At 49.0% G+C, this 144,179-nt stretch overlaps 3 long non-coding RNA genes across 3 annotated transcripts; 1 reads left to right on the top strand and 2 right to left on the bottom strand.

Annotated features, from left to right (window-relative positions):
- Window positions 1–54,153: 54,153 nt before the first annotated feature.
- Window positions 54,154–58,846, top strand: LOC123598822. Its single transcript, XR_006712810.1, has 4 exons — window positions 54,154–54,467; window positions 56,442–56,552; window positions 57,377–57,550; window positions 57,734–58,846. It is a non-coding gene; the product is annotated as an uncharacterized LOC123598822 (long non-coding RNA).
- Window positions 58,847–62,521: 3,675 nt separating this feature from the next.
- Window positions 62,522–74,864, bottom strand: LOC123598821. Its single transcript, XR_006712809.1, has 3 exons — window positions 74,787–74,864; window positions 73,012–74,162; window positions 62,522–64,408 (listed from the first exon to the last, which is right to left on the bottom strand). It is a non-coding gene; the product is annotated as an uncharacterized LOC123598821 (long non-coding RNA).
- A 21-nt stretch (window positions 74,865–74,885) lies between these two features.
- Window positions 74,886–137,613, bottom strand: LOC123598820. Its single transcript, XR_006712808.1, has 3 exons — window positions 137,394–137,613; window positions 78,831–81,005; window positions 74,886–77,679 (listed from the first exon to the last, which is right to left on the bottom strand). It is a non-coding gene; the product is annotated as an uncharacterized LOC123598820 (long non-coding RNA).
- Window positions 137,614–144,179: the final 6,566 nt, after the last annotated feature.

The raw sequence follows: 144,179 nt of genomic DNA, 5'->3' as shown, positions 1-144,179 counted from the left end.
CAGAGGTATGTGGTGGTTTCCTCACGTCCCCCAAGAAACACAAACTTTATGACAGCCCCAGCAGCTCCTGGCATCTTTGGAAGCCCGTGGAGCTAGGCAGAGTCAGCACGGAAACCCACAATGCCCAGAACCTTCCATATAGCAGGCGCCTTGTGAAGCTCTGCATTGGATGCCACCGACACCTGAGAGGGGACCATCACCCCAAGTCGCCAGCGAGGGAACTGGCGTTTCACAAGACAGGGTGCCTTGCCCAGCTTCCCGTGGCTGAAGAGACCCAGAGTGGGATTGGAACCCAAGGCTTCTTCACTGGTGTCCAAGATACCAAAGGTTCCTAACCCAGTCCTGGCCCTCCCGTGGGTTTTCCGGCACAGGGAGGGGGCAAGCTGCCTGCGAAAGCGGTTCACAGACCAGAAGCATCCCTGCAACAAAAGAGCCACGCCACGTCCAGCCGGCAGAATAGTGGAAACACATTTTCTTCCTGGTGCCCGCCCGTGGCCGACAAAGGTGTGTGGAGAAGTTCCCTCTCCCGCTCGGGAGAGGAGATCCAGAGGGGAATTTGCTGAAAACATCTGGCTCGTGAAACCAGAGTTCTAAAGGAAATTCCAGCTGTCAGGGGGGCCCTGAATGAAAGGCAGACAAGGATCTGATCATCTTTGTTTCATTCCCCATCCTTTGCCCAGGGCTGCCCAGTGACCTAAGTCCCTAGAATGATTTTTTTGTTGTTGTTGTTGTCTTTTTTTTTTTGAGGGTGAGTGTAAATCCAAGTCAGGGGAAGCAATTAGGCCAAGAACAGCTCAGGTATGGGTTTGATGGGAGATAACCACATGGAGAGACAGGCTGAACCAAGATGCTCCCTGGGGATGGGGGGGGGGGGGGTGGAGAGACTGGGCATCGGGAGGCAGAGCTGGGGCAACCCCGAGCGTCCCCCTCCCGGAGGCAGGGGCAATCACTCACTGTCAGGGTGTTTCCGGGGGGCAGAAACGCAGACCTACGGGCTGTGCCTGCCCGTAATTACCCACTCCCTTTCCTGCACTTTTAAACTCCTGTGGTAGGTGTTCATCAGTAGCTCATTTCCAGTGAAAGAACCTGACTTTTCAAAATTAATATGTGCTTGTTAGCTCTGCCCTAAGTCAATGTATCATGTTAATTACACTTGGCAATAAGAAATTGTGCGTTTGGGAAAGCAAGTTAGTGCAGGAAGCTTGTTATGACTGATGAGTGTCGGAAATGTTTCGGGAGGCAGCTGTGGGGCAATTGTGGGGCATCCTCTGGGCCCAGAGCCAGAGCGCTCACTGGTGAGTGCACACTGCCATTCACCTCCTAGGAGAGGACCCGCCATGCGTTCACCGGCCCCGAGGATCCCTCTGTAACACGGAGGCACCCGTCCTAGCTGACAGGTGTATCATGACACGGCACATGGGAAAGGCCCTGATGTAGGCACTCAACACACGTGAGCGAGCTGGGGATCCTGCATTTGCCCCCGCAGACCCAGCCTTTGCCAGTCCGGGACGCGGCTTCAGCTTCTCCCCCACATGGCTCCCAGTTGGGTGGGCTGAGAGCGAGCACGCGCAGGGCGAGGGGAGGCATGGGAGGCAGTGAGACCGAGCCTCCCATCTCCCTGAGGCTCCCTCCCTCTAGGAACCCCAAAGACGGATTGCGCCCTGCCCAGGAGATCACTGCTTCTGCCGGACCACCCTTTCTGTGTAGCTTTCTCTCTCTCTCCTTGTTCTGGGGATGGCTCCCTCCCCTGGTGGCTCCCCTGCCCTCTAACCACTGCTTGGAAATAGTCCCTTAATTAAGTTCTTCCGAGATGATCCCAGTCTGGGGGTGCCCTTCGCTCCCTGCCAGGACCATGATTCACACTGCAAGCTTTCCTCTTCAGGGCAGGCTGATAGGACAGACGGGGTGGGGGGTGGTGTGAAAAAGGGCTGTCACCTCCGGTCACATCACAGCCTGTGGGTGCTTGGGCAAGAGGCCAGCCAAGGCCACTGCCAGGGGCCTTGTGCAGACAGCCACCAGGAGCCGGCCCCCACTCCGGGGCATGGGGAAGGGAAGGGAAGGGAAGGGAAGGGAAGGGAAGGGAAGGGAATGGAAGGGCGGGCCTGAGGCAGCTCACAGGGGAGAAGACGCTCAGGGAGGGAGAGAAGGTGGTACTGGAGACACGCCTCCCGCGTCACCCTGTCTGCCTGCTCTGACCTCCTGGCCACGGCCAAGTTGACCACACCTCCACTCGCAAGCCCTCCTTACCTGCAGCCCTGAAGTCCGGCCCCCAGGAGAACTTTGTTTCTGTGCCATCACACAGCTACATTGGCAGAGGGGAGGAGAAAAAGAGAGTGAGAAAGGCTGGCAACGTTAGAGGGAGACAATTAAGAACTGGGGGCGCCTGGGTGGCTGAGTCGGTTAAGCGTCCAACTTCGGCTCAGGTCATGATCTCGCAGTCTGTGAGTTCAAGCCCCGTGTCAGGCTCTGTGCTGACATCTTGGAGCCTGGAGCCTGCTTCCGATTCTGTGTCTCCCTCTCTCTCTGCCCCTCCCTCCCTCATTCTCTCTCTCTCTCTCTCACAAATAAATAAACATTAAAAAAATTTTTAAATTCAGAACTGAAATCAGAAATCTGAAAAATAGAGAGCATATAGTGCAGAGAGTAACCAGCTTGGGTCTGTCTGCTGCTCTCTCGTAGCACTGGTCCCATCTGTGGGCAGAAAGTGCCCTGGCCTGAGTGGCAGGAAGGGAGGGAACACTCCTGAAAGACCCCCTCAGGCTTTGCAAGATGCCTGCATTGATTCCCACAGAGATTTTTTTCCCCCGTGTGAGTCTTGATTAAAGGCAAATAACACTTTAAGAGAGTGAATTGAAACCTTTCTCCTCAGATCCTCCAGAATTCTGAGAAGGGGGCCTAGCAGTTGCCTTTAGGGGGAGAAGAAGCCCAGAGAGGGATGTGTGGTGGGCACGGGCCATGCCCCCTTGCCCCCACAGCACCAGCTCTTCTGTCCCCTGCTTCTCTAGAGGCAGAGAAGTTTCGGAAATCACTGTTCTAAAATATACCACTAAGATCTTGGATTGGTTAAGTTTACAAGAGTCAACACCAGAGTTTAGGGAGGAGGTCTCAGGCCATGGAGGTATGGTGGTTTTCAAACATGGCCACCAATTCTTTGACACCTCTCCCAGGGAGAGACGGTCCGTCCCCTCTCCCCTTGAGCCCCAGGGGGCCCATGACTGGCTTGACCCCCAGCAGACGTGGCACTGTGATCTTCAAGGCTGGGTCACAAACGGGCTATGGCAGCCTAGTTGTTCCCTGGGCCACTCCCCCTTAAAGATGGCGGCCCCTGAGCAAGCAGATGCCATGTCGGAGGCCCTCAAGGGGGCATTCGGGTCAGCACTCCCAGCTGGGCATGCTTCAGCCGCGCTGGCCGGGTGCCCGGCGCGGGAGGCAGAAGCCACTGAGATGTGCCTCCTTCAGCTCCAGCTCTGTCGCTGGAAAGAGCTGAGATGTCCCTACCACACCCTTCCTGAATTCCTGACCCGGACCGCCCATAGACATGCACGAAGTGAGGGTTGCTTTCCTCTGCTAAGTTTTTGCGTGGTTGCTTCCGTGGAAATAGATCGCCGGAGCACTCGAGAAGGAAGAAGGCATTGATGAAGGAAGAGGTGAAGGAGGGACTTAAACCTCTCTGAAGGCTCTTTTTGTCCGTTCAAGCTCCTTGTATGTCCTGTTTGGGATCTGGTCTCAGCCCCGTCCCCAGCCCCAGTCTGCCCCACGCTGCGCGAAGCTTTGCCACCTGCAGTACCCTTACCACGTGGCAGTGTGGCTCCTGCCTCTCTCCTTTCCTGGTACCCAGGATGCCCTTCACCACCCCCCTGTGCTTACCTGACAAACTCCTGTTCGTTCTAAACGAAACTCTTGTGGCACCTCCTCCAGGCAGCCTTCCTGGGACTCCCTGCCTCCGCTGCTGCTGCTGAAACCTGTGCTTGCCCCTGTTGTAACGTTAGCATCCGTCCATCCTCTCTGTGAGCCTATGATGACCACCAAAGCACCTCTGTCCCTCTCTCGCCCAGTAGGGACACAACCACGCTTGCTGCCTACTTGTTCAAGGAACGGATGAATGTAGACCTGCAAATTCTGTCCTCCCAACTGTGTGACCTTCCGGCAAATTCCTTAGCCTCCCTGATCCCAACCGGCTGGGGCTGATGTAATGTGGGTGAAGCGTAAATGGTAGCAGCCACCAAAGTGCCTCAGCCCTACTCACCAACAAGCGTGCATGCCAGTGATTCTGTAACTTAGAAGGTGGGACGCATGGGCTCCAAAGCCCCTGCTTCTAAGGGGGCCTTGAGTGTCGCACGCCTTCTGAAGACTCAGGAAGGAAGCGGGGGGACAGGGAGGCAAAGAAAAGCGGTGGGGGAGGGGGGCAGAGAGCAGCCCTTCTTCAGGGCCAGGCTGCACCACACACATGGAGCTCACTTTGGGGAACCAACTTGGCCTTGCCTGCCAGGTCAGGGGCATGACCTTACCCTTCCAGCGAGAGGCTGCGGTCAGGTTGTTCCCTGTCTGGCACGTCCAGACATGAGTGTCATTCCACACTATCAGCTTTGGGGACTTCACTAATATCCCCCTTAATTGCCTTTTGTACTCGGATGCTGTTTTCATGATCTTTCGGGAACATTCTCCCAAACTCACTCAGCTTGCTACCCTTGTGGGGTCTGCAGTCACTCGATGTTCCAAGCAGGAAGGGTGCCGGGCACTGAGTGACACCTCCAGGTACGTCGGCCAGGAGACAAGGGGTGAGCAGAGCGCTAAAGGGAATCCAACGAGCCCTCTGGCGGGTCCTCCTGAATCCCAGTGACGCTCAGGACAGGCCACTGTCCTAGCAGCTAATGGGTTAACTCCAGCCTTGCTGCCTGTCTCGATCTTTCTGCTGCATTGTAAGTTCCAAAAAAAAGCACAAGTTTGCCTGCCACATCTCTGGACACACTCAGTGAATGTGTGTTAAATTAATTATTCAACTATGTCGCAAGAAACATCACTGACCACAACTGCCTGGGTCTTTGGGATGCAAACTGATCTGTATGCATCGTGATTATCAAATACCACAGTTTGCCACCACAGATTATAAAAATGAAGGGTGAGGGGGCGCGCCAGGGTGGCTCAGTCGGTTAAGTGTCCGACTCTTGACTTTGGCTCAGGTCATGATCTCATGGTTCGTGGGTTTGAGCCCTGCTTTGGGCTCTGCACAGCACAGAGTCAGCTTGGGATTCTCTCTCTCTCTCTCTCTCTCTCTCTCTCTCTCTCCCTGTCTTTCTCTGCCCCCCTCTGTCTCAAAATAAATAAATAAACTTTAAAAAAAGAAGAAGAAAGGAAGGGAGGGAGGGGTAACTAGCCCTCCAGCAAACACCATGCGCCCATACATGGTGGGTAATTATACATTACATGTATGCATCACATGCATTATATCATGCAATCTTCACAAACACCCTGAAAATCCCCATTTTGCAGATGAGCAAACTGAGGCATGAAGCCCTGAAACAAGGCGTTCGATGTCACCCAGAGGCTAATGACTGGCAAAGCTAGGACTCAGACACAGGTATTCTTGTCTAACTTTTTGATAGATTTTCCCTGTCAAGCGTTCTGGCCCTGGGTGTTTGTTTGTGGGTAGAATTTTGATTAGGAGATTAATGTCTTTGCCGGTTATTGGAATGTTCAAGGTTTCTACTTCTTGCTATTTCTTCTGGTAGGTTGTATATTTCTAGGACTGTCTTCTTCAGGATATGCTTAAAGCACTGAGCCACATTGTCTTTCCAGAGAAGACGATGTGTGAGCAAGTTCGAAAGGCCCAGGTAGACGGAATCTGAAAAGTCAGGTAAGATGGGACCGGGAGAGAGCTTCAGCTCAGCTGGAGAAGCCCAGGGACCAGGGCTGAAGCTGTTGGTAGCTTTGTAGACATAGGGCGCTGGCCAATGGCTTGGTGGCCCACTCGGTGTCAGGGCCCGTTGCCCTACATCTATGGTGCTTTCTGGGCCCAGGGGTTTCTGTGTTCACCAAAGCCAGAGGAGGTCAGTGGCCCACAGACCATTGTATTGTAGGATGAAGGGGGTTCCAGGGTGAACCTTATTCCTTTTCTATTCAGAGTCTATCTTTTATCTTCTTCGGCCAAGAATTCGATTATTTCCTTCCATAGAACATTCCAGCAGCACAGTCTGAAGATAAGTGGATATCTAGAACTTCACAGCTGTTTGACCTTGGGGAAGTTCCTTAACTTCTTGATGCTTGTCTTCCAATGTCTGTAAAAAAGGGGCTCGTGATGGTTTTTATCTCACAGAGTTGTTGCATGAATTAACCTAGTTAATATCTGCAAAGTGTTTAGAATAATGCTTACCACATAAGAAGGACAATATGTGTGTGTTGTTGTTATACTTTGTTTCTAGTTCTTTCATTTTATTGGATTTTAAAAATAATTAATTGCTGCATTAGTAATCATAAGCTTCTCAAAACACAGGCTAATTTTAATGGATGTGGTCGTGACCTATTTTTCAAATAGCTGCTTTAAATTGAATAGTCCCTCTCTCGTAGTTTGACAAGTGGCATATTTTATTGATGTTCCAAATTTTGTGGGTTTTCTCTAAATCATGCCTAACATTATTTGATTCAGAGGGCGACAAATACTCCATCTGATGGACCACTAACTACATAATTGCTCTAAAGCAAATCTTAGCAGGTGAGTTTTTTCTTTTCTTTTCTTGTCTTCTCTTTTTTTTTTTTTTTTTTGGCCAAACCAGTCATGGTAACATGTGTTCTCTGATGTACAAGAGCAAAAAAACAAACTGTTCTAATAGCTACACTATCATTTCACATCTATATGAAAGTTGAAACACAGAGCGTGAATATGAGTTCTTGGTTGAGGCGAAGGAGACCCGCAATTCTATTTTTAGTACAGAAAAGTCCAGACTAGCAGCTCTGAAATGATTATATCTGCTACCTTCCAAATTACTGTAAGCCAGACAATGGAGTGACAAAGAACAAAAGTTTCCTTCGTATTAGCATATATGTCATGTTTAATCAATCAGAGAAGGACTGCGATTGCTTTGCTCTCTTTTTAGCGAACTTTAAAGAAAGGGAGTCATGAACTTATAAAGTAAATGTCATCCTGTTTGGATAGTTATAGTTTTATAGGTAATTCGTTGCAGATTTTATTCCGATAACTTTTAATTATTTCCTTTCCTGTACATCTTCAATCCTGCAGGCAATTTCAAACACAAACATAAGGGCCACAGATGTAAAACTGGATTGATGTTACAAGCTAATTATTGTAATTTGCCTCATGCAACACATATTTGTTTATAGGCCAAGGACTTACCTCTCCAAGCAAGGGTCCCCTGGGTGGAAGAGAGCAACGGTCAGGGAACACATGTTCGTGGACCTCCATCATCAGTCAGGGGGCTCATCATGGTTTGGGGGATGGTGGGTGGGAAATATGGAATCAGGTAATTCTGTATTTATATTCTGGCGTCCATTCTTGGACAAGATATTTTATGTTCCTGAAGTGTCATTTCCCTGACTTTAAGATGGGAATACTAACACTATCCTCAATGGATGTATTTGCAATTGAATTGAGACTGCCCCACCCCCAACACACACACACATAAACACACACACGTCAGGTAATACCTGACGATAGTCACGTAGAATAGACACATAAGATCTGACCTCTCTTGCTAAGTGGATCATCCTCTACACCACTCCATACATGTTCTGGCGTTATAACTTCCTAGCTCTTAGACTTTGCTGCCTCTCAGCTGGCAGAAACCTCTCTGGAGCATAATTCTTTCATCCCCTCCTGTCTCTCCAAGGGGAAGTGGGAGCCTGGTGGATATTTCCCAGGCAGAACTCAGAGAGCCGACACGAACTGCTCAGAAGTTGAGTTGGAAAATCGGGGCTACAACAGAGAAGCTGGCTGGCTTGAAGGGTTGGCTCACCGAGTCCCTCCGTGTCTTCCCAAGTGCTCAGCGTACCCTGCACCCACTCCATAGTTTTCCCCTCGGTGTAGGAGCCTGGGACGTCTCCAGCAAAGACTCTAGCCCAAATCATCCAATACACCTACGACCTCACATCGCAGGAAATGGGCCAGGCCAAATGGCTTCTCTCAAACTTCTTGAGCCACGCCCTATGTTGAAAAATGAGAACTCATTCCCCAGGTGATGACACACTCTGGGTGCGTCCATTTCTGAATTGATGCACTCTTTGATGAATTATTCTTGGCCAGATGATTCTTCCATATTGAAATCATCATTCAAAACCAGAGTCTCCAGGCTGCATGAGCCTGCCTTGCCTGCAGTAGACTCCACCCCCAGACACCTGGCTTGTCCTTCTGGATGCTCGCTGGCTGTGAGGTTGAAAGACCAATGGAGTGGAATGCAGAGACCTGGCTTTCACTCCACCCTAGATGGGAGACCTGGCCAGGTCACTGCTTGGCCTCTGTACCTTTCTTTGTAAAGCAGAAGGACAAACTCTTGCCCTACCTACCTCACCAGGACTTGTGAAAGGCTTTAAAAAGTGCAGTGTGGGGCTCCTGGGCGGCTCAGTCAGTTAAGCGTCTGACTCTTGGTTTCAGGTTGGGTCATGATCCCATGGTTTTGTGAGTTCGAGCCCCGTGTCAGGCTCTGTGCTGGCAGTGCAGAGCCTGTTTGGGATTCTCTGGGTCTCTCCCTCTCCAACCCCCCCCTCTCTCTCTGCCCCTCCCCCACTCACGCTGTCTCCATCTCTCTCAAGATAAATAAGAAAAACAAATGCAGGGGCGCCTGGGTGGCTCAGTCGGTGAAGCGTCCGACTTCAGCTCAGGTCATGATCTCACAGTCCGTGAGTTCGAGCCCCGCATCAGGCTCTGCGCTGACATCTCGGAGCCTGGAGCCTGCTTCAAATTCTGGGTCTCCCTTCCTCTCTGCTCCTTCCCCCTTGCACTCTGTCTCGCTCTCAAAAATAAATATACATTAAAAAAATTTTTCAGTTATGTTTAAATAGTAACAATCACCCAGTATCAGGCACATAATAGACACTTGATTAATTTTTTAATGGATTAAATTGAATTGACTTAAATCAGGCTGCCCAAGTCAATCAGCGAAATGGGCCAGGTCTGAGTGCAATAGGGACAGAGGTGAACGAACTGAGGGGCGTGTGCCCCACCTAGAGGGCCAGCCGCTGCTCCGCACCAGCCAGATGGGGACAAGTAGGAATGTGGCCCAGGTCTACCAGGTGAACTGGTTTTCCAAGAAAACCGGCACCCAATTTTCACATGAAGCGAGTTGATACCAGATTGAACTTTTTCCACAAAGGCCCAAGGCCCACAGGTGGCCAGTGGGTCACAACCCGTGATTTATGGATTCAGTCATGCCTCTTTGCAACAAATAAAAACAAACGCAAAGATTCCCACCACACCCAGTAATAATTCCTCCAACAGTTCATCGGGACAATGAAAGTCAGCCCCGCCCCTGATGATCCTGCGCGCCCTCACCCCTCACAACCCCCCGTGGGAAGTGCCAACAGGCCCCCCTGACGCTGACCTGCATCAACGCATGCCAGGTGAACCTCGGGAACTGCCACAGAAGGAATGTTTGTGTCTCCCCCAAATTCCAATGTTAAATCCTAATGCACAATGGGATGATTCGTGGAGGTGGGACTTCTTTTGTTTTCCCACGCCAGCCCCTCCCCTAGGGGAAGAGGCTCTTCCACATCCAGAAGGTTCCGTTAACCACAGCCACCTTGGTGCCAGCTGCTAGTTCCTCCTCTGAGGGGCCATCTTAGAGGCAATGGACACCTTTACCTGCTGTTGCCTCCACCTTCCCACCCGGGAATTCACTCTCCTTTGGGGGAACTTGTCTTCTCCTTACCCCAGACATCCAGTGGCAGCAGGAGCTGCACCTGCCCGTGTGCTCCCCCCGCCCCTGGCTGATGAAGATCCTCCCCTGGGGGTTTTCAAGTCAGTCCCTCTCTGGGGGCCAGCGCCTTGTGATGGGAGATCCGTAAACGGTGATCGGCAGCGTCTGGCACCATGTGGAGGAAGCAAGGAAAGATGGTGAAATAGACATAGAAAGACACAAGATGACAGAGAAAGAGAAACCGACAACAAGAGAGAATGTTGGAGGCCGCCAAACTTTCCTTGTTTTTAAAGGCTAAATAATGCTTCATTGTATGTATACGCTGCATTTTCTTCATCCATTCATTGGTTGATGGGCATTTGGGTTGTTCCCATATCTCGGTGTTTGTAAATATTGCTGCAATGAACATGAAGTGCCTCTATCTCTTCAAGATCCTAATTTCAATTCGTTTGCATGTATACCTAGAAGCAGGATTTATGGATCATATGGTATTTCAATTTTTAGTTTTTTGCGGAACCTCCATAGCGTTGTCCATAGCAGCTGTGTTCATTTACATTCCCACCAGCTAGAATGAGAATCCCAGTATATGGGGTCCCAATTTCTCAACATCCTCACCAAAACTTGTTATTTCTTCATTTTTTTTACATACAGTAGCCATCCTAACAGGTATGAGGTGATAGCTTTCTGTGGTTGTGATTTGCATTTTCCTGATGATTAGTGATGGTGAGCACCTTCTCACGTATCTGGTGAAATAAATTGTATGTCTTCTTCGGAGACATGTCCATTCAAGTCCTTTGCCCCTGTGTAGTCAGTTTATTTGTTATTTGGCTACTGAATTATAGAATAATTCGGGTTTGGGATATTAACCCCTTATCAGAAAAGTGACGTGCAGATATTTTCTTATTGCACAGGTTTGCAAGATAGACATACAGACTGACGGAACAGAATAGGAAGCCCAGGAAGGAACCCGGACTTAGACAGTCCCCTGGTTTTCACCAAGGGTGCCAAGAAGATGCACTGGGGAAAGAACGGTCTCTTCTACAAATGGTGCCGGGGAAAGTGGATATTCGTATCCAAATGGAACTGAACTCTGATCTCACATCATACACAAAATCAGCTCAAGACGGGTTAAGGGCTTAAACACTGGGCCTGGGAGTGTAAAACTCCTAGAAGACACCATAGGGGAAAATCTTTTGGACGTTGGTCTTGGTGATGATCTCTTGTGGCTTTGGACACCGAAACCGAGAACGGACGAGCAGGACTGGAAGAAACGAAAAAGCTTCTGTGGCACAAAGGAAACCATCAACAGAATGAAAAGGTCTTCTGCACTGGTGAGGAAGCTAACACACCAGGCAGGTGAAGGGCCCTGGCAAAGTTCAGGCAATGGTTGCTGGCAGCATCGGGGCCGGGACTCGGGACTCCTGTCTCCCGGCACCGTGTCCTCTCCAGTGAGCCTCACAACTGACGTCCCACACCCCCGACGTTTGAATTGATCAAGGCACATACCAACACATATTCTCTAGAATCAGTACCTCTCAGAGCCCCTGATCCACCGGGAATGAAATCACTTTAATACTGTGGGTATCAGACGACGGATTTGGAGGTGTTTTAGGTATGATTTCGGGGCTCCCCGGTCTCCCTGTTGCTACCATGCCCCCCTCGCCTTCTTCCTGGGCTTTTGCCACAGAGAGCAACTGAGGATCCAGCAGATGGAAAGAAGGAAGGCAGAGGAATCACCAAAATGGGCTCATCCCCCCAGGTTCCATGACTGTCTTTTAACCCGCAGAGATTTAGCCCACAGTCGAAATACGAGCCCTGGCTTCCGGGGCCCATGGGCATCGGTTCTCACCCTGGCTCTGCCCATGCAGTGTTGGACAGACTGGAGCCTCGGTTCTCTTGTCTGGAAGATGGAGAGTGGAACTAGACATCCATAGGGGTCTTTACACTCGTGGAATTCACTCGTGGGAATCCACCACGTCGGGCAGACCCTGGCGGCTCCTGGCTTCTGTGCCCAGTGCCATCAGATCCAGAGGACCGAACATGTCTGTCCTCAGAGAGAGACAAAGTTGCAAACCCGCTGGTCAAATGGATTTCTAAAGGACGTGTGCGGAGGGTCTCTAGACTTCCTGAAGCAAACAGCCCCTGTTCTTTGAGCCTCTTCTCAAAGGAACCCCTGCCACTCGCTGCCTTCGGCTCCTCTTAGGGTCCCCCCGCTGTTGCCATGTGGAAGACGCACTCCCCCGCACGGCCCCAGTTTCAAGTCGCAGGCTGGGAACGGGCTCCAGCTTGCGCCCCGCGGCTCCTCTGCACCTAGCGAAGCACCGTGCGGAAACCACAACCATACCACCCGACGTGTGAGTCTGGGGGCTTCTCCCTCTCTGCAGACTGCAGAGATGGGGCAGGGGCAGAAGAAGGAAGGAGAGGTAAAGGGCCAGCCAGCTCACACCTCACTTATTTGTAAGTAGCCCATGTGGTTTCACTTTGCACCCACTTCTCCAGTGGGAGTCTGCATGTTAGCACCTGGGGACACCTGTCTCCAATTAGCCCCACCGTTTCCCTAAGAAACGATACCCCCGAGAAGTTGGGACGCCAGCAATCTCCTCCGGCCCACAGAAAGAGCTGTGGCTTTCCCTCTGGCTCTCCAGCCGGCAGCGAGGCAGAAATAGGAAGAGGGACAGAGGAGGGAGGTTGGGGAGGAAGGAGCAGAGATGCCTCCCCAGCCCTGAACCTGCACTCTGGCCCAAGAACACCTGGTGGCCTTGTGGCTTCCAGGCACGGAGATGTTTGGCATTCCTCCGTGGCCACGCTGGACCAGAAATGGAAGCCAGCCTACTCGGAGGGCTTCAGAGGGCGCTGGGGCTGCGGGGGTCAGCTCTTGGGGGTCTGGCTGGATTTCATGGTCTTGGCTGTCTGGATGATTTGCTGAGGATTCCAGCCCGCTGGGCCGCCCGCTGCGGGGCCTCACCCAGCCGCAGAAAGGCCTGCCAGTGGCTCGGCCGGGCCTTCGATCACACTAGAAAAACAAAACAATCCCTCCTCCCCTCGGCTACCTTGAGAGCTCCCCCCTTAACGCATTTGATTGACTGCAAGTAAATTACTTATTCTCACATCTTCAGCAGGAGATCAGACTTCCAATATGGAGCTAATAGGGCTCAGTCCTCACACAGAGACTGGGAAGCATGGCTTTGTGGAATCACAGGCACGCTCTGTAATTCTATTTCGAAAGTGAATGCGTTGATTAATTCCTCTCATTGGATTCCGAGGTCCCTCAGCAAACAAGCCAGGAAACATCCTCACGGCTCAGCCACTTAGGTTTTTCGGGTTTTTTTTTTTTTTTAATTCATGCCCCATAAAATTGAGATATAATTCACAAACCATAAAATCCACCCCATTTCAAGTGTACAAGTCAATGGGTTTTAGTGTAGTCAGAGTTGTGCGACCATCACCACTATCTGATTTTAAAACATTTCTATCACCCCAAAGAGACACCTGTTATAGCAGCCACGCTTTTCTCCCCTCCCGAGCACCGCCCCCCCAACTCCCCGCCCCCTGGGAACCGTTCATCTACTTTCTGTCTCTTCGTGTCTGCCTCTCCTGGACACCTCGTAGAAAAAAAGAATCATGCGGTATTTGTCTTCCTGTGACTGGCTTCTTCCACTTAAGCTGAATGTTTCCAGGGTTCCTTCACATGGTAACAGGTGTCAACTCCTCACCCCTTTTCAGGGCTGAACACTGTTCCATTGCTTGGATGGACCACCCTTTGCTTGTCCACATATCAGTGGATGCACATTTGGGTCGTTTCCGCCTTTTAAATGATGATGAATAACGCAGCTATTTATGTATAGGCTTTTAACATAATTGGGAGGGGGGGTCTTTCCTTTCGTTTGACCTCTCTTTGAAAAATAACAAGGCATAAAACATCTACCGCTGTTTCTTACCCACCACTTTAATTTTTCCTTTATAATTATTCAAGGATGATGCGCTCAGGGCTTGACGCCGAGGTCGCCAAGGTAGTCCTCGATCAACCAACAGGAGTTGGTGCTAATTCTAAATGAAGGTCACTCGTGAGCCTGAGCCATGGTGAACCAGGTCACTCAGAACAGGCAACTTGGAATGCCGTGGAGGCCTTGTGATGGGAGCTACTGTCCATTCCGGAGCCAGGAGACTGACATAATCTCAGAGCCCTGGACTACTCGAGTGGTTCTTTGGGATGATCCAATCTGATTCCTTATTCTCATAGACGGTGAAGCCGGTTGAGGGAGAGAGCTCTGGCCCCCCCGCATCAGAGGACCTGGGTTACAGTTCTGACTTCACAGCTAAGTCGTCGCAAGATCTTACCCAAGACACTGTCTCTCTGAGTTTCATCTTTTCCATCTGCAAATCAGAGATCCAGTGTGTACATGCACACGTGCCTGTCCACACACAAAACAGTCGCAATGGCTCCCTTCCCTGTTAGTGACTGGTTTAGATGTGTGCTGCCCTGCCCTGTTTTGGCAAAAGTCACTGGTTCATGAATCCTGGGGACCAGATCTGGGTTTACTAGGGAACATTGGAGTCATATTGAAATGGCTCGTCCGCCCAAGAATGTAGCTTGACACAGAAAGTGGAATCCGCCAGTAAGAGGCCACAGAATGTGGTGGGTTGTCAGGACTGGCCTCGTGAGAAAGCTTGACCCATTATGAAGGAGTTCCTGGACAGGCCCAGCAAGAAACTCTCTTGGAACCCCTAAAAGTGCCCACTGAAGCAAGAAGCAGCTGCAAACATCTGCCAGATGCAGACAGCCTGAAGTCACCAGGCATCGGGCAAGTAAGAGATTTCCTAGCCTTCTTCCATGCCTCCCTGCCTCCCACACCCAGGATCAGTGGAGACAGCAGCTAGTGGGGAGAGAAGGAGAGTCCCGGGAGGCAAGCAGTTGGTTACAGTTGAAGACGAAGGCCATAGGTCTTCCCCACTTGGCTTGAAGGGCAAAGGGGAGGACTACCCCACTAAGATTCAAGCAGCCGTAAGAAACAAAAATACAGTGGCTTTGGTGTTGGCGGTATTGAGTCCTGGGCTTCCGGTGTCCTGGCATTTCCTCGGGGTGATGGAAATAAAGCAAAGGACCCCATCCAAGACTGGGCTCCGAGATGAAAGGCCACTCCGGAAGGCTGCTATTAGATGGGCCTGAGTCTGCCTTCCGGGTTGGGCTCCCACCACCTGGGTGAGGGCAGTCACTCTACTCACTGTCCTAGAGCCCTTGCTTTTTGTATCTGCCAAATGGGCGCGAACCGCTCTGTGTCACGGGGTTGAGATCCTCCACACCCTCATGTGCGCATGAATGAAGAGAAAACATATTTTGGATGTATAAACAAATGAAACTATTTTGCATGGCACCTCTGAAGATAGGAGCAGGTTCATGTGGCAAGAGAGGGACACTGAGGGGCAAAAGGAAGCCTATCACTCTTGGGGGCTTACTCTACACTTCTGTGCAGTTTGGGGGGGGGATTTAGATTGGTGGGAAGGAGGAGCTCTCTGTGCGTAGCTTTCCCGGTGGTCATGATACATGTAGGGTGTGCCTGGCCCCAACCATACCCTTTTCATGCATCTTGTTGTTTGGTCCTTACAAGCATGTGATGACATAGGGAGTAGTGTTAGTCTTTACTTTATTCCTGAAGACGGTGAGGCCTAGAGAGAAGCGATGTGACCAATGGAACCGGAATTAAACCCCAGGGGTCGGCTTCCGATACCCACAACCAGCGACGGAGGGAATGTTTGTAGGTTTTGTAAACCGGTGCCTGGAATAGTGCCAGGAACATAGGACGCTGTCAGTACATTGTTCGAATGAATAAGTCTATACATTACAAATACACTCATTGTAGAAAGCCTGGAAACCCCAGGAATAGTGCAGAACAAAATGTAAATTATCCAGAGATAACCGCTGTATTTTTGTATTTTTCTTCCAACATTTTTTTCCCGAAAATAGTACATAAAGGGGAACAATATTTGCATAACTGGATGTACAATGTACATATACTCTTCTACCCAGCTTCTTTCACTCAAATGGTATCAGGAGTTTTTTTCCCATGCCATTTAAAATTCTTCCAAAGACTTGTTTTAATCATTGCATGCTATTTCACTACACTGTGATAGTCAAGTGTCTTTAACCATACCATGATGGTTGGATGTTTGCGTTGCTTCCAAGTAACTCCATTATTATTAGCCTAGCTGAACATGTTTCTATGTTCGTTCCCCATTTGTTGTCCTTCTCCCATAAATATTCTGTCTGTCGTTCATTTTCCTCTGTAGTATGAATGTTTTCTTATTGATTTCCAAGTGCTTTTTATATACGAAGGCCACCGCTCCCTTCTCAGATTTGTTTCACCAAAATTTGCTTTTGATTGACGGAATCTCCTATCTGTACCTCTTAACTCTTTCCTCCAGTTGTCCACAAGTCAGTTATAACTACGCTTCCAGTGACATCTTTAAACGTGTCACCGTACACAGCCTGTCAGAGAATAAGCCGTCAACAAGGACACATGTTGTCAGGAGGTAGCCTTACGCATCACTGAAAACAGAGAGCGAGGCGCCCAGCTCGCCGTGCTGGTCCCCGATTCTACCACCCTTACCCGTGTCAGCTAGCTGCCTGTCTGCTCGCCTGCCCTGGGGCCAGGCCATGCCTCCGACACCGACTGCTCTGACAGGCGTGCACTTGAAGTGGCATTTTACCAATCGCCAGCCTCGGATCACAGAACTCTGGGCTCAGAGCTGCAGGTGTCAGCAGTCAGGATGGAAACCGTGACAATGATTAGTGACACGGGCGCCAACAGATGTTTCTGTCCCTTACAGTTGCTGATCTAAGAAGTCATCTCACAGCTGGTCCGGCTCTCCTGGGCCCCACGGTTGCAGGGCTGAGGGGAGGGAGCTGGGGAGCTAACCTTTTCCATTTTCTGAGGCTGACGCTGGGGGTGAGGGCCAGGGGAAGGGTAGCTTCAGAGGGCTTTAACCAATTGGGTGAAGGTGACGCTGTGCATGCGTGTGGCAGGACTGCCTCAAAATGCAAGGTCCCAGGGGCCTGCGTGTCACCCATTGATTCATTCCTTCATTCATTCAAACCACGTCCACCAGATGTGACAGGGGTTGGAATCAGCCCTCCCAAACAACACTTGGCAAGAGCTGACGTGTAAAGGATCATTGGGAGCTCGGCAGGAAGGGAAGGGCACTCCAGAGAGAGGGAACAGCATTTTCAATGTTTATTTATTTTGGGGACAGAGAGAGACAGAGCATGAACGGGGGAGGGGCAGAGAGAGAGGGAGACACAGAATCGGAAACAGGCTCCAGGCTCTGAGCCATCAGCCCAGAGCCCGACGCGGGGCTCGAACTCACGGACCGCGAGATCGTGACCTGGCTGAAGTCGGACGCTTCACCGACTGCGCCACCCAGGCGCCCCGGGAACAGCATTTTCAAAGGCCCAAGGAATGAGAGAAAGAACTGTATGTCTTATTGTCTCAACAGAGTAAATCTCCTCGATGCAGCTGAGGGATGCCTGCTCACCAGCGTGGTAGGCAGCACCTCTCTAAGCCCAGCATTTGTCACCTCTCCCGGGGGGCCTGAAAGCCAGCGCCGTGACCCCACCAGCCCCTGGCAAAGTCCTCTCCTTGCCTTGAGATTCAGCTCAGGGCCCCCCCTCCTTTGACAGGCCTGCCTTGTCCCCCCCGACCCCAACCGGTCGTGTGTCCCCATCCTGAGGGCCCACGTTCCCCCAGACTTACCCTTCTCCCGCCCTTCACACTTCAAGTACTGTAATTTCTGTGTATTTGCTTGACTGGGCTGGAAGCCTAGGAGTCCCTCGAGAAAGCCTGTGTCTTGTTCGGCCTAAATCCCCAGGGCGGACGGAGGCCTGGATTGGAGAAAAGCCTTAGAAATCTTGTTCGATCCCCTCAGTTTGTAACAGGACAACCAGGCTCAGAGAGGCTCTAGGAGGTTCTCCTGGAAAGAGGCAGTGCTGGGGTTCAGAATCATGTCTATCTGCACGTCCACCACGTGGGGTGCCCCCCATTATCTTCTGTTTGCGGAGGGGTGGGGCGAAGTCAGCAGCCAGACAGAATGGGCCCGAAGGCTGGGAGTGGGTGAACTCTGGGGTAAATGCTAACCCTGTGTTGGTGAGAAGTGACACCTTCAGGAACGTCCCCGCCTGCTCTGCGTAGGGTCCCTCAGCTTGGTGGGAGGAAGCAGCTCGGCCCGCACAGGTTCCAGGCCTCCGTGCATGGCTTCTGTGAGAGCCGGGCAGACAACCCAATGTGCCAATATTGTGTGTGTGTGTGTGTGTGTGTGTGTGTGTGTGTGTACATGTGCTGGGTACTCCATGGACCCTGTCAGTCAGCAAACTCATGACCTGCAGTTCTAGGAAAATTGCCAGCGTTGATTCTTTGAAAATTCCCCCCTTTTATTTTCCCTAGCCTTCATTTTTGAGAGCCTATTAATAAATTGTTGACCATCCTGGCCCGTCCTCTAATTTTCTCATTCTCTTTCTCCTGTGTCCCCTCTCTTTGTGTTTCTCTTCCCCTGTCATAGAAATTTCATCGATGTGTCCTCCAAAGTTTCTATTAAACTCTTTAATACGCTTATACCTTTAATTTCCAACAGCTCCTTCTAGTCTCTGAACGACCTTTTTTATAGCCTTCTGTTCATATTTAATAGATGCAACCTACTTTAGCTCTCTGCTTCTATGAAGATATTATGGTCTTTCTCTGTTTCTGCATTTTCTTCTGTCCAAAATTCATAATAGAAGTTTTCCCTCAACGCCTGCTGAGCCCTGGCCCACCCGCTCATGCTCACGTGATGGAGACTGGAAGCCCCTGGGGTGTCTATGGGCAGGGATGTGGCATGTTGACAGGCGAGCTTCCTATAGGTGAGAATATGCTGGGCCAGCTTTGTCATTAGGATCCTCCAAATGTCTAGTCTTAACCGGTCAGTGTCCTTGGGCAGCAATCCCAATCTCTTGCAAGACAGTCCAAATCCTGGAGGTGGGTTTTCAGCGGGCCAGGTGGCAGAAAGGGGAAGGGGGAAGATGCGGTCCCACTGTTCAGAACGTAGGCTTGCCCTCATTCCTTGTTCTTAATGTCCCCTCCTCACTGTATGGATGTCCGGGGCGTAGAGGTTCTTTCGCTCTTTTTTCCAGAGCTGACCTCCACTGTGCCGCCGCAGGAGGGCAGGGCTGGTTACCTGCCGTGTGGCATGGGAGAGGAAGTCTGGGGGTGTATCTGCTCCTCACAGACTTTAAACTGTCTCACTGCTTGGCTCTCCTGACCTTCACCTTCAGGGCTACTCAGTGCCTCCAACTTCTGAGCATTTCTGGGATAAGCCTGCTTCTTGTTGGTTCCCACCGACTCCCTCCCCATCCTGGCGAGCTAGGTTTCCCGCCTTCCTCGTCTGCTAAGTAAGTTCCTACTTATATGCTTTCCGTCTCCAAACATTTTGTGGCCGTATCTCATGTGTTGCCATGTCTTCTCTCGTTCTCTTTGTCCTCAGGAGTTTTTACTTTTCGATTCTTTTACTCTAGTGTGTTAGGGTTTGGGAGGGAAGTATATTTAAGTGAATACATTTTTATTTTTTTTTTTAATTTTTTTTTCAACGTTTATTTATTTTTGGGACAGAGAGAGACAGACCATGAACGGGGGAGGGTCAGAGAGAGGGAGACACAGAATCGGAAACAGGCTCCAGGCTCTGAGCTGTCAGCACAGAGCCCGACGCGGGGCTCGAACTCATGGACCGCGAGATCGTGACCTGAGCCGAAGTCGGACGCTTAACCGACTGAGCCACCCAGGTTCCCCTAGAGGCTCCTTTGTGTATAGCTCTGAGATATGCTTCCATGGATTCACCCACCCGTGCATAAATTCTTTATCTATCATCTATCTATCTATCTATCTGTCATCTATCGATCTATCTTTCTTACAGACATGCACACCCCCTACAAAGCTCCCACCCCAAGCTTCTGAGCCATGTGAATTTACAAGACAGAGGTCTGCAAACCCTGTTGAATGCATGGGCTTCACAACAAAGGCGAAGTCAGTAGAAGGAAAGAGAGTGCCAAGAAGGACGGGGTTTGGGGCACACATCAGCCAGCCCCAGCCCTAGAAAATGAATATCCCGCCCTGGGAATTCTCACCACACACAAGCCTAAGAAGGAAGTGGGGGGGTGGGGGCTCTCGGGGGGTGGGGGAGGTGGTGAGGCATGGGAGACAATGTACGGCTGTCTTGGAAAAACCAACAGGTTGCTCCCAACAAAGCAAAAGGTGCCAGTGGGGAAATAGATTTGCAGGAGCACATGTGCTTGAAAGGGATAACTCAGAGCTTTTGAGCAGGAATTGGAGCGACAAAGAGAGGAAAGCGTGGAGGTTTCTGATAGAGGAAGAGGCAGCCGGGGACTCCCAAGCCGCCAAGTGCCAAGAATGGAGAGCACGCTAAATCCTGCTGTGACAAAGGGGTGGCTTAATATCGAGCTGCTATCAATGGCAGCAGAGAGCGTGTGCCCCGTGCTACCAGGACAGGGGGACGGGGAGAGTGAGGCTCGGGGCAGCCAAGGGAAAAGCAAGTGGTATCCACTGTCTGTGACCTGTTTCCCCTCAGCTCGCTGTGAAGAGAGATGGTGGTCAGCCCACAAAAGAGAGTGGAGGGAAAAGAGGGCTCAGCATCTTAGGGCAACCCTGGGGCACAGTGTGCTTTTCTCACATTACCCTCATCATCATGCAGCGGTGTAGAGGTGAGGTCCAGAGAGGCTGAGCGTTTTGCCTGAGGTTGCACAGCAAATCAGCTGCAAAGTTAGCACCAGAATCCAGACTTCCTGACTCAGTCCGGCATCGACTCTCCCAGAATTTCGGCCGCGCCTTCTGTCTAGTAACGCAACCCAGCTTTCATAGATCTATAGTCCTCTGACACCAAGGTGCCCAGGTGGTAATTTCGTCCCCAGGCTGTATGTAGTTCCATGGACATAAGCTGGACGTAGCCCCGCATCCGAGGAGGCAGGACACGGGCCGTGGCAGTAAACCCATCTCCTACCCCCTTCACATCCCTAAATACCCCCTTTCGCCTCACCCCCACTTACCTCCACCGTCAGTCTTATCTCAATCCGAAAATACTCTGCTGATGCGTTGCCGTTCTCCCAGCGTGTTACCCCTTCCCTTACTGGACTTCATCTGCCTTGTTCGCTGTGGTAGTCCCAGTGCTTCGCCACAGCCTGGAGCGTCGCATCAAGGACTTATTCGTAAGATTGGTTGGATGAAGGAATGACTGAAAACTCAGCTCTCAATGCCTGCTCCGCCAATTATTAGCTGTGTGACCTGACCTAAGTGACTCAACCTCTCTGAACCTAGTTTCCTTAGCTGTAAAATAGGGATAGGAGGAGCTAACTTTGTGGTTCAGGCGTGAGGACTTGTTACCATGGGAACAGCAAACATGGCACACGATATGCCTGAACACAATGCCTATTATCGTCCTTGTTGGTGCCCACTCAGTTGCCTAACCTGCCCTTAAGAGTGAAGGCCTGGGGCGCCTGGGTGGCACAGTCGGTTAAGCGTCCGACTTCAGCCAGGTCACGATCTCGCGGTCCGTGAGTTCGAGCCCCGCGTCAGGCTCTGGGCTGATGGCTCAGAGCCTGGAGCCTGTTTCCGATTCTGTGTCTCCCTCTCTCTCTGACCCTCCCCCGTTCATGCTCTGTCTCTCTCTGTCCCAAAAATAAATAAACGTTGAAAAAAAAAAAAAGAGTGAAGGCCTTGCATTGGCAGCTATTAGAAAGATGTCAGGGACGCCTGGGTGGCTCAGTCGGCTGAGCGTCCGACTTCCGCTCAGTTCACGATCTCATGGTTTGTGAGTTCAAGTTCCGCATGGGGCTCTCTGCTGTCAGTGCAGACCTCGCTTCAGATCCTCTCTCCCCCTCTCTCTCTGCCTCTTCTCCACTCATGCTCTCTCTCAAAATAAATAAACATTACCAAAAAAAAAAAAAAAAAAAAAAAGATGTCAGTGATCTGGGACATGGACTCATCCCCATCCTGCCAGGAGGCCTTGTCAGGAGCTGCTCTAGAACCATCCACCCCCCACTCAACAAACGTAGCATCATAGAGGCTGGCATCTGCCATGAGCACACAGGTGCCTTCTGCTGCCCCAGCTTCAAGTGCACGCTGCTGTATCTAGCCCTGCGCCCCCTGCCGGGCCAGTAGCATTCTGAGCCCCCATTTCCCACCCTCGGAGTGGGGAGGACCATGAACCTGTGTAAAGGGCTCCCCTCTGGGTAGTGAGGGAGAGGCATCGTGGGGTGGGGGCAGCTGGCAGAGGCCCAGGGTAGCTGTGCGCCTCTCTTCTGGAACGAGCGGAGCTGCTGAGAGACTTGGTGGGGAGAAGGGAGCCCACTCTAGTAAGGCCATGATTTAAATGGCCTGGGAGAGTATCTCTACTCCAAAACAGGACCCCAACGGAAGGCTGTATGTTAGGAAATCTCAATATTCAAATAATATCATTATTTTAGCAAAGCACAGAGGGATCCAAAGGCATCTCCATCTTCCAGAAACTTAGCCTAAGACCTTCGCCTTGGAGACGACACCAGGTTAGTTCATGTAAACTCAGGTCCTGGTGACCTAAACCCAAAATCATATCTTGGCCTAAGACGAGTGGAACAGAATAGTGTCTACAGCATGCTTGTTAGAAAGAACAGAATGTTAATGATAAAGAAATAATGTAGAGATCATCTTTAGAACTTTCTAGATAATCCTTGGCAGATAAGCAGCATTTGTTTTTTTTTAATCATTCCTCATTTTATTTTACTGTTTTTCATAATCTGATCTTTCAAATATGTTCAGCCATGAAAAGGACGCCTGCTGAAGTCTGAATCTTGACCTGTATGGATGGTGACAAGCTTTTTAGAGACAGAACCCAGGGCACGGTCCACAAAAACGAAACACAACCGAGAAATACTTTCAAATGACATATCTAATAAGTAAATATGCACGTACCTTAATTTGAACAAGAAATACACAACATATGTGTGATTGGAAATTATGTCTTTATGCTGGGTTATTTATTTCTCGATGTCATAAATCCTATCTTTAAAAAAACATATTTTAAAAAGAGACCAGTAAGGAGGAAATTAATAATAATTTCTAATAGATCATTTAAAATAATACGTAAAAAACATATGATGTTGCTTAACTCATTTTTACAATTTTAGTTCCAGTATAGTTAACCTACAGTGATATGTTAGTTTCAGGTGTACAATATAATGATTCAACACGTCCATACAACACCCAGTGCTCAGCACAAGCGACTCCTTAATCCCCATCACCTACATCACACATCCCCCTCCCTCCTGCCCTCTGGTAACCATCAGTTTGTTCTCTACAGTCGCGAGTCTGTTTCTCGGTTACTTTCTCTCCCTTTTTCCCCCCCTTTGCTTGCTTTTGTTGGCTTATTTCTTAAATTCCACATGTAAGGGAAATCATATGGTATTTGTCTTTCTCTGACTTATTTCACTTAACGTTGTATGCTCTAGATACATCTGTGCTATTGCAGTTGGCAGTTACATCATTCTTTTCATGGCTGAGTATTATTCTGTTGATTTTGTAAACACCACATCTTCATTATCCATTCATTCATCAAGTATCACTTGGGTTACTTCCATAATTTTGCTATTGTAAACATTGGAAGGTATGCATCCCTTTGAACCAGTGTTTTCATATTCTTTGGGTAATTACCCAGTAGTGTAATTACTCGATCATATGGTAGTTCTGTTTTTAATGTTTTGAGGACCGTTCGTACTGCTTTCCACAGTGGCTGCACCAGTTTGCATTCCCACCAACCGTGCACGAGGGTTCCCTTTCCTCCACATCCCAGCCAACACGTGTTGTTTCTTGTGGTTTTTATTTTAACCATCCTGACCGGTGTGAGGTGGTATTTCATGGTGGTTTTGATTTGCATTTCCCTGATGATGTGTGATGTTGACCATCTTTTCATGTGTCTGTTGGCCACCTGGATGTCTTCTCTGGAAAAATGTCTGTTCATGTCTTCTGCCATTTTTAACTGGATTTTTGTTTTTTCACTGTTGAGTTGAATAAGTTCTTTATATATTTTGGGTCCTAACCCTAAACAAGCAATATGTCCATAGCCACATTCCCAGGGGGCTTGCCTTAAGGAGAACTAAGTCCTCAGTATTGTTTCCCAAAAGTGATGAAATATTTTGGAGCCCAGAGAGCCCAGGATTTGAGTCTCAGCCTTGGTATCCTACACACCAAATTCCGTGGGACCTTGGTGCAACCACCTGACCTCTCTGAGCTTCAGTTTCCACATGTGTAAAATGAGAAGCTTACTTCCTACCTTTTGTATCATTAATAAAATCAAATAACATAATATCTATAAAGTGCTTCGTACAACAGTGTTACGTGCAACATAAATGTACTCTACTGTTTCAGTTACTGCTACTGAATAACAACCCAAAATTCAGGAGCCTAAGACAATAATTACCTTAATTTGCTCATGATTTTGTGAAGCAGGAATCCTAGGAAAGCTTGGCTTAAACATGGCCTCTCCAGCCTGGCCATCTCAGCTTAGTTAGACTTGCTACATGACAGATGGTATCTCCCAGAGCAAAGCAAACATCTCGAGAGGACGAGATGGAGGTTGAAAGCATTTTCTTACCTCCTTTCAAAGTCAGTAGAATCACTTCTACTTAACTCTATTGGTCAAAGCTGTCCCAGTCCAGCCCAGATTGGAGAGGAGAGGACATAGACCCCATTTCTCAGTGGGAAGAGTGTCAAAAAATTGGAGGTCATGTCAAAAACAGCCACAACTGCATTAGTCCGCCCCTTATCCATGGGGGATACGTTCTAAGACCCCCAGTGGCTGCCTGAAACCATGGATATTACTGCATGTTGTATATACTGTTTTTTCCTATACATACATATCTGTGATAAAATTTAATTTCTAAATTAGGCACCCTAAGAAATTAACAATAATTAATAATAAGATAAAACAAGTTCACAACGTATCATAGTAAAAGTTATGTGAGTGTGGCCCCTCTCTGTCCCTCCTAGTATCTTATCGTCTTGCACTCACCCTTCCTTTTGTGATAATGTGAGATGATAAAAGGTCCACGTGATGAAGTGAGTTGAATGACGTAGCGTTAGACTGCCATTGACCTTTTGACACTGCGTCAGAGGGAGGGTCATCTGCTTCCAGACCACAGCTGATGGTAACTGCATTCACAAGTAAGGGGGGAGCTGTGTGATTATATTCATCTCCTAGAGCCAGTAAACGGCACTATCCTTCCCCCCGTCACAGCGGGGTACGTGGGCATGGGGCTCAAGGGAGTGCGAGCCATTATTATGTTAGGAAACCCTGGCTTACCGCCATTCCAAACTACAGTGTGCTAACAACACCTTTGAGGTACGGTGAGGCCAATCAATAAGGAGACAATCGCCATTGAAAATATAGGTGGTTACTCACTACTGCTAAGCACAAAAGGCACGGCAGGCCACAGGGGACCACATGGAGAAGCAGCAGGGGTGGGGGGCCAGGAAGCAGAGGGAGCAGGAGGAACCATGGACAAGTGCCTTTACTGTGGTTTCCACGGGAAGAAACAGATGAGTCAGGGTAAGCACGTTTAAGATTGGCTAGTCTGGGGGCCCCTGGGTGGCTCAGTCAATTAAGCATCTGACTTCAGCTCAGGTCATGATCTCATGGTTCTTAGGTTCAAGACCCACACTGGGCTCTATGCTGGCAGCTCAGAGCCTGGACCCAGCTTCGGATTCTGTGTCTCCCTCGCTCTCTGTCCCTCCCCCCCAACTCGTGCTCTGTCTCTCGCTGTCTCTCTCTCTCAAAAATAAATAAACATTAAAAAAATTTTTAATAAAGAAAAAAAGATTGGCTAGTTTAAATAATATCGGGGTTTTTTTTTGGGGGGGGGGCCTCCAGGGTGTAGGGAAGACGTGTCCCTAGTTATCTGGTACCTGTCTCTGGAGTGAGCAGTATTGGTGAGTATCAGAGCCTGATAAGGAGGTAGTTGGAGGTGTGGACTCTGGATGGATTGGTTTGTATTTAAAAAGCATATGCCAGGCGAGTTGTTTATTATCTCCAGGAACTGGCTAACCCAGGGAGGAGGATTCCCTCCAACGTCACCAAGGCCCCAAGATGCTGAAGCATCTTGCTAAAAAGCCATGTTAACCTGTGAACTGAGGCCACACATTCCACTGGTTGGGAGACCCCGGACTATCCTACACGGCCCAGGTCCGAGCCGTCCCCCGCCCCCCCACCTCAGACGGAGCAGGACACCCCTCCCCTGAGGGGCTGCTCCATTCACCTTGTCAAAAGCAGAGCCCGGGCCTGTCCCTGTCTGTCCATCCCATCCAGCATTACGTTTCCATGGACGCAGCCAGTTAGGTCCCTGCCGCCCCCCTGCTGCCGATGCAGTCATAACAAAGATAAGGCTGGGAGGGAAGCCCCCGTCTTAAGCAGTTCAACGCGGTGTGACAAGAGGCTTTCTAAACATCATCTCATGTGGTCAGCACTTCAAAACCCCCATCCCTCACCCGAATCACTCTGGCCCTTGATCTAGTCTTAAATGAGCCTTTCGGTGCCAGGAGCTTGTTAGACATCTGGTTCCACTTGACTTTGCAGGGGGCTGCTAAGGGTGGGGGTGCGGCTACCTCAACTAAAACCAAACCCTCAGACTCAGAAACACGCATCAAATCAGATGGCATGGAACGGCGTTTCAAAACAGTGAGGAGAGACCCAATGAGAGAGACAGAGACAGATAACTGCCAAGGGAAACCCACCTCCACAGGGCCTGGCCTGGCCCCCAGACCTGGGCAGCAGCGGGCATGGCCAGTCCGCCCGCGAGCCTGGCCTCGGCACTAAGAGGTGCCCAGGCTGGAAACCTGCTCCCCTCCTCTCTGTTCCGCCCCTGGGTCCATCCGCTCTCGCCTTGCCGCTAAGTCAAAGCTACTCTAGTCTCCCCCGGACCCACAGAGCCCTGCTGGCCAGCCTCCTGTGGCCACACTCACCCCTTCTAATGGGTTCTGACTTCAGCAGCTAGAAAGCATGTCTAGCAACAGACCTGATCTGAGCCTTTCTTAAAAAACGGAAACTTGGGTGGCTCAGTCAGTGAAGCGTCAGACTTCAGCTCAGGTCATGATCTTGCAGTTTGTGAGTATGAGCCCCGCGTCGGGCTCGGTGTTGACAGCTCAGAGCCTGGAGCCTGCTTCAGATTCTGTGTCTCCCTCTCCCTCTGTCTCTCCCCCACCCCTACTCCCCATGCTTGAACTCTGTCTCTCTCTCTCTCTGTCTCTCTCAAAAATAAATAAACATTTTAAAAAACTGGAAACTTCTTCAAAATGCGGATCTAATCAAGACCATCCACGAATCTCAGGATGAAGATTAAAATGGTTCACAGTGCCTGCACAACCCACCGACATGGTCCTGACCTGCCGTGCTCAGCTCTCCCTTCCCAGACTTGGGCTCCAGCCCCGGGGCCTTTGCACACACTGCCTCTGCCCCCCCCACCCCTCACCTTCACCAGCTCTGCATCACTCAAGCCCCTGCAGTTTCGGTCCTCACATCCCAACTCGACCTCTCTCCCAAGGATGCAACTGCTGCTGAGACCCACCCACGAAACATTTCTTTGTTCCAAGCTCTGGCGCAGCTGTGGCCCTCCCAGCCAGCACCTCCTCCCCCACTGAGCTCCTGGGTGATTTCTTGTTAATACTCATCTTGCCTACTAGACTGAAAGTTCTATAAGAGCAAGGGGTGTATCTGTCCTTCTCACTATCTAATGAAGTACCTGGCACACACTTTTAACTTGATAAGTGAAAATGATCATGAAAAATGAGTATTTCTTGCAGGTAACCATAAGGACAAACTGTGGCCACCCGGCTGGCACGTGCTGGGTCTTCACTTAGGCTCCGTGATAGATGCGTGTGGTCGTGGAATGTTCACTTTATCTAATATGCAGCCTCTGGTGACTCGACTGTCTGGGGACGTGAACATGGGTCTGGTGCCTTTGGTAGGTCGGGACGCTGCCTTTTGCATTTTCTGTGATATCTGCAGAGCTTAGGTGTTGGGAGAGGGGGAGATCATAGCGCTATGAACAAAGAGGACAAAGAAGCAAACAGGAAGAAACAAAGAAAAAGGAAAGAAACAAGGTAAAAACTACAATTACACGATCTTAAGACAATAAAAATGAAAAGATAATCCACATCATAGCAGGTGGGGTGCAGAACAAAGCCGCTCCCAAAGGTCAATGCATAGCACTGGAAAAATAAAGAGCAGAGCAGTCACTTCAAGGAGTTGGGAAAAGAACAAAATGTATCCCTAAGGGTAGCAAGAGTGAAGAAATATTAGAGGAGGAGAGGGGGATTTAAGGATTTAAGAAACAGAAATCTGCTATGAGACTGTCTGCCACTAGGGACAACAGCCAGTCGTGAAACTCACTAGGTGAATAGGTGACCCTCTCAGCTTGCTGGATGCCCACCCTCCTTCATCCTCCCTCCACCTTCAGTTTTCCAACGTCCTCCCAAGAAAGGATCTAATAGCCACTCATTGGAAGGAATACACACCTGGTAGCAATTCTACAATGTTACCTGGGAGAAAGGGACATTTCAACGGGAGACAAACTAGAGATATATCTTCAGATAGAAAGATAAACCTCCAGTTAGACCTAATGAGCAGGCAGAAGAGACCTTGACTTGGAAAGAACCAAAGAGCATGGATCAATGAGGCCACAGCCCCACATGGTTTCAGTGGTTGGGCTTTTCCCCGGTGAGTCAATGAAATGGAACATGGCTTCTCGATGAGTGAGTTCTGTAAAGGGAAAAGGAAGCTAACGCTTATTAAGCTGCTCTTTTGTGAAACACTATGCTGGGAACTTTATATACGTCTAACTCAACACACCGATTAATGCCGGGAAGAAGGCACAATTATTCCCGTTTTGTAGATGAGGAAAGTGAGCCTCAGCCAAGGCAGGCAACTGGTCTGGACCCTCGCAGTTTTGGGTGGCACCGCTGCCGTGTGAGCCCTTGGGGAAACCATCGTTCTTTCCTCGAGTCCTCACCGTAGACGCCAAGAGCCAACTGAAACCAGGAACTGAGCCCAAGCCACTTGCAACAGCATTAAAAGAGAGAAAACAAAGCTGGAAAAAAGCAGAACAGGTGGCAGAACAGGTTGGGGGCCCAGCCCTCAGGGTCTCTGAGTAGTTTCGTCCCCACAGTTGACCCCAAATAAAACCAAAGATTTTGTTGACCCCAAGACACAGGTTGTATCCCCACAATGTAACATCCCTAAAAGCAGGATGCATCCTAGGTTTGCTATCAACCAGGCAGTGGTCATGGCATCATCTTCACCATGTTCCTGTGATCGTAGATCCTCAAACTGTCTTGCTTCCCTGGTGCTGTGAGTGCTATTTGTGCCCTATAGTTTAACTACTGTTGATAATGTCCTCCCAAGGTTATGATTCAACATTGAAACAAAACCTTGACGGCACACAGAAGGGCGTGGAAACACCACAGGTCTTGGTGTCAGTGAAGCAAACTTAGCACTACAGCAATGACTGCAAGTTCATGTTCTCTTGCAAAGCAGAGGAGGAGCTTGGGTGCTTGGCACACCAACTCAGGGCACCACCATAGCAGCCCTGGACTTCTTTTCTGTGAAAAATCAACCCCCAACTTGTTTAAGCCCCTATAACTGGGACTCCCTTGTTATCAGCGCCACAGGCTCTCGTTAGCTGATGAGCTACTCAGAATCGGGCTACAAAGCAGTGGTCTGGGGGTCAGGCGCAGCCCAGAATGCCGGAGGTGACTTGGGGTGCTAGCCTGCATGATGATGAGGATGAGGAGGAGGAGGAGGAGGAGGAGGATGGTGATGATGGAGAAATCCATTGCCAACACTTGAAAACTAAGAGACGTGAAATAAAAACCTGACTCCCTAATTTCATTTGAAAAATCAGACGTGCGATACTGAGCTGTTTTTCCTGCAGGCTGAGGGAGAGAATGGGAGAGGCACGCCCCAGACCGGGGGGGTGTCCTGCGGGTGGCCGCTGCCCCCCGTTGGGCCCTGACTCCTCTACTCCACCTGCCTGAGGCCTGTGGGCATTTGGATTTGCAACCCCAGCCCTAGATAATCTTCGCTGTCCCCTCTAACCCCAGAAGTCTAGCAAGGAACGTCTCGAAGAGCGTTGAGCAAATTGCAAGGTGGTTGGATAGAGTACGTTTTCATCTGATCACAGTAAGTTGTTTTTGTTTCTTACCTGATGGTAACCCGACTGAGAGAGCTGATTTTCTCCCTTCCCCTCGCAGAAAGCCCTCCAGGCTCAAATCCTAGGTCTGCTAAGAGACTGCAGGCTTCAGAATTTCTGACTTCCCTCAGGTGTCCTGGTCCTTCCTGTACCTGTCGCATGTCTGATGGAATAAAGATCCTGTGTCACAGCCCAGGGGAGTGTTCATTCACCTGACCCATTTCTAAAAGTTCGCTCCCCATTTCCTGTGGCTGCACTAGCCCTACCCCGTCCACTCCCCCATTCCAACATAGAGGCTCCGTTCCTTCATCTCCTAGGCCAGGGTTTCTTAGCCTCAGTACTAGTGACATTGGGGGCCAGATAATCTATTGTCCCGTGTTGGGAGGGTGCAGCTGTCCCGTGCATTGTAGGATATTTAGCAACATTCCTGGCCTCTACCCACTAATACCAGTGGCACCTAACCCCCTTCCCCTAGTTGTGACAAGCAAAAATATCTCCAGACATAGCCAAATGTCCCCTGGGACAGAAGTCAGTATGGTTAAGGGCCTCTGCCCAATGCCTCCTTTCCTCTTTTTCCTATGAGGCAGACAACACCATTTTAGGACAAAGTCCTTTTTGATCCTAAGGAAAGGCTAGGGAAGGGAGAGGTGGTAGACAGAACTCTAAGGTGGCCCCCCAGATTCCAGCCAACTCACGTGCACACCTTGGGTCACCTCCTCCCCTTGAGTATGAGTGGGGTTTGTGGCCACAATAGGACATGACTCCCATAACTTCTGTTACATTATATGACAGGAGAGACACCACAGATATAAATAAGTCCCTAATCAGTTGGCTTTGAGTTAATCAATAGGGAGATTATCCCAAGTGGCCCTGATGTAATCAGTCAAGCCGTTCAAAAAAGGCAGAGTGATTCTAAATGGGAGAGAGTCTTCTGCTGGCCTTAAAGGGGCAAACTGCCTCCCTGTGGAGAGTGTCCACGTGCAGGGGACAGCAGGCAGTCTCGAGGAGCCAAGAACAACCCCTGGCTGCCAGCCGGGAAGAAAGCAGGGCTCTCAGTCCTACAACCGCAAGAAACGAAATTCTGCCAACAGCAAATGAGCTGGGAAGAAAATCCTGAGCCTCAGATGGGACCACGGCTCCAGCTGATATGTGGATTTCAGTCTGACGACACCCTACGGAAGAACCCAACTGTGCTGGGCACAGACTTCTGAGCTACGGAAGCTGTGACATAACGAATGTGTGTTGTTTTAAGCCACTGAACTTGTGGTAATTTGTTACGTGGCAATAGGAAACGAACACAGGACGGACAGGTTCCAGGGCTTGGGAGTGCTGAAGATGTTTTTATTAGGAAGGGGAAGAAGGAAGGGAGGCAGGGAGGAAGAAAGGAGGGAAGGCGGAGGAAGAGAGGAAGGAAGAAAGGAAGAAGGGAGGCAGAGAAGGGAGGGAAGGATTGAGGGAGGGAGGGAGGGAGGGAGGGAGGGAAACCCACTTTAAAGCATCAGAGCCCAGACAGTCATGCCTCCAGCAGGAAAAATAGCCCACCAGGCTACCATCCATTGGTCCTCCTGGAGCAGCCGATCTTCCTGCAGAGGGGGTGAGTTTGGAGGTGACGTCCCCATCAGAGCTCCTGGTGAGGGGCAGATCGCTAGCTGGCCAAGCTGCCTGCTCAGATCCCAACTCAAGCATCCCTAGTGGGAAGCCCTCTCCACCTCCTTGGGCTGATCTCCTCTGTCCGTGAAGCTTCTCAAGCTAAGGCTTGCAGACTTAACTGCCAATCAGATCAGTGTCGACTCTGTTCATTCACTGGACCCATTTTTTTATTGAGCGCTAGTTGAGTGTGAAACAAAGTGCATGGTCCCGGAGAGACACTGGTGAATGTGAAAGACACCAGTACCCCTGCCCTCCAGGAGCTCACGTTCTAATGGGGAAGTTGAAGGGGAAAAGCCAATAAACACACCAAGAAGCATAATACATATGACTTGAGCTAAATGCTGAAAGGAAACAAGCCGACTGTGTACAACACGCTGTCATGACTTCGCTGATGCACATCCCATCGCACTGCACAGGTGCCCGCCATATGCTTGCTGAGGTCTCTCCTTACTCACTCCCACCAAGAAACGTTCATTCTAATATCCCAGCTTTCAAGATAAGTCAAGGGAAACATCAAGGGAGGGCATGCCATTCGGAACAGAGAACTGCCTCCAGGCTTAGAGATTATTGGCTTGTATTTCTTTCTTCCTTTAAAATCTGTGCCCCCAGTTTACTCCACACAGGACTGGAGGCAGGAAGAGAAAATATATACGACACAACAATGTAGAAAAAGATTTTAAGTAATGGTTAGGGAAGATGGAAATAGAATAGGGAGCTGAGGCCAATGGGTAGATAACACATACCTATGTATATTCCCAAAAGAAATCTCTAGTGATGGGGCGTCTGGGTGGCTCAGTCGGTGAAGCGTCTGACTTCGGCTCAGGTCATGATCTCACAGCTCATGGCTTTGAGCCCCGTGTCGGGCTCTGTGCTGCCAGCTCAGAGCCTGGAGCTGCTTGGGATCGTGTCTCTCCCTCTCTCTCTGCCCCTCCCCTGCTTGCACTCTGTCTCTGTCTCCTTCAAAAATAAACACACATTAAATATTAAAAACAACAAAAAAGGAAATCTCTAGTGATGAATTTTGAGCTACAACTTTAGCCCTGAGTTTCCAAGCAGGCAAAGTGAAGTAAAAAATAAGGTGCATTAAAAAAATTCACATTGTGTAAGAGAAAATAAATTCGCTCCAAGAGAAACAAATATGCCAATGATACTTAAATCTAAAATAAGCTTCCAGCATGGTTTTTCATAGATGGGGCACTGAGAGGACATGTGTTTGTCATATTTGGTCCTTTCCAAGTGATTAGATCTTGGAAAATAAGGACCATGACTGGGACCACGAATGAGAAGAAAGATAAAGGCAACAAATCCTACCTTCTTGCCTCAACTAAAACTTGGAAGCCGTCCTGCGTTCTGAGTTTGAACATGAGGCTAAGGGCCTCGGTCTGCAGCCCATATGTATCACTCCCCGTCCCTTCTTGGCACACTGCCCTGCATTTGTGTACTCGAGAACAGAAGCTCCATGAGGATGCCGATGTTGTCTGTTTATGTTCACTGCTATTGACTCCAGCCCTCAGGATAGCACTCGATGCATAGGAGGCGCTCAACAAATATTTGTTGAATCAACGGATGAATGCCTAACCCTGTCTACTGCTTCTGGCCTTTAAGAATTAGAGCCCTCATTAAGGAAGACAGACTATGCCTCATTCAGTTTTGCTCGCATACCCTGGCTGCTTTGCATTATCAAGTGCTTTTCAGATTCGAGATCCCCTTAATCATGGTTCACACTGTCTAACCGGCCATGCATTTAGTTGTCCTTCTACGTGCATTATCTTATTAGATGCCTACACGTTTTCAGAAAGGACCGGACTCCGTGAACGTGATTTGGATGAGTCAGTTGAAGGCTAGAGATGTTAAGTGACTGCTTTAAAGTGACATCCTTAGTAACAGGGCCATGCTTGGCATCTAACGCCTTGATATTCAGTCTGGTGCTTTCCATTTTCTCCAGAACTATGTTCTAATATCTCTTGAACTCCTCACATGAACTAAAGATATTTAAGCACGTTGTAGGTACTCAAGAAAATCTGGAAGCTACTTGAATTCCTAACCTCTCCTAATGCTCTATTCATCCCTCTCTGTGTGAGTCGTAATTCTTGAGCGTGTCAAAATCCTCCTTAACCATAATGGTCAATTAACTAAAGATGATCAATGTAGCAGAAAAGTCCAAACCTGCTCTCTCTCTCTCTGTCTCTCAACTCTCAATGTATAGACTACCTCTAGCTGACACAGGAAGTGGTGCCTTCCTTTTATCCTTTTAGAGAAGCCTATCAGAGGATGTAGTTCTACAAAGAGCCATTCAAAAGACCTTCCATTTGCTGCCTCAACCCAACCATCTTGGTACCCTGTCCCCATGGTGCCTGATCCCGTAAAGAGGGATCATAACAAGCAACGAGGAACCCCACAGCGTCTGGTAGCCTCCAGAAAATACGCTTTTCCTACGATCCAATAAAAGGGTAACCAGAAAAGCGACAATGTGGTGCCTCATTCATTCAATGAACAACTGGTGACATCCAAGGGACAGACTGCTCTAGGCACTCAGACAACTACAGTATAATATCGTAAGTACAAACACAGATTTATCAGCATGGAGCTCGTGGCTACCTGAGGAAGGCAACCTCTACCAGCTTGAGGTGGGAGTGAACGATGAGAGGAGCCTCCCCGAGGACTTCATACTTCAGATATGAATACTGTTTTTGAAATGATGTGTCCCAGTTCTCTCTCTCTCTTTCTCATCATCTCTCTCCTTCCCTCCTCTTAATGCTGTGCTCTCCAGCACGTTGGGTTTATTTTCAAATATGGCAGAAAAAAAAATTGCCATCCACCCAGACTTAGACGACCCTGAAGATATGGACTCTCGTCACATACTCACGTAAATTCCCAAAGGGTTCCGACTGGCTGACTTGAGTTATTAGAAAAGGTTATACAATAGAAAGCCTTCTACCAGGTTAGAGAAGGGACAGTCGCAAGAAAAAAGGATTCTGCTGTTAGAAGAACAGACAAGGGGAGCAGGAGTAATCACTCCCCACCAGCCCCGCTCCAGACCCATGAAAGCCCAGGCTAGGGTGTTGCCTATTTGGTTTGAAAAGAAGCAGCTCAAACTGACTCTTCTTTTATTTTATTTGACCATGGTAGAGCCACGGTCCCAGCCCCACTGTCCCCCCATGGCTGTGGTACTCAGTTGCCCTTTCTCTTGCCCATGCTTCTCTTCCTCTTCCCCCAGGGGCGTTCTCTGGCACCCTGGAATTTGCTCAGCTGACCCAAACACAGCCCTGAAGAGAGGGGGCTACACCCCACCAAAGGGGTTGGTGGATAAATGACCAGTCCCCCCATGTCCCCTGGGTCGGTTCTACAGAGCTTACCTTGCGGACGTGAGTCTTCCTCACTAACACATGCTTTGCTGGGTTTTATTCCTTCCTTACCCACTTGCTAAACAGCCACATCCACCCAGGATTTTATCCTTGGGTCTGCTCTTGGGAAATGCCAAACCAAGAAAGTCTGGACAAATATGAAAATGCCATAGGAACGTACTGGTCTGGGCCACGTTGACATTGATCCTCTAAGTGAAAGAACTTCTCAAGGCATCAGTTGTGTGTCCCATTTATCTTTTTGGTCATCCTCAGTGCCCATCATTGTGGACATTCAGCAAGTATGTATTAAAGGGAATCAAACTGCTTGATGTATATGTCCAGGAGATGTGACCTCTTTGCCTGCACAACCACGCGTTAGCTAAGAGGTGGGTACTCCTAGGGCAGGAAATGTAGTAGAGTGTTTTTAATGAGGGATCTAAAAACAGAGAGACAGAGTTAGGGATGCTTCTCATAGATGAAAGAAAGATAAAATGACAGTTAGTGGATAAGAGATGAGGAGAAAGGGCATCGTGTGTCTCCCTCCCCCACCCTACCAACTGCGTGTTCCGGACAATACAACCCGGTCAATCAAAGGCACCCTCGGCCCCATGGGGAAAGATTCCTGTGTCCGGGAGTCTCAACAATTAAGTGAGCACTAGTTGGTAAATATCAACTTTCATAGCAGGCCATTGATCCTGAGACCCATGGCAGTCAAGGGTATCATTCACTTAAGCTAACAATTCTGAGACCGTCAGGTCTTCTTGTTTGAGACATCATGGAGCTTGAAGAATTAACCACAAGAAACGCCAGCCCTTTAAGCCTAAGGTTCAGGTATTGTCTTTCAGCAGAGAGAAGGGGAATCATGTTGTCCCTATGGACTTCTCCATTTCCATCAGGTAGAGACTCCAGCATCCTAGCCAGCACGATGGGAATGGATGTTCCCAGACTCGTCACAGTACAGATTGATTATCCAAGAGATTGGACCCCGGTGAATTCCGTACCCAGAACATTCATGAATCTTCCCTCCCAGTTGGAGGGGTTGTCTTCTCTCTTGAATTCAGAAGGAGAGAATTCCTGGAAGATAAATAGATGCACGCCTCTGCACAATATTTTATACAGGTACATGATTTGGAAAATTAGGTCAGAGGAGGGAGGGAAGATGGTGATTCATTACCAGAGCTTGAGAGAGGCAGGATTACCTCATCAGAAATTCAAAGGTAATCAGTTTTTCCCAATTGTCATGGTAATGAATCACCATTGTTAATAAATTGGGAAGTCAGTTACACCTTTGAGTAGCTGGATAAACCAGAGTTGCCTGGCATCTGTCTTCATTAGAAAAGAACCAATGAAATGATGGACTGGTGGACAGGGAGGGGGTGCTGGGTCATCCTGATTCCCTTCATCGCCTGAGGGTCAAGAAACTAGACTTTTTCCTTAACAGTATCTTCGTGGCCATGTCACCGAAAGCCAGCCTAACCAAATAAGTCTTTAAACCTGAAGTCACCCATCCGAGATCTGTCAAAGTCCCCTGATGAAAAATCAAAGGCAGCAGCAATTTATTTATTTAATAGAGGAACGGCGGCAGGAAATAATTCCTGAACATCCCTCGGCACAGGCGGAGGTCTTTATTAGAATAGATTCTTTTTTTCCTCCATGCAAATGAAAACCAGGATTGGAAAATGAGTTCATCGCCCGCCCCCCCCCCCGCCGCCCCCGCCTCCCCCGCCTCTCTGAATCTTGAGGGTGTAGCCCTCAAGATGGTCATTTCAGAAAATCCAAATTCAGTGGTTCAAGCAAAGTGGTCGGGGAAGAGCCCACTGCTGTGTTTTATGGCTCAGTGAGGGATCGGGCCTCCAGCTCCAGGAGATAAATCAGCTCAAACTCCATCAGCCTTCAGGACAGACAAATCTTTGGTCATGGAGTCGTCAATAATCCAAACATAACTTGGAATGCAGTTATAACTCTTTATTGCTTTTAGGCCCACAAAAAAAAAAAAAAAAAAAAAAAAACTGAGACGAATTCTGATCTATATGACTTGATAATGGCATCTGACAAGTTCCCATTTATTCGAAGGGTGGGGGATAAAAATCTTTTTTTGTCTGATCGTTGTGTCAAAATCCTGGAAGTCATTTCCATTTCTCTCTCTCGGGCAAGATTAAAAAGCAAACCCCCATGCATTCTGTCATACGATCCTGGTGCTGAGAGTTCGAAACATTTCAACAGTAATTTAATACAGGGGATTTGAGGAGATTGAGAGAGAGACAGAGAGAGGGAGGGAGAGACAGAGAGGGAGGGAGAGACAATTCGTGCGCCCTGGGAGGACCAGAAGGGTTACCTGATAGGAGACAAGATGAATATCAAACCTGTCACCGTGTCTCATTTCCCCACTCAGGAGGGAGCTGCGTATGACATCTTCCACTGCCTCACAGAGAATTCCTGCAGAAACAGGAGGAGGTAGAGGAGGCCAATTGGACTTCCAGACCTGGAAAGAAGGGACCGGGTGCCCTCCCTACCCCAGCTGTTTCTACTGCAAGCACGCTGCCCTGATTGGTCCTGATGCGCTCCTCTGCTGTGAGAGGCTCAAAGCAAATTCATCATTCATCCAAACACCAGCCCTCCACCCCCACTTATGATCTGGATGGGGGATGAGCAACTTTAGGTCTCCATGGCAAGTTTCATTCCACCCCTGTCCCCTCATCTGCCCCCCCCCCCCCCCAGTGCACAGACAAGCATGAACACGTGGGCACACAAACACACACACACACAGGATGCACAAGACTCAGCCCACTTGTTTTCTGTGTCTCATAAATGTTCAGGGCTGCAAAGTACTGCTGTTGTCTAACCCTTGCTAAACCTTACCCCATTCGCCACGTCTGTCTCTGGTGAGAAAACCATGATTATGCCTTATGCAAAAATATTTTACACAACTGGTGACTATTGTGGAGATATGGAATCTTAGTGTAGGAAATATCAGTCCCACTCCCAGAGACGGGGGCTCAGCGTGCCCTGGGGCCACTGTGCCCTCAGGAACCACCAGAATATACCTCTACTGGCTTCCTCGAGAAGACGCCCAGGCACGTAAAAATGGTAACCCTATCCTCCCTTGGTTTTCTCTTCTTCCTGAGTTTCTCAGAGCCATGCAACGACCCAACTTAAATATTTCTTTAAGCATTGTTTTTTGGCCTCCTGACACCTGCTTTTCCCACACGCACTCCTTAGGATTGTCGATTTTTCCCACAGAATCACCCCTCACCAACCTGGCAGTTTGGGACGGATTGGCCCACACCAGTGTCCAGGGAAGGGGCGCATGGCCCTGAACTAAGACAGTCAGTGTGACCCACTCCTCAGTGGGATGAATGACTCGGTGAAGGGGCTGCTGGGATGGCTGGGAGAGTGGCGGGTGCCTTCCCGCTGGGCTTGAAGCAGGAAGATGTCAAGTCTGGAGCTCCCGCCACCATCTCTGAGGCCAAAGGAGCGCCTGGCTCAGGTGGGCACGGAACCAACGTGGATGAGAAAGGAGCGGAGAGAGGGCCAGGTGCTGGCGATGTTACCCGAGCTCCTACAGCAGCAGCTCTAAGACCTCTCTGCCCTTCCCTCTTGGCTTGTGCCACTCTGTTAGAACTTCTGTCCCTGACACAAATCTGTCCCACAGCACACAAGTGCAAATGAGTCCCCACAGGATAAATAACACCCTCGCAGAACCCCAGCTTCCTCTCAAAGTTTTCGCCTCGTCCAGTATCTTTCTGGGAGGCCCCAGTGGAAATCTGCAATGTTCTTGTGTAGCTGCTTCGTTCCAGTCCACTGCCGGGAACTCTACCATCCCTCCCTCCAAGGAGCCAACCTCAATACTTTTCTGGGACCCATGCCCCCTACTGCCCTACAGAGATTCCCTTAGCTGATATGCTTCCGCATTGCCCCTTTTCCCAGGGCCCCCTGCTCACTGGACTCCTGGACTCCACCTCTGTCCTGCGAGCAGAAAAACGCAGGACACGACCTCGGTGTCCTCCTTTTCCGGAGAGGTGCCTCAGTAGAGTTGGGAAAGCCCCTGGTGCCCAGCGTTTGCACACAGCCCCTTATCACCCCACCTTCTCTGAGTTGGCACATAGTCCCCCACGGCCAGATCAAGTTAAAACCGTGACTTTAGGTCAAAGCTGCCTCCTACACCCACAGCACATCCCAGAGGCGGGAAGATAGCAGAGTCCCTGGAGGTCACAGTGCTCTTGGCATGATCTTACGAGATACTGGCAGATTCAACCGAAGATAACTAAGCAAAACTTCGTACTCATCTAGAAATCATTCGGGATAAGAAGATAGTACGCCCAAGTGGTGGTAGAACCGAATCCAGATGGTGTTTACTGGGTTTTGACAGCTCAGCCCCTTGATTCCACTTAGGGAAACCCTGTGTTCTGCAGGAGCACGACTGGAAACTTCTGGGCCAGAACAGAGTGAGGGAGCCGAGGACGGCCAAGATATCAACGCTACAAAGCAAGAAAAGTTAAGCGAAAGAAGCAAGTTGCTGAGTATGCAGAGAGTAATCCCAGAGTTTTAGAGAAAGAATCTTATTGGTACGTATATGCATGTGAGCGCAGAGAAGGCTAGGAAAGGAGGTAACAATCAGTAGCCTCAAGGTGGTCAACTTGTATAATTTGTTATTTGCTGATTTTTAACATTTACTCAACTTTGGTGTCACCTAATTCTAAAACAGTGTATTATTTTTTTTTTTTTTTTAGTGTTTGAGAGGGCAATAAGATATTTTCAAGTATAAAAATATAGACCAAGAAGCTTAAAACGGCCCATCAAGCTTGTGAGTGAAAGCTCTTTCAACAAGAGCATTTAAACAAAATTTATAGCAAAATGGAGTCTTGGGGGGGGGGGTGCGGCGGGGGTGACCCCAGGGAGCCAGGGAAGCCACCTGCCTACTGGTGGAAGGGACAATTGCAGGTCAGCAGCTGTGGGAGAGAAGTACTTGGAGCCCCAGAAGGCAGGTGTCTTCCAGGGGCAAGGGTCCAGTGAGACCAGGGCAGCCTCCAGCCTACAGACAGCTCGGCCTGGAAGTGGGGACGATGACCTGGAGCCAGAGTAGAAAGACGATGAAGAAATCACTTCCAGAAGAGAATGCCACCAAGCCTCCCAGCAGGGCCCAAGCCACCTCGGGATCGAGCGGGGGTGGGGGAAGGCGCCCAGGGCAGCATGCCCAGAATTGGCACGAGCCAAGCTACTCTGTGGGGAGAATTAAAATAAGGAATTTGACTTTGCAGAAGTCAATCATGTTGTGCCACAGTAATTTCTTTGTTTCCTTTTTGTGTGGCTATGGCATCTTAGTAGAGCTCTGTGTTGACAATTCCCGACTTCCTCAGAGCTGAGCTGGGAAGCAACGGGTTTCTATTCATGGTGAACAAGATGGGGTGGGGTGGGATGTGAGGCAAAGTGGCCAGAGATAAAACAAGGTCCCTTATTTGAGGCGGCCGATTTTGGGGAGTGCTTAGGTAAGAAAGAGCCGAGTATCCACAAGCAAGCCAGGGCAAGCAAGTTCAGTGGTCGAGTTCAGCGGTCAAGTTCAGGGGTCAAGTTCAGGGGTCTGGGGACAGGGCACAGTTGGCATCCAACAGAAGGAGGTCCATCAGGATGGAAAACGATGGGGCGGGGAAGTGTTTGCATTTGCCTTTTCTGGCCACCCGTCAGGTGACATGTCAGGGGTCTAAACACCTTAAAAGGAAATGTCGTGGGGAAGTGGGGGGAAATGCAGCAAGAAGGAAAATGCCAGGGAATAAAGAAGTGTGTCTCCCTTAGAGACGGGTGCCGGGAGCCTCAAACGCACGGGCCGGTGTCTCCCCCAGCCCCACTCTTCTTCCCCCAACCCCCTCGGATCAGGCTCAGGATCCTGAGTTTAGAGTCCCGCCCCGGGACAGGCCATGTATTTGCTGAGCCAGTGTCTTCAAACTGAGTGGTAGAGATCCAGAGACCCCATAAGCCCCTCCAAGCCCAGCTGTTCAGGAGACGGGAGAGCAAGGAGAAAGCAGGGATGGGGCCCAACTCCAGGACCTACGCCCACTAGACCAGCACCTTCATTTGACCCGTTTCACGCTCTGGGCTCCCGTGGCAACTCTGGTTTGAACAAAGGGCTCTGTGGAGAAAGTACATTTGAAGACCTCTGCTCTGCAGTGATGGTCCCTACAGGGGAGTAAGAAAGCCCAGCCCTAAGGCTCAGCTGCCTAAGGACAGAAGGTCTGGGCAGCTCCCCACGGCTGTACCCACCCTGGTGTAGAAGAAGGGGTGAGGAAACATTCTACCAGGAGAAAGAGAGAGTGCCTCACCAAGATATCAGGAAAGGGTGTCAAGGTGAGAGAGCAGGAGGCTTAGGTTAGGAGAACGAGCAGAAACCTCCATAAATTCTGGGATGCTCGGAAAGGAGTGAGCTGAGACCAATTCAGGTTTCTCCTGGGCTGAAACCCACAGCGCCAGCCACCACGCCTGTGATCTCCGTCCTGCTGCCTTTTGCAAGCCTCCAGGTGTGTGAGCCTGGGACGCGCTCTCAGTGAGATACGACAGGAGTCAGAGGGTGCGGGTTCAAATCCTGATTCCGCCATCTACTGGCTGTGCTACCTGAGCCAGTCGCAGCCGCTCTGCCTGTCTTACCATCTGCAAAAGTGGACAGAACAGCAACCGTGCAGGTTTCAGGGCCTCGGGGCAAAAACGGTGCCTTTTCATTCAACAAACATTTAGGGAGCATCCCCCACGTGCCAAGAGTTCTGAATTCAGCTTGAAAGGTAAGCGGCGTCAGACGTTTAGATTAGCCCACCAAGGTTCCCCATGACCAAGCTCTGGGAGGTCCTCGAGGGAAAGCGTGAGTCCGGCTCAGCTCAGAGCACTCGAGCCCATGTACAGTGCCCAGCTCACAATTGATCTTTCACAAACATCACTGAATGGGTGGGTGAGGTGAGGAGACAAAAGATTAAATGACAGACGCAATCCCCCCAAATATCAAGGACACTTATATAAGGGAGAAAAAAATAAAACAAGGACTAATGTGCTTGCAGGAGGAGAGGCATTTTGTTTTTTTTTTTCTGGACAGTTTCTGGGAAGTGTTTTTATACCCCACACCTCTCTTTTCTCACCTGAACCATTCACTTCCTTCCTGGTGGAGCCAAATAACAGACGGTCTTGTTCCAGCCACGAAAGTCCCCAGAATTCCAGGGCAGCAGATGGGGGAGTATTCTCAGAATACGAGAGTTGACATGCTCTCATAACATTGATATCCTTAATGTGGCCAGTGGGGTGGAGCCACATTGACCCGATGGACGCACTGGGGAAGCTGGTATTACATTTCGGCTAATACGTGAGACCATATGGGTTTTTCTTGCACTATCTCTGCAAGGAAAGAGTCATATAACCTGAACCAACTGTTTATTTCTATACTCCAACCTCTCTTCTGCCCCCCACAGAGGGCTACAAAGAATCAGAGCTTGATTACTGAGATAGTGGCAGGCGTCACTTCCTTCTTCTGTTGAGCTGTGGCTAAGGTAAGCAGGACAAGAGTGTCCATAATTAGAGATAATTTTTTTTCTCCTTTTCTCCAGAAAGACTATTGTCCATTGCCACAACACAATAACTGGACACCCAAATGACGAGGCACAACTATGCTTAGCCTTCTGGTAAGCCTTCTAGAAAAATGCAGTTAAGGTCTATGGTTATGGTAGAGAGAGCTCAGCTCCCTAGAGGTCTGCAGTATTGGGTGAGGGAACGCCACTTGGAGAGTAGCCGTTCAGGACACAGTGAGGGGGAAAAAAGAGGTCCCAGTGTCTTGGGAATCAAGCCATCTGGATTTGGGTCTTGGCCCTGACATAAACGACAACGTCTTGGGTAATATGAAACCTCTCAGTGTTAACTATACATATAAAATATCTATACAATGGTATCTATAAAATCCATTCTTGCTCTTTCTTTTCCCCTTATTCCCCCCTTCCCTCTTTGAATAATTCGCTCCCAACCCATAAGGTGGGACTGAAAATGGCCTGAGGTAAGCTGAATAATAGCCCCTCTGCAGATGCCCACATCCTAATCCCCAGAGCCTACGAATATGTTACCGTACTATGTGGTAAAAAGGACTTCGTGGAGGTGATGAATTAAGGATCATGAAATGGGAAGATTACTGTGGATGATCTAGGTGGGCCCAATGTAATCTCAAGGGTTTTTACAAGAGGGAGAGAGGAGGGTCACATAGAGAGAGAGAAGACAGCAGCAGAGGTCAGAAAGGAGAGAAAAATGCGAAACTAGAGCCTTCGAAGATGGAGAAAAAGACCATGAACCCAGAAACGTGTGCAACGTCTGGAAGTTGGAAAAAGCAAGGAAATGAAATCTCCCCTAGAGCCCCCAGAAGGAACATAATCTTGTGAATCCATTTTATGCTTCTGATTTCCGGAACTACACAATAACAAATTTGTGCTGTTTCAAGTCACTAAGTATGTGGTGATTTGTTACAACAGCAAAAGAAAATTAGTACAATGTCCATGAGGGAGGGGCTTGAATAGTATGAAGAGAACATTCTCATGGAGGGGAGGTAGCTTTGGTGCTCCCACATGAGGTGTTGTAGACTAAGAGGTTGAGGTCAACGTCCATGCAGGGTGCTGCATAGTGCAGGTGACAGTACCCACCCAAGTGGGGACGTGAGAGTGTCCGCACCAGAGAGCAGAAGCAGCAGTGACAGGAGTTTGGTTACATTGAGAGAGACTTATCAAATAAGTACATAGGATAAAGATAATAGGGGCGAGATCGCTCACGGTCAGAGAAGGTGCTAGTTTAAAATCAGAGGTGAACCCGTGGTTTCTAAATATACACATATTCTCAAGGTCTGTCCACTGAGACCAGGAGAGCAGCAACACCTCAATAACTGTGAGCACTCTGAGAGACTCAATTGTGGCTTCTAAATACCATTCTCCACTAACAAGAACTGTGTCCCTTAGAGAAATGGCTGATTTCAGGACTGGGGCAAGAAAGAATCCGCCTGGGTGGCTCAGTCGGTTAAGCGTCCGACTTCAGCTCAGGTCACGATCCCACGGTCCGTGAGTTTGAGCCCCACGTCGGGCTCTGGGCTGATGGCTCGAGAGCCTGGAGCCTGCTTCCGATTCTGTGTCTCCCTCTCTCTCTGCCCCTCCCCTGTTCATGCTCTGTCTCTCTCTGTCTCAAAAAAAATAAATAAACGTTAAAAAAAAATTAAAAAAAAAAGAAAGAATAAACTGAGCCTGAAATGTCTTTTCGTGCCAGAACGTAAAGAATTCCTCAAAGATTGACAGAGGCATATCTAAAGGACCCAGAAGGCAGTTTGAAGGTACTCCCAATGGCCAAATTTAGGGTAATTGGATTAGCAATATAGATAGATATAAATAGATTCAATAGATACATAGAAACTTATTATATGTATTATATACTACAAATAGATAATTGCAACCTATTCAATAAAATAAGAAGCTATGAGTTGTACCCTATGAATAAATAAATACATCAAAACTTTGATGAGAAATGGAATGTGTGTATACACCCAAAATACCTCTCCACAAAACGTAGAGAAGTCTAGCAGACAGTACCTTGCTCAAGTGATCAAAGCTAACACCAACAGTGATAGGAAAAATGAAAATTGTGTACTCTGTGATAGAATGCACTGAGAATTACACAGCATCACTTCTGCGATATTGCTGCTAAAGTTGTATGACTGAGGATACGTCCAGCAAACCCTAATTATAGGTCATTCTATAAAATAAGTGAACTCGCCTCTTTAACAGGACCAAGACCACCAAAGTCCAGGGAAGACTTTTCCAAATTGGAGGAGACTAAAAAGACATGACGAGTAAAGGCAACCATGGTTCTGCACTCGGTCCTTTTGCTATAAAGGACATTAGTGGGACGAGGTACGTTTTCATAGCTTTCACCCAACACCATGAAAGAATTCTTCCTTTCCACTAAAAATTACTGGACTTTTTTTTTTTTTAATGTTTATTTATTTATTTTTGAGAGACAGAGACAGAGCACAAACAGGGGAGGGGCAGAGAGAGAGGGAGACACAGAATCTGAAACGGGGTCCAGGATCTGAGCCATCAGCACAGAGCCTGACGCGAGGCTCGAACTCACAGACCGTGAGATCATGACCTGAGCCGAAGCCAGACGCTCAACCGACTGAGCCACCCAGGTGCCCCAAAATTACTGGACGTGTAAATGTTTGTTTTAACATTACAAAATTCATTTTCGAATCCCAAGTCAAAAACTGCCTTTCAATCGTGAAATAGACACACTGCATGCGGAAGTTCTACAAATGCCATTTAATTGGCACACTAATGGATAAAGTAAGCTTTTTCTCCCAGAATTTGGAGCCACGAGCACATCTAGCCAGGCTCCTTACCTGCACTTTTACTTTCCTGCCAGTCTGTTTTCCATCTCGCTGCAGAATGCCACTCTGAAATGCAAGTCTGATCGCATCACTCTCCCGCTCAACATTTGTCAGCGATTCTCTATTGCATAAGCAAGGGTTCTTAGCCTGGGCTTCCGAAGATAGGCGAGCCTTGTAATTGCAGTCACAATTTTGTGTGCATGCGATACACGCAGTTTTCTTAGGAGAGGGTCCATAGATTTCATCCAATTTCTGAGGGATCCACCAAGAAAAGGATGAGGACCCTTGGACTCAGGATTAAGTCCAAGCTCCTGAGCCTGGCAGACAAAAGCCAGTAAAGGCTGCAGCTCTCCCACCGCTTCCCTCTTCATACTTTTTTGTTCGAATAATTCCAGGCTCCGGGTGCTTAGAATTTCCCACCTTCCACCATGCTGCTTCTGCACCCCACCCCTTCACTCCTGCTGCTCTTGCTAGCTGGAATGTCCTCCCTCCTTCCTTCTCCTGGCTGCCTCTTGCTCATCCTTAAAGGCTCAGTGAAAGTAGTCCCCTCCCCAAAGAGAGCCTTCCAGAACGCTCACACTGGGCTAAGCACCTCCCTTGTGTTCTTCTCGAATGCCCCGTGCATGGTGCATGACGTAGTAATGATGCTGGCCATGATCTGTTCTAGCCATTGACTCATGCACCTGTCTCCCCGCTGGGCTGTGGGTGCCTTGGAGGCAGAGAGCATGTGCTGCTCACGTCTGCATTTCCTGGATCTCATTCCAGGCCAGGCACAGGATGCGCATTCGAGAAACATTTACGGGACTCAGAGGAACCCCACACAGACCAGTGATGGCGGCTATTGTCTCATCCATTAGCACCTTATTTGCTTGGCCCCCACCATTCTGGGAGACTCTTGCCTCTGCCTGGCCCAGGTAAAGGGCCTGGAGGGAGAGACAGCCTGGCTCCACTCATGACCTTGGGTGAATCACCTCACCTCTCCCTGACCCTCCCTTTCTTCTGTGTCAAATGAAGCTAATAGTTCGGACCCGCCCTGTCCCACCCTGACAGCGCAGACAGATGGGATAATAGGTCTGAAAAGCTTGGGGGAAGGGGCCCGTGCATATGTGGAACACACTCACCGCCCCACACAAGCGGGAAGAGGATGAGTGTGTCAGACTCCAAGGCCAGGCACCGTGAAGAGAGTGCCCTTTGCTTCTGGTGTTCATATGGAAGAAAGAAAATCAGATAAAATCTGATGCCACAGGCTCAGCCCTTTAAACCTCCCCCCAGCTTCCCCCAAAGGTGGTGGCGGGGGGGGGGGGGGGAGTTCCACGTTAATTTTGTCTTCTTGCAAAGAAGAAGCTTGCAGCAAAGAGGAACCCAGAGCAAGAAAGGAGGGGCGGGGAGGCAGTGCTGATAATGAATCGCCTCCGGATAACCGAGAGAGAAGCGAAATACGAATTGGACTTTCTGCTGGCAGCTTGCAATAATCCCACCCTTTGGAATGTGCCTCGAGCCTCCAATTGCTGTCTTTTGGCTTCGATTAAACCCGGAGATAGCTTGCCAAAGTTTGAAACCCACCCGACCCTCACGTGCAGTGTGTGTTTTGAGCTCAACTTGAACTTTATGAGGTGCAAGTTAATTTGCATTTGGCAAAATGCAATTTCCTGTTTCTAAGAAAAAGGGACTTTAAAGATTTATTTAAGAGACACAAATGGCTTCCTGGACATCAAATAGCTCTTACAAAGCAATATTTTAATAAGTTAAGTGTAAATGAATTGGAAACACATGAATCTGATTTCCCTTGAACTGCAGATGGGCTTAACAAATACGGGGGGCGGGAAATGGCTTGGCACGGGGGCGTGGGGGTTTTCTCCATCCAGAAAGTTGCAGAAAGTAGATCAAGATGTTAGACAAACCCGTCCCCGTGGCAGGGCTCCCTTGCCCAGATTGTGTATCTCCCGGACTCTTGCTTTCTCTGTAAACAAAGGGAGGATTCCATACAGGCTCCGCCGGGCAAGTCCCCGTTACCTGCTTTGCTTCCTGCCTCCGCACTGCCAAACCTTCTTCCTTCTGCCTCTCTCTCCCCTCCTTCCCTCTGAAATGCCAGGCTGTGGTTTCCTCCCGCCTCTCCCAAAGCCTCCCGCTTGGGCTCCACCGCGGAGATAATACAGGCACTGGGGCTCGGGTGGGGGCCCCGTGGTGCCCAGTCCTTCTCTCCAGCCTCGGCTGCTCCTATCTGAAGACGTCCCTGCCCAGGGCCTCACCCCCATCTAGGGGACCGTGGAGACGCCCCAGTCACCTGCCCTCCATGTCGCCCCAACCTCTCTCGCCTGAGTCCATCGTTTTATAAGTCAAAGCCTGCCACTGGACTTGAGGTTGGTGGCCAGGGTGCCGTCCCCTCTCTCTAGTGGATGGGGTACTCATTATGGGGCGATGGGCGTATGGGGACACTCTCGGGCAAGGCAGGCTGGAAGGCAGCTGCACACCAGCACATAGAAGGTGGAATCTAACCTGCCGGGAGGTGCAGAAGGCATTCCTGGGGTCCCAGAAAAGGCGGTGATCCTCGGACAGGAAACCAGACGACAAGAATAGGCCCGACATCAGCAAGACTCAGGACTTCAGAATCAGCCTCTCTTTCTTGGCCTGGTGCCCCAGGGCCTTGCATGTGCTCCTGGAGGGTGGACAGAAATCTCTAGACCCGATGACAAGCTGCAGAGGAGGGGCGTGTGCCATGAAGTCTCTCAGAGTCCTCACGGTGAGATGTTGCCGCTCTCCTGGTCTCAGTGGACAGACCTTGAGAACCGACGCTTGTTTATCTCAAGAAACCAGGAGTTCACCTCTGCTTTCAGTCTAGCACCTTCTCTGGCCATGAGAGATCTCGCTCTCTGTCTCGGACCTCAGGCCTACGTTTAAAGGGTCATGTGATTAGGTCAGGCCCACCCAGATACCCTCCCTGTATTAAGGGAGAGTTTGAGGGCACTTAAAGACTCTTGCAAAATCTCTTCACAGCAGGCTCTAGACGGATGTTTGGCTGAAAAATGGAGTTGTGTGTATACCAGATGTCAAGAATCTTAAGGCCCATCTAAAATTCTGCCTGCCCCACTCCTCAAAGAGTAGGAAAAAAAAGAAGGAAGAGGAAGGAAAGGAGGGAGGGATAGAGGGAGGGGAGGAAGGAAGAGAAGGTAGAGAAGAAAGGGAGGGAGAGAGGAAGGGAGAGGGGAGGAAGGAATAAAGTCACCTTGCTAATTTGACGTAGGGCTTCAAAATATTCACGCCCTTTGAGTATTTCAGGCTGGGGAAGCTGAACTAAAGAAAGAATCTGAATGCAGGGGGAAGGAGTCTTATAAATGAAGATGTTCATTGTAGAATCATTTATAATCATGAAGAAATAGAAGTAACATAGATGCAACAATAGATTATAGGGGAAAATATCTATAGTAATGACTTTTACTATGTCATTATTCCATCATAATGACTATGATGGAATGAAATGGAGTGATTTTAAATGATGTCGAAAAAGGTTGGTTATCAGGGCGCCTGGGTGGTTCAGTCGGTTGACCATCTGACTCTTGATTTTGGCTCTGGTCGTGATCCCACACTCCATGCTGAGCCTGGAGCCTGGTTGGGATTCTCTCTCTCTCTCATTCTCTCTCCCTCTCTCTCTCTCTCTCTCTGCCCCTCTCCCCCACTCACGCTCTCTCTCCCCCCAAAAAAAAAACTAAATAAAAAATTTAAAACATTAAAAAAAGATTAAAAAATTTTTAAAGATTGTTTATCAACCAGTAAATGTTTAACGTGACAATGCCTATTAAATATATAAATCCTATATTTAGTATGAGTTTGACTATGTCATGTTTATATATATAAACATATGCGTATCTATATATGCAAACCGCGAGCTAGGTATGCATACAGATAGACACAGGATAAAGAGGGAATACATCACAATGTTAATAGAGATTTTCTCTGGGCACTAGAAAGACTGATGATTTTATTGGCATTGTTTTCTTCATGGTGGTAAAGTGTATAAAACATAAAATTCACCATTTAAGCATTCCAAGTGTAGAGTTCAGTGACATTAAGTACAATTCACGCTGTTGTGCAGCCCTCACCGCCATCCATCTCCAGAACTTTCCAGTTCCCAAAGTGAAAGTTTATGCATGAAGCAATAACTTCCCACTGGCCCCTCCCACAGCCCCTGGCCACCAGCATTCCATTTTCTGTCTCTGTGACTGTGACAACATTACTGTCTCGTGTAAGTGGGATCACACAGTATTTGTCCTTTTTTGTCTGGCTGAGATCAGTCAGCCTTACGTCTCCAAAATGGAGCCATAGTGTAGTATGTGCCATTGAAATGCATCTCTCCTTTCTTTTTTTATGTTTATTTATCCTTGAGACTAGGAGCGTCTGCAGAGAGCGAGGGCGACAGAGGATCTGCGGCAGGCTCCACGCTGACAGCAGAGAGCTCCACATAGGGCTCGAACCCATGAACTGCGAGATCATGACCTGAGCCACCCAGGTGCCCCACAAAGGCTCTCTTTGTAATCAAACATTACTCAGGCTCTTCTGAGCCCTTTACTCGACTGGCCTTACCCTTGGTCTTCGTCCTTGCCGGGAACAGCACCACCTAATCACAGCAAGTGTCCTACGAGTCCCTGGCCTGTTGTCAGCAAGAATCCTGTTCAGTCGTAACCGACTGAAGCCCCCTACCCTGGATGTCTCCTCTTGGTAATTTTCCAGCCCCTCCCCCACCTGCACTCTGCTCCTTGGCTACAAATCCCCATGTGTCTCTGTTGCATTCAGGATCAAGCCCATGTTTTCTCCCCTCTAGCGATGCTGTTGACGCAAATTACAATAGTCCCGAAAAAGTCTCCCTTAGCGTTTTAACGCGTATCAGAATAGTTTTTTCCTGGTCAAAATTAATTTCCTTTTTAAGGCTGAGTAATACTCCTTTGTGTGCATATACCACATTTTGTTTACGCATCCGTCCACTGATGGACATGCGGATTGTTCCCACCTCTTGGCTCGTGTGAGTAACGCTGCCATGAAGACGAACGTGGGCGTGCCAAACGTCTGTCCAGCTCCCCGCTTTCAGTCCCTCTGGTGCATTCCCAGCAGTACAGTTGACGCATCGCATGGTAATTCCGTGTTTAATTTTTTCGAGAGGCCATCACACTATTTTCCACAGCAGCTGCCCTGTCTTACCTTCCCACCAGGAACGCACCAGGTTCCAACTGCCCCACATCCTCTCCAGCACCTCATATTATTATCATCTCCTGTTTCGATTAATTTTTTTCTTAACATTTATTCATTTTTGAGAGACAGAGAGACAGAGCATGAGCAGGGGAAGGGCAGGGAGAGAGAGGGAGACACAGAATCCGAAGCAGGCTCCAGGCTCCAAGCTGTCAGCACAGAGCCCGACGTGGGGCTCGAACTCATGAACCGAGAGATCATGACCTGGGGCCGAACTCAGATGCTTAACCGACTGAGCCACCCAGGCGCCCCACTCCTGTGTTGATAATAGCCATCCTAAAGGCTGTGAAGGAGAACCCACTATGTAGTTCTGATTTGCATTTCCCCAAAAAATACTTACTTTGGCATCTTTTCATGTACTTATGTGCCATCTGAGCATTTCCTTTGGAGAAATACCTAGTCGAACCCTGAGTTCGTTTTTAACCGGGCTGTTTTGTTTTGGTTTGCTTGTTTTGAGTTGTAAAAGTTCTTGGGGCGCCTGGGTGGCGCAGTCGGTTAAGCGTCCGACTTCAGCCAGGTCACGATCTCGCGGTCTGTGAGTTCGAGCCCCGCGTCGGGCTCTGGGCTGATGGCTCAGAGCCTGGAGCCTGTTTCCGATTCTGTGTCTCCCTCTCTCTCTGCCCCTCCCCCGTTCATGCTCTGTCTCTCTCTGTCCCAAAAATAAATAAACGTTGAAAAAAAAATTTAAAAAAAAAAAGTTCTTTAAGGTACTCTGGATATCTACCTCTTGCAGATAGTTTGCAAACGTTTTCTCCGATTCACGGGTTGTTTCCTCACCCTGCTGATAGCATGCTTTGGCACACACAAAATAATTGTGTGCGTGTGCATGTGTGTGTATCCCAAAGTTGCCACAATAAACATGTAGTACTTTCAAAATCGAGGGGAAAACTTTAAAAACTCAATATGATGCTTGTGAAGAGTTTTTCATAATATGAAGAGATACATATGTAACCCTGTCTGGCTAATTGAAACACAAGAAACTCAGTTATAAATACAACTAGATATCCACAAGGAAGAAACATACAAGCCCAGTAGAAAAAGATCAGAAAACAAAACAATGTTGTTGTTTTCTCTTGGTGGCCAGATTATGGGTGAAATGTTTACTCTTTTCCTTTTTCTGTATTTTCTAACTTCCTATAATAAACGTGCATCACCTGTAAACACAGAAGGAGAAAAAATGACACTTAAGAGGGAGGGAAAAAAACATCTGGACTCTCAAGCACCAAATAAATCTTTCGGAAGTACAGAGGAAAGTAAGAATGTGTTTTGGTCCCTTCCCCTGTCCTTAGGGTCTCTCTGCATGATTGCTGTGTTGTGTTGTGTTTGTTCATTTTTGCTTTTTGTTTTTTGGGGTTTTTTTTTGTGGTTTCTGGTTTGGGGCGTTGGTGGTGGTTGTTTTTGGGGGATTTTTGGAACTAGTAGCTGAGTTCTCTTACCCAGTAGGTAGGATCAGGGCAGGGACCTTCCAAATGCCCATCTCGCTCAGAGGCCGGATCTCCAACATGCGTTTTCAGCTCCCGAGCTGGTGAGGCAGATTGGGGAGCGAAAAAATTTTTCAGTTCTATTTCTGAAGATATTGTGACGGCCAACTCCTTCTGCCCTTACGGAAAAGGGAATTTGCGGGTGACACACATTTTTTTGGGGTGAGTTTTGCATTCACTCACCTCAGGGTATAAAACTTGGGCAACATTGTCATATGCTAATCTTCAGAATGAATGAGCAGAAGTAGCCAACTCATCTCAAAGAACTGTAAACGAACAGGGTCTTAATTCATGATTCCGTTACCTCTCCCGCCCCTGCTTTGGGGGAGCCTATGCGTGTCTCTACCCAGGTAGGGTGTGTGTGTGCATGTGGCTCTGTTATAGGACATCGCACACTCTTTATGGAGTCAGAGCCAGCTAGAGGCTGTATTTGACTATGGGGCTACGGGCTTTCTTGAAGACAGGAGCAGTATTTTTTTTTTAAGTTTATTTATTTATTTTGACAGAGGGAGAGGGAGGGGCAGAGAGAAAGGGGGGGGAGAGAGAGAGAGAGAGAGAGAGAGAGAATCCCAAGCAGGCTCTGCACTGTCAGCACAGACCCCAAAGTGGGGCTTGAACTCACAAACCCCAAATCATGACTTGAGCTGAAACCAAGAGTCAGACGCTCAACCAACTGAGCCACCCAGGTGCCCCAGGAGCAGGATTTTTTTTTTTTTTTTAAGCTGGGTGGTACGGGTTCCAGTCTTGAGGTCAGGGCAGTGGCCCCGCTCTGAGAACATCACGTCATTTTCCTGAGGTTCAGTTTCCAGAGAGGAATCCAGAAAACCATTGCTCCCTCACGTAAGTGCCCAGCTGACTCTCCCTTCCTTTAGCTCTTTCAAATCATCGCCACCTCCTGTCCACTAATAACTTCTGTATCAACCGTCCCCTGCCCAGCCTCATGGTTCTTCTAGTACTTTACTGTCACTCCAACATTACACTACACGTTCCTTTGCTTGCTCATTGCTGGTCCATCTCTCCTACAGAAGGCAAGTTCAACGCTGGCGGGTCTTTGTTTCGTTTATTATGCACCCCCTAGGATCTAACACAGCACCTGGCATGTGGTAGGTACTAAGTGTTTACTGCATGATTTAATGAGTGGATTCAATCAGTCTCAACAAATCAGTCATTAAAATAAGTTAGCCTCCACCTCCCTCCCACGTTGAGGATAACGTGAGACTATTTTTATGAACTTCAAAATTCTTTATCGTTGTCAGCTATGGTTCATCTTTGTAAGCCCCCCCCCCCCCACCCAGTGTCCTTAGTGCTCCGTATATAATTGGTGATTAAGAAATCTATCTGGTGAGGGGCGCCTGGGTGGCGCAGTCGGTTAAGCATCCGACTTCAGCCAGGTCACGATCTCGCGGTCCGTGAGTTCGAGCCCCGCGTCAGGGAATGGGCTGATGGCTCAGAGCCTGGAGCCTGTTTCCGGTTCTGTGTCTCCCTCTCTCTCTGCCCCTCCCCCGTTCATGCTCTGTCTCTCTCTGTCCCAAAAATAAATAAACGTTGAAAAAAAAAATTTTTTTTTAAAGAAATCTATCTGGTGAATAGGGGCACCTGGGGGGGCCTGTCGGTTAAGTGTCTGACTCTTGGTCGCGGCTCAGGTCACGATCTCATGGTTCGTGAGATCGAGCCCCGCATCAAGCTCTGTGTTGACAGCATGGAGCCTCCTTGGGATTCTCTCTCTGCCCTCCCCCTCTTGCATTCTTTCTATGTCGCTGTCTCAAAATAAATAAATGCACATTCTTCAAAAATCTGGCGAGTGGATGGCTAAAGTAATCCGTAACGTAGTTACGGTCAGTCAACTCTCGATCATCGGCATTAATGAGCGGGAGGCAAGCGACAGATCATTTGGAACAGAAGCTGCTCTGAAAATCATTGCTGTGGGCTGGAATGTGTCCCGTCGTATTCGTAGCTTGATCTCCCAATAGTGGCCACGGGCCTGGGAGCCAGGGCCGGCTCACTAGCTCCGTGCACCTAATGACTCACTGCTCAGACGTTTGAAGTCCCCTTTGCTGCGTGTTCCAACAAACGTATTCATTTCCTGCTGCCTTTTGAATCCCAGCCTGGCCTGAATGGCTCCACACCGTCCCTTCAGCTCTGATTTACAGGACCTTTTCTCAAAGCCAGAGGCATCCACAGGCGGCCAGAGCCCGGGGCAGGCGCAGAGCACGAAGTTCCCCTGATGAGAAAGGCTGTAAGAGTACATACTGAGAGGACGACAGAACGGTATGTTCCCTTCAGCAAGACTGTGGCTTTTCCCCAGGACCTCCAAGGCCTCCAGCAGAGCAGAAAACTTCCAGGAACCATTTGCTTTCTGCTTTCTTCTTCTTTGACTTATCACAAGTGCAGCCAACAGCTGTCATTTATTTCTGCCGCCTGATTTTGCCACGTTTGTGAATTATCTCATTTAAAGCTCAGCATCGCCCTTCGAGATCAGGAGAGATATTCTCTCTCCTCTTGCAGATGAGGAAGTGAGGTTCAGGCGGGTGAGGCTCCCACCCAGGGTCGCACAGCCGAACGGTGACCCAGGATTAGTCGGCCCCCTTCGCCACTCCTGCCCCTCACATATCATCTCAATAATCAGATTTTACTTTTATTTTTTTAAGTTGACTCCTTTATTTTGAGAGAGAGAGAGAGAGAGAGGTCACAAGCATGAGCAGGAGAGGGGCAGAGAGAGGGAGAGAGAGAGAATCCCAAGCAGGCTCCGCACTGTCAGCACAGAGCCCAACGTGGGGCTCGAACTCAGGAACCTCGAGATCATAACCTGAGCCAAAACCAAGAGTTGGATCCTCAACCAACTGGACCCCCCAGGTGCCCCTCAGATTTTACCTTTAAGTAGGTCTTTTCCCCTATATCCACTGAATTCTTTAAGGTGGTCTATTAGCATTCAGGAGCACGTTTCTGATGTACGAGTGAAGACCAATGAGAAAATGGGATTCCGTATACTACAATTTGGTAGAAAGTTAAAGGGCAGGCTTACCACCCTGATTATGTTTTGCTCGGGCCAATGTTAATGTTAGTTTGTCCATCTGATCAGTAAGTATTTGAGTACCTGCTCTGTGCCCAGCATCGGGGGTACAGCGCTGAACAAAACAGGTCCATCACCCCCTCCATGGGTCTTATGCTCGACCCACTGATAGAGGCAGTGGTTAGGAAAATATGGAGTAGGTTAGTTGGAAATATGAAAAATAAAGTAGGGCAGGGGAGTGGGGAGCACAGAAGTGGTGGAAATATCCAAGGAAGAATTGGTTGATAAGGTGGTATTTGAGAAAAGATCTGAAAAAAGTGAGGGAGTGAGCCATATAGATACTGGCCGAAAGAGCAGTCCTGGTGGAGACGATAACAGGCTCAAAGGTCCTGGGGCAGAAATGCGTCCAGAGTGTTGAAGAGACAGCAAGAAGGCTACGGTGGCAAGAGAGAGTGAGCAGGTGAGGAGTGAGGTCTGAGAGGTTAAGACCAGGGGCGCCCGGGTGGCGCAGTCGGTTGAGCGTCCAACTTCAGCCAGGTCACGATCTCGCGGTCCGTGAGTTCGAGCCCCGCGTCAGGCTCTGGGCTGATGGCTCGGAGCCTGGAGCCTGTTTCCGATTCTGTGTCTCCCTCTCTCTCTGCCCCTCCCCCGTTCATGCTCTGTCTCTCTCTGTCTCAAAAATAAATAAAAAACTTAAAAAAAAAAAAAAAAAAAAAGACCAGAGGGTTAGATCATACTGGGCAGGGTGCATGGAGAGCAGTCAGTGTGTCAGGAACCAGGTTGAGAAAAGAGTCCTGGCCGCATCGGCACAGCCAACATGACACGCCTATTCTCTTGCCCAAGACAATCCCATGGTTACATGTTCTTATTGAAGCTAAGTCACTGCAACCTTCACCCCGGTGTGTCCTTCAAAAATACACTTGAGCCTGTTGATATTTCTAAACCCTACTCCCTATATACTGCATTACCAATGCAGTGCCTAAACAACTATATCCCGATGTTGTCAATTGTCTGATAACTGTGCTCCAATCTCACACTATGAACTGCGGGTCCTAAAATCCCTGTGTCAAAACCCTCACCTGCAATGTGATGGTATTTGGAGATGAGGCCTTTGAGAGACGATTGGGTCATGAGAGTGCGGACCCCCAGATGGAATTCGCGCCTTTAGAAGAAAAGAAAGAGAAAGATCTCTCTCTCTCTCTCTCTCTCTCTCACCATGGCCATGCACCAAGGAAAGACCATGTGAGGACACAGAACGCAGCCCTCCGAAACCCAGGAAGAGAAACTTCATCCGAACCTGACCATGCTGCCAGCCTGATCTCAGACTTCCAGCCTCCAGAGCGGTGAGAAAAATAAGCCTCTCAGTCTGGCGTATGGTATTTTTTACAGCAGCCCGAGCCGGCTGAGACAATTGGCTGCCTTTGAAATTCTGCGCATTTTATTTCATGTATTTCAAAACATCCTGAGATGGGATCTGTGGGCTTCGCTGTACTTCCAGAGGGTTCCAGGGCACAATAAAGTTTAAGAAGCCCTCTCATGGCGTCCTTTGAGTCACTAGGAGAACAAGCATTTTTATTACTGCTGGGAAAGGGGGCCACCGCAGGGGTAAGCTGCATGTGTTTGTCAACAGGACAAGTTGTTTGTGTTTGTCAACAGGACAAGCTGCATGTGTTTGTCAACAGGACAAGTCACTCGGGAGAGTGACTCCCGAGTTGAGAGTACGTTCTGAGCAAGAGTGAGGAGGCCGCTTAGCAAACTGTTGCAAGCCTCTAAGCAACGGATGACGGTGGCTTCGTTTAGGGTGGTGTTTTTATTTTTCCCAGTTTAAACAGAAATTACTTAATGAGGGGCTGACAAGGCCATGGGTGATAAGTGACCAAGAGATTAAAGCCTACAGAGACCAGGGAGAGGTGACTGCAGAAGGTGGCCAAGAAGGAGACAGCGATCAGAGCAGAGTAGCTGGGTACTTATTTCTATAAATGGTCTTCCTTTCATCATTAGGACCTTATAAAACCCATTTATGGGGCAGCCCAATGTGGACAAATGAGACCATGGAATTAGCAGTAATGAATCGCAATTAAATCCAGTCTGAGTATCTGGCCACACCCCTCCCTCTCCCAACTCCCCACCCCCTCTCCTCCTGCTCCCTGAACCCCACCCATCACAGGAGGCCAACCCTTCCTGATACGATCAGGCTCTTTTCAAACCAACTGAACACGTACAGAACAGCAGCACACTCAGCGAGGTACAGCTGGGGATCAAAGCCCGGGGTCCTGTCCAGCTGGGAAGGGACGCAGACTCACAACCGGCTACAGAGCTCCCTCAAAGAAGTATTGTGGAAGTAAGTGCCAAGCAGCCTAGGGTTCAGGGGGAGGGGAGGAAGCACTGTTGGGCAGGGCGACCCGGGGGTGTCCACTGCCAGCAGGAGCTCTGCTTGACCCTGGAGGGATGAACCTTCCGGAAGCTTCCTCCAAGCAAGGAAGCCGTCTCACTCACCTTTGTCACTCCCATGCCGTCTTTGCAGCTGCTGCCCAGGGAAGGCAGGTCATGGGAGACAGCAGACCTTCCCAGTGAGGGTAACGATGTGACCAGAGACAGTGAAGCACACAGACATTCAGACGACCAGGCCACTACGTACACGGTTTATGTCAGCAAATTCTAGCCCATGGTCCAAATCCAGTCTGCTGTCTGCCGTACAACCCACAAACTAAGGATGGGTTTTACGTTTTTATAGGGTTGAAAACAAGAGTCAAAAGAAGGTTCATCTTAATTATTTTCATTTTAATTTTGAAATTCAATGTCAGTGTCCGTAACATTTTGTTGGAACATAGCCATGCCCATTCATTTATATATTGTCTGTGGTTGCTTTGGTGTTACAACAGCAGAATTGAGTAGTTGTTACAGAAACCATCTGGCCCACAAAAGCTAAAATATTTACGATCCAGCCCTTCACAGAAGATGTTGGCCAACCCCTGCTGTGTGTGGATGGCTCTCCCTCGAATTGTACAGTGCACAACCTATACCACCGAACACGGCAGCCTTGGCCCAAGATTGGAGTCCAGGGTCCTGGTTGGTAGCCACATTATGCTCTTTTTGCCTAAGCCCATACCTAAGCCCATACCAAGGCATGCAACTGAAGCATGCCTTCTTCCTCATCTGGTATTTTGGACACACGGCTCAAACTGCCAGGAACTCTCCTGCAAGTCATTACGGCAAAGGATTCCCTCTCATCATTCAAGTCACAGCTCAGATGGCCTTTCTTGAAAAGAGCTTTCCCTCCTCATTCACTCGGGGCCCCGACTCATCTTCTTCTCACCATTTATCGTTATCTGAGATGACCTTGGGTGTGCATTTGTGAACCTGCGATGGCCGTAGTCCCCACTGGCAGTCAAGCTCCAACAAAGAACTGAGTCTCGCCACTGCGGTGCCTCCAGCACCTAGAACAGTCCCCGTCACACAACAAGAGCTCAACCAATATTTCCCAAATAAATTTTAACACTCTATGCTGCTAGAAAGATTTACAATACCCATGGACAAGAGAGCGTTCATTATGTTATTCTCTATTTTTGCATGTGTTTGGAATTTTTCTTAAGAGAAAAGTTTTCTAAAAAAACATTCTGTAGAGGGGCGCCTGGGTGGCTCCGTCGGTTAAGCATCCGACTCTTCGCTTCGGCTCAGATCATGGTCTCACGGTTCACGAGTTCGAGCTCCACATCAGGCTCTGCGTCGACAGAGCGGGGCTTGCTTGGGATTCTGTCGCACTCTCTCTTTCTCTCTCTCTCTCTCTCTTCTCCTTCCCCGCTTGCTCCCTATCTCTCAAAATAAAAATAAACAGTTAGAAAAATTAACAGATAAAAATAAAGAGAATTCTGTACGTAGCCAAATAAAAACATTTCAAACCAAAACCAAACAAACAAGCAGAAGCTAGGAGTCGATGCCATGGCAACTCAGACTCATGCCACACCTGCTCTCCCGCGTCTTCTGCTAAAACTTGAAACTGGGTTTCTTTTCATAGAAAAAAAAACTGTGATAGGCAGAACTCTTTCAATTACAAGTGTCAAACCCTACATTCAGACTCCTATACGAGAAACAAAACAAAATTTATGGCTCACAAGGCAGGAAAGTGCCTTCAGGCACAGTGGGATCTAGGGCCACGGTCTCTCTCAGAGCTGCTGGGCTGGCCTTGCCTCCCTCTCAGAAAGGCTCTGTGCTGCTACGAGCTCTCCTGGCCCTAGAGGGATGGGCCCTGTTGCTCCTGCAAGGACCCCCAGAAAGCCCCGAGGACTCTGATTGGCCTGGTGTGGGTCACACGCCCTTCTGGAACAGATTACTGGGGTCAAGAAGGTGGAGTCCCCTGGCTGGCCTGGCACAGAGTGATGGCTGCAGTCTCTCCGACCCAAAACTCATCACCTGAGCAGAAACGCTGTGGAACAGTACGGGGAGGGTTCCCCCAAAGAGAGGGGTGCTGGGACACACACAGGACACACACATATGATAGGACTTGATGCTGGAACCTGGCTTCTGAGCCTAGAGCAGAGAGGGACAGAGGTGACGAAACTAGCTCTGAGGGCAGGGCCAGGCAGGTGGGGTCTCGTTCACAGAGTGTAGAGTCCAGGAGATGTCCTTCAGTCATTGCTGGATGTCAGTAGGTTACTCTGGACAAAAACAAGGCCACTGGACCGCTCGGAACCAAGAAAGCTTCAGTCCTCAGAATGAAGCCAGCAGCAGGGGTTGTGTGGGGAGGCAGAAGCTCTGACTCAGGGTCAGCCCCAGTGCCCAGGACCGTCTCTTACGTTGTCGTATCCAGGGCTGTCGCCACACTGAAGGAAGGATCAGACAGGTGACCAGCACAGACATCGTCTCGCCTGCCTGGGTTCAGGACGTGGAAGTCAGCTGCCACGGGGCCCCAGGACACTGTGCAGTGTGTCCCTGGGGACAGTCGGGGCGGGACATGGGGGAGCTTAAGACGGATGCGTGGTCAGATAGGACATGATGGGGGGGAGGGGCTTAAACCATACAGGAGAGAGACAGAAACCGTAAGAAAGCAGGAAACTGGGGCTCAAATTTACCTCCATCCTGCCTCCCTGTTCATGATTGGCTTCTCCCTCAAGGAGCAGGTGGAGGTGTCTTCCACACAAAGAGGCTTGTTTTCTCATCTGCAGGAAAGGCAGGGAATGTGCCTAGGGGGGTGGCTGTATGGGGCAAGGGACAGAGTTCATGTAACGCCATCAGCACAATGCGTGGCCCAGAGTAAGCATTCAATAAGCGGTTATTTTCCAGTGGTCACGGTATGAAGGGGCAGATGAATTCATTCACAGATCGCTACCCGGCACCCTTCAAAGTGACACATCCCTCTTCCTTATACAAAGACGAGTTCCTCTTATTATTTTTCTAGTTAACAAAAAAAAAAAAAATCCAATTTAAGCAAACTCTCCATCAGCCTCTTGTTGCATCCTGTGCAAACGGCTTCCTTAATTAAAAGATCTTAATCACAGCACAGCTTTTCCCATAGAGCTTTCCAAGAGGAGGCAGGACCTGCCACAGTGGGTCTTGCCAGGCATCCAGGGCAGTGAGTCACACACCTCTGCAGGCGCCTTGGAAAATCCAGAGCGTGAGGCTCGCCCTTCCCCGGTCTCACCCCCTCTTCCTAGCATCACCCCTCCCCCGCCCCCCCCCCCCCAACAATCTTCCTTCTGGTTGAGATTCACACTCTCTTCTCCATCACGCCCTTGGCCCCTCTGTCTTGGCCTGTCACACCCACTGGCCACCCCACACTCCGTGTTGCCTCACTCTCTTCCTCTTCCAGTAGGTTCTTCGAGTTGAGGCAGGTGACAGGGGCTGCTTCCTCAGCCTTTGGACTTGTTTACTATGGCGGCTCCTTTGCATACCAACACGTCTCCTGGTGGATAACTGCATCCTTGGAGAGCAGGCGGGCTTCCCTGGGGGTGGGGGGGGTTCCCTACATCCCGCTCCTCCAAGCCTTGTCGGTTGCCTCTGTCGAGATGTAAATGGCCCCCCGTTTCCCTCCCCTTTGATCACGGTGATGAGGAGGAGGAGGAAGAGGAGGAGGTAGATGATGACCACTAGGACCTCCCAACTCATGTGGGACTCCCTCCCACCCCTAGCATCTGAGGACCTTACCATGCACGAACACCGAGCCCCAGATGGCTCGTGCCTGGGTGGCAGTTCTCAGAGAGCCCCAGCACCATGAATCCGTCCACATGGGCTTCCCTGGGAGCTGACAGGTGACCACCGCATCACCAAAATGGGGTTGGCTTTCCACGGGCCATATTTGAACACAGCTTGTATTCCATTCTTGCTCCACATACTTTAGACCAAAGGATGGCCTGGCCCAGTTTATATAAAGGGAGAGTTTGGGCCAGATACCCAAGAGAATGTAGACGGACAACTAATTCGGGAAGTGTAAGGCAAGGCAAGGGACAAAGCTGCAGTCAGCCAATGGTTGAGCTCCAGGGATGAGGCGGGTGGGCAGGACCTTCGGCCATTTCTGGGAAGGCTGGTTGGGACATACTCAGCCTCTTTGGGACTAATATGAATAGTTGGATGGGCCCCCAGGGGGTGTGAGTCAGGAGGGATGGAGAAGGAGAGGGCAATATTTTCAACTTCACACGGACCATAGAGATCTCCTACTCCAAGATTTTTAATATGGTTTTTGAGCCTCAGGACCATCTTTCAATCAAATAGCGTGCAAAAGCCTCACATAGATGTTCTCTGGCCTACTTCATCACCTAGTTCAGAGAGGTCTCGCCTAGCCTCCAAAAACGGCCATTTGGTTGGCGACGGTCTGACACAGCAGAGCTGCTTCAGGATAAACGTCTCTCCATTTTTACCAGCGCCGGCAACCTCGCTGTTCACTTTGACGTCAACTCGAAGGAAGAGCAGTTTGTGCCTGATGTGCCGTCCGGCTTCTGCGAACATCAAACACATCTCCAGCCTTGGTTAGGAGGGTGGGCTCCCGGGCGTGACCAGAACGCGACAGAAGGATCAAACACAGACTGCCACCTCCGAACAGGAGCAGGTGCTCTGCGAGTCCACCTCGTCCCAGAGACAAACGGGGGGGATGTCTATATTCATGCTGCGGCTACTTCTTCCCCAGTGGAACTATTGGCATTCGGTGAAATCTGCAAGTGAGTGTTTCAGAGCCCGAGGAGCACTCTCCACAATGTCGCAGGCAGACAGCAATGATACTTACCCTTAGGACAGGCTTCCGTGGCTTATTGCACAAGTAATAAACACCCATTATGTAATATATAGAAACGCAGATGGAAAAAAAGCAGAGGATGCATTTTGTTGTGTTTTTTTAATGTTTGTTTATTTATTTTTCAATATATGAAATTTATTGTCAAATTGGTTTCCATACAACACCCAGTGCTCATCCCAAAAGGTGCCCTCCTCAATACCCATCACCCACCCTCCCCTCCCTCCCACCCCCCCCAACCCAGAGGATGCATTTTGATCACCAACAATCCTGTCCTGAAAGGTTGCCATTGTTAATAGTTTGATACATTTCCTTCCGATCTTTTGTCAAAGCAATAGAAATACACTGTAAATATAAGTGAACATTTCATGAGATGTGTTTTTTAAATTTTTTTTAATGTTTATCTTTGAGAGAGAGAGAGAGACAGACAGACAGAGCATGAGCAGGGGAGGGGCAGAGAGAGAGGGAGGCACAGAATCCGAAGCGGGCTCCAGGCTCCGAGCTGTCAGCACAGAGCCCGATGCAGGGCTCGAACTCTTGAGTTGTGAGATCATGACCTGAGCCGAAGTCAGACACTTAACCGGCTGAGCCACCCAGGTGCCCCTAATGATATGTATTTTTAACAAAAGTAGGATCATACGTATTTGTTGATTATATCTCTTGTTTGCACCCAAAAACGTATTCTGATCGTGTGTTAATATCATAAATACGCGTCTACACTGACACTGTCAATGACCACACAGGTGATTCATTGTGTGGAATGAATGATAAACTACTCAGCCATATGCCAATCGTGATACATTTAGGGTTTCTTTTCCTTTTTTCTTGTAAACATCATGCTGATAAAGGACCCCGTACACATATCCCTGCTCATCTGCCCAATTATTTCCTTATAAAAGCACACTTGTTGGACCAAAACCACATATACTAGAGTGGATGGACGCTGTTCATTGGCTGGCCAAACCCCCATCCACAGCCCCAATTCCTGGTCGCGTTGAGTAACATAGCTTTTATTTTCTGTATTCTGGTGACATCTGGAGCTTCGTTGACTTTGCAGTGACTGCCCCTCCCAAGGTCAATGGATACCTAGCGATAATAAAGGATTCACCTACAGGCACACTTTCCAAATCAAGCAATCCAGAGCCCACACCCCCAGACACCTCCTCTATAGGCTCTCACACTCTGGGCCACTACTCGCTGCCCTAAATACCCAGGACCGGGTACCCGGCTACTTGGGACAGTTTCTACACCCGAGAGTATTCAAACTAGCCAATGTTAAATCTGTCAATCCCACCTCGCCTGTTCCTTCCCAGGGAAATCACAATAAAGGCTCTCCCACACATTTCCCCCTTAATCCCTCCGCCCTCTGACCAACACTGGGGCTTCCCTGTGTGCCCCTTTCTCTTGGAAACGATGAACGACAATCTTTTCGACAGCAGTCACCTCCTGGTCTTGTTCCCCTTACCGTACCTCAACCTTTCTATCGATACGCTTTATTTTCAAACACATGGTGGGGGGCACACAGGTCTGTCTCCTTCTGTCTCTTCTGTGACTAGAACAGAGCCTGCAGACAGAAGGCTCTTTGGTGTGCTGTGTGTTTCAGGGCGACTCCGCTGTGGTCGCAGAAGAGGGGATCGGGGTCCAGAATTGACCACTAACCGAACAGGCTCATCCTCGCCCCTTCCCAGCTGCCTCACCGCCTCCCATAAACAAGTATGAACTCCACTGGGCAGGCCTCTTGTGCCTCTGCAGCTCCAGATCCTGGGCCTGGATACACAGGCATGAACAGAAGTCAGAACGCGACGAGAACGGAAAGAACGCGTTGGACCAAAGTCGCCAGTGCTGCCGAAATAAGTGCGGAAGAGCTTGCGAAGCACGGGTATTGGGGCCCGCCATCCGGAATTTGAATCCAATTCTGTCATTGGTTTGGTGAGCTTTGGAAAATCTTCTTAGACGCGTTGAATGTCAAGAGCCTCATCTCTAAAGTGGAAAAATAAAAATCCTATGTCACCAGGCTGTGGTCAGAATTAAATGAAACCATGCGTGTAAAGCTCCGTGTGAGTCAGAATACTTCCCATCGCAAATGACAGAAAGTGAGCCCCCAAGGAAATGTATTAGGGTCCCATAACTTGGAAGTCCAGAGCGGTTAGCTTCAGGCGGTGCTGGATCCAGGAGCACTAAGGATAGGACCCGGCCTCAGCTTTTCTCCCCATCACTCATCTCTGCTCCCCTTGGCCTGCAGTCCTTTGCAGAGAGGCTTTCTGCGTGCAGCGCCTCCCTGGCCCCTAGAGGCCCTAAGCCCACGTTGTCCCATTGGCTTATGATCCTTATAGTGCAAGGGTGATTGATCTCGTAATGGTTCCAGTAGGAATCCTGTGAAGGTCTCTGGTTGACTCAGCTTGGCTCACATGTCAGCCCTAAACCAATCATCTTTGTGCCAAGACCGGTCACATGCCCACCCTCAGGGAGGAAGGGAGTAACACCAAGGAGCGAACTTGGGAGAGCTCCACCAAGGAAGAACCGTGGTTTCCTAAAGGTAGAGCTGTTGAGGCCCAAACTGCTGGTCCACTACAAATTTCAGCAGAATATGGAACCGAGTTTTCAAACGGGTACCCTCTGGAGAAACTCGCCTGTGAATGTGTTCTGGGTGGTTCACACAGTGTGGTCCAAAACGGCCATCAGTTGGCCACATTAAATATTGCTCTGGGGAGTGTAAATTAACACAACTCTCTTGAAGGGCGACATGGCAATAACTATCTGCATTTAAAACGCACATGATTTTCACCCGGCAATCTCCCTTCTAGGAATTTATCCTATGACTCTACTCCTAAGCTTGTAGTTCTAAGAAATGACTCCATAGAAGACTATTTATTGCCGTGCCGTGTGTAAGAGTGGAAGGCTGGAAACCACCTAAATGCCCAACAACGGAGGACAAGTTAAAGAAAATAGGACACGCTGGCTCAGATGAATCCTCGAAACAATAAGAAAAACCGGGGTGAGGGGAGGAAATCCCTTTGTGGAATGGCATCAACCACTCTGCAAAATATTTTGTTGAGCAGGAAAAGTAAAGTGCAGTGTAGGGCATAGAATCGCATGGCCCCATTTGTTTAAGACCTGGGGAAACCTCACTGTGGTGTGTGTGTTTGGTTTCATGTGCCTAGAAGGATTTATAAGAAACTGGCGGGGCGCCTGGGTGGCTCAGTCAGTTGAGCGTCCGACTTCGGCTCAGGTCGTGATCTCACCGTCCGTGGGTTTGAGCCCCACGTCGGGCTCTGTGCCGACAGCTCGGAGCCTGGAGCCTGTTTCAGATTCTGTGTCTCCCTCTCTCTCTGCCCCTCCCCCACTCATGCTCTGTCTCTATCTCTCTCAAAAATAAATAAACATTAAAAAAAAGTAAAAAAAAAAAAAAAAAAAAGAAATTGGCAACACTGCTTCCCCATCAGGGAGAGAACAGTAGTCCAAGCGGATACAGTGGGAGGCTGGCTTTCTGCTGAACATCATATTCGATTTGCATAGATTCATATTGTACTTTGGAACCACGTGAATCTTTACTTATCTTAAAAATAAAATAAAAACATTGTTATTCCGAAAACTAACTTGCAGGGCCGAGGTTTATTTTTGGAGTTCAGACACAGCCTGGAATCTCAAAGGAAAAATCCCCCAACACGTTTATTCCCTCAGCTTTTCCTTCACGTGGTTAACGACCTGGGTGTTTAAGAAACATCTGGGAACGGCTTCCGTGGGACAGAGGGAACCAGGGAAGGCTTCCTGATAGAAGACTCCATTTGGCTCTTGAAAGGTGAATGAGAGCTCAGCGTGTGGAGGAGAAGCGGCTTCCAGTCACGGGCCTAAAGCCTCAGCATTATCTACACACACTGTGAGAGGACCCAGCTAAACTCCTGGAAGCCGGAGGGGGCAAGGGCTTGGAGGGGGTGGGGCGGGACCAGAGAGGTCAGCTGGGGCTCTGTGACCAGGAAGCACTCAGGCCCTACCCCATAGACCATGAGGAGCTACAGGTGGGTTTGTGTTCAGTTAGGGTTTGAGGAAGCCAGGCCTGGCCAAACCACAACCCGGGCGTTAATGAAAAGGCCCAACCCCGGGGACCAAAACTGCCCTCTCTTTGGTGGCTCTTCCCTCACTCACCATTGCTTGTGGCCTTCCACTTATAGCATTCTGCCCCCAACAGGAAATGCTCGTGAGGAAGAAGCCAATTAATTATTCCTGCCCCTTGGAGACAGCTGTATTTATCCTTCCTCCCTCCAAGAACCCGGCTGCAGTGGGCACTGGGTGGCGCCCCCAGGGCACGAGCCAGCCTCTGTGTGCAACCCCGCCCCACTCTCCCCCTTTGCGGACCCAGGCGGCTTCTGTTTCTGGAAGGCACTGAATTGTGCGGCCAGGCTGGAAGGAAGCCACTTGTCCTGGAGCCCCACCCCTGGGCTCCAAGGCTCTCCTTGCCCTGCCCTGCCCTGCCTCTTCCCAGAATGCTCTTTTCACATTGTCTGTCTGCTTTTCCCTTCGCATCATATCTTGTCCCAGACATGAATTACCTCTGACCACAAGAGCGACCGGATGGCCTGTCTGCTCTTTCCCACCAAGGGGCCAATGACCGAAAACACCAGTGAGAGGTGTTTCTCTCCCACACAGGGAACCTGCATGCCAGCCGGGAAAAGTGTGCTGACATAGGACATCAAGGAAGAGGAAGCAGGGATACAGAAAGGGCCTCGGGACCCCTGAAATCCCACCACCCACCACGGCTCCTGCTTGCCCGGAGTAAGCCCAGCCTGCCTACAGGGCTTTACTGTTCTGCAGGTTCAATGTAACAGAAAGACTTTACAAAAATGGTATTTTCTCACTTTAAATTTTTTTTAGTGTTTATTTATTTTTGAGACAGAGACAGAGCGTGAGCAGGGGAGAGGCTGAGAGAGAGGGAGACACAGAATCCGAAACAGGCTCCGGGCTCGGAGCTGTCAGCACAGAGCCCGACGCGGGGCTCGAACTCACAAACCGCGAGATCATGACCCGAGCCGAAGTCGCTCGCTTAACCGACTGAGCCACCCGGGCGCCCCTGATATTTCCTCACTTAAAAAAAAAAATTATGTATGTCATCAATATTGACTAATTGTTAAATCAGAGCTTAGAAATAAGCCAAAGGGAGAGAGGATATAAAATAACTTACAATCTGGGTATCCTAAAATAACTGACATTTATTCTATTGGTATATATTTCTAAACCTTTTCTCTCAGAGATAGAATTGCCATCACAGAATGCCTTTCTGCTTATCGAATCTTTCTGCGGCATTAGATATTCTTCTACAATGGCATCTTTTTTTTTTATTAAAAAAATTTTTTTTAACGTTTTATTTATTTTTGAGACAGAGAGAGACAGAGCATGAACGGGGGAGGGGCAGAGAGAGAGGGAGACACAGAATCGGAAGCAGGCTCCAGGCTCTGAGCCATCAGCCCAGAGCCCGACGCGGGGCTCGAACTCACGGACCGCGAGATCGTGACCTGAGCTGAAGTCGGACGTTTAACCGACTGAGCCACCCAGGCGCCCCTACAATGGCATCTTTAACAGGGCTGCACAGGAGCCTAGAGTTTAGATGAACCACAGTGGACATAATCCTCTCTACTTCCATTCTTGTTTCTTTCCGATTTTTGGCCATGTAGAGAGCGCTTCGGTGAACATTCATAGACATATAACTTTTATGTTTGCTCGGTTACTTCCTTTATGATACACTTCCAGAAGGAAAACTGCTGGTTGAATTCTGCCAAGTGAGAGAAAATACATTTTCCACACCGGCTTAAGTCCCCGGTCAAAGGTGTGGGGTCCCTGCACTGAGCACACCTACCCTGGGGATGAGAGATGACAGGGACCAGCACAGTGTCCTCAAGGAAGGATGGAGAGCCACAAGAATTAAGCCATGGTGGGTACCCAAGCCATTAGGTCAACGGGCAGCAGCATCGTTCATTATGGTGACGCTTCCGTGTCAAAACGCTGCCTACCTCCATCCTCACGGTAAGTCCCTGAGTAGGCAGGATCCCTGTCTTCAGCTAAGGGAACAGCCTGGGTTGGGTTAGGATGTTTGCCCAGGGTCATGTAGCTGCCAAGAGCAGAGCCAGATCCAAGGAAACCATCCGGGGTCTGACGGATGGGCCCTGCCCCACCCTGAGAAGAGGAAGACTACCGGTCCAATGTTGGGTCTGCTGCAGGGTAACTGGGACAGCCCTCCCCTTGTCCCCTAACAAATGCTCCCCAGGTCACTGGAGTAAACATACGCTGCTCAGAGCCAAGGGCAAGGTTCCAGATAACTTCCTTAGCACAGTTCTCCAGGAAAAGCTGGCTTGAAGAATTGGAATTCAAATTCAAAGCATTTCCAGGTGCAGTAGGAGGTGAGCGGCAGTGGGACCTTGACTCCCCGATATCCGTGGTGCGCCCAGAATGTGCCTGAGTCCCTCGAGAGACTGTGGCAGGTGGCAGGAGAGCTTCCAAGAGGGGCGGGAAGGACTGACGAAAAACCACGAGCCATGGGGGTGCTGATCTCACCCCTTTGCACACGAATCGGCGTCGGGTTTGACACACTGATTGGAACCAACGAAATAAATAAACATCGGTCTCTGCAAAGCCAATGTCAACTCCTTCCCTGCCCTTCTCGCGCTTCGGAGTGCCTTCAGAATCGCATCCCCATGTAGAAACATATGTTCTATTGTTGAACAGTCACTCCACCTGAGACGTAACTTCCAGCCAGCTCAGTCAGAAATCCACGTGCGCACTTGGCCTGGGAGAAATATTCTTGTCACATAAGAATCCCTCTATTAATCAAAAATCACATTATGGCTCCTGGAATGAAGTTTCCTTTACTACTCTTTAATAATAAGCCCGAGATAAGATAAAATTGGTAATTGCGCGTTCTCTTCTGATGGGAGATAATACAAAAGTGGTATAGAAATTTGACTTAAAAAGAGTATATTCACTTGGCTAATAGGCTTCCATTATGTGGTCTTTACTTATTCATTTGTTACAATTTTTGCCACATATGGAAAACTTTAATTGGAAGTTACTTATTACATTGTTCCTGAGTGTTAGCAGCGGCGGAAAGTTTTCAATAATCAGAGACGAATGAATGCGGGGGAAGCCCAGGACGTTAAAGACACTGAATCCTGCTGGAAGAGACTGCCTCCAGCAACCACAGCAGAGGTTGGTTTCCCTACAGATGACCTTTAGATCAGAGATTAAGGACCAAATCTCATATCGACAAAAACTCAGGTGCTTTTTTTCAGTGGATTAAAGTACAATAAAAGGATTCTAAGAAATATATTAATATATGCGTTTTATCGTATTGCTAACCCGTATCGCACAAGGCAGAGGACCCTAAAATGGGGCTACTGTCCACAGGCAAGGGTCAACAATCGGAAACAAAGCCATTCTTCCATTTATAGGCATGTTTTGTGAGCTCCTCCCAGCTACCAGGTTAGGCCTTCATTACCAGTCATTAATGCCTATTAATCAATTAAATCATATTAACACTGCTGACGTCAGCAGGCCAAAATCAAGCAGCCCTTTCACAAGGGAATATTCCTGATCAAGATGCAAAGCCCCAAAATACCTAACATCGCTTGTGTAATTGGAGTAGAAACTGCAGCCTGCCAGGGGTTCGCTGGTTCACATCGGCCCTGGCTGGAGCTTGGCCCTTCTCCGCACCATACCCCAAAGGTATGGACTCAGCACCAGGGGGATGTCTGTGATCCAGAGAGGACCATGAGAAGCTTTGTGAATGGTGTTTCACCGGGCCTTACTTAGGTTGCAGAACAGAAGCATCCGACGTAGAATCGTCTGTCCAAGTTGGTTCTTCTGCTTTGACCTTCACCACTAAAATGAGAATGTGTTCATTTACATTTGAGAAGTAGATGTAAGCCTCATTCATTCCAACAGGCAGCTCTATAAGGAAGGCTGGAGAGGGCTTATTACCATCATCACCATCATCATCAACGTCGTCTTCTTCGTCATCATCACCGCCATCTTAGAGATGCCAAAGCCAGAAGGATCATGCTCTCACTGAGCCACCCAGCTGGTAAGTGGTAGAGAATGCCAGGAGCCCGGCCTTCCAACCCCTCCTTCCCTGCACCTTCCCTGCCAACTGCTTGGAGGGACCCAGGCAGAAAGTCCTGTCTAAACAAGCGAATGACCCACTTTGGGCTGAGCGGAAATCTGTGAATCGACGCTCGCCTTCAGATTTGGCACGCTGCATATTTATAGAGCTTGGATCCTTCCTTCAGCTTTCTCTAGCTAAGCTTGCTTCTAATCTGTCCTTGCCCTTAGAGGTCTCTTTAATGAAACCATCCCATTAGGTGGCAACCATGCAGTATGAATTGTGGTGGCTCCTCTGTTTCTCCCTTCCAAAATCACGGCCATTAATTAAGAGCATACTGTGGGTGGTACCTAGTCTTGGCACTGACTGGCGAAAAACCACACCCAAGTAGAGAAAGCATCTCACCGAGGGTCCCCATGACCCCCAGAAGCATGCGTGAGAAAATCTAGCACAAAGAAAACTTAAGATGTCAAGGAGGGCTCACTGGCTATTACCAGAAGCAATGGAGATCAGTATGCCCCAGTCAGAGTTCCTGGGACATCCTGGCCTCTGTCACTGACTCATTCAACAGTGTTGAGTATCTGCTTTGTCCCAATCAAAGAAACCACTTTCACTCCCATGAAGGAGCTCACAGTCTGCGGTTGATGGTGAGAAGAGAGTAGAACACAAGTCAGAATAATCAGTTTGAGGTCACAGTCCATATGGGATGGGAGGAGACCCCAGAAGAGAGGACCTCACCCAAATTAGGGCTGGGGGTGGGAAAGCCTTATCCATGGAGATAGTGCTTGAACTGACTCTTAAATGATGGATAGGGGCTCTCCAGCTGGTCAAACAGGAGAAGACCATTCCAGCAGGGGACACAGCATGTACAAATCATGGAAGCTGGAGGAACATAAGGTGAGGAACGTAAAAATTCCATCCAAGTGCCTCAATGACAAGCCCATGAACCCATCCCCCCTGGGGTGGACTACGCCAGGACCCCATGAATGTTTACTGACGTGACCAGCCATCACTAGAGCCCTGGGCACTCAGGTACCATGCAGCTGTGGCCTGGTTCAGGACTTGACACCAAAGAAATGTCACTGTGGAGCCCAGGCTTGCCAATTTCACACACGAGGTCCCTAGAGACTTCTCTCTTCCTCAGTTTCCTCATCTTGAAAATGGGACTAATAACACCTGTTCTGAAGGCTTGCTCTAAGCATTTAAAACAATGTCTATGAAACACTTGGAACAAAGGTAGCAGGAACTCCACAAATGGTAACTTTGCTGCTGGCGTTATTTCTGGGGATCCTGGCTGGACCTGGGATGATCCTGAAGCTGCACAAACACGCCATGAGTCACACACTGACCCACTGATTTGAGTTAACGGTGGGTTGATTGGGTGGCAGTGTTTGTACCTCCAAAGACTCTTGGAGGCGGTGCTCTGCCCCGTCATGAAGCTTACCTCTTGATATTCCCAGAACCTGAACACCACCCTTTCTCTCCTCTGGTTCTCTGTGCTTAAAGAATGCACCCTCCGGGGCACCTGGGTGGCTCAGTCGGTTAAGCGTCTGACTTTGGCTCAAGTCATGATCTCATGGTTTGCAAGTTCGAGCCCTGCGTCAGGCTCCATGCTGACAGCTCAGAGCCTGAGCTGCCCCTCCCTTGCTCTCTCTCTCTCTCTCAAAATAAGTAAACATTAAAATTTTTTTTAAAAAGAATGCACCCTCCATTTATTATTAATTGGAGCCAAAAAAGAATTGCAAAGGAAAGTCTGTTAGAGGGAAAATTCTATCTCAGTCCTGATCCTGAGACGAAAAGAAAGGTTGTTTGCTGTTTGGACTGACTGCACCCCCTCTCTGCTGCTGTATGGAATGATCTGAGCTGGTAATTCTTCCCTCCCTTCCTCCCTTCCCTCCTCCTTTCCTCCATTCCTCTCTCCCTCCTCCTTTCCTCCTTTCTTTCTTTCTTTCTTTCTTTCTTTCTTTCTTTCTTTCTTTCTTTCTTTCTTTCTCTTTTTGTGCTTCCACTCTTGCTGATCAACTGTTGGGAGTCCTTGGAGACAAAAAACTAACTTTATTTATTATAGGCATGACTGTTAATAGCCACTTTCACTAATTCCACAGCCACCCAACAGATCTTGCCATTAACAGAAAATCAGCCCCCAGCGTCCCACATCCCCCAAACCCCTTAATCCCGGGCAGAGTGGGACCACTGGGCAGCCTTGCTTTATGAATCCCAACGCCACCATGTAATGTGACCTTGGACAAGTTGCTTACTTTCTCTGAGTCCCCATTTCTCATCTATAAAATAGTGATAATAATACCTGTTGCACAGTTGTGAGCGCCTGTCACAGTAGACAATAAATAAATGACACTGCTTTGTATTTTCACCATCATCATTCTCTCCCTTTCTGAGTCTGCGGGGATGTCCTGTTGATAAGGACCTTCACCATCATCCATGAAGAGTCCACGCAGATTCTAACCCCTAAGTCTTCGTTGACTCCAGTGTGCCTTACCAGAACATCAGCCTCCTATTCTATGTCCTTATCAAGTTACTGTTCTCCTCCAAAAATCTGGGGAAGAGACAGCCTCCTTCAGGAAGTCTTCCTAGATTGACTCTATCTGTGTCCAGTCACACTCTTTTGCAGCCTCCTAGCAGGAAAGAGAAAGCACATTCAGAAGCAATTGCAAAGAGAATTGAATAAAGGGACCATTTGCAGAGACGTGGGTAGGGCTTACAGAGGCACCACGGGAAATCAAAGCCCCAGAGAGTAGCAATGGCGGAAAGCTATATCCGTCCCTTGGCCTCAAGGGAATGGTGTTCCTGGAGCCTGGGGAGAGCTGGAGGCGGTCTGGAAGCCCGAGAGACGCAGCATGCGCAGGCCAGCCTCTGTGGCCCCAGAGCACAGGCCAGGGAAGGGAAGGGAATGATCTGGGTGGGGCATGAATGGACAATAAAGCACACTCCTGTTATTCCAGCTTCTCCATTCAGTTGGGCAAACAGATAACTAGGGAGGAATCCACTATCTGAGACGCTTACATTTTCCATTTGAGGATCTTTTGTAGTGATCATGCGGCAACAGCCCAATATAGTTACATGTTCCCCCACAAGCCTTGACCCACATCTTCTCCTTCCTCTGGATTTCCCCCCCCCCCCCACCATGGCAGAAACCTTACCGTTTTTGAGCACCTGCTACGTGCCCAGCACTGAGCCTCACCTGATCCTCACAAGGACCCCGCAAGGGTCCATGCTTTGAAAATGAGGACACCGAGGCTCAGGAAAGATAAGAGTCTTGCCCAAGATCCCTCAGTCGGGATCTGAATCCAGCTCCGCACCACAAGACTCCACGGCTTTGTGAAAGCACACCAGGCCCGCCTCCCTCCGCCAGGGCCGGCTGCCTTGCAGGCTTTGTTCAGGCCTTTATTATCTGGTCTGTCCGCACAGCGTTGGGATCTGCTCAGCCCTCAGACCTGAGCCCAGTATTAGATGCACCCAAGCAGATAGACATTCTGTACGGTGATTTGTCCTACTATCACCTCCTGAAACCCTGTCAGATGGGCCACACTGCCCCAGGCCCACGCTTCCCCTGCAACTTGCCCTTGGTGGGGTGAACCAGCATAAAGCCAAGACTAGCTTCATCTACAGCAGGACACTCGATCGTCCAGCCTGCAAGGAGAGGAGAGGAGGCAAGGCTTTGACGTTACAACCTCAGAAATGAGGAAGTTTCTGCCTCTGACTGTGATTTCACAGGATGAGAAACTCCTACACAAGAAAGGAGGGGTGCCTGGGTGGCTGAGTTGGTTAAGCATCTGACTTTGGCTCAGGTCATGATCTTACCGTTTTGTGAGTTTGAGCCCCACATTAGGCTGTCTGCTCTCAGCACAGAGCCCGCTGTGGATCCTCTGTCCCCCACTCTCTCTATCCCTCCCCCACTTGCTCTCTCTCTCAAAATAAATAAGCTTTAACAAAAAAAAAGAAAAGAGGGGCGCCTGGGTGGCTCAGTCGGTTGAGCGTCCGACTTTGGCTCAGGTCATGATCTCGCGGTCTGTGACTTCGAGCCCCGCGTCGGGCTCAGTGCTGACAGCTCAGAGCCTGGAGCCTGCTTCGGATTCTGAGCCTCCCTCTCTCTCTGCCCCTCCCCACTTACGTGCTCGCTCGCTCTCTCTCTCTCTCAAAAATAAATAAAACATTAAAAAAAAAGAAAAAGAAAAAAGAGATTAAGAGGTAAGGTGATCAAAAAAAAAAAGTCCAAGTCATTTAAAGTATTTTTAAAAATAAGCAGATTCTCACCTCTGTGGAAGATCTGGGTGTGGGTGGAGACCTGCTCAGGGCTGTCAGCGCTCTCCATCTGTGAGTTCAGTGTGTATGGGTTGCTCTTTTCTTCTTCTTCTTCTTCTTTTTTTTTTTTTTTACATTTATTTATTTTTGAGAGACAGAGACAGAGCACAAGTGGGGGAGGGACAGAGAGGGAAGGAGACACAGAATCCGAAGCAGGCTCCAGGCTCCGAGCTGTCAGCCCAGGGCCCGACGCGGGGCTCGAACCCACGGACCGTGAGACCACGACCTGAGCTGGAGTCGGACGCCCAACCCACTGAGCCACCCAGGCGCCCCATGGGTCGCTATTTCCTCCGTGAACCCAGCACCGATCTTGAAATGCTGCGCTCTGCACCCTCCTTCCTCTGAACGCAGCCACACCGGTTTGGAAAACCACGTGCTGTCTTCCTGGTCCCCGTGCCACGGGCTGTTCCCCGCCTCGCCGCCCGTCCCCTCTGTCTAGCTCGCATCTCTCCTGCTGCATCTCCTCTCTTCACAGCCTCATGGAGATGGAGAACAGCTGGTCCTTGATCCTCCGGAGAACAACGTTTTAGAGGTTTGTTTTAGTGGAAACACCAGGGTCCCGAGGAATTTTCCCTTTTGTGTGAAAATGAATGTCTTCCTCTGAGGCCTGCTCTGGGGGGCGTCCACCTGAGCGCTGGTAACTTCAAAGGCTCCCCACATTTCTGTTGCAGAGGCTCCAGGCGGGCTCGGGGCCTCCTCCCGCTGCTTCTGCCCAGGACTCCGCGGGCCTCTGCCCCGAACCCAGCGCCAAGCAGCTGCGGAAGGGCCCCGGGCACATGTGTGATGCGCGTAGGTGTCTGCATTCATGCAGATGCTCCCGGCCGCTTGCGTTTGGCAGTGGGCGTGGGCGTCCAAAATACCTCGCTCTCTCTGCATTATTAAGAATCCCTGCTTAGAAAGCAGAGAGACACGAGGGGAGACAGCATCCAGCTACCGCCTCGTGCCTTCGGTTTCAGTCTGTAACAAATATTTACACCCAAGTTACAACAAGTCCTGGAAAAGAAGCTGTTCACAGAAACACAGACGCTTAGCACTGGGTTAATTACAGGCCTCTGTTGCCCTCTCCAGTATACGCGTTATGTTCATTTTTAAACACTCCGTCGTGATTCTTCTCTTCCTTTCTTACACACCGAGCCCAGCAGGCAGCTGTTTCCTATATGCAGCTGGGTCCCGCCACAGATGACTGCCTCTCTTTTAGCACCGTTGTGAAGCTTATTTTGAGACGAATCTGGCTGCAGGTGTCAGGTAAGAACGGGACTTTGTCCGAAAAGACCAAGAACCCGGTGGAAGGGGAGGGAGGGGGCTCAGGAGTGAGAGGGTCCGTGGGGGATACCTACATCCACCCTCCCTCCCACCCCACCCACCCCCCACCCCCATCTGCAGGGCGACACCACATTTCCATCCTGGACTCCATGCCTGGGTCCACACGGGAAGATGCTTTGCGGGGCCCAATGGCAGAGCATTTTAATTGCCATGTCCCCAGTGACATCAAATCTCACAAACAACCTCCATAAATCACACCCTGACAGCTACCGGGCTTGTCCAACGCTAAACACAAGTGGAATCTTCTTTTAAGTTGCGTCTTAAGTTATAGGCAGTACCATCAGCCTTCAGCAAACATCTGTAGTTCATCTTATCGTTTGAAGAAATATATGAGTTTCACTGTCTTTTTTTTTTTCCTTTAAGGCTTTTGCAGCTTCTGTCCTTGATTTGTTTGAAGGCCATCTGCTACATATAAAATTGGGGGTGGGGGCATGCTGTGGAAAAGGAACATTTGTGAGATGTACATGCTGGGAGAAAACGCAAACGCAGTGCATGCTTCTGGCAGCTTTGGTGGGCACCACTTTCCTTTCCGGACCCCCAGCCCCTGAGAGAGCTTTGGACTTGGGATGTCCCTGTTGGCTCTTCCTGAAACTCGTTCTGGTTCTGTCTCGTGGCCGTGACTCCACCCCTCAGAGCCAGCGTTGGTGAGTCTGAGATCTTTCGAAATGTGCAAATACGTGGTACTGTTGACCTCCGGAGGTCTGCTAATGATGCCCCGTGGGCTGCAGGGTAAAATGGGGCACCCAGGCGCCCAAGGGGACGTTTCTCACAGGAATGACACTGGAGGCCCGTCTGGGGAGTGTATGTCATGGCAGGAAGTTACCACAGGGTGGTAGGAGTTGTGCAGCTGTGTGCCCTCACTCGGGCATTCTTCCCTGACAAGCAGAGGCGACAGGAAACCAATGCAAAGAATGGCAGCCAGGGGCTTCCTCCCGCTCCTGCCCAAACAGAGGTGTCTGAGCTGATGCCGGCTCTGAGGAGGTACCAGATGTTCAAACACTTGACCCCGAAATCACTGCCACCCCTAACCGGGCCTGGCTCCATTTAATACGGGCCGGGCAGCCCTCATCGCTAAGTTCTGGGGAGCAACACTTCATTTGCCAGAAAATTCACTTAAAGGATGTATTTGATGACCAGCGTGGGGGCTGGTTTGCCAGCAGAGCGAAAACAGTGATCGTGGCGGAGATTTCATTCTAAGACCGGTGTTCCCTTCGTGCTGGGAGGTTCTTATAAACCCCAAAGCTTCCAACATCCAGTCTCATTTTCTCCTCTGCAAGGTCCAAAATGCTTTTAGTAAAACTGACGAAGGCATTTGTTATTATTATCATTATCATCATCATTACTATTATCAGCAGTATTCGTTTTATTGCTGTAATTTATAGAAAAGTTGTATAAAGTTCCAGCTCAGTCCTGTGTGGGGTTCTCTTTTATTTCTCCTGCGGCACTCTGGCACGCAGCCACAAAAACATTTCAAGCGATGCATCGGGACACAGGCTTTTAAGGCACAATTGAGGCTTTGCCCCTGAAAAAGTAAAGTATCAGTTTACTGTTTGGGGTTTTAACGGAAGAAGGCCCTTCTTAGGCCAAGTGCTCAGTGTCCGGCCAGGTCTCACTTTGCCACGTGGCTTTGCCCACCGTAAGAAGGCAGTGTGGGGCCACAGTGGCCCCCTTCACATGCAAGTGGCCGTGACGGTCCCCCCTCCCTGCGGGCCCACCCCTCCACCCTGCAACAAGGCCAGTGGAAAACCGGAAACAAGTAAGCATGGGGTTTCTTTTGAGTACTAGCACAAATTTATCCTAGTCTGTCAAGCCTATGGATTTATGGAGGAAACTTTATCCCGAAGGAAAAAATAACAACAACCACCAAAAAACTTTCTTGTCCATCGATTCCTAGAAGCCGAGTAAACAAACTTGCTGGAGGCTGGTGAGTCGCCTGGTAAAGAACGGCCGAGGGGCTGTGTTTCCAGAAGAGTTGGTTTCAGGGGTAAAACGGAGATGGGCAGGGGGCTCCAGGAAGCTCCCCGCCAGAGCCCGGCCCCCTCCGCCGCTGCCTGTGGACCACTTGTGTCGGCCGTGATTTGTGGCTGCACTTTTATGTAGAAGTGACTGCATCTCTTGGGGTCTGCAGTGTTACCTCCTTGACAGTTCCAGATGTTCTAAAGATAAAATACCTCCTGCTCGAGCCGCGGCAGGACGAGGAGCCCCAAAAGGTGCTCCGAATACAGTTTAAAAAGGCATCCGTCTTAAAAAGAACTTCAACATCTCACTCGCCTATTTGTAAGCCCTGTCCGTCGGGTCTTCGGACCCTCTCCGACTAGTTCAAAAGGCTTGTTCTTACATCGAGAGATTTTACCCAATGAAGTTTCAAACCTTTGCCCTGTTCCTCTCTCTGCCTGGGCCCACCCATTCGGCCCGCCTGCCAACACCAAGCGTCTTTTTGCATCAAGCTTGAGGCAGAAGGCCTCTCCGTCTTTCTATGGGGCACGTCACCGGCAACCAGCCTTGGCGTCAAGAGGAGGGTGGAAAGAGCCGTGTCTCACTGGCCTGAACTGACCCCAGGTTCATTGGCAAGAAGGCAGCAAAAGGCCCCGGGGCCAGGCCCACTTCTCCCTCGGACCTCATAACTTACCCCACCGCCAACCTCTTAAAATAGGACTGAGACTTGACCCTTACCAGGACTTTGGAGCGGTCTCTGCGCTTGAGTTTCTGCAGGTGAAAAGCTACTCCCGAGACCACCCTTTAGAAAACCATTCTCGCCAGTGCTGGTGCAGAGTCATGTTATTCTTGGGTCATTTAACTTCACTCTCAGGGAAGAGTCAAGAGCGGAGCTGAGTTGTAAATCACTCCCCTCTGGAATGGATTTGTGCCAGAACTGATCGGCTTGAGCATTCCTGCCTTGCTTGACCATGGTAAAGAGATTATGGTATGTAAAATTCGGCTAAACATAGCTTGTTTCGATTTCCTACTTTCCTGGTTGTCTGTCTCGCTACGAAAGGTTAAGACCTAGAAGGGAAATGGCATCCGTACTGTGGAATCATTCCCACACCAGGGCAACACGTCCTTCCCAGAAGGGGTCCCTGCGTGGTGACTCACACCAAGGAAACTCGGTCCCTTCAAATAGATGTGCAGGAACTTGGCCTTGGGGTGGTTTTAAGCGGTTGCTCCCTCAAAGCTACAAACATCGAAGGCAGCCAGCCCAGAAGCCAGCCTGTGGTGTTCCGGGTTTGTGAATCTCTGTTCACATATTCACCATTTCACACAGTTGAAATTAGCCTTTACTCTTCCCTGATAACATTAAGTGAGCCTTGAAGCTGCAGTGACGTCACGTCAGCTGATCTGGTTGCCCTACGGGGGACTCCCTGAAACCCTTCGATCCACGTGCATAGTAGTTTCTCCAGCTGTAATCTCTTGAGAGACAGTCTTGTGATCCAAATATCCAACTGCAAAAAAAACAAACAAACAAGTTTTAATTTCTTCCCGCCCATTTGATTACATACGTCCCCCAGCCTCCTGGAAGTCGTGTGTCCTAGAGGTAAGAATGGTATAAGGCACAGCGTCTGTGTCTCCGTCTTCGAATCACCGGGATCCCTTTTGCTTTCTGCAATGTACATCCTCAGCATGTGAAAGATCCAGACTTGCTTCCCTGAGTGGACCCGGCGGAGGGTGCCCAGGTCGCAGAACCCAGTGGGCGGGTGAGAAGAAGGGGGAAACCATGACAGGGGGCCCACGCTCTACCTTGAGGGCACAGAGAGGAGGGGGATCGCCAGCATGGTCAGACAGACGTGAGCAAAGACATCTGCAAATTAACAAACTGCAGCCTCTGGGGCCATGTCATGCATTAGTCTTGCTGAATAAGGTAGAACCAGAAAGTAATTTTGATTAGCGTCCGTCCAAGCTATTCATCATAAGAAATCACGCAACTGCGTTCGAGCCCGGGACTTTTACCCAGCCATCCCTGCCTGATTTCTCAGCGGGAGGCAGACTTGTCAGGTGACAAAGTCCCCTTTGCCTGACTTCTGTGCTGTGGTAGTCAATATATAAGGGAGCCTGAAAGAAGATGTTTTAAAATTACAAGCTCAAGGAAACAAACCGGCGGAAAGAGAATCCCTCGTTTGTTTTCCCCTCATACAAAAGGAGTAAGCAGTAAGTTTTACCTCTCTAACAGGGGAACCCATACACCAGCAGTCCTAACTGACAAAGAAACGTCCTCCCGTCTAAGGTACGGAAGACATACTTGAATGGAAAATTTCCTGAGGGTGATGGAATCTCTATTAGGAATTACTTTTCATACAAAGAAATCGCTCTGGATTAAGGCGAATATTCTAGCAGTGGCATTTGTAAGAATTTACCAATCTGAGCATCAACATCTTCATATGTGTCCATGCAAACCATTCATTTTCTTTCTCTGTTTGCCCCACCACCAATACACCACGTCTCCAGGTACCGCAGGCAATAATGTTCGCAACCTTGTGAATTTTCTGGGATCCGTAGACAGGATCGGAAATGCTCGAGAGTGTCATTCGAAGCATGGAATGCCTTTTTCAAATAGGTAAAGTCAGACCAACAAATCACCGGCAGCTTTATTTCTTATCTGCCAGCCTTTGTCAGAAAAGACCACGCGGGGTCTGGGACTTGTACCTGACGCACTTTGAGAAGTTGTCTTTTTTTCCCTCGTCAGAGCCTTCCGTCTGGCCAGTGAGTGGGTCGGCAGCACAGTGCGGGATAGGCAGGGCGGGGGCTCAGCCCAGGCCGGGAGGAAGCCATCAGTCCCCTCGCCCTCCAAGAGAGCTGGGCTCCCAGGCCATGGGGAGGACAGACACTTGATGCAGCTAATGAAGGCCAAGACACCTGCAGTTAAGCAAAGGGGAAAAAAAAAAGGTATTTTTTATCATTTCAGCAATCTCAGTTGGCTGCTTAAAGAGAAGCTGTCTCTGCAGATTTCCAGAATAGCTGTGCAGACAGGGCTAAATCAGAGGCCTCCAAACCCTGCCATCTGGCTAAAACCTAAAAAATTCAGTCTGCAAGCGACATGACTTTCCAACACTTCCAAGTTTCTTTTTTTCTGTTTCGCTTTTTTTCTGTTTCTGTTTCGTTCTGTTTACCTGAATCGCTCGCCGCTTGTGGAGAGACGTCTCATGTCATTCGGATGAAAGCCCCGTTTTATGGCCCATTGGTACCAATGGGCCACGTTACAAACAAACTTGGGAAGGACAAAGACCCCTCCTTCACGCACAGGAAACCCAAATATCTCTATGGCCACAGAAGCCGAGCACCTTGGATGCATCGGGAATGACACGGTCTGCTCTGTTGTGCCCCCCACACCCCACCCCCGTCCGCTCAAGGGAGCAGACAGCCCATGCGCCTAGCCCAGCACTGGCTCAAAGTGGGCACCCAGGAAATCCTCAGTGAGGCCGTGTTTGCGGAAAACCCGTGTTTGCACGTGGACGGTGATTCCCAGGGGCCGTGCCTGGGGTTTGACGTGTCCTGTTCGGTGGGGGCTGAGCCTGGGGATTTCTCGGTGACGAAAATCCCATAAGTATTTACAACCATCCAACAACTGCCTGTATCCTGACGGTTTTACCTCCCAGATTTCTCTTGATACGTGCCTCCCAGCCTCCAGGCCCCCGACATCTCTAACCCCCGGCTGGTTCTATGGAGGGCCCTCTTCTCCAAGAGCAGCTAGAACCATCTCTTCACAATGTGGATCAGTTTAAAAACCTGCAGTGGCTTCCTCCCGCATTAAGGATCAAGGTCAAAAACCTACAGGAACCTTCCAGGCACGACATGACGAAGCCCTTGTCTCGTCTGAGCCACCTGCTCTGGGCCACCCCTCTCCCCGTACTGGCTTTCCTACCTGTGCGCAGGGCCTTTGCATAGCCTGTTCCCTCTTCTTAGGGCATGCACCCCCAACCCCTGCCTTCACCCCGTGAGCTCCTGCTAGCCCTTTGGCTCCCAGTTCCAATGCTCTGTCCTCATGGAGGCCCTTCCTGACAGCCCCCAATCAGGTTATATTGAAACCCTCACTTACACACACGCACCTACATCCCTACAGCAGCACCTATGGTGCCTTTGAAAGCATGGCCTCACTTGTGAGATCGCTCGATTGGGTGGGGTTTCCCTTCCAGACTCTAAGTTCTTTGAAGGAGGGATAATCGTACATCCCCAGTCCCTAGCTCAGTGGGTTAAGTGTCCGACTCTTGATCTCAGCTCAGGTCATGATCTCACAGGTTCCCACGTTCAAGCCCATCAGGCTACACGCTGTCAGTATATTCTCTCTCTCCCTCTATCTCTCTGTCCCTCCCAGCTTGCTCTCTCAGAATAAATAAACTTAAAAAAAAATTGTTTTAGGGGCGCCTAGGTGGCTGAGTCGGGTAAGCGTCTGACTTTGGCTCAGATCATAATCTCCCCGCTCATGAGTTCGAGCCCCGCGTCGGGCTCTGTGCTGACACCTCAGAACCTGGAGCCTGCTTCGGATTCTGTGTCTCCCTCTCTCTCTGCCCCTCCCCTGCTTGCGCTCTGTCTCTGTCTCTCTCTTTCTCTCTCTCAAAACTAAATAAACATTAATTTTTTATTTTTTTAAGGGGAGGGAGGAGAACTCAGTTCTGTGCTAAGCATTTTGTACATATCAACTCATCCAATCCTCGCAATAATCCTGTGAGGTAGAGTGAGACCACACGATGGCCTCGAGGGTGGCCCCCGTGATCCCTGCCTGCTGCTGTCCATGCCCCTGGGCTACGTCCTCCCCTTCGGTGGGGCTGCACCTGGCGACTGGCTTCTAAGAAACAGAATATGGCAAAAGGGACGGGGTGTCACATCAGACACGAGGGAAGAAAAAGATTCTCTCTCAGTCTCTCCTTCCCTCGCTCTGGGAGGAGCAACTGGTGGGTTGTGAGTAACCCCTATAGGCCCATGTGGCAAGAACCTGATGTCCCCAGCCAACAGCCAGCAAGGATCTGAGGTCACCAGCAGCCTCCTGAGTGAGTCTGGAAGCAGACTCTTCCCCCCAGTGGAGCCCCGAGAAGACCGCCGCCCAGCCTGCCCCTTGATCACATTCTTATGAGACATCCAGAGTCCCAGGCACCCAACAGCCATGCTCATAACCCTGACCGACAGAAACAGTGACATTTGGAACGTTTATTTTAAGCCACTAAGTTTTGGGCAATTTTTTACAAAGAAAGCAATGACACAGGCAGGTACTATTCACACCTCCGTTGTGTGGATGATAAAACTGAAGCACAGAGAGGTAAATTAAGTTGCCCCAGGATATAGAGCAAGGAAGCATCGGAACCAGGATATGAACCCAGGGAGTCTGGCTCCCTGAGCTCGTACGACTAAGCATCACAGGATGCTTCCATAAACGGTCGCATCGGATTCAAGTATCTGTTTATACATCTGCTTCCCTCGTCAGACTGTGCTGTCCATTTCCAACCTGTGCCTGGCACCTGGTCAGCACCCGGAGCACAGGAGGTGCTGGGCAAATGTTGGCCGAGCGAAGCTGTGAGGTGAAGTGACCCATGCAGACTGTCCCGGTGGCTGTAGCCTCCAGCCAGGGAAGGGAAACAGGGCAGAGCTGGAGAGAAAGGTCCCCCAAGCCGCCATCAGCCGTAAGTCTCCTGCAAGAAGGTGGAGCCGGGTTTTTGTTTTCCTTTTTTTTTTTTTTTTGCTGAGACATACAACTCCAAGAAAAATCATGTTAAATTTGGCCCCAGTTTCGTGTTCTTGATACAATCTCCTAATCTTTTTCAGGTGCATCTCACATTCAGGAATCTTTATTTGGCTTCCAAACAGCAAGCTGTCTCTTGTACCAAAAAATATGTGACTTGTATCTGTTTATCTTAAGTAACCACTGAAAGATATGTTTATAACTTTTGGGGAATGTCCTACAAGCCTGTTAAACAACATCTGCTGTTGTGTGTACACTTTTCAGGACAAGTCTCTGGATCTTCTTTTTTTTTTTTTTTTTTTTTTTTTTAATAGACATCTAAGACGAATTTTTTTTCCCTCATTTTCTGGTCAATGTAAATGAGAACTCTTACCTCCCAAAACACTTTGCACAGGAGGGTGGGAAAGTCCAGCGCGCAGATATAGGCCAGGGGCGGGGCCAGGGGAAGGTGGAGCCGACCATGGGGCGGGGCTTCCAGGGCCAGAGGGCGGGGTGTGCGCGCAGGGAGGAGGGGCGCAGGGAAGGGGAGAAGTGAGGGGGGTGCGACGGGGAGGGGTGAGGAGGCTGGAGCCAGAGGGAGGGCTCGAGTCCTCTCCACCCAGCCCAGCAGACGGTGTGATGAAGAGGGCCCATTCTTAGCCCTGGACTCAATCCTCCCTCTGCCTCTAGTGCTGTGGGACTTGGTCTCTGAGCCTCAGTTTACTGATCTACAGAATGGAAGTCATAGTAGACACCTGGACAACGCAAGAAGAGGTTTGCCTTTTCAACACATTTTAGGTAACATGTTGACTTGACAATGACTATGCTCCAGAGGAGAAGCTGTTAAATGGACCCACCCGAGAGTAAACCCATGTGTGGTGCTGAGAAGGGGGTTAAGGGGACCCCCCCCCTTTAATGTGCCAGTCCCCTCACCCCCAGGCTTGCCCACCTCAAGGAATCTGACTCCTTTGCTGGGTAAGTCAGGAAGGCTTTTCTGGAAGGCTGCAGGCTCTCTGCCAGGGGTACAAGAAAGGGAAGACTTGGGCACTGCCTGGGGGGTCTGGGTCCGCCCCCTAGTGTCTGGCAGGTTCCAGGAGCACCTATACAGGTACCTCACTTTTTTTCACGCAATGGTCCTCTTATTGAGAAGTTTTAAGATTTACAGAAACTATTTGAGTAAAAAATAGGAGTTCCTATATACCCCTGCCCAAACCCCACTATCCCTTATTTTTAACATCTTCTAAGCATTATTCTTCACTAAGCTCTATGGTTTACATTAGGATTCACTCTTTGTGTTACACATTCTGTGGGTTTGGACAAAGGTATATTGACATGCATCCACCATTATTTTTCATCCAGAAAAATAACTTCACTGTCCTCAAAACCCCCTGTGGTCTATCTCGTTATCCCTCTCCCACCTCTCCGCCACCCAGCCCCTGACAACCATTGATCTTTTACCATCTCCGTAGTTTGGCCTTTTCCAGAATGTTATATAGTGAGACTCACACAAGATGTAGCCTTTTCAGATTGGCTTTTTTCACTTAGCAGTATTCACTTAATGTGCCTCCCTGTCCAAAAAATAAAAAATAAATGAAAATAAAAAAATAAAGTTCCTCCCTCCATGTCCTTTTGTGGCTTGAAAGCTCATTTCTTTTTTTTTTTTTTTTTTTTTTTTTTTTTTTTTTTTTTTTTTTTTTTTTTACTGTTTATTTAATTTAGAGAGAGGGCGGGGAGGGGCAGAGAGAGAGAGAGACAGAGAATCCCAAGCAGACCCCGTGCCGTCAGCACAGAACCTGATGCAGGGCTCAAACTCACGAGTTGTGAGATCATGACCTGAGCTGAAACCAAGAGTCAGACGCTTCACCGAGTAAGCCCCTGCGTGCCCCAAGCTCATTTCTTTTTACTACTGAATAATATTCCATTGTCTGGATGTACCAGTCTGTTTATCTCTTCATCCATTAAAAGACATCTTGGTTGATTCCAGATTTTGACAATTATGAATAAAACTACTATAACCATTTGTGTGCCCATTTTTCTATGGATGCAAGTTTTCAGTTCATTTGGGTAAACACCAAGGAACACAACTGCTAGTTCATATGGTAAACGTGCGTTTAGTCTTGTAAGAAACTGCCACGCTGTCTTCCAAAATAGCTTTACCATTTTGTATTTCTACTAGCAACGAAGGAGAATTTCTATTCTTCTACATCCTCATGAGCGTTTAGTATGGTCAGTGTTTTAGACTTTGGCCATTCTGATAGGCATGTAGTGATATCTCGTTTTAATTTGCAAATTCCTAGTAACATACGATAATGAGCATTGTATACACCATTTAAAACAAGGAACTAAAAGGAAATAAGTGAAAATGGAATTTTCTTATTCTGAAAGTTATGCTACACAATCACTGTTGCATTTAGTGTGTGAATTTCACTGAGGATGTCAGGAGATATTCAGGTCTCCTTGCCAGGAAAGTTGGGCTTCTCCTAAGGAACGACCTGCTCATTTTTGTAATCAATCATTTGCCTTGCTTACTTTTTGCTTTTGCTACCCAGAAGCTCAAGAAGGTCTCTAGAATGACACAGGATTTATGGTAGGTATTTCTACCTACCAACCCTACCCCTCATTTTATCTTACAATCCTACCCCTGTTTTTCCTTCTCTCTAATTTCCTTATTTATTTGTAGTTGAGTAATGGAGGAGGGATTAAAGTAATAAACAGCTACACCCAGGCTTCTGTCCTGTTGGACCACATGTTGAACTGGTTTGAGCTACCGGCTCCCTCCCTGAACCCCACCCAGAAGAGAGGAAGGGGCTCCTGACCCCAGCTTCCATCTGAGAAATGGTGGGAATCCCACTGGGGACAGAAAGTGGTTGGGTCACATTCTAAGAAAAGAATGTGCTCTAGTGGCAGAAGTCCCTGGGGCCACTGATAGATGATAGAAAACAAGAACTAACCATAAAGTGCATGAAATAGGTAATAATATGAGAGGAAATATGCATGGAGAAACTATGTTTGGCATGGCTTCATGAACTGCTTGACCCAATTTTGTATACCTGAGTTCCAAATAACAAAAAAGAAAGAAGAAACAAAGAAAAGAAAAGAGAAAAGAAAAGAAAAAAAGAAGAAAGAAAGAAAGAAAGAAAGAAAGAAAGGAAAGAAGACTTAACAAAAATGATGGAATCATGCTAAACTATAAAGCAGGTTATGCACATTAGTTACTATTATGTACTGATCTGATCCTTATTTGATCCTTATTTGAACCCCTGTAAGGTCAGCAGGACATGAATCATTATTCCCATTTTGCTGATAAGAAAATTGAAACCCAAGATGTTTACAACAAAGAGGCCATTGAAATCTATCTATCTATGGATTCAAGCTCAACTGCCTGACCCAGGATCCAGGAGAATAAGGGCAGGATGGGTCTGTTTTCCAGGAAAGGACAAGAGGGGAGCATCTGAATGTCCACCTCAAGAAAAGGAGAGCTTCTAGAACCAAAGGTGGGTTGCCGTAAGAATGTGCCATATTCGCGATATGATTTTGCACGTTTCTCTGCCTTTTTATTCTTTATATTAACTGGTGTTGTGGGTTGAATTGTACCCCCCGCATCCCCAAAATGGATACATTGAAGTCCTAACCTCCGGTGCTTCAGAAGGTAACTTTACTTGAAAATAGAAGGATTACAGATATAATTAGTTAAATTAAGGTGAGATCATACTGGAGTAGGATTGGCCCTTAATGCAATACAACTGACATCTGTATAAAAAGAGGAGGGAGACCCAGAGGGAAGATGGCCATGTGAAGGCACTGAGACAGAGGGGAACACCACATGAAGCTGGAAACAGAGCCTGGAATGCTGCATCTTCAAGCCAAGGAATGGTGAAGATTGCCCGCCATCACCAGAAGCCAGGAGAAAGGCATGGAAGAGATTCTCCCCCAGTGCCCTTGAAAGGAGCCAACTCTGTCAACATCTTCTAGCCTCAGAACTATGAGAGAACAAATTTCTGTTGTTTTAATCCACCCAGTTTGTGCTACTTTGTTATGGCAGCCCCAGGAAATCAATACGGTTGGGGTAGGCTGAACAGCTGTCACCAACACACCCAAGACATAGAATGGCTCAAACACAACCGAAGTAACCATCCAGGGCCAGTAACCACCCAGGGCCAGGTTCCATATTGGCGGACAGCTCTCCCCCACACAACCGTTTGGGGATCCAGGTTGACAGAAGCTTTGCCGAGGGGTTTCCAAGGCTGCCCTTGGCCTCACCATTCTAGCCCGTGGGAACAGAAAAAGAGCATGAGAGTTTTGATGGGTCAGATAGAAATGGCCGTATCACTTCTGTTCACAAACTGCTACAAAAGAGTAGGTGCATAGAAAACCAGAGCAAATCAAGGGTCATGGGTAAACAAGAAGCATCCCATGAGGCTTAACCATTAGGAGATCCATGGGGCTGCCCATGATTTCATCCAAACATGCTAGGGAAACTTGAAGAGGACTTCTCCACTGCCCCTTGACTTTGCTGTGGGGCTGGTGACTTATTTCTTGTCTCTCCCACTTAATTTCCCCTGCAGCCATTATCAGGTAAGGGACTAAGGGACTCTCTCCCCAGGCAGAGTCATCCTGCTTTATAGCAAAGTGTGGCCAGAACAAAAGTGTTGGGAGGATCCCTGAAAGGTAGACGGCGGGAGCAAAGAGATTCACCAGAGAAGGCTTGGCTTTTTGGTTGGTTTGCTTGTTCATTTGCTGGAACCCTGGCTTTGCTGATAGAATGTCAAGAGCATGAGTTTGGAAAAAAAAAAAAAAGCATGAGTTTGAGAGTCAGATAGACTGGGTTTAAACCCTCCTGTGTGACCCTGAGCAACTCACGTATCCTCTCTGGGGAGCAGTTTCTCCTGCAAACCAGAGGTGGCAAAAAACAACTCGCAGCACCACTAACCAACGTGTAGAGCAACCGAAACGAAGTCCCGCCCGATACAGTGATCTTCCTTTTTTCACCTCTCTCTCAATTTGGAATCAGTGTCGCAGACCCCGCAAATGCCTTCTTATGGCAAGGGGTGTCAAGGGGAGCAAACAGAATCTGCAGTGAGGTCAGCTCTGACACCACATTTCACACTTACCTGTGATGGGAAAGACACATGGTTTACTTTAGGTTTTTGCTCAGGCCCTGCATCTCTAATGAGCTCCCTACTCCTTTCCACCCACCCAAATTGTTTCCATAGGCCAAGGCCAAGGCCACAGCCAGCTCTGCTACGACACCTGCTCATATCTTCAAGTGGGATTCAATGTTCTTAATGTGAATAGAAACACCCCGGGGTGGGGGGCAGTTTTTGTCCATCTTGTTCATGGCTATATCCCCAGTCCTTGGGAGAGTGCCTGGCATATAGTAGGTCCTCAATTAATACCAGCTAGATAAATTTAATAATTAATTAAACTTTCCCCCATCCGACATCTATAGCCCTACTCACACTACACCATTCATTCATTCTCTCATCTGTCAACGAATATGGTGTGCCCACCGTGCACGGCACTGTGGGAAATGTTAAGATGGCCAGAGAGGTAGGCCTGCCCTCTAGGACTCTGAGGTCAATTAGAGGGCATCAGACATGTACTACATATACACGTGTAACAATAATGATGCCAGGTAAGGGTCACCGTATGGCTCAGGGATTGTTCAGAGGAGAGAAAAGTTGCCTTCTGCCAGGACGATGCGATGGAGAGAACATTATCAAGTAGAGGACCTTGATCTTAACATAGCGCCCACTGCGCATTATGTTACTTATTTTCATGCTTGAGTCTCCCGGTGGCCCACAACTCACCAGAGGTATTGTCATCCCTCCATCTTTGGGGTCCCTCACCCTACTTTGAGGATTCCACTTACTTCCTGTGCCTTGCACAGAAAAGCAGCTTGAATCCACGATGTTCCAGAATGCAGCAATTGCTTGGGAAGTGATTGTTCTGGCAGGGCACGTCTGGCTTGCTGGAGGAAATGTGTGTGAACATTTCCCTTTTAGGAGGTAACCAAGTCGGGAAACAGTGTGCCAGCTCAACACAGGTCCTCATTTTCCCACTGAGTTAGTTGGAGGATATTTGCTCCAATTCTGCTCTCGGAGCCAGAGGCTGAATCTGGAGGCCTGACATTTGATTCCTTTAAGTATCGTTTTCTACGCTGCAATAAAAATACAGACATTCTCTAAACCTTCTCATCGATGGCAAATCATTTTATAAAATCCGGCCCACGTCCTTGTTTAACCACTCCTAACCCCAAATGTATCGAGCTAATGGCCCCTCCTAAAGACAGGGTCATCTGTTAAATAACATACTGTTATAATATGAACAAGACTTCTCAGCCTAAGAACGTCTATCGGTGTTCTGAAATGTTAGCCTTCACAAACCCAGGAAGCACTGTGTATTGAAGAGGCAAAGGGTGAGGAGCAAAGAGACTTAGGCCCAACCCAAGTCTTTCCTCTTCCAGAATACCGTTCTGACTTCTCTGTCCCTCACCAATCTATCCTTTCTTGGAATCTTCCTTTCATTAATGACCCATTTCCAATGCTTTACATAATGCGCTGAGCACATGCCTGGGCCCAGCATTGCCATTGTCAACACACAGTCCAACCCTGACCACATCCTATCTTGAACTCTGCTCTTAAAATATCAAGTGTAAACATCTTGTATTATCAAAACAATCCTAACCTTTGAGAACAAGAACTTAGATCTGTACCCCACCCCCGAGGAGACACCAAATGCTTAATATTATTATTTTTGATTTTTGCCTTTCAATTTGGAAACCGCAAGAATATATGCATGCAAGTTATCTAAGAAGAAAATATTAGGACAATCCTCTGTAACAACTCACATCGGTGGGCCATATTGAAGGCATGGCTGTGATCTTTGAGATCTGATTCAACAAGGAAACGTGGTGAGCAGGATTTTTTAAAAAATAAAAATGACCCAGACTTAGGAGAAAGGAATAATAGGTAGAGAATATACACTAAGAGTGTGCGCACACACACACACACACACACACACACACACACACAAAGCAGAGAACCCTAGTGGACCACAGAGTATAATTCAAATCACTTAGATAGGGCTGTGCTTATTTTGTGTGACTGGTTTTAATGGAGAAGATTGCATGGGAGAGGAGAAAAAGACACAGCACGCATGGTCTGGCATAAAACAGAGCCACTTAAATCAGGATCGCTTTGAACTATCACAATTCAAGAATGATGTGGGAAATATGGAAGAGATTTAGAATACGTTTGCAAACAAGTCCTCTGAACAAAGGCAAAACCCCCAAGTGAGCTGTTACTCTTGAACCTGAAGAAAGGGATGAAGAGTGGCATCGGGGCGTTGTTCTTCCTCCATGAACAGGTGGGGGCGGAGAAGACCGGTGAGCAGCTGTGTTCCCTCTCCCCACTGAGTCAGGAATGGAGGAAACAGTCAACAACAAGAATTTAGGCGAAACGTCAGGATTAATTTCCTGGCCGTGAGTGTTGTTAAATGTTAAAGTGGCTGACCCACAGATGTTAGGGACTCTCCTTCGTCGACACTCTTGAAAAGGGAAGGTGAATGGAAAAGACCTCTCTGTCTTGAGCAACGTAGGTGAAGACTATCTTGAAGCAGAGGGAGGCGACATATGGCCTTTGAAACCTCACATCCACATATACGTGTGCCATTTTAGATGCACCTGTGGGGTGGAGACTATTCCAGAACTAAGAGCCACACACTTAGAAAAGATACTCCGCCTCGGTGCACACTTCCCTCTGCCGTGATGTTTGAAGGGAGCCGAGCATCAGCAACCACCACCGGCCCCAAAATAAACATCTTTAGGAACAAACTCCGGATTACCCAAGCTCAATATGCACGGCAGGGGTGTTCTACAGCCATCCCAAAAGACGGTCCTCTTCTGTTATTAAATTTAGCGGGAACAAACTGAAACTGTCCCAGCTGGGCTGAGTCTTGCCCCACGTCTGGGGCAAGGGACAGGGACAGGGACAATCTTGGGTGGTGGGGACTGTACTGTGCTCACAGACAGGAGACTCAGATCCTTGTCTTGTGCCTGACCCCAGCCTGCTGGGTGGCACCCGACAGACCTCAGAGCTGTCTGAGTGACACAATGTTCCCACTTGTGAAATGGGCTGCCAACAAGAACTGTCGTAAGTTAGGGTCAGATGTGACAACGAGAAAGAACAGAGCTCTAAGGCGACATGTGGAATCTTTATTGCTGAAGTGGATTTCACGAAAAGGAACTCCCTGCTCCATAAGAGGCTGCCGATTTGGACTGAGCTGCTGGTCCGAACCTGAATGAAGGAAAGACAGGGTGAGTCCTCGGTTTTGCAAACGCAGTTTGCTCTCCGGGGACCAGGCAGTCGCAGGGGCACTGGGAGGTCACAGCGCCCTCTTTTAGCTGCACGGGCTCACACCTTTTAGACAGAAAGTCCATTTAAAGGCCCTCCCCTGTTCAGCGGTTGGCTGATCTCTTTTCAAAGAAAGTGATCTCTGGATGGAACGTGAGCAGAGGGAACAAGGAGAAGCATTCATGACCCTATTTTCCAGTGAGACAAAAAAGCACTTCCTTGTGAGGATATACAGCTGTGTTGGAGGACATGTGATTTATTATTATCATTAATGTTGTTGTTGTTGTTATTGTTATTATTGTTATTATTGAAAATGTCCCCTCAGGACCCTTCTAGTTTTAGACTTCCCACCTATAGTGGGAAATAGTACTAGAAAATGTATTTTCCCGCCTCCCATCACCTAAGAACCCCCTTCAGCAGGTCTCCGTGAATTCGCAGGTGAGGGCGAATTCACCAAAGATGGGCTTAAAGGTGCTTGGGAGGCCATTAGTGAAATCAACTGTCCATTAAGGCAGAATAAGAACCATCAACATGGGAAAGAATACAATACAAGGCTGCTGCTCCCTGCCAGGTGACAGCTGGCAGGTGACAAGCAATTATGACATCTTTTTGCGCTTTTTTTCTTCAGAGTGATGCAAATAAAGCGGGATGGTTTGATACACAAAGCAAAAGATTCAGAGAGAGGAGAACAGAGTTCTAATCCCAGAACTCCCATGAACCAACTTAGAGACCTTGACACATACTCTGGGCTTCAGTGTATCCAATTACAAATAAAAAATTGGGCTAGATCAGTGAGGACAGACAGAGTCCCCCTGGTAGGGCGCCTCCGGCTGACCGACAGTGGCTGCTGGGACACTACATGAAAGGATTCTGTACCCAATGGAAAAAAAAAAAAAACAAAACAGTCTCTTCAGCAAATGGTGCTGGGAGAAGTGGACAGCAACATGCAGAAAAATGAAACTGAACCACTGTCTTACATCATACACAAAAATAAATTCAAAATGGGTGAAAGACCTAAATGTGAGACAGGAAACTATCAAAATTCTACAGGAGAAAACAGTTAACAACCTCCTTGACCTCAGCCGCAGCAACTTATACACACATCTCTGGAGGCAAGGGAAATAAAAGCAAAAATGAACTATTGGGACTTCATCAAGATAAAAAGCTTCTGCACAGCAGAGGAACAATCAACAAAACTAAAAGGCAACCGATGGAATGGGAGGAAATATTTGCAAATGATATATTGGATAAAGGATTAGTATCCAAAATCTATAAAGAACTTACCAAACTCAACACCCAAAAAATAAATAATCCAGTGAAGAAATGGGCAGAAGACATGAATAGACACTTCTCCAAAGAAGACATCCAGATGGCCAACAGACACATGAAAAGATGCTCAACATCGCTCATCATCAGAGAAATATCAATCAAAACCACAATGAGATACCACCTCACACCTGTCAGAATGGCTAAAATTAACAACTCAGGCAACAACAGATGTTGGTGGGGATGCAGAGAAAGAGGAAGCCTCTTGCACTGCTAGTGGGAATGCAGACTGGTGCAGCCATTCTGGAAAACAGTATGGAGGTTCCTCAAAAATTAAAAATAGAATTATCCTACGACCCAGCAATTGCACTACTAGGTTATTTACCCAAAGGATACAGAAACTCTGATTCGAAGGGGCACATGCACCCCAATGTTTATAGCAATAGCCAAAGTATGGAAAGAGCCCAAATATCCATCAACGGATGAATGGATAAAGAAGATGTGGTATACATATACGATGCAATATTACTCGGTGATCAAAAAGAATGAAATCTTGCCATTTGGAACAACGTGGATGGAGCTAGAGTATATTATGCTAAGCGAAATAAGTCACAGAAAGACAAATATCATATGATTTCACTCATATGTGGAATTTCTGGAATTTAAGAAACACAACAGATGAACACAGGGAGAGGGAAGAGGAAATAAGATAAAAACAGAGAGGGAGGCAAACCGTAAGAGACGCTCAAATACAGAGAACAAACTGAGGGTTGCTGGAGGGGCGGTGGGTGGGGGAATGGGCTGAATGGGTGATGGGCATTAAATGTGCTTGGGCTGAGGGTGAGGACTAGACCTTATGTGTAAGTGATGAAGCACTGGGTTCTACTCCTGAAACCAATACCATACAGTATATTAACTCACTTGAGTTTAAATAAATAAATTTTTAAAAATGAGAAAGGAACTCTGAGGCTGCATCCCGGTTCAGTAGGAAAGAGTGCTGTGATCGATTAATGATGCCTGCCATGAGTGCAAACAGCAGCAGAGGAATGCGTGCCACGGACTGCCATCCTGAGGTGAATGAGTTCGGGGCCTCCCAAGACTGTAACCCCCCAATGGAGGATTCTGTGAAGCCTTTATAAAGGCCCAGCAAGAAATCATCCTCCTTTTTTTACACTGACCTAAAGGGTGTTCTAGCTTTAACTAGCCCCTTCTCCAACCGCTTGCTCTAAAAGTGTCTTCCCTAGGCCTGTCCTGATTGTCCCATGCCCCAGCACACGTCTCACCCTGTCATGGGTGTGAAATGACACCCATCAGAGGGGTGAATAGGAGTTAAAATATCTTTTCATAAAAGCCCGAGTGGCAAAGTCGTATCACATAACTAAAAGTAGCCAACGGGCCATAACGAGATATGACCCACTGAATCAGGGGTCCTGGACTGCAGCCCCAAATTTGCCATCTGCCTTATGCCTCCGTGCACCCCTCTCCTCTGAAGGACCCGAAGCCTTCACTTTTCCACCCGTGGTGGATGATGTCCTCACCTGCCCCGCTTCCCTTGCTACTGCTCTGAGATTGTGACCGCTCCCTGAACCTATTTCTTGGAACCAGTTGGCCTTTGGACCCACAAGTTCCGAGCTAGAATGAAGCTCAACCCTTCCCTTGGATGAAGAAACGAGGTCTCAGGCAGAATAAGACTTCTCCCAGGGACTGGAAATTAGAACCAAGTCACTGAGCACCAGGAGAGGCCAGACGTAGTATTCCCCCCCATGGTACCCCAGCCGCAACCCTGCTGTACTCTCTCCCTGCCTAGACCGGGGGTTCCCACGGGAAGGGGGCTTTGGGCGAACAGCAGGAAGATGTCACCGAGTGCATACAGACGGTGGGTTCCCTCCCTGGCCTGCTGCCACCCAACTGGGCTTAACACACCCACTGCCCGCTTTAGCGAGCCATCTCCCAAACCCTTGTCCGCAAGACAGAATCACATACCACCTCCTCCGGCACTTTTTTTTTTTTCAGTTTACTTATTTTTGAGAGAGAGAGAGTGAGCACAAGTTGGGGGAGGTGCAACAGAGAGGGGGACAGAGGATCCCAAGCAGGCTCCACACTGACAGCAGGCAACCAAACGCGGGGCTCGAACTCATGAACCGTGAGATCGTGACCTGAGCGGAAGTCAGACGCTCAACGCCTCGACGGACGGAGCCACCCAGGCGCTCCTCCTCCCGCACGTTAATCATGCTTCCTTTCTCACGCATCACCCAGAGTATGTTAATTAATGATTCCTCTGCCTCCCTGCTAGTCTGCATCTCCGAGAAAGTTTCTTATTCGTGTTTACTGTCCCCCAGTCCGCAGAGCCAACTAGAACAAGATCGTATCTTCAAACCGCTAGGTCTTCGCCCTGATTAAAAATAAACATTGAAACTGAAACTAAACAGCAACAAGTGTGGAGCGCCGGGCACTCGATCTCATTGGATTGCATCACTATTTCCACTTTACCAATGAAGCAATTGAGGCTCAGAGAATGAAGGAACTTGCCGTGAGTCTCCCAACAAATCAGATTTGAAGCTGGGAGCTGACCCCACTGCAATTTGGAGACCAGAGGCCCCTCTTCGCCCCTGAGCCGGCTACCTCTACTGAAATCCCTAAATGTGCCTACCTGGGCAGGTGGTTGTGGGGAACACACGCCCAAGCCAGACCTCCTCCTGCCAGCATGCCCTGGCGGGATTGATCTGTGCCCTTCTCTGGACTGTCCTTGGCCCAGTGCAGCCCAAATTCAAGGGCTCCAGAGAAACCCAGAGGGTGATTTTTCAGGGGCTGGAAGCTTCGGGTCCTTCTGGTCCTCTTCCCACACTTCCATCTCCCCACAGGGGGAGGGAAGAGGAAATAAGGTAAAAACAGAGATAAGATAAGATAAATAAGATTTAAAAAAAAAAAAAAAAAAAGAGAGAGACTCTTAAATACAGAGAACAAACTGAAGGTTGCCAGAGGGGGCATGGGGGATGGGCTACAAAGGTGGGAGTCCTAAGGGCGTGAACAAGTGTGATTCAGGACAACAGGGACCACGTGATCCCCTGGAGAAGCACAGACTAAAGCTAGATGATGCTTTGAAAAGGGTTTGGACAAACTCCAGGCTGGCTGGCCTGCAGGGAGAGGTCAAGGCCAACAGCGCCTTGTCCGGCCTACAGCTCTCGTCCATGCACCACGTTCCCTTTGCCCAGAGAAGCTCCTGGAAAAGCACTTCTGTCATCCTTATGGTACAGAAGGAGGCGAGGAGGGACAGGCAAGTGTCCACTACCTGCCAGCTGCGGGGCTAGTGTTCAAGTACATCCTCAAAGTTAGGACCACCGGCCAGGTGGGTGGTGCTGTCAGCCCCATTTCACAGATGAAAACCCTGGGGCTCGGAATGGAGGTGACTCCCCCAGGAACTCCCCCAGAGGGAGAGGGGTCCTAAGGCAATACACCTGTTCACTTGGTTGCAAAGATGGGGGCAGTTTGGGGGGGGGGGGTGGTGGCATGCTGGTTGAGCCATCTGGTGTGACAGGACCATGCCCATCCTAAATGGATGGCATCCTGAATGGATGGACAAAAATGATCATCCCTGCCCGGCTTCCCTCCTCCTGTCTCTCCCACCTGCTCTCCTCCCCCGTATCGCCTTGGTTATAGATGCACAGGCAGGCGAGAAGCTTCTCTTAGCAAAGGATGTCCCCGAACAGAGCCACTGACCCCGGGGGCCTCGAAGCAAGGCAAGTGAGCAGGCTGCAGCGGCCAACCAGTCTCAAGGAGGGGCGGCCAGTGGCCAGCCAGGGCCCAGGAGGACGTGAACTTGGAGTCAGTGCTCCGGCCAGGAGCCGCTGGAGCTGCCCCCGGGCTAACCGCCACAGGCCCGAGTGAAGTTAATAAAGTTGCATCCTAATCGTCTCTGAGGTCTCTTGGGCTTACGTTCCCCGAAGGGCCCAGGCATCAGGATGTGCTTTGTTCATTTACTTTGGCAAGTTTAGCTCTGTATGCTTCTCGCTGCACTTCCTCGTCTGTTTTGCAAGCTTAATAAAGTCTTCGTAATGAGGCTTCCCTTCAGTGAGGCTGTGCAGAAGCCACCGAGAAATGGGGCAAAAGTGACAGGTTTTCTTCTTCCTTTTCTTTTTTTTTTTTAAAGAATGATTGTGTTTGCAAGTGAGGGAAGAACTAATGAGCTTCTAGCCCGTTTAGAGGCTCCATTCCCCGTTTTGAGACGGGGCCCCTCGCAGGGGCACCCCGTTTCTACTTGATTATTTCCGCGTGAAGTTTTCACACGGTCACTCTCAGGAAATGGGGGTCAGGAGAATAAAGACACGGCATTCCCCATGCCTGAGGTTCATCGGCATCCACTCCTGGGGGGGGAAACTTCCACATGGCTCCTTGCATGTGGCCTGCCCTGTTCGAGACACTGGCAGGAGCCACAAGAAAGGAGAGGAGACAGAGGCGGAGACCGTACGATGGCTCTCCCAGGGACGCAAGGTAGCGGGGAGGTCTGTGTCCCCGAGGCCACAGCACGCACTGTCTATACATACTCAGGGCTGGATTGGTGACACGGTGGGTAAGGACAGCCGCACCTCATGGAAGGGATAGGACTCTGGGGCTAAGGTTTCTCAGAGAAAGCTTCCCAGGAGAGGGTCTTGACGTTGGTCTTGAAAGAAGAGGGAAAGGAAGGAGAACTCGTATTTTTCTAAACACCGTGTCCGGCACATTACCTAATCAGCCCGTCATGGTAGGAGGTGAGGACTGATATTTAATAAGGGAGGAAAATAAAGCCCAGAGAGGTTAAGCAACTTGCCCAAGGTCCCACAGCCAAGTCAGCCCTCAAACCCACAACTGTCTGACCCCAAAGCCCATGATTTTCCATTGTTCCTCACAGCCTCTGGAAAGCACAGGACTTGGGGCAGCAAGAGAGATCTAGAAAGAAGTTCGAAGACAGAGAGAAGATTGATTTTTTTTTTTTAATAATAATAACATGAGAAAGAGACCGATGTTGTCTCTAAAGGCAACAGTCAGGGTGTCTGCAAACAACTGTAAATTCTAGGAGGAGAACCCAACGGAAGCTCGAAGATTTCTCCCATGAAGGAGAGCTCTACTTTACGTGTGGTAGTAACACCCTCCGATTGTCAGAACAAATAACCACCAGTGAGTGGTTAAAACAACAGAAATTTATTTTCTCGCAGTTCTGGAGGCTGGAGTCTGAAATCAAGACCAGCAGGGGGGCGCCTGGGTGGCTCTATCGGTTGAACATCCGGCTTCGGCTCAGGTCATGATCTCACAGTCTGTGAGTTCGAGCCCCGCGTCGGGCTCGGTGCCGACAGCTCAGAGCCTGGAGCCTGCTTTGGATTCTGTGGCTCCCTCTCTCTGCCCCTCCCCTGCTCACACTCTGTCTCTCTCTCAAAAACATTTTAAGAAATTAAAAAAAAAAAAAAGACCAGCAGGGCCACGCTTTCTCTGAAGACTCTAGGGGAGGATCCTTCCTTGCCTCCTCCAGGTCCCCGTGGCTGCTGGTGCTCCGTGGCTTACAGCCACATCCCTCCCTCCTAGCTCTGCCTCCATCTTCATGCGGCCTCCTCCCTGTGTCTCCTCACAATCTGCCCCTTATCAGGACACTGATCATTGGATGTAGGACCCACTCTAACCCAGGACGGTCTCATCCTGGGACCATGCCTTAAGTACAGCTGCAAAGACCCTATTTCCAAACACGCTCACATTCACAGCTACCGGGGTTTAGGACTCGGACACATCTTTTGGGGAAATGCAGTTTAACCCACGACACCTGCCGTGTCGAAAAGTTAACTGCATCCAGATCATCCGAGTGACTGTACAGCAACCAGACCTACAAAATGGTCTCAGAAGGGGATTAACGACCTCACAGAGGAGGGCAGGGGGCACCACTGCCTCAGTGGCAAGCAGGACAGGAAGGGCAACTCCCGTAGCCTCCCCACTCCATCCTTTGGAACATCACAGAGGCGGAGGGTGGCACAGGTCTCACCCATGGGTGCTGGGCATTCTTTTCCTTCCAGCCTCCGTAATGCCTTGCAGATGTGTATTTTTGAGGCCGTTTGGTAGAAGAGAAAGGAAAGAGCTTCAGAGCCCGAGGAGCCGAGTTCAAACACCTGGTCTGCCACTGACCAGCTCTGTGACCTTGAGAGTGAGTCACCCGTCTGTTCGAGCCTCAGCTTCTCCATCTAGAACAGGGAGAAATATCAGTGCCTGGCTCATCAGGGCGTCATAGAGATCGGCAAGGAAATCCATGCAAACTTCCATCATAGTGCCCGGTGCGTGCTGGCTACTATATTTATCGGATCGTCGTTCTACACGTCCCCGCAGCTCCAGCACCTGACGCTAAGGTCTGCGTGTCAACGGCATGCGCAGATGATTGCTGCAGAATGTCTACATAAACCGCGTCAGCAGGGGGGTTCTCGCATCACGAAGGCTGGTGGATGCGATGGGTTAGTTTCTCCACCTCCTTTGCTCCCAACTTCTTGAGCAACTTCCAGGACTGCAGAGGATAAAAAGCTAAGAAATACATTTCCCAGAGTCCTTTAGAGCTGTTGTGCTCACTGCAGTTTGGGCTCCATCAAGATTTGGAAGGCAGGCATGAAATGGAGTCTCCTCTGCGCATTTTTTTTTTCCTCCCCTTCCCCTTCTCGCCTGCCAACAAGAAAAATCATGACGAGCAAGGAATTTGCTACAGCAGCATTCCAGCGTCCCCTCTTCGGGTTGCTGGGTCCCGAGAGACATGTGGGGGTGGTGGATGCAGCCCCCTGATTCTAGCCTCCTGATACCTGGGTCACAGCATCGCCATGGTGGCCTGCAAGGGCTGTCGCTGCCCTCGGGATGGGTTCTTGGAGAGCCGTATTCTGGGAGTCACCCCTGGAGGTCCAGCCTAAACCTTACCTACTCCCTCTGTCCCCAACACTTTTGTAAGCATCTGATTTGCTCCACCAGGTTTCTCCCTGCTCAAATCATCGCTATGCCTATCCCTTCACTAATAGCACACGGCCTCGACTCCTATAGCTTTACAGTAAGTCTTGAAAGTTATGTGAGTCCTCTAACCTCCTTCTTCTTTTTCAAAGTTGTTAGGCTGGTATGGGTGCTTTGGTCTTCCACATAAATGTTTAGAGCCACCTGGTCAATTTCAAAAACAAAACAAAACAAAACAAAACAGTGTCCTGGCATTTGGGGATTCTATTGACTCTTGCTGAACGTATCAAGGGTTGATTATATTGCCCGCTCCCTATCCAGACTGACAAAGGTTCCTCTCTGCCCCACACTCCTGGGCTGTCCCCTCCATTCAGTTAGCCTGTGGGTCCCCGGTCAAACTAATAACAAACACCAGAACCCTAGGGGCACCTGGGTGGCTCAGTTGGTTGAAGGTCTGACTTCGGCTCAGGTCACGATCTCACGGTTAGTGAGTTCGAGCCCCGTGTCGGGCTCTGTGCTGACAGCTCAGAGCCTGGAGCCTGCTTCGGATTCTGCGTCTCCTTCTCTCTTTGTTCCTCTCCTGCTTGCGCTCTGTCTCTCTCTCTCTCTCAAAAATAAATAAAGACTAAAAAAAGAAAAAATTAAAAAACAAACAAACAAACACCAGAACCCTATTAGCCTCGTCTCAAGTCCTGGGCCATTGGCTCCAATGGGCAGCTGCTGAAATACTCCTCCAAGTTTATTCTTGGTGATGCATGTCTCATTCCCCATTCTCCTCTTGCATTGCCTGACACTCCATTTTTCTTCCCCCACCTGGCAACCCCTCCTCCCCCGGGCCCGTCTGCCACCCACCATCTCAGCATAAAGTTAAAGGACCTTTAGATCTACGTGGAGATTTATTTTTGCCCAAGAAAGTGCAGCTCTATCCATTTCCCTCATTTGCCTCTCCCTCCACCCCACCCTTGCACCTCCAGCCCCACTCCCTGCCCCAATACACAAAGCCACAAACACTCTCCCCACTGCTAGAGACAGAGATGGCCAAAATCCTTCCTATTTCTGGCCTCCAAATTACAGGCTTCTGCAGATGGGGAAATATAAGGTGTGAGGCCCCAGAAAGTTCATAAACTTTTATGCAGATTGGTTTTAGTCTGGTTTAAATTAGGCAACAAAATAGAATTTCCAGATGTTCTATTTGGAATTAACTTGGCTACAGAGAAAAGGCTACTAGGAGGAGGGGTTGGTAATAGTGTGATTTTTACATTCCAGAAAGGGAGTCACCAAAAGCATCTGGACTGGATTAGAAGAGAGGAACCTGCTGGTTGGCACATTAAGAGCTCTGCTCTCATTTATTCTGCCTCGAGGACGTGCAGAGGTGCAATGCAACATTCTCAAGCCACCGGGAAGATAAAGGGCCAGTGTGGTGGTTTTGCCCCAGCGGTCAGCTAAACGCAGCGGAGATTTTGGTCAGACATAAGGATCTCAGTGCTGGGCCGGTGGTTCTCAAACTCAAGGGTGTGTGTGAACCCCGCAAGAATCTTGCTAAATGCAGATTCTGAGCGGAGGGTAACACCGATGCCGCTGGCCTGTGGGCCCCACGCCGGGGAGCACGCCGTTGTACAACAAGGACCTAGGTGGTCGGAGGAGCTAGGAAAGAAGTTCCTGTCAGACTAGGGGTTTCTTCACGACCTGCCGTGGCCCAAACATGTCTCCGAGGCTGGAGAGGCGGGAGAGGCAAGAGGGAACAAGTGAAAGTCAGGCATCATCGTCCTCTCTAGCGAGAGTGCGGTATGGACGAACGAGTACAGCAAGATTCGGTAAATGGGGTCCTCAGTGTGTGACTCAGAGCTGTACAGGGACCTGAAGAGGTGGTGGCCAATTCCATGGGGATGAGAGGAAGCATCAAAGAAACCCAGGTCTTGGGAACTGTGAGGTGTCAGGGAAGAGAGGGAAGGGCATTCCTTGTGAAAGGAACAGCATGTGCAAAGTCCCAGGAAATGTTTAGGATGTGGTGAACTGGGGGGGGGGGGGGGGGGCGAGCACATGGATGGTGGATGAGAGAAGGGTTGGCAAGGGCTAGCCAGACCGGGAAATCCTGGGAGCCTGGCTGAGGAGTTTGGAGCTGGAGCAAAAAGAGTAAGCAGGCACGTTAAATAAGAGCAACAGTGGCTTGGATTTATGTCAAGGATGATTACTGCAGAGGAGGGAATGAGATGCCTTCTTGTTTGAAATAAGACAAGGGCACCGTCTGCCTGGGTGGCTTGGACATTAGCCCCCGTGACGGCAAGAAGTTAGGCCTGGAGCACCGCCTCTGCCTCCCTCTTTCCTGCTGAGTTCAAGCCCAGTCAGCCTCATGGGTTCACAGGTAGGCTCAAGGCTCCAGAAACAACAGAAAGGCAGGTGTCTGGGACTAAGAAAAACAAGCAGAAGGGGTAGAAAAGAAGGACTCTCGGGGTCCGCAGGAAACGGCTGGGCTTTCATTCATTCATTCAACAAACCTGGGCTATGCCCTTGGTGTCCTCTGGGAAATAGTGCATGTCAAGGTGGGTAGAGTACAGCATGATCCGTGCCTCGGTAGAGGTAGCCCAGGTACTGGGACGCTGCGAGGGTGTGCCTGTGCCACCTTGGGTGGACAGGAAGAGAATGGGGTCAGGGGAGAGGCCTAACGGAGGCGATCCCCTGGTTGAAGGTTGAAGGGTAGGTAGAATTCAGCCAGACAAAGGGGAGGAGGGACAATTCAGGCAGCTGGCACAGATAAAAGCATGGAACGTATGGACCGTAGTCCATCCAGCATGGAAGGGGCAACGGGGTTGCAATGGGTTGGGGCCTGGTAGAGATGAGTGTTGGCCATCAGTTAGATCCTCAAGGGTCCGGGGTCAGAGTATTAACACCAGAGAACATCCCAGGGTCTCAGCCAGTGGGAATTGGACAGAACAACAGTAGATCGAACAGGAGGGTCTAGAAGCGGCTTGTACCAGGATCACGTGGGCCCAACTGCACAACCTAGGCCAGCTTATGGGCCAGGCTGGGTCAGGATCTCACCAAGCACCTTTCAGTGATCGCTTTGGGCAGACAGGTGAGGTCAGGGTCTGGTCATAGGCCCACAGTGTCATGCTTCCTTTCGAAGCCACCTCAGGAAGCCATCCCCACTGGACTTCCCAACCTAGCCAAACAGTGTGAGCCGAGGTGGGGGCCTCCAGTGGGGAATCCTCGGGTCTATACCCCTCTAATCAGATAGATGTCAACATTAGCATCGGTTGATGAAGAGGTTTTTAGGACTTCTGAAACTTCAGCTTGTTGGAACATCAAAAGCTGGATGGATCATCCCCACACATCACAATCTGAAGGGCCTAGAGAGAGAGAATAAAGGGGAACAACCACACCAAAATGGAGGCGGGAGAGGTGTGACCGTAGGGTCCCACAAGGAGCAGGTGGCAAGGCAGATCACGGGCAACATCAACGGAACGTGTCAAGGCGAAAGGTGTAGAAGCCTGGGCACTTCTGTGTAGGGACAGAGAGGACAGGAGGAACAAAGGAAAAATGGCACTTAGTGACCCAGGCAAAGAGCTTCTGACGTCCAGAATCCCAGGTGTCCCAGAAGGGAAGCCAGGTGGGGCACTGGAGAAGAGCCTGAGATGTGTGCCTTGTTCCTGTGCAAGTACAGTGAAGCTTCTCGAGGTGAGATGGTCTCTCATACCTGTGCTGCTAAAAGAAAAATTATTCCGACACTTTTTAAGTGGCAAGCAAGCCTTTTTTCCCCCCAGACCATTGCAGTAGGTGTAAAGGCTATCACAACAGGGGAGAGACTGAGCTCAACTCTGAATATTACAGAAACCACTGGGGATTTGCCACCAAGGAACGGAATGAGGTGGCTGGTGGGTAGAAAATCACCAAGATGGCACAAAAACAGATACATAGACCAATGGAATAGAATAGAAACCCCAGAACTAGACCCACAAACGTATGGCCAACTCATCTTTGACAAAGCAGGAAAGAACATCCAATGGAAAAAAGACAGCCTCTTTAACAAATGGTGCTGGGAGAACTGGACAGCAACATGCAGAAGGTTGAAACTAGACCACTTTCTCACACCATTCACAAAAATAAACTCAAAATGGATAAAGGACCTGAATGTGAGACAGGAAACCATCAAAACCTTAGAGGAGAAAGCAGGAAAAGACCTCTCTGACCTCAGCCGTAGCAATCTCTTACTCGACACATCTCCAAAGGCAAGGGAATTAAAAGCAAAAGTGAATTACTGGGACCTTATGAAGATAAAAAGCTTCTGCACAGCAAAGGAAACAACCAACAAAACTAAAAGGCAACCAACGGAATGGGAAAAGATATTTGCAAATGACATATCGGACAAAGGGCTAGTATCCAAAATCTATAAAGAGCTCACCAAACTCCACACCCGAAAAACAAATAACCCAGTGAAGAAATGGGCAGAAAACATGAATAGACACTTCTCTAAAGAAGACATCCAGATGGCCAACAGGCACATGAAAAGATGTTCAGCGTCGCTCCTTATCAGGGAAATACAAATCAAAACCACACTCAGGTATCACCTCACGCCAGTCAGAGTGGCCAAAATGAACAAATCAGGAGACTATAGATGCTGGAGAGGATGTGGAGAAACGGGAACCCTCTTGCACTGTTGGTGGGAATGCAAATTGGTGCAGCCGCTCTGGAAAGCAGTGTGGAGGTTCCTCAGAAAATTAAAAATAGACCTACCCTATGACCCAGCAATAGCACTGCTAGGAATTTATCCAAGGGATACAGGAGTACTGATGCATAGGGGCACTTGTACCCCAATGTTCATAGCAGCACTCTCAACAATAGCCAAATATGGAAAGAGCCTAAATGTCCATCAACTGATGAATGGATAAAGAAATTGTGGTTTATATACACAATGGAATACTACGTGGCAATGAGAAAAAATGAAATATGGCCTTTTGTAGCAACGTGGATGGAACTGGAGAGTGTGATGCTAAGTGAAATAAGCCATACAGAGAAAGACAGATACCATATGGTTTCACTCTTATGTGGATCCTGAGAAACTTAACAGGAACCCATGGGGGAGGGGGAGGAAAAAAGAAAAAAAAAAAAAAGAGGTTAGAGTGGGAGAGAGCCGAAGCATAAGAGACTGTTAAAAACTGAGAACAAACTGAGGGTTGATTGGGGGTGGGAGGGAGGAGAGCGTGGGTGATGGCTATTGAGGAGGGCACCTTTTGGGATGAGCACTGGGTGTTGTATGGAAACCAATTTGACAATAAATTTCATATAATAAAAAAAAAAAAAAAAGAAAGAAAATCACCAAGAGGAGATATCAAGGGTGAGGGGCTTCCAGCCTAGCAGGACTCTTGCTTAAGATAGGCCATGGTGATCACATACCAAGGGCAAGGAGAAACGAAGAGTCTGATCAGATTTCCCAGGGGTGGGGGTGGGGGCAGGTATTACCTCTAAACTGACCTAGAAGCAGTCTTCTTACAATTCGGCTTAGTAGACCAAAGACGGGGCCCAAGGACAAGGTCTAGTCAAAGAGAGCCTGATTAAAGTCGGGTCCAGGAAAGAGCCTGATTTAATCAGCTCAAGGAGCCTGATTAAAGTCGGGTCCAGGAAAGAGAGAGCCTTCACCACCGTATCTGAAGGAGCATCTGTCCAACAGAACATGAGGTGTCCTCACTGTAGGCGGGAGCATGACAAGTGGGGCCAGTATTTCAAGAGTGCTGTGGAGCCTTTCCTTGTTTGGGACGGGCTGATTGAGTCTCCTTCTCCATGCCAAACCCGTGCTCCATCCTCCACGGAGTCCCAGTGTCTCCAGCAGTCCTGCCCAGCCGCAGAGGAACCAAGCCCAGTCATCGTGTCCTCTTCTCGAACCTCCGAGATGCCTCCGTGGAGCAGAGCCCCTGAGGGAACCAACGCCCCTATCCCAGCCGCTCCCTTATTCTGCTGCCACTGCAGGTGACGTGTCCCATCTGCGGGAGCCAGTGTCAAACATTAGCCAAGTAAAGGATCTGGGCCCCCGTGGTCTGACATGGAAACACATCACAGAAGTCTTCAGAAATCACGTAATCCCATTACCTCACCTTAAGATGAGGCACTTGAGACCCAGGACGGAGCAAGCGGTGGGTTGTCCACACAGGGACAGGCAGAGACAGGCTGGGTTAGGGTGTGCTGATGAGCCCGGGTTGTCAAAAATGTCCGTTTACTGAGCACCTACTCCACACCAGAATTTCTGTTCACCGAGCACCTGCTCCATGCCAGGCGACTGGACTAAGCCCTGTAACACAAATACACAACAGCAGCCACCAGTGGTTGACCGGTGTATGCCCAGCACTTGACATACGTTAGCACATCGGATCTTGAAAACCGTCTTAACACGTGAGTGATTACTGCCACTGTTTAAAGAAACCCGGGTCTAAGGGTGCAAAACAATGTGGCTGGGTCACACGCTGGGTTCACACCTGGGTCAGTCCAACAGTAAACTCTCAACCTCATTTACAAATGTCGTGATCCTCAGCCCCTACAAGTCTATAGTCGGTGTTACTACCCTCCTTTCTAGGGTTGACAACCCTGAGGCTCACTGAGGTGAAATAACCAACCCAAGTTCACCAAGTTCTTCCTCCTCCGGTACCCTGAGCCCCTCTGACTCCCTAAGACCGGAGAGGAGGGACATTCAAAAATGGCCATTTGGGGATGCCTGGGTGGCTCAGTCAGTCAAGCATCTGACTTCGGCTCCGGTCAAGAGCTCACGGTTCGTGAGTTCGAGCCCCGCGTCGGGCTCTGTGCTGACAGCTCGGAGCCTGAGCCTGCTTCGGATTCTGTGTCTCCCTCTCTCTCTGCCCCTAACCCACTCACATTCTCTCTGTCTCTCTCAAAAATAAATACACTTTAAAAAAAAAAAGATTTGGGGCGCCTGGGTGGCGCAGTCGGTTAAGCGTCCGACTTCAGCCAGGTCACGATCTCGCGGTCTGTGAGTTCGAGCCCCGCGTCGGGCTCTGGGCTGATGGCTCAGAGCCTGGAGCCTGTTTCCGATTCTGTGTCTCCCTCTCTCTCTGCCCCTCCCCCGTTCATGCTCTGTTTCTCTCTGTCCCAAAAATAAATAAACGTTGAAAAAAATAAATAAAAAAAAAAAAGAAAAAAAAAAGATTTAAAGAAAACACAAAGAAATGGCCATTTGGGAATGCCTACCAGGTATCTACATCATTACGTGCCATGCAACCTCATCAGGGTGGTCCAGGGCACTGCACAGTGCCACCTTCTGGGAGTCCCAAGGTTATGACCCAGAAAGAATCCTACCTAAAGACCAGAGGTCCACCATCTGAGTTTGGCATCTGTGTGGTATTGACTAGAGCCATCCAGCTGTGCCTGAGCATGTGTGTCCGGGCCATTAAAGGAGAGCGGAATGGCATTGAGATTGGCAGAACAGAAGGTCCCCAGCGTATTGTTTGAGGGATTCTGGAGTCCAGATGGGCATGCAGAAACCAAACGGCATTACTGAACAGTCTCCCCGACCGAGGTCCACCCCCGAGCCATACTGCTGCCCACCTGAGTCAATGCCCAGAACCTTCTCTGCTTCCCCACTGACTACAAACAACATCAAAATGCCTGTCACATTAAGACTCCCTCCCACCAACACACACACACACACACACACACACACACACACACACACACGCTTAATATTCCCATTTACTGCTGATTGGTTGTTAGTCCCTAAACATACTTCGTGCTTTTCTGCTTCTGGGCCTTTGCGTCTGCTGCTTCCCAGGCAGGAAATTCTCTCTTCTCCTCCTCTTCTTGCTGAAAACCTGCTCATTCTTCAAGGCCCATCTTGATCACCTCACTCTCATTGCTGTATCCCTTCATTTGGAACAAATCATGCTCCTCCCAAACGTTCCAGAGAACACCATTCACACTTGGCTTCTGATTTTGCCAGGGAAGCCTGGTAGTAGGATCATCTCTCCTACTTTAGGGAGAAAAGGCAGAGCAAAGGTCATCTCTGTGGCCCTCTGTGCTAATCAGTGGCAGACAACGGCAGCTTCTTAATGTTTGCTGAATTTAAATCACAGTGTATTCAAAATGCATATTCACTGCCTGGCCGCATGCATCCCAGGCTGATGGCACCCCAAGGACTGATTCATTGCCAGCGGAGGCCGGTGTCTGGCAGGCAGATCCCCAGCCACAACGTGACGTGCACCGGAAGCAAGTTCTCAGCCACTTGATGGTAAAACAGAGGTGATGGGTAAGCAGTGGTGTACTGGTAAAGGTGTAACAACTGGCTCTCTAGGGAAGAGAAAGCCTTGGCTTGCATCACGTGCTAATTTCTATGGCATAAATATGGTCACCTTTGCTGCTTTCAAGATACCGATGACATCACTGAACACTGAATTGGGAAGAAAGGCCGATGAGCTCGTGTGACCAAGTAAGCACCAGATCCCTTACACCACTCTACGTGCCGGGGGAGATTTCTGATCATGGTAACGGCTCCCGGGCTGTGTTGCCAGATATCTCCTTCTCCCACTGTCTTCACCTTATTTTAAGATCTTCTGTCTTATTCTCAGTCACCATCGTCAATAACTTTCAATAGCCTCCTGTCTGCTCTGACACCTCCTCATCTTACTCCCCTCAAACCAGCCAGCCTGGGTGACCTTCTTAACACACAATCAGATCACAGCATTCCCTGCATTTAAAACTGTTGGCGTGGCTCTCCACTTGCAAGATGAAGTCCAAACTCATTACCACCACCCACAAGACTAGTTTGATTTAGCCCCTGCCCACCTCCCCAGCTTCATTGGGACCTGCTCCTGGCTCAGCCACCCTGAGCAGCTTTTGAGTCTTTGCCTGACCCCCGCTTCCCTTTGCAGACTCTCTCACACATTTTCCCGCCGTCTGCCACCCTCTTCCTCGTCCATTCTCTCCTTCTGGCCTCAGCCCAAAGCTCTCTTCCTCAGAGATAACTTCAGGCCCCACCCGTCACCCCTGTGGTTGTCTACCCTAGATCCCAGATTTTTAATTTGTAGCTCTGATCCTGCCTGTAATCATCCACTCATTTGCACGGTCATTTGCTAAACATGAGCTTCCCCCGCTGGCCTGTAAGCTCAGGGAGAACAGAGACCATGCAGGTGCTGCCGGGGATAGTCAGCATTTATCCCGGAGCCAAGCACACGGTAGAGAATTAATATCTGTGAACCGAATTAATTAGTTAATGGTCTATAAGCTCAAAGAAATAAGCAAAACCATTATGGATGGCCATTCCCCGCACTGATCTTTCAGGAAAGACGAGGAACCCCAGTGAGAAAACTAAAACCAAGAAGGCAGGCGCGAGACCAACGCGATCGGCCACATGTCTTTCTCTGTATCTAGGGCTTCACCATCTTGAGCTTGTACTTGGAGGAATCGAGGAGTCTAGACATCTTTCCTGAGTGGCGGGAGCTAAGGAGGTATGCACCCACGAAGATGATTATCCCTATAATCCAGGTCCTCTGCAGGCTCATTCCTCTGACCTGAAAACAATGCATGGATTTAAACTGGCTAAGTGGAAATTACAGAGCCTTGAGCCTTGAGCCTTCTAACCTTGTGATGGGGTCGGGAAACGACGGTATTTTCTAAGTTTGGGCCAAAGAGTGAAAAAAAGGAGGAGCAGTACCTCCTAAGCCCAAAGTGGCTGTGGCGGGAATTAGCAGGAGAGCTCGAGGGCACACTGAGTCCCAGGGTCGGGGCCAAGAAACAAGCTCTTGGGCATGCTGCACTCACCCACAAGGAGAGAGTCCCTCCATGGCCAACTATGGCGCATCTGGCTGTGGTTTTTAAGAAGCACGACAGGAAATGTCTGCACAGTTTCTGATCCTCCACTTGAAGGGCTGATATTTGCGAAAGCTGCTGTGTTCAGGGTTGGCCAACCTTAAGGTGCCAAAGGCACCTTAAGGTAGACAAAGGAACCGCAGGGCAATGGCCCTTGAAGGAACTATGCATTGGCCTGGTCGAGGTGGCTAGACCTTTCCTGGGAAATCAAGACGCTACGAAAGGAGCCAGGACATAGTGATGGCAAGGCAAAGGCGGACATGGGTGGGGACGGGCAGTGGCGGGCAGGCAGACTGGACCCTGTGGCTCCACCGTGAATCGGAGGAGCACCAGCCCCAGCCACCAACGCCCAAGCCCATCGCACGCTGCTCCCTTGGTCACGAGAGGTGGGCTTCTTGACTTCCGGTCAGCCTGTCCGAGGCAAGGCCGAAGGGGAGCCCACACCTTCCCAGAAGGCTGCCCCGGGGCATCCTGCCTGCTACGTGAACCCTGATCAGATCCTCTCTCACTTCGACATCGCCTCACTCATCCGGTGCCCAGCCTGTGCCCACCTGTTCCACGAAGCCCACTTGCCTTAAAGTCTCCACCACATAATTCTGCAATGCATACCATTCTGGATCTTTCTCCAATTCAATCACCTCCAGTATGGGATGTGTGGAGAACAAGTAAGAAATTCCACTCGTGTCTATTATCTGTCGAAAAAGCAGCACAAACTTGACAAATACCTAATTCAGGATTTAGCACCATTGCCCTCACGCATGAGGGCATGCGACAGAGCCCCGCATCGGGCTCCGCACAGGGGGAGCCTATTTGGGTTTCTTTCTCTTTCTCTCTCTCTCTCTCTCTCTCTCAAAATAGATCAGCTTTAAAAGGTGATCAATTGTAGGATGAATTACACATTTTCCTTGTGCAAAAAAATATGTGTTCCAAATTTGCTGGACCTTCCTGTGATAAAACTAGCTACAGTAGTATAACGGCCGGAATAGTCTTAATTTTTTAAAAACACATCCCTTCCAGGTAAAGGTAATCTTTTAGCCAAGTGGTAAATACGTGTTTTGCCAAAGTAAGGTGTGCTATATAGCAAAGTACCTTGAGCACAGGTGTTTGAAAATGTTTCTGTCGTTGTGTGATTTTGTTTTCTGAGATAATCCATGTCATACCTTTCCTTGAAAACAGCTCTAATATGTGCACACTTTTAACACTTGGAAACAGTTTCTAACTTATTTAAAAATTCTCCCAAAGAAAAGCGGCAGTGGGTCCTGAACCCATTTGTTAAAAATATAACTTTTGATTAGCTTACAAGAATTGACATTAAGGAAGATGGAAAGTGACTAGCTGACTAGATGAATTTCAATAAAAACCTTTGTGTAATTGCTGGGTGGATTTTTTTTTTTTTTTAATGAGCATCTTGATTTAGTAAAGCTCAGCCAGCATTGCGTTTCTTCCCGTTGGGTTTCTGTGCCTTTGTAAAGATTCTTTTTTCAGCTCTGACAACCATTAAAACTAAGCATTAAACACACACACACACACACACACAACAACAACAACAACAACAACAACAACAACAACATAACTGAACTTAGAGCCAGAACTTTGAATCCAACAGTCTGTTATGAAGGGTTAAACCGACATTAAAACATATCCAAATATATTTTTCTAAAAACTAATGACAATTTTGAATGGGACCAAAAAGGTTTTTTTTGCCATTAACAGATAAACCTAATTTCTTTTAAATACTAAAATTACTACTTAATACTACCATTAGCTCATCTAGTTGTGCTTCTATAGAAGTTTCCTTCGCATTTCACTTTCTGTATATTTGGTTTCTTTCGTCCTCTCGATACACCAAATGTTTTAAACTATAAAAGCACCACTTGCTTTATTGTGAGCACATGCATTGGTTTCTTTTGCGGATGTTTTATCCTGAATATCATGCTAGTAAGGCAAGAGACGAATCTGGCTTATAAATAAGTAATCATAATGGAGGACAGAGGACGCACAATCAGAAGTACGTGGCCATCACTCCTGATTCACGTGAGTGCCTCACTTCAGGCATTTATGTACTAACAGGATTTTTACCATTTTCTCAAAAATCCCCGTTTTCTTACGAAACCGAACACCTCTTTTTTAATAACGCGCTTTTTTACAAGCCCTATCCTAAATAGCAGCCTGAAATCAGGAATTGATGAAGTGGTTATTTCGGCCCGCGACACATTAAAATAAAAATGTAACTATTAAAATACAAAACGCTGACATTCTTGTTAGCAGGCGTGCATGCAAGCCTCTCTTTGGGAAACGCGGGGCCAGATGGTATTTCTAAGGTCCATTCAGCTCTGAGCCGTGTGAGTCCCTAATTCTATGAATGGGATGAGCCCTCTGATTTCCTGGGAGCTCTCCAAGTCTGGGCACCAGGACGGGAGTCAGGCTTTCACCTCATTTCCTCAATTCAGAAAAGACTTCCTGCTTTCCATCTGGAGCGTGACCTCAGACAAAGTTTTGGGGATAAAAGTGGGATCATTTTTATTTCAACATGAGAAGCTCTGTTTTGCTATCAAGCACTCCAAACCAGAGCAATATGACACTCTATCCATGAATGTCTGATGATTTTTTTTTTTTTCTCTTAAGTTGCAAGCTTTTCGCTCAAAGCTTCCTTTCTACCCACAAGCACGGAAGCAGCTTGGATTGCCAAGACTATGGAATTTACACACGTAGTGATGAGGGGACCGAGCTCCACGCTTAGCATCCAGGGACTGGTCTCTGGGTCTAGTCTACCGGGAACTTTCTAAGGGCGTCATTGTGGGCAAGTTGCCGAACCCACCTCACGCGTAAACGGAGCTGTGACCGCTCCTTTCCATCCCACGCACGAAGGATGGAGACAAATACGACCGTTCTGGTCTGTGCACGCATTGCCACTATTATTCATACAACAAACACAGCAGGGGCCTGGGGTGGAGAAAAATAAAGCCGGGTCAGGGAGACAGACACGTTCCAAGACTCAGAGACTCTTGCTTCCCAGGGCTACAATTCTGCTCCATACCCTTCCTGCCAGCTCCCCTTCCTTCTCTCTCATGCCCAATTTCTTTTTTTTTTTTTTAATTTAGTGTAGTTTAGTTTAATTTCATTTTTATTTTAGTTTTTTTTTTCTTTTTTACTCTCAAGTTAGTTAACCAACAGTGTAGTCTTGGCTTCAGGAGTAGAACCCAGTGATTCATCTCTTACCTATAACACCCAGTGTCCATCCCAACAAGTGCCTCCTGAATGCCCATCACCTATTTATCCCTACCCCTGTCAACCCTCTGTGTGTTCTCTGCATTTAAGAGTCGCTTATGGTTTGCTTCCCTCTCTGTTTGTATCTTATTTTTCCTTCCCTTTTCCTATGACCATCTGTTACGTTTCTCAAATTCCACATATGAGTGAATCATGTGATACCTTTCTCTGACTGACTTATTTCACTTAGCATAATACCCTCCAGTTCCACCCACATTGTTCCAATAGCAAGATTTCATTCTTTTTCATCGCCGAGGAGTACTCCATTGTATCCACAAGTATTTCATCTTAATCCAGTCAACAGTTGACGAACGTTTGGGTTCTTTCCATAATTTGGCTATTGTCGATAGCGCTGCTAGAAACATTCGGATGTATGTGCCCCTTCGAGTCAGCATTTTTATATCCTTTGGAGAAATACTTAGTAGTGCAATTGCTGGGTCATAAGGTAGTTCTATTTTTAATTTTTTGAGGATCCTCCATACTGTTTTCCAGAGTGGTTGTGCCAATTTGCGTTCCCACCAACAGTGTAAGAGGGTTGCCCTTTCTCCACATCCTCTCCAACATCTGTTGTTTCCTGAGTTGTTCATTTTAACCACTCTGACCGGTGTGAGGTGGTATCTCACTGTGGTTTTGATTTGTATTTCCCTGATGATGGGCGACGTTGAACATCCTTTCATGTGCTTGTTGGCCATCTGGATGTCTTCTTTGGAAAAGTGTCTATTCATGTCTTCTGCCCATTTCTTCACTGGATTATTTGTGGGGTTTTTTTGTTTTTGTTTTTGTTTTTTTTTGGTGTTGAGTTTGGTAAGTTCTTTATAGATTTTGGATACTGGCCCTTTATCCAATATGTGATTTGCAAATATCTTCTCCCACTCTGTCAGTCACTTTTTGGTTTTGTTGATTGCTTCCTTCGCCGTGCAGAAGCCTTTTATCTTGATGAAGTCCCAAAAGTTCATTTGTGTTTTTATTTCCCTTGCCTTTGGAGACATGTCTAGTAAGAAGTTGCTGTGGCCAAGGTCAGAGAGGTTGCTGCCTATTTCCTCCTGTAGTATTTTGATGGTTTCCTGTCTCACATTTAGATCTTTCATCCATTTTGAATTTATTTTTGTTTATTGTGTATGAAAGTGGTCCAGGTTCATTATTCTGCATGTCGCTGTCCAATTTTTCCAGCACCGTTTGTGAAAGAGACTGTCTTTTTTCCAGTGGATACTCTTTCCTGCTTTGCCAAAGATTAGTTAGCCGTGTGTTTGTGGGTCCATTTCGGGGTTCCCTATTCTATTCCATTGATTTATGTCTCTGTTTTTGTGCCAGTGCCATACTGTCTTGATGATTACAGCTTTGTAATACAGCTTGAAGTCTGGGATTGACTCACTCCCAATTTCTAGTTCCCCTATGTGTCAGGCCCCATTACTCAGGTCACCACTAGTAGTATGAACCACCCACCAGTCCCCGGACCCAGACAGGGTGCTGTTTCCCATCTGGTCCTTGTCAGACACGCTCTTATCCAAGCCCTGGAATAAGCAGAGATAAAGCTGGAAGCTCAGATCCATCCGCAACTAAGGCAAAAGTCCAAACAGCCCTCTTGTAAGATCTTGAGGAAGCCGCTCAACTTCTCTGGAGCGTCAGGGTCCCTTTTCTGTGAAATACAGATGTGGGACTAGGTTATTTCTAAGGGCCCTTCTAGTACTAAAAAGCCTCAGGTATAATTGCACCAACAGAAAATAAGAATGTAAAAAAAAATAAATAAAAATTAAGAGAAGTGGATTGCATCCAACAAACCATCATGACACCCCTAAGATCATTAAGTGACACGAACTCTGAAATGGGGACTGAAAATTGAGTTGACATGACCCCCAAAGTTATCACTAATCTAAGTGAGCTTGGGAAAATATTCACTATAGAACATTTAACCCCGATAACATTGAATTCTTTTTCTTTTTAATTTTTTTTTAACGTTTATTTATTTTTGAGACAGAGAGAGACAGAGCACGAATGGGGGAGGGGCAGAGAGAGACGGAGACACAGAATCGGAAGCAGGCTCCGGGCTCCGAGCCGTCAGCCCAGAGCCTGACGAGGGGCTGGAACTCACAGACCGCGAGATCGTGACCTGAGCTGAAGTCGGACGTTTAACCGACGGAGCCACCCGGGCGCCCCGATAACATTGAATTCTTATTAGCTGCCAGGCACTGTAACTAGACACTCATTTAATGGTCTCCACATTCTTTTGAGAGCTGGCATAGACCTTCACAGCCCTTGTCACAATACGATGTGCCTAGTAACTTCTGCTTGTCCAGGCTCCACCTTGCCCCATACCTCTCCAGAAGAAAGTAGGGTTTCTGGCCCAGAGGTCACACACTGGTGGCCTGCATCTGGCCCACAGGCATGTTTGATTTGGCCCACACAGAGTGGACCTGTGTCATATTTTCAAAAGATATTAGGCAGTTACCAACTAATTTCACACTCAAAGAAACAAGAAAAGAAAAGAAAAAGTCTGGCTTCTTTTGAAAAATCTGAGACTTCGGCGTTTATACCTGCCATTGTTAGAGCTGAGTCATAATCTCCCCTTGAGACAAAGCATGGGCACAGCAGCCTGCCACAGACCCCACCGCTCTCTATGCCTCCTGATCAGGCCCCTTCACTCATCGCAAATACTTGCCTGGCCTTTCTCCAGACTCCCTGACCCCTACCCCGGACCTTTGTCACAGCACTAGAGGATGTCGCAATCCAATGAGTAATAGGACCGTGAAACCTTCTCGGCCAAGAGTGCTGCGTGAATGCGCATTCGATTTACGTAGGAGCCAGAAATGGAAATAATAATAGCTACCCTTGATAAGGTGCCCCCTTCGTCCCAAGCACTGCGCAAAGTGCTCCATGTAGATTATGTCACTTTGTCCCCGGGGCAATCCCTATTGGCCTTCCTTTCCTAAAAGAGAGGTTCAGTAGCTTGCCCAAAGTCATACCTTTGGGATTTCGAGCCCACACCAGCCCTACTCTTTCCTAACCCAGACCACCCCTCAACCCCAGCTCGTGTTTCTGTAGTACTTCTGACTTTCCTAAGGCACGGCTTCTCACTCCGTTATTAAAACAGACTGTCTGTTTAGAATTAAATGATGTTTAAAAGTGTCAGTCTGATATCTTTACTCTGCTATGTTGGTGGCAAGGATGGCGGGGGCCAGGCAGGGGGACAGGGGCGGTGCAAGAGGCAGACACAGATAGCCTCGCAACTGCTGGGTCATGTCAACTTTGGGAGTGTACGTGAGACCCCCCAACAGATGCGCCTGTGTCTTTTGCGAGTCTTCAGACATTCCAGGCCACCCGGCCGATCAAACCAATTTAACGGGGCTAGGGGTGAGGGTGAGCTCAGATTTGCTCAATGTTAGGTTGTGTCTGGGCAGGAAAAGTACCGCATTTCTCACTGACTGGTCGATGTTGCTGCAGCGGGGAGAGAATTATGGAGAAATGCAAACTAAAAACTGCACACATGTTGCCGGTGTGAGATTCCCCTGCTGCTTGCTGCTCTGTTCTTGTAATAAATGAGCCTCTAGAATCTGCTCTGCCAACCCCAATCATAAGGGGAGAGCCATTCTTTGATTCGACTCATCCTTACTAAAGTCATTTTGTGCCCGGCGTGCATAGCCGAGAAACTAAACGTGATCCTTGCCCTGAACAGAACTGGAAACACAGACAGTATTCTGGTCGCCCCCCCCAAAGCCCGGAATGAGGGAGTTGGGTCCCTCAGCCACTAGCTGTGTGACTTTGACAGCTCAGACACCATTCTGGGACTCGCTTTTCCCCTCTCCAAAATGGTGACCATGCACAACCTACCTCAGAGATTCGTTGAGAGAATGACCTCATGAGCTGCCAACGATGTTAGTTTTTATCTTCCTAAACAAAAGTAAAGCTTTTGAGGGCAGATGCATCCCTTGGGCTTCCAGGGCACCCAAAGACGTCTCACACCTCGGTAGGCCCAAGGGACCCTCAGATAATACTCATGTATGTAAGGAAGGCAGCAGACACCCAAGATCTGAGCATCCTGAAGGAAAGACTCTAGAATCTGCAGAACAAAAGAGGAAGGCCCTAAAAACAGCTAAGGCGGGGCGGGGGTGGGGAGGGGGGGCATTGAGATTCAACAGGCTTTTGCAAAGAACATCCAATCCAGAAGGGCAGTTGTGTAACCCAGTTACACATCATCGTAATCTCGTCTCGGCCTTTCGGCTAAGATCAAGCATAATTCAGTTACAGGTATAGCTTTTGAGGGAGGGCTTCCTAAGAAGTCAGGGTGGGAGTTACAAAGATGAATCATATCCTGACTCCCCCTCTCAGAGTATTTATATTAGTCAGGAGATCTCTGGGGACTAGCTTCTTATCAGTTAACCTGATGCCTTGTTTTATCATACAGAGGCCCAATAAGGATTTGATAAAGCTGTGACAAGGCCTCTGAACGCCCTAACATCGAGCGTGCTCTAGGCTCTTCAAAGCCCACCCTCCACCATCCCTGCTCCGTTGTCACACAAGCACCCCACCGTGAAGCCACCCTTAAGCCTTCCAAGCCCCTGAGTCCTCTTACGTTCACCATCTATACCAAATGCTTTGAGAGCAAATTATTTTCTGCTTGTAAAGATCTTCCTCGATCTTGCAGCGTAGTTACTTACATCCCGATAAACCCCTCGTAAGATGAAACTAGTGTTAAGTCGAAAACGCATTTAATACACCTCACCTACCAAACATCACAGCTCAGCCGCACCCACCTTAAACGTGCTCGGAACACTTATCTTAGCCTTCAGCGGAAAAACGAAGCCTATTTTATATATATATAAAAAAAAAAAAAAAAGTGCTGAACATTCCATGTAATTGATGGGATACTTTACTGAAAGTGAGAAACAGAATGGCTATCCAGGGACAGAGTGGTCGTGAGGGGATCAGCTGCTTGTCCTGGGGATCATTTGGCTGACCGGGAGCTGAGGCTTGCTACCCTGCCCTGCCCAGCACCACAAGAGAGGATTGTCCCGCAGAGCCCCGGAAAAGTTCCGAATTCAAAATTCGAAGTACAGTTTCTACTGGAATGGGTATCAATTTCACACCATCCTAAGGCTTAAAAGTCTGAAATTGAACCGTCATAAGTCAGGGACCGTCTGCATTGTGCACTGACGGTTATTTGCTCAGCACATAGTAAAAGCACAACAAAAATCGATGAATTAAAGTTCCCTGAAGGCAAGCACCATTCTTTTTCTACATGCCAGATCTAGTTTATAGGCTAGTAAATTCTTATAGGTGAGTTGTGTGGTTGCCACTGAGTAAGAAGGTGTGGACGACCAGGGCCACGGAAGAGGCTTGATGTCAGTAAGTGGGCATCCGAGCACTGGCATTGGGCACGCGTCCCAGGGCAGACCTACCCATCCGCACACAACTGCTGAACAGCCTGAGTGCCTGTTAGAAAGACTAGCCCTCCGGCTTATTCCCCAGCTCCGAACCCTGGGCTGCCCCTGCCCCATCTGCTCGACCACCGCACCACAGGAGAGCGGAGCAAACGTTCTCCAGTGAGCGATGCTGAAATCTGAACCAGCTATGTGTGAAAAGCCCCAAAGTGGGGAAAATGGTTGCTTGCCAAGCGATGCTTTTCAAACAACGCTTTGAAAAAGTTTTGAAGAGATGGGTCAGTAACCTGCAGCCATTTTCCCTCTTTGGATGGCGGTGATAAGCAATGCAAGGAAAGCATTAGTATTTTTCCCAAAGTAAGCGGCATTAACCCGTTTAATTAATTAGACAGACTAACCCGACATCTTCCTGGTTTGCATATTTAAAGAAGAAACGTGAAACAGTCTGAATCTCCTCGAGCTTGGCACTGGTTATTTTTCGGGGAAACAGTAAGATTTATAGCTTCAAACCCAAATTCAAGCAATTTAAGAAATTGCATGTCAAGCCCCTCAGGGCCGAGTTTGGTCTCAGATGACTTTTCTGCTTTGCGCTCGGGTCTAGGCAGGGAAACGGCACATAAAGAGCAAAAGGCCACCGGCTTGTTAAGGCTGGACGTTCCTCCCACCCGGAAATTCTCTTCCGAGCTGTAAGCAGCCGAAAACCCAACCTACATTCTTAAATTCCAGTGGAAAACAAATCTCACCCTGGTTGCGATGAATCTGATACTTCTGCGCTCTGTGCAGTATGTGTGATATATAATCCATATCAAAATTTCTAATCCTAAATGTAATATGCATCCTGGAAAGACAGTAATGCCTTGCTAATCTTTTGGAGTTTATTACATTCACTGTCTGGGAGTCCTCATTGCTAACAAATCCACTTCTGGCCTTAAAAATCACTCATGGACATTGTTTGCCTATCTCGTAATGTTATCAACGAAGGCCGGTTATTTACGCGATGACGAGCAAGGATTGCCCGACGAGACCCCTCTCTCCGATCTTTTAACAACTGCAGCAACTAACTCGTTATTCAGGAAACGAAACTCCCATTCAACATGAATTTTAGATTATGTTCCTCAGCTTTCTGCACATCGAATTGCAAGTCCGTGAGTTTTACGACCCGATTGTGAGGGTGCAGACGAGTTCCGGGAGGGGTGGGGAGATCCGAGATCCACTGGATTGTCATACAGAGAAATAACTGTATAAAATTTTAATTATCCATCTTCAAGGAATAATAAATGTTTGATGAGATAATAATGAGACATGCAGGAAAATGTTAATGAATGTGTGGAACATAAAGAGTTTAAATAAAGGAAGGAGAGGAATCGCTCAGGAATCGGCCATTACTATTCATCTATTTGTGACAGGGTTCCGTCTGGAAGTCAACCGGAATTGCTTCTCGGCCTTTTGGCTAAGATCAAGTGTGGAAGTCAACCGGAGGACGCTTCGTGGGTCACACCGTAGTCAGGACAATACTGTGTTTGTTTATGGTGGAAACAAAGATCTTTGCATATTTTTCCCCTGGAAAACTGCTACCAAAATAACTCCTGAATTTCAGTTGGGATCTGGAGCTCTCTGTGCTGACGTCCCGTGTGGAGTTTTTCTTGTCGTCTGTCTGGGCCGGTTCCCATTCCCTTGCCGCTACTGTCCAGAGAGGGCACGTACAAGAACAAGGACGGTATTAGAAGCCTCGGGTCCCTGACGTCGTCAGCAATCATGGTGCTGGGGCTGTTCCCAACTTAAAATTCAACAAAAATTAGAGGGGGGTTTCTCTTTCGGTAGGGTTGTGTATTTGGAATAGCACCATATAATTAAAACCATTTTATGAGCTGTTGCAAGGACAGAACTGGTGACTCAAGGCCTCAAGATTCGTTGTTGGGGGTGGGGGTGGGGGTTCTACTCAAGCGAGAAATAGAAAGTATTGGCCAGATGGGACACTTGCAAATAGTTTTTATTTTCTCTTTATGCTGATCGAGGCCATACGCCAGGACTCCGGGAAGATATTTGACGAGAGCAGAACCAGAGACAAGGAGAATGTGAGAGAGCCTTAGACCCACCTCAGGACCAAGGACCTCAGCATCGATCCTGAAGCCAGATTGCAGGGACACCAAAGCCTATGCGTTTGGTGGGAAAACACAACGAGGGAAGAAAATTCCTCAGAACTGGCTCCAGTAACGTGGGAGTGGCAACATTCTGAGTAAGTCTTGTGGTAATCAGAGACAACTTCCAAGAGGTACTTACCACGTTCTAAGAGCCCTAGTAAGCATGTCGCAGGTATCAGCTCGCGAGCTCCTCAAAACCCCAAGAATAGACACACGTACCCCCATCTTGCAGATTAAGAAACTCAAGTGTGGAGAGTTTAAGAATCTGCCCCCAAATCTCAATGCCAGTAAGTGGTGCGCCCAGGATCAAATCTTAAGTCTCTCTTAAGTTGTCTGTGGGTTCTCTTTGCACTGGGTGACAAAGCCCCCCCCCAAGGCCCTTCTCCATGCTGTTGGGGTGACGCATTCCATGTGTCAACGCTGAAGGCGCGTGGAGCACCTACTGTGTTAGCAGCCCTTCCAGACTCAGATGGACACGTGCGGCAGAGGTTGGGGACAGACACCCACCTGAAGGTCAGCGGCTTCGAGAAAGCTCAGGGACCACCTGGGACAACCCCTCCCCTTTCAGACCAGCATATGGAGGCCTGGTGGGGACAGGGCTGGGAGGGATACACGCGTGATCTCTTTGCTCAGCGCTGGGTTTTCAGGACCCAATCTGTTCCTACACTTTGTGGCTGACTTCATCAACCAACGCCCCCAAAGCACAATGTGTCAGAAGCTTCCACAGCTTAGAGCATCCAGGTGGGGACTTGGGGAGGGGTGGGGAGCAGGGAGGAAGGAAGAGAGAGAGAGGAACTGAGTGAGAAGGAGAAGGAAAAAAAAAAAAGAGAGAGAGAGAGCTGGGCCTGAATTCAAACAACACATATTCTGTCGGGACTGAATTTTTTGTTGGCCATGTGTCACCCACTCAGCATTTGGGAGGATGCACCCACGTTCTCACAAAACTAAGTCAGATGCAAAATATACCGTCACAGCTTAATATATCCAGGATGTAATTTGTACTTAACAGAGAGGTAGCTCGGACCCTAGGCCTCCTCCCCACCCCACCCCTCAGCTTTCCAGCCTCACGCTGGAAGGGAGGCCTCAGTGCCACCTTTGTTTTTACTCTTCTGATAACCGGTGACAGTGGGTGACTGCAAAACTGCATCAGTGTCCTCTGAGGTCCTCGGGGGGCCCCCCGACGCTGGTTCTTCCGAAGAGAGACCCGGCCCAGGAAATGCTTCCCTGATTCTGGAATGAGCCCCCAAGGCCCAGAGCCCAGACAGAGATGGGGAACGGAGCACCCCACGCTCTTACTTCAGCTAGAGTTACCAAATCAACTTCTGCTCCCTGTCTCCTCTGTAAAAATCTGGCCTGGTGGAAGCCGGCTCTGAAGGTGGCCAGAGAGGCTGGGTCCCTTCAAGGCCTGCTCCGTTCTGCCCAAAATGTGCTTGTGTGTCCGTGCAGCTCCTCGCCAGGCTGGACACGCCGGGCCTTGCACAGACCAACGCGCCCCCACCCCACCCCAGGATCTGCAGCGCAAGCTGGGTGGTGGTGAGGACATAATTTAAAACTGTTGCCTAGTGTTCTCCTAAGCCATGCCCTACTTTGAAAAAAAAAAAAAAAAAAAAAAAAAAAACCTTCATCCTTCATGCAACAGCTGAAAGGCTTGGCTGAATGGTGTGGCCTCAATGTGGAGGGTCACAGGGTACTGATCTAAGGGCTGAGAAGTCTTGCTCACCCAACTGTGGACACTCGGTAAACGGGACAGGCGGGGCTGGTGTGGGCATCTGAGGGGGAAGGCCCCCACCCCACCCCCAGCCAGAGAAAGAATAGGAAGCAACTTCTATTCAGGGTTCACAGGGGTCCCCAGCCCCCCTCCGCCCCCTGCCAAAGCCACCAGGCCTTTTCCCTGCCTCCAAGTTACCTTGTATTATAACAGGATTAAAGTATATTTAGCTCCTCTATTAGCATACTTTAGCCCCATTTTGGCCTACTTAAGGCTTCCGGCTGGCTTTGATCAGTTTTGCGTTCTACTGGCCAACAGGAGGGCCCAGCAGGCCAAAAAAAAAAAAAAGAAAACCCACAAATGGGGGTGGGGATTCAGACTGTGAAATTATCCCGATGCTCGTTCTCTTATTCACCATATTCCCTTGCTTTTCTTAACCGGCCCAGTTTACACCCAGAGTGGGCAGGCGGGAGAGGGGAAGGTGGCAGGAACCAATAATAATTAGGTCTTAGTGGGAAGAGGGGGGAAAGGGTTTGAGCATCTCCGAAGAAAAGGAGGGGGAATCCCTATAATTTCTACAGTGTCTGCCTTTTTATTGCTTGCATTTGCATATAAATTAAATCCATATTGTAGCTTTAAGGCAAGCCCGGGCTTAGAATTCCGCACAGCTCGGGGTCCCATTGTCTTATACCCCGTTCTAGGCGGCCGCGAAATGAAAAGGGAGGGAGCGCCGAGGAAGGAGAAAGTCAGCTTTGTAGCGTTTTTTTAATTGCCTGTTTGTTTTCTCCGCCAATTACAGGCAAATTAATATTTAAACTTGGGAGGCTGTGAGGAAGTGCTTACAAAATAGGTTTCAGACTCCAGGGTGTGGGGCCTTCTGCTTTGGGCCGTCCTGGGGTTGAAATTTCCTGGTGGTAAAATGAAAAATAATAATCGTAATTAAGTAACCGCTTGGACCTACATCCTGTTTTGATTTCTCCTCTCCTTGTGCCAAGGGCGCTGAGATTCCGTGGTGCTTCTGGAATGGTCAGAGGTTGCCGGGAAGGGCTTTGGCTGGGTGTCCCCTGTCCTCATATTTTCTGTCCACCAGAGGTGGGGCCCAGAGCAGCTCCCCGCCTGAAAAGTGGCCTGGGATTACATTCTCATTCAGTAGCGTGTAGCCAGGGTGCAATCAGACCCTGGGATGGCCGGTTTCAGATAACCCACATGCTACCCCAGCAAACACACCGGGGTGAATGGAAGTGATCTCCTCAGAGAGAACTGCGTGAAACACGGGAGAAAGAGTGCCCAGGCTTCTGTCTCAAAAACATTCGGAAGCCGTGGGGAGCAGCAGGTTCTCTCCCCTTGAGTTTTAGCCTGGCCCACCCATAGGATGGAAAGAAACACACTTTAGGAAACTCCTGAATCAAAGAGCAATCGATTACCCAAAGTTCTAACAAAATGTCGGGGCAGGCAGGAGGCCCCAGCGAGGCCCAGGTATCCTTTCTACAGGATGTGCTGTTTCGCTTATTTTCTAAGTTAATATGCGTACCCTGCGTCGAGCCCTCTGCCGCCCACTCCCCTCACCTTCCGGTGACTGGTGCTGTGGAAATGTGTCATCAAATCTGGGAGGAGGCGCCTAGTGACTTACTGTTTCCATTAAACCCCTCTAACAAATCTCCATTCTGACACGACTTCAATAACGGCTTCCACTGTGTCCTTGTTCCTCTGTGGAGTTCTACGCCTATGCTAAGCCCCCTCAGACCCAGTTTCTCCAACCTGTGCAATCGCCCACACTCTTCCAGCTGATCCGTCTGGAGGTTTTCTGCCTCTATCCGCTTTTGTCCCCCCCATAATGTTTCCTTCCTGGAAAGAAAGACAAAAATGCCGCAGCTTCCAAAACACGGCCTCCCTTTTTCCTTGTACTCGGAATCTCGGAAAAAATCCAGCCTGCCCCACGATGCAGACACCATCCCTACCCTCCACTGAGGTCTGGTGAATTTCATTTCCTTTTTTTTTTTTTTTTTTCAAAGACCACTCCACATGCTCTGCGTTCCTCGCCGAACCGCACGGGATTTTTACGTCTTTGAAACAAGCCCTTCGTGACTCCTCCCTGACCTGGTCCCACGTGGGCCCTGCCAGATCGGCCGCAGTTTCATGGTGAGCCTAATTGGGTGTGTTTTGCCCGTTTGCCTGATCTGTATCTCTGGAAAATGTAAGCTGCCCACACTGGAGATGCCAATTCCAGCACCTTCCACCGTGTGTCCAAAATAAGAAAAAGTTCAGCCTGATAACTAAACGTTTAAGATCAGTGACCAACTGACTAGATTTACCAAGTTGTTCCAAAATAATAATGATGATGATAAGAATGTCAGCCGGTATCCTTGATTGTTTATTCCAAGTCAGGTTCGGTGCTCGCTATGTGCTTTGTGGCACAAGTTATTCCTCACTTTCCATGCTCGTGATGACATGAGATGAACTAGGTACTATTATTATCCCAACTTTACAGATTATGTAACACAGAGAGGTTGAGTAATTTACCCTAAAGCCCACAGCTTGCAATTTGCACAGCCAGGATTCAAACCTAGGCAGCCTGCCTAAAGCCCACTGATTAATGCAGCCATCTGCCATGGCCCAACAATGTCACCTTAGGGCACCAGGCCCCATGGGCGTCTGGGAGGGGGCTGAGACTGCACCCTGCTTCCTCACTCACATAAGCCCTAATGACAGCCCTGCAGAGTGGATAAGATTATCCCCATTTTGCTGATCAGAAACGGAGACTCTGACAGCTTAAGGGCCATGCTCCTATCGTTAAAAGAGAAACTGAGGCATATTAAAATGTTCAAGAGATTGAGGGAAAATTGATTCAAACCGGGCAGCACCAAACGAGAAGTGGCGAGGAGTGCTCTCCCTCCAGGAGCTTGGGGATAGATTTATAAAGAGAAAAGGAAAGAGCAAAGAAAGGGAACTATTTGATTGGCTATAGCTTAATGCCTAGCTGGCTGGCTGTGATTGGTGGTCCTTAGCATTTTGCTTTCATAACCTTGAGGCATTTACAGGCGTAGATTTTGGTTTCTTCGTGCAGGCCGCAACGGCATTACAGCCCCCTTGTTTAATTAATTTAACACTATATTCCTCCTATTTGTGGAACCCACGCTCAAACCCAGGTCAGCATGACTGCAAATGCCATGTTCTTTCTTCTATGCCACCTGTACCCAGTGCACACCTCACCTTGGAGGGTACAGCAATGTCAGATCACACCCACTGAACCCAAAGGCCAGCTGACTTTTTGTCACCGTCCCTGTGAGTATCGGCAGGCTTGTGCTCAGCACTATTCAGACAGGTCCCCACGGACTGTGCGAAAGGCTACAAAACCATCCCATCCTCACAGACCTTACCCTCCCGGGATGGGGAGGGGCAAAAGTCAGACAGACACTTGGAACGGGGCCTGCCATTTGACCCAACTGGCCATTTGTTTTCAAGATCACTGGCATTTCAAATGCTCCATTTTGATTCCAGTGTATTTGGGAGTCCCCAGACCTGCTGAGCCAGCCTAGCTCCTCCCCACCCCAGGCCTTTGCGGGCTTTTTGGGCTCACAGCTACATCTGTCCCAGACCCAGCCTCATTCCCTGGCCGGTGCCTCACCAAGGCCACGATTGCCCAAGGTGAAATTGTCATGATGGGTGAGATTGGCCCCAAGGCTCCCCTCTCTGAATCTCTGGTAGCTGAATTAAATATCCATCATTTTTTAAAACCAGGAATATGCATACATGTTACAAAACTCAAAAGAGACAAAACGGCATACTGTGAAAAGTTTCCCTCCACCCCATCTCTCAGCCATCCAGTTTTCCTTCCCAGAGGCAACCACTGTTGTTATTTTTATCCAAAGATAATCTGTGCGTTAAAATATAAGCTTAAAATATAAGCAGTTTTAAAGATGTATGCACCGACATAGGTGCACATACACACACACACACACACACACACACATACACACATATATGTATGTGTGTATGTGTATATATATGCATATATATTACTGTTCATGCAGATGGTTGCAGTTTATCCTGCAGTCAGTGTTTTCCCATAACAATATACATTAGGGATTATTCCATATCCATACAGAGAGCTGGCTCATTCTTTTTAATGGCCGTATAATGGTTTATTATATAGATATACCATAATTTACCTAAGAAGTCCTCTATTTAGGTAGGTTTTTAATTACTTGACTCTTAAATCTTCTGTGATTGCCACTCCTTTGTTGATATGCCTCATACGTGCTCACTTTGCAAGTGTGCTAACGTATGTATGGGGAAAATTCCGGGGGGGTGAATGGAAATGTGCATGTCTCATTTTGATAGTTATTATCAAATCGCTCTCTGTAGAGATTTTATCAACGTATGCCTCCACCAACGTTGTATAAAAGTGCCTGTTTCCCCACAACCTAGGCCAGCATTAGGTGATGTGAGCCTTTTTGATCTTTGCCGATTGGATAGGTCAACAGCATTGCCTCATGTTTTAAAGGTGTATCTCTGTTATTATGGATGAAGCTGAACAACTCTGCGAATGTTTTAAGAGCCATTTGAACTTCCTATAGTATAAATGATGTATATTCTCTGACAAATTTTCTGTTGGGGTGTTTGTTCTTTTCTTATTAATTTATAATGGCTCCTTACATATTAAAGAAATTCACTCTTTCCCGGTATGATGAACTGCAAACATGTCCCCCAGTTTTTCATTTCATTTTGCTTATGGCATTAGTTTTTTTTTTTTCCCTAAGAGGTCATATATATATACATATATATATATATATATATATAGCCTGGATTCTAGTTTCAACCCTGTCCCAAACTGTGGGTTACTTAATAAATACAGTGGTGTTTGGGGATGCTGATACTACCCTAAGGGATCAGAGATGTTTAAAATGACCACTGAAATTGCAATTGCCAGTAATTCGACAGCTCCAGATCGGTTTCCCAGCCTGTGGGATGAAGGGGTTTGACTACATGCTATAGAAACTCGTGGTCAGCTCTGGCATCCGAATCAGAAAAATAGATATCCCTGGGCCAAGGGTCTTGCTGTCCATCCTCCTAGTGGGCACTGCTCTTGGAGGCAGAGACCTCCCCTTGGCAAAAGGGCTTGCCTACGCTGGGCTGCAGATTCTTGTCCCCCACCTTTTGGGCAAGCCTCTACTGGCACCTCCCCCGGGCAACCGGGGTGGTGTACGAATTCAGACCCGACCCTCTTTGGCCTCCAGAGCACAAAGCAGATGGGAATCTGAGTTACTGCACACAGCATTTAACTTCAGCCTTCCTGCCAACGCCTCCAAAGCATCACCTTACACGTGGATAGTCCCCGAAGCCCGCTGACTCTGCTCTTGGAGTTACAATTTAGACCCACGCTGCAGTAGCTGTGCTCGTGCAGGAAAACACACACGTGTATCTTATTCCCTGGATAACATACGCAACACAGACTTGGGGGCGTTGGGCCGAGTAATATGCTCCAAAGGATCTGGACAGCGGCAGCTGCACTGGCCTTGGGTACCGCCATCATGGTTTTCCAGACAAATGCCGATTTCCTTTAGCTGGTCTGTGTCCTCCCCTGGGAAATTTATATTTCTTCCTGGCATCCATCCTACATCTTCTCTGGCTACCACGGAGACAAAGAGCTCCTTCCCTGGCATCGAGAATGGCTTGCTCTAGTCAGAGAATTCCTCTCCAGCCTCACAGAGAAGGTCCTGGTGTGGGTATAAGAAGTCCCTTTCTCCCTCCTGCCCTAACCCACAGCCTCAACTGACATTTTCTGAAGTCAAAAACGTGTCTCCCCAACAAAACCCCAAACCCTCCCCCTCAGGCTTCACAGCAAAGGCCTGTCACATAGACACTTACATGATTTAAAGGGCATTAGGGTCTTTGCCAAAGACTTTTGCCAAAGGGAATCTTCTCTTATAGCCCCTGGGCTGGCCAGACATTTCTACCTTCAGTATTACTCTTTTGGATCAGAAATAAGTAAGACCATCATACCCAAATGCTCCATTGAAATTGCCTGTTTGAAATGTCCTGGGCTGGGAATAGATGCTGAGGACAGAGAGGTGAGCAGGCCGGGTGCCCCCCCAGGCGCCCCCCGTGCAGGCAGCTGGGAGAGCACTGTAAAGTTCTAGAATGTGCACAAGATTCACAGCCATGTCTGGGAAAAGAGCTCCGTGGAGCCGACTTGCTGATGTTCTCCTTTCGAGACCCAAAGAGTGTGTGACCTTGAGAAGGCAAGCCATGGGGCTGGGTAATTTCACGGCAATGACAGCTGTGTTTGTGGCATCAAAGGGAAGCAGAGAGAAGAGGGGCAGCTGAAAGGAAGGAGGAGCCCACAGCACCTTGGCTCACCTCCCAATTTTGCCAGAAGCAAAGCCTGGGTCCACCCTTGACACCACATGCCTGCCAGAGCCAGACCCCAACCCCCCCTGGAGACAAGCTGGTGCTGCGTCTGAACCGGGTGCCAGAAGCCAGGCTGTGTGCTATGTGCCTTAAGCCAAGCACCCCCCGCAGGGAGAGGAAACAGGCTTGCATAAGTGGAATGACTTATCCAAGGTCACTCGGCTAGTAGAAGACATGAGACCAAAACGCGGTCTGGCGGCACCTGGGTGGCTCAGTCCGTTAAGCTTCTGACTCTTGGTTTCAGCTCAGGTTGTGATGTCACAGTTCCTGAGATCGAGCCCCACGTCGGGCTCTGCACTGACAGCATGGGGCCTGCTTAGGATTCCCTCGGTCCCTCTCTCTCTCTCTCTCTCTGGCTTTCCCCCCACCCAAAAAAATAAATAAACTTAAAAAAATTAAACACGTCTGTTTGCATAAAACTGACAAGTGCACTCACTTGCTTCGTGGAATGAAGGCCAGAAGGACACAGAAGACTTTACCCTTTCTCTCTACCTCCAGCCTTCTCTGCTACCCAAAACAGACAGGAAGCAGGCCTGGACCCCAAAGACAGAGCCGTACTGCATGTTCAAGCTTCTCCACAGGACACGGTGTTAGGGTTAGATGGGACATCCAAAAGCACCTGTTTCACAGAGATTCAAATGTGGTCCAACGGACCCAGGAGGCCCTGAGGCGTGGCTGGCACAGCATCCAGACAAGGCTGGCTGACAGGCTGCAGGGAACTTTCCATCTTCAGCCAGCTCAGGGCCACTGTTGTCTTACTAAACTTTTGAATAACATGCTACTTAAACAATAGAATCGTGGAATCCAGTGGGCCCCAAATGTTTATAATCGTGGGCCCCAAAGGTTTAGAAGCCACGATGAGGTCTGAGCCCCTCGTAGGGTCCAGCAAGAGGATGCCCAGTTAGTCAAGCTGCTTCGGATATGGAGGCTTGTGCTGTGCGGAGCACAGACTGCAGGTGTCTCCAAGGAATCCCCGTCCTCAGCCTGGGAGCACCTGTTGAGAGAGCTGAATGGCTGGGGACACCTGCTCCTGGCAGGCAGAGCATGCGTCAGGGTGCCAGCAGCCCAGGGGGGACCAGGGGGCTACAGGGACTCAGGGTATCTGAGGGTCTCCAGCAGAAAATGCCTGTGCTTCAGGTCAGAAAGCCTGGGTTCAGGCAACAGCTCACACACAGCATGAATGCAGTCAAGGGTCTACACAGGCCACGCCAAGGCCCCTGCGTGCGCATGGACTGGCCAGCCAAGTGCGAGTTTCCGTGCATGTCTAAGTGATCCTCGATACCTTGGTCTCTCTGGGCTTCATGTTCCTCAGCTGCAAAACGGTGTTCATCCTCTCCTCCCTGCAGGATCAGCACTCACCCTGGGACCTCACGCACGTAATTTGAACTCTGTGTGCCTCAGGTTCCTTGTTAGGAAAAGGGGCTTAATAATTCCTCCACCTCATATTCTCACAGCAGTTAAATGACATAACATGCGTAAAGCACCTAGAACAGTGCCCTGCGCATAGCAAACACTTACACATAGTAGCTGCTGCCATTGTCATTACTGATCGTGTTAAACCATCATGGCTGCGTTTGGGTGTCTGGGGGTGTGCTGGGACCCTGGCGGTGAGGCCCTCATCTGCTAAGCTGCTCAGTGCCCCTTGTGGCGTCCGGAATGTTCTTCAGCCCGCCTGGATAACCCAGCACAAGCGTTCCTCTTCAATATCCCCTCCCTAAACACCTCTCCTATGTCAGTAGGCACTGAAGACATGCAGGTTCCCAGAGGGCCTGGCAGGAAACCGTTGCTATTTTGAATTGGCTCAGTTAAAATCATAATTGTGCCCACACTGCCGGGACGGTCGGGGCCGACTTCAGAAGCCCCTTGACTTTCATAATGAGTTCAAATGACACTTTTCTAGAGAACGGCCCCGACTCTCCACCCCAGTCGACCCACAAGAGAGAAGCAGGAGGTATCTTCTGCTTCTCCCATGGCATAGAAGAAGCCCCGTCGGGAGTGCCCCAGCCTTGACCGCCCTCCTTCCCTGGGCCCTCAGCCCCCTCCCACCTCCAGTAGGCCCAGAGGTGGGGTCTTGGAAGCGGCAGGCCCCAACCCTGGGCTCGGACTCCTGCCCATCTGCACTGGCATTGTTCCTTCCAGCCCTTTGTCTCTGGCTTTCTTCTCACGCAGCTTCACGAGGTTTCCAGGAGGCACCCTTCTGAGTGTGGGTTGCCATCATGTTGCACGCGTGTGCTTGCGCACACACACACACACACACACACACACACACACACACACCACCTGCCTCTGTCGGGCTCATTTCCACAGAAATTCCACCCAGCCCCCCTGCCTGGGCTGCAGTCCCGCTTGGCAGGCCTCCACTTGCCCCCCAGCCATGCCCTGGCAGCCTCCGACGGCCCCGCGCCCTTCCACGGCGTTCGCCCCTGCACACAGGCCCTTTAGAAACTGCGGCAAGAGGTTGTGCACGCTGAGCACTTGCGGATAATCTGCCGCTTCCGGAGTTTGATCCCGGAGTTTGATCCTGTCTGCGTCCGGAGCAGGTAGGCCAGCACCCTCTCCACAACAGCCCAGTTTGCTTTTACGCCCACAGTTCCCACAGGGCCCTCCACGGCAGCCAGGCCTCCTGACACGAGCCCTACAGCGTCCCAGACGGCAGGGAGGACTGCTATCCCTGCACGTGCCTCCGCCGTGCTGCGCAAACGGGGTGCTCAGGAAGCTCAGAGGGATAATCCACCTGCCTCCGGGCACGTTATCGCAGGACCTCAGCTGGATTTCCAGAAAAACCCATTCCAGAATGTCAGAGCTGGGGGGTCAGTCTTGGCACCACCAAATCTGAGGCGCTCGTGCCTGTTTCCTGTGTGTGACAAGGTAGGAGCCCAGCTTTGGGGGGTGAGCATGACCGTGGCCAGCAAGGCGGCCTGCTGGGCATCTGCTAGGAGCAGGCACTGTTCATTCAGTCTTCACAACAGCCCTACCAGGAAGGCTCTGTCAGCCTCGCCCTCTTAAAGATGAGGAAACTGAGGCACAGAGCTGAAGGAACTTGCCCCAAGATCCCTCGGAAACGTGGATTAGGGAGTCAAGCCCGGGCAGCCTGGCTTCCACACTCTTAGCCACCCCACTGTGTGCCCAAGTAGGATTAGACCCAAGTCCTGGCTCTCCACTCACTTGCTGTGTGACCTCGGGCAAATCACTCCACCTCTCTGACCTGCTAAGATGGTGAGAATAATACTTATTTCGCAATAGCGAACAACAATGCAGACCAGACCTGCCCATAATGAGGGCTTGGTCAATTAACCCACTCGTTCTTGCCTGATGCTGGGGAAATCTGAGGAAAGCCCACCTCTCACCCTAGTGTGGCTTAATAAGGTTGCTACCCCTGTTCGCATAAATCCATTATTAACAGGAACTGGTTCCCTAGCTAAAACACCCAGCCTCGTGATGGAAGCTGGCCTGAGTACTTGAGAAGAGGGAGGGCTCTGCAAAGAGACTTTCTCAGGGTCACACGTGGGTTTGCCGATGAGGCACACCCCTAACCCGGACCGTGCACCTCATGTGCACACACTTTAGGGCAGCCCGTGACCATCCACTTAAAGCTTCCGTGCCTTCGCACATGCCACTCCCTCTTCTCGCGTCCTTCAAAATTCAGCGCGCACAGCATCTCCTTCAGGAAGTCTTCCCTGACTGCATCCGTGTTCACACATCCCCGCTCTGGGTTTCCTTAGCACTCTGTCCCAGTACGCACCACGCCACTTTCTTCTAGCACCTCCCACTCCATCTCAGGGAGCGACTTCTTGTCTTCCCTCTCGGTGGTCCTCAGCTTTCCAAGTGCAACTATATCCCCTAGGGGGCTTTTTAAACAGACGCATGCCAAGGTCGCCTCCTTGAAGCTTTGAGATAGGTGGGGCTGGCAGGCCACCTGTGGAACCTGGGTTTGAAACGCCGCAGGGGTCGGGGTGCCTGGGTGGCTTAGTCGGTTGAGCAGCCGACTTCGGCTCAGGTCATGATCTCACACTCCGTGAGTTCGAGCCCCGCGTCGGGCTCTGTGCTGACAGCTCAGAGCCTGGAGCCTGTTTCAGATTCTGTGTCTCCCTCTCTCTGACCCTCCCCCATTCATGCTCTGTCTCTCTCTGTCTCAAAAATAAATAAACGTTAAAAAAAAAAAAATGAAACGCCGCAGGGGTGGTTCTGCTGGGCACCAGCAGTGGGGAGCCTTCAGGGCCAATTCCGTATCCTGGTCTCCATGGTAACCACAGCATCTAACAGAGAGCTGAACCCCGTTGGCCCCCAACAATTACTCACTAGGTTAACAGGTTTCTGCCTCAGTTCCTCCTATCCCCCAATTTGTACCAATACCCCTCCGCACAAGTTTGAGAATACAGTGGCAAAAGGGTGGGGAGATGGGGAGGGAAAAGAAAGGAAATGAGGGATTTAACCATCACCCGGCTAAATCAGGTCGCTGAGTTTGAATCTAATTATTAACCACTATAATCCTTTTTTTTTTTAATTTCTAACTGAAGTGCAGGTGATATATAGTCTTAGTTCCAGGCATATCACATAATGCCTCAACACTTATATACCTTATGAAATGGTCGCCACAGTAAGCCTAGTTACCATCTGTCAGCACACCAACTTACAACAATATTAGTTTTTATTGTTTATTTATCTATTTATTTAGAGATAGCGTGAGGGAGGGAGGGGCGTGGGGAGAGAATCCCAGGCAGGCTCCATGCGGTCAGCAGAGTCCGACGTGGGGCTCAATCTCACGAAAGGTGAGATCACAACCTGAGCCAAAACCAAGAGTCGGAGGCTTAACCGACTGAGCCACCCAGGCGCTCCTTATCACAGTATTATTCACGGTATTCCCGAGGCCGTACTTTTCATCCCAGTGACTTATTTATTTTATAACTGGAAGTTTCTATCTCTGAATCGCCTTCACCTCTTTTCTGCACCCCAACGCCCCACCCCTCTGGCAACCATCAGTTTGTTCTCTGTAGTCATGAGTCTCTTTCTACTTTTTGTTGTGGTTCGTTTGCTTATCTGTTTGTTTTCTTTTTTAGATTCTACTCTGAGTGAGATCATGTGGTGTCTGTCTTATTTCGTTTAGCGTAATACTCTCTAGGCCCATCCATGTTGTTGCACATGGCAAGATTTCATTCTTTTTTATGGCTGAGTAATATTCCATTGTATACATACGCCACATCTTTGTTTAATCCGTTCATCTATCGATGGACACCTGGGCTGTTTCCATGTCTTGGCTATTGTACCTAATGCTGTGATAAGCATAGAGGCACATGTCTCTTCCCAAATTAGTGTATTCCTTTTCTTCGGGTAAATACCCAGAATGACAACCATAATCTTAACACCCTTGCTTCGGTGGTTCTTGACGAGTCTCAAAAAGGGTTCTTCCTGTGAAGAAAGCAGGGCAAGGATGATCAACCCCATTTCACAGAAGGCCTCAAAGAATTTTAGAGAAGGCAGAGATCGAAGAGATTTTTCTGGTGGTATCCCATTCAAAACCCCATTTCACAGATGGCCTCAAAGAATTTTAGGGAAGGCAGAGATCGAAGAGATTTTTCTGGTGGTATCCCATTCATTTTTAGATCAGGAAGTGAGGCCCATGGAGAGTGAGGGGAGCTCCTGATGGCCAGGGTTATAACTCATGCCTCCAGATGTCCCTTGCTGCCGGAGGGGGCTGTGTCACTCGTCAGCCGAGCAGAAGGGGGGCCAGTGGTGCTGCCAGCTTGACAGGGCAGTTCTCCCGCCACCCTGCCCCCACCTCACTCTCTTCCTTTTTGGCTCTTGATGATGTCACCTTGAGGGATGTCCTGGCAGATGTCTGAGGCTCACTGGCCCACTGAGCCAGCAGCATGAAGTTCAGTCCCTAGTAGCTTTCTAGGTGATTCAGATCTCCTCTTTGGTTAGATCCTGTGCTCAGTGGACACAGCAGGCTGTGTCCCTTCCCTGGAACTTGCCCCCGTCCCGCGGCTTCCAGGACCTCCTCCTCGCCCCCATCACGGTGTCCCTGCCTCTGGTCCTCCCTTGCATAGCAGTGCTTCTCGGGACTCTTCTTGGCCCCCTGGGCCCCCTCCCCCGAGCCCACTTTTGCTCCCGCCCATGCAACAGACCCCAAACTTACACCTCTGAGCCATACTCTCTCCCAGACCCTACCCAGGACCGCCACGGCCATGCCCAACTAAAAGGCTCCCTGCCACCCAAACTCAATACATTTGTGACAAATCTCACTCTCGATCTTCACAAAAGACAAGTCTGCCCTCCTCCTGTATTCCCAGCCTCAGTCACCCCACACCCAAACCTGCCCCGAGCCTCAGCTTTTGCCGCCCGCTCCCCCCCCCCAACCCACCCACCGGTCCTGTCAACTCAGGTTTATAAGCATCTCCTGACTCCTCCCTCGGCCAGCCCACCAGACAATGCCAGCCTCACCCCTCCAGCCACCCCGAGTCAGGGCCACAACTAGGCCACATCACCCAGCTCCGCGAGGGTTCAGGCTCCCCACCAGCCAGCATTTCCGGAGGACACGGAAGGGGAAAGGGCTTCTTATACTGCCCATCACAGTGCTACACTAAGAAACAAGGTTTTGTGGTGCTTTTCAAACATTTTTTGCCACAAGTCACAGTACAAACAAAAACAATTACACGGCAGTCTAGGACACACACACACCTATCTTTCCGGGGGAGAGAAAGCTCACAAAATTACTCTTCTCCTTACTACATAGGACCAACAGACTCCTATGTCCCATCCTATTAGTTTCAAATTTATCTACTGCACCTTTTTTGAAAGTTAGTTGCAACCCAGTGAACTGGTCTCCTGACTCAGGAAGGGGTCACGAGCCACCTTCTCAAAGTCACCTGTGCATGGAATTTGCATGTCGGGACCGGTGGGCGGTGCATTGTGCCCAGAACTGTGCCTCCGAAGGAGGGTCCAGGGGACCAGAGATCTTCTGCTGGCGCAGCCTTTTGTGTTGAACGTTTGGATGTGAATCCATCAGATGAGGTGAGTTGCATACGGCAGCGCAGAAGTGCGTGCAGCCAGGGTCTGGTGGATGGGGCTCATGTGCGCGGTGCTACACCTAAGAGGAGCTGTACGCGGGCAACAAGCCACTCCAGCTGATGTGACCAGAAATGCCCGAACGTGTGCACCCAGGTGAGGTGATAGCCATGCACTCGCTCCGAGAGAATCAGAAAAGAATCACAACAATCCCACCATATTTCCCAGTGTTCCCTGGAGACGCGAGCCTTCTTGCGTCCATCCCTTCCTGGTGGAAGCAGGGACGGAGAAGATTCGAGAGAAGCAACAGTGGCCAGGCCCTGGGACCCAAGGAAGTTCACGAGTGCCATGGGAGAAGGTACATGAGCCTGAGGCCCGGGAGAAGGAACGTCCGCGGACACAGGTCATTGACCGGGGGAGCCACACCAGAAGGAAAAGGAGAGGCATCCAATGCCCAGAGGACCCCAGACCACCACGGCCACAGCATTCCTTTTCCCCACGCCTCACTCACTGTCACTTGCTGTCCCCCACCCAGGCTTCTCCCAGAAACCTCCCCAGGTCTCCCCTTAGCCTCATGGTCACAAAAACATCACAACTACCGCGCCTCTTCCGAGCCTCTTGTTGGCCACAGCTCGTAGTCTACTTAACACCAGTTCACATTCTATTTCACCCAATAAGACGTGGCACAGGTGACATTCCCAGAGAGACGTGATCACACCTCGGGCTGTGTTCATACTTACCACTTCATCTGAAATATCTTACAGCGTGTAAACGTCTAAACCCTGAGTCAGATCAGGGCACCCCGGCTCGGCTGAGAGCCCCCCATGACTCCCTGCACTGGAAATCAAACCCTGACAGCCTCCGGCTTGACCCGCAGGCCCTGCCCGCTCAGCTTCCCCACGCCCTCCCTCACCACACCCTGCCCCGTCTCCCCACACCTCCCGGAGAGCTCGCCCTGGCCCCACACCTCTTCCCCCAGAACCTCATGTGCTGGTCCCCTCTCGTCGTGCAGAACTTGGCTCAAACACTAATCATCCCCTCAACGGAGTTGGCGCTAGGGGCTGGGCTCTGGGGGAGAGCATACACTAGCTTCTTCCTCTCATAAAATCCTAAGCGGCTCATTCCAAATGAACATCGCAAATAAACTCCCAAAGACACATCCAAATAAACTCCCAACTCAAGAAAAATGCATTTGGAGACAAAAACCTCTCGCCTGCTTTCCACCCAGCTGCCCCTCCAGACCGTGCCACCAGTGAACTCCCAGTTTAAGCATCTGGTATCCTTTTCTAGAAATAACGTGATGGCAAATTCTTATCTTTGTGTTTACCTGTTGTTTGTTGCGTCTCAGACTAGACTGTGGGGTCCATGTTGCCTGTCTCATTCAGGCCCATATTCTGGAGCGTAGCAGGTGTTCCACAGGCATCTGTTGAATGACTGGGCCGACCATCATTTCGCCAGGGCCACAGCCAAGGCCTCCTTATACAGAGACAGCTGTCTTCATCAGCAATCTTTCCGAGTTGCTCAAGACCACCTAAAGGAGAAGGGAAGAAAACACTAATGTGTATTGAATGCTAGACACTTTGCACACATGATCTCGTTCAGTCCTCCTAACGGTTGCAAGAAATAAATATCAGCCACCCTGGCAGCGACACCCCATTCTCCAGGCTCCCACCAGCCACATATACCCCCGAGGCATCGGTCAGTTAACTTACTGCCTGTCCTATTTCCCTCCCCGGGCGGCCCAACCCCTCTGTGCTCTGTTCCCACTGTCCCTGCCCACCTCACACGTCCCTCACTGACAAGATCAGCTATAAAGGAGCCCCCTCAAAAGAGGCAACTAGAAATGCAGCCACGGTGACTGGCTTTTATCCATCAGGGCATCCCGGGGCCCGGTGGGACATGGGCAACCATTGATAATGTTGTGATCACAAAGACAATGTAGGAAAAAAGTTTCTGATATCAAAGTCAAATGAAATAAAAGATCGTTTCTAGCCAACGTCTGCAACTGTCAACATGATGTGAACAAATGGACAGGAGCCAGAAGGGGCTGCAGAAAAGCGAAAAATGGTGGTTCAGAGTAGAGCGGTTCAGCTACGCTATGAATCACTTTTTAATTAAGTTTTATTATTGCTTAAATGCTAGTTTTAAAAAGTAAATATTAGGGGCGCCTGGGTGGCTCAGTGGGTTAAGCGTCCGACTTCGGCTCAGGTCATGATCTCGCGGTCCGTGAGTTCGAGCCCCGCGTTGGGCTCTGTGTTGACGGCTCAGAGCCTGAAGCCTATTTCAGATTCTGTCTCCCTCTCTCTCTCTGACCTTCCCCCCATTCATGCTCTGTTTCTCTCTGTCTCAAAAATAAATAAACGTTAAAAAATTTTTAAATAAATAAATAAATAAATAAATAAATAGTAAATATTAGGAGGGAGAGAGGAGAAGGAAGGAAGGGAGGGAGGGAGGGAAAAAGGGAGGAGGAAGAAAGGGAGGACAGGAGGAGGGGTGGGAGCAGGAAAGTAAATCCTCTGCCAATTTTTCCTGGAATCTGACTGTTGTCCACAGAGCAGGAGTGCCAGAGCCCCCTTGCCACCAGTGGGCAGAGAGGTCCCTAGTAGCCAGAGAGAGACAGAGCCAAAGGCTTGGGAAAGAAACAGATGTCCAACCATGTCACCTGTCCCCAGAGCGGCAACCATGGTGGCATCACTCTCAACCTGACCCTCAGAGCAGGTCAGCCTTCCACCATCACCCCAGAACCAGCATTCCAGCTCTTGTCTCTCTCCTGTACACATGCTGCCCCTAGCTCAGTCCACAACCTACCCTTCCGTCCCCTGCTTCCTGCACCCTCTCTCCTTCAATAGCCCATTCGAAACTCTCTTTTTCCTGGAAGCATTTCTGGATTAACTTTCATTCTATGACTCTTCAGAAACTTGCTAAACTTGCTAATGTTTGTCTTTTTCATATTGTAGGTTATTTCATCAGATTGCAGCAAGTCTTGAATATTTAGACAGAGCATGGGCTTTGGGGCACCTGAGTGGCTCAGTTCCAACCTCGGCTCAGGTCATGATCTCACAGTTCATGAGTTCAAGCCCCACATCGGGCACACTGATGTCAGTGCAGAGCCCGCCTTGGATCCTCTGTCCCCCCCCCGCCCCTCCCCCATTTATGCTCTCTCTCTCTCTGTGTCTCAAAAATAAATAAATAAATAAATAAATAAATAAATAGATAGATAGAAACAGCATGGGCTTTAAGTCCCAGGCCTACCACCTCCTAGCTGTGCAATCTTGGGCAAGTTGCTTAACCTTTCTGAGCATCAGTGCCCAAAATTATCAAAGGGAAATACTGGTACACCCTACAGGGCTATTCTAAAAAACTCTATGAGAAAAAATAAAAATTAAAACTCAGTGAGATAATATATATGTGAATATCCCAGAGAGTGTTTGGCAAATAGGACACGGTCAGTAAATTGTTATTCTTATTATGATGTGTGGCATAAAATTCTATGAAAGCAACCTTGCAGTTGGATCCTGAATTGCATTACCTCGTCATGAACTGGATGTAAAACTCAATGTGGAAGAAAACCATCCCTTTTAAGTCTCACGTCTCAGGGGCACCTGGGTGGCTCCATCGGTTAAGTGTCCGACCTCCACTCAGGTCATGATCTCTCCGTGTGTGGGTTTAAGCTCCACGTCAGGCTCTGTGCTGACAGCTCAGAGCCTGGAGCCTGCTTCAGATTCTGTGTCTCCCCCTCTCTCTGCCCCTCCCCTGCTCACGCTCTGTTTCTTTCTCTCTCAAAAATAAATAAACATTTAAAAAAATTTGTTTAAGTCTCACGTCCCTCCCGAACCCCATCCCTATTCTCGTCAGAGTACATGACCCACAGTTAGCAAACGGTCAAGCAGCTGGACTCTTAGGCTGTTGAGGTCCAAACTCAAGACTCTGCCCACCAGTGCTGGGCTGCCGGTGCCCCCAGCAGTCTGGGGCCAGCTCAGGGCTAAGAAGGAGTTAGGAGAAGGGCGGGCTCTTGGTGAAACCGGGCTGGAGCCTCTGCTCCCTGGGGTTTAGTGGCCCCACATGCCCACCCTATCCTCCTGCACCAGGAGTTTGCACCCAGCAGAACCCAAGACTGTATTATTTCCTGGAAAGGTATGGAAAGCAGCCCCACCTGGGCTCCCAATCATCTCGCCATGAGTGTCCCTGCTATGGTCTACCTTTTAGGAGCTCTTGCCGACCCCACAAGCTATAATATTAATAATAATGATGACCATTGCTTACTAAGGACCAACGTATGCCCGGTATCTTACAAATGTTATTGACTTTTAAATATTTATTAAATAATAGTACCATCACTGTCCCATTTTTCTTAATCAAACACACGTATAACTGCCAGCCAGAGCTCTTGGTCAGCATGAAACAGCATCCATGAGCACAACGAACTCCTATTCCTCCAGCCCAAAGCAGGGAAAGGTCAAGTGTGGTCGGCAAGGGCAGACTTAGCCAGCAGAGTACAGAGGTCCTTCCAGCCCTCGCCTGAAAACATAGGTCCCTCCTCCCCAGGACCCTCCTGTCAAGGACCTCAAGTAGTCGGTGCTGCTCAGCTAATCTGATCGGTTTATCTTGCAAATGATGGCTCACATCCAGAGATGACAAAGGTCCTAGTTAAGATCACACCGCCGGTGGCAAAAGCTGGCCACAGCATCCTGTGCTGAAAAGAGCAGCCTAGCTTCCCAGGGATGGTGGTCAAGACTGCCAGACAAGTTACCCCACGCTACACCCCTCCCGTGGGAGGCCTTGAAGCCCCGCCTCAGCCCCTCCACGAAGGCAGGCACGCAAGCACGCACGCCCCTCCCCTCCTGAGGCTTTGACTCTGGGCTCCTCCTCCCGCGCACGCTGCGTAGGGTTCCATCATGCGCTGGCTGGTTTAGAGTGGCCACAAATGCAATTCAAGATATAACAGCCCTACCCAGAAATTTAGGTATAAGGAAATGTCAAATATCAGATCACCTCCCCCCAAATTGTTTGAGGAGTCCTTGCTTTACCAATGCCACGTGCTCAGACTCCCCTCCCCAAAGGGTGTATTCTACTGCCCTCCTCATTAGCCCTCTTCCAGAGTCCTTGTTTGTAGGAGAAAGGGTGGGGCATCCTGAGGTTGCATAAAATATATACATATTACATAAAAAAATATAGATAAAACATACAGACGTAAGAAACGCTTGGAAACAGACAAAAAAAACCAAGCTTGCTGAGGATTAGGTCTTCTGTCACCAGCGAGGTATTCTCAGAACTTGCTTCATGGCTAATGAATTTTTATACATCCCTGTTACCTGCACATCTATATATCATGGGGAGGAAAGTCTTAAAAATGCAAGTAAAGAGTTTGCTACAAGACATAGCACAGCCAGGTTCTCCCATTTCACCGTGCCCTTAAAACCAGGCCATTTGATTTGTATCTGAGGAACCTGCCACCCTACCTTGCTTGAAATTCAAACAAATATTCACTACTTCTCCAGCGACCAGAGGAGCAAGGTCCGGGCTGGCTTGGTGTGGCGAGGTGGGGTGCAGGACGGCAGATATACTGGCTAAGTTGTTTTGAGAACGGAATTCACACCAACGCGCAACTTTCACATCCAAAGCGTGCTTTGTCCCCTTCCAAGAGACACCCAGGGACTCGTAAGTTTCTTCCAAATATACTGCCGTGCCTAAAACCCCTAAGAACGCTTCAGGAAGTGTGTTGGAAATCCCCCGTGGTAGAGAAGTTTCTTGCTTCAAGGCAGATCCGAATTTGGGAAAGAGTCGAAAGTCCTTTCGAGCCAAGTCTGATGAATAGGTGAGTGACCACGCTGGGAAATGCCATTTTGAGCAAGAGTGAGGTTTGGATATAAAATCACAAGACCGCTTTTATGTGTCTGTGACAGGGCATGTGTATTAATGTGTGATTTGTAAACTAAGTCATAAAGGTAGTTCTGAAAGAGAGGCTCTTCACAGATCATGAGTAGTTACAGTATGGTGGGAAGAAGGGCGTGTCCCTGCGAAGTCATTGCTTCAAAGAGGTCAACCGTCATTTAGAAATACACACAAAAGTGTATAAACCCAGGCGTGAGATCATCGCCTTGGAACCCACTTGGTGAAAGAAAGCAGAGATCCCATCAGAGCCTGGAGTGGAATCCACTCTGAGGCCAGGCCCTGGGCTGCACACATGTTTGCATGTCCCCTCGGGTGGCAAGGCTGGGAGGGGGCCAGGCAGCCCCCTCCTGCCAGGCCTGCTGGCCTGTCGGCTCTGTTCTGAATGACACAGCTAATTAAGGTGAGTACTACTGCAGCTCTGGGCTAAAATTTCCCAAGCAGGCTAGCCTTCCTTGTGTCTCAGCTTCCAGATGAATCCATATTTCAGGGGTTAACAGCTCATCTGTAAATAAAATAAAATGTCCTCTGGGCTGCAGCCAGGTAGCCCAGTCCTGCCTTTGGCCTGAATGTGATTAGCACGTTGGGGTGGAGGCAGGGAGAGGGCGAGGGGGGTCAGCAGGAGGAGGGAGCCAATACGAGATTTGTTAAGACCTCTGAGAAGTCACTTTGGTGATTGATTTCCAAGACGGGTTACACCAAACACACACACACACACACACACACACACACTACCTCCCTAGCTCCCAACTTTTGAAATTAAGAGACAAAAACTAACATACTATGTGAACTACTTACGGCTCAAGGCCCCAGAGCAGAAATACTAGGGCAAGGGCACTGGACAAGCTTTGGACTTGGAAGGGAAGGGCGGAAAGAGGAGAGCGTCGGGGTTTGGCCCAGTTTTTTGTCAGATCTCAAAGGTGACAGCGAGCAGGACCCAGCAAGCCGGCAGGGACTGCGTCTCTAGACGCAGACAGGCTGGAAGGGAGGCGAGGTGAAACCACAGAGACACCTACTTGAAAACAATCCATCAGAGCTGTTCCTCTGACTAAACCTAGCTATTTTGTTTAAGCAACCCGCTATTTGCATACCCTTAACTGTGATTTTATTTTCTAAGCTCATCTTGTGTGTGAAGCCCCATGTGTCTGCTTCAAGGGAGACAGGAGCCCTAATGAAACTACCCAAACTGCATCAAATCCAGCCTCCGAAAGAAAGAAGCCTTCCTTCTCTGGAGAATGAACTCAGCTGAAAACCTGTAACTGTTAACAATAATCGTAAAAATAGGCAACATTCTCCACCACTTTCCTGTAACCCTCAAACTCTTCAAAGACACAAAGCTGCTTTAAAAATTTAAGGTGACATCACTTAGGTATAACATACGCTTCTGTAGCAAATAACCAGCAGTCATACTGGGTTATGCTTTGTTTAATTTCCCAAAATACTCTCAGTATGTGTCCAGGTGATATTTTTATGTCTATTTTATACGTCTATCTATTTAGCCTCTTTAATAAGCCTGGGATGATGATGCATATGGGTTACATTAAGAGCTTGAAAAGTTTTCTCACATCCAGCAACACAAGAAATGGCTCCCACTATATCTAACTTGTCTGCTTGTCTGCTCCCTTGTGAGCATTCCAGCCACCTTTCCTTTCTTCGCCCCAATTTCAGCATGTGGTGAAGGCATTAGCCAGGGTCACAACACATTATTTCCCGGTTCCAGTTAGGTGAGGAGAACAGTTGACTGTACTTCTAAAAGTGCAGTTGGCTTTGGAAATTAGCGTTCTTCCTTTCTTCCTCTCTTTTCTTTTCTTTTTCTTTCTTTCTTTCTTCCTTTCTTTTCTTTTTTCTTTTTTCTTTCTTTTCTTTCTTTTTTCTTTTCTTTTTTCTTTTTTCTTTTCTCTTTCTTTCTTTCTTTCTTTCTTTCTTTCTCCCCTGCTTCCCTCCCTCCCTTCCTTCCTCCCTCCCTCCTCTCTTTCTCTCTCTTTCCTTCTTTCTTTCTTTTTTTCCTTCCTTCTTCCTTGCTCTTTCTTTCTCTCTCATTTTCTTTCTTTCTCAAACAGTCCAGATGTAAGAAGCCTCTCACTTCTTAGCCTGTTGTAGTACTCTTAAGAGCCCAAATCTTTAACAATTGTTGTTCTTACACGTTAGCAAAACAAAACAAACAACAACAAAAAAAAGCACACACACACACACACACACAACTCAGCATTGCCATTTCTGATAT

Source organism: Leopardus geoffroyi, chromosome C1 (genome assembly GCF_018350155.1).
Source record: "Leopardus geoffroyi isolate Oge1 chromosome C1, O.geoffroyi_Oge1_pat1.0, whole genome shotgun sequence".
NCBI lineage: Eukaryota > Metazoa > Chordata > Mammalia > Carnivora > Felidae > Leopardus > Leopardus geoffroyi.
The sequence above is the reverse complement of the archived record's forward strand: the minus strand, read 5'-3'. Positions and strand labels throughout refer to the sequence as shown.